At 51.1% G+C, this 120,757-nt stretch overlaps 5 protein-coding genes across 11 annotated transcripts; 3 read left to right on the top strand and 2 right to left on the bottom strand.

Annotated features, from left to right (window-relative positions):
• Positions 1 to 7,152: 7,152 nt before the first annotated feature.
• Positions 7,153 to 9,744, top strand: LOC121490879 (dnaJ homolog subfamily A member 1-like). The gene has a single exon (XM_041755076.1). It carries the CDS (start codon positions 8,033 to 8,035, stop codon positions 8,753 to 8,755), a length of 723 nt encoding a protein of 240 aa, XP_041611010.1. The 5' UTR covers positions 7,153 to 8,032; the 3' UTR covers positions 8,756 to 9,744.
• A 1,368-nt stretch (positions 9,745 to 11,112) lies between these two features.
• On the bottom strand, positions 11,113 to 19,236 carry MPST (mercaptopyruvate sulfurtransferase). Of its 3 annotated transcripts, none has more exons than XM_041755073.1 (3): positions 19,093 to 19,236; positions 14,844 to 15,471; positions 11,113 to 11,678 (listed from the first exon to the last, which is right to left on the bottom strand). In XM_041755073.1, exons 2-3 carry the CDS (start codon positions 15,439 to 15,441, stop codon positions 11,380 to 11,382), a joined length of 897 nt encoding a protein of 298 aa, XP_041611007.1. In that variant the 5' UTR covers positions 15,442 to 15,471; positions 19,093 to 19,236; the 3' UTR covers positions 11,113 to 11,379. The 3 variants fall into 3 exon arrangements, with proteins under 3 accessions (XP_041611007.1, XP_041611008.1, XP_041611009.1); XM_041755074.1 differs by having other exon boundaries at positions 18,996 to 19,129; XM_041755075.1 differs by having other exon boundaries at positions 14,844 to 15,503; positions 18,996 to 19,102.
• Positions 19,237 to 19,320: 84 nt separating this feature from the next.
• On the top strand, positions 19,321 to 32,316 carry TST (thiosulfate sulfurtransferase). The gene is made up of 3 exons (XM_041755072.1): positions 19,321 to 19,465; positions 20,186 to 20,801; positions 31,858 to 32,316. The coding sequence occupies exons 2-3, from the start codon at positions 20,189 to 20,191 to the stop codon at positions 32,154 to 32,156; spliced, it is 912 nt and encodes a 303-aa protein (XP_041611006.1). The 5' UTR covers positions 19,321 to 19,465; positions 20,186 to 20,188; the 3' UTR covers positions 32,157 to 32,316.
• A 7,665-nt stretch (positions 32,317 to 39,981) lies between these two features.
• Positions 39,982 to 55,557, top strand: TEX33 (testis expressed 33). The gene is made up of 5 exons (XM_041754371.1): positions 39,982 to 40,003; positions 43,108 to 43,556; positions 45,330 to 45,474; positions 55,149 to 55,259; positions 55,460 to 55,557. Exons 1-5 carry the CDS (start codon positions 39,982 to 39,984, stop codon positions 55,555 to 55,557), a joined length of 825 nt encoding a protein of 274 aa, XP_041610305.1.
• Positions 55,558 to 86,982: 31,425 nt separating this feature from the next.
• CSF2RB (colony stimulating factor 2 receptor subunit beta) lies at positions 86,983 to 112,434 on the bottom strand. Of its 5 annotated transcripts, none has more exons than XM_041756738.1 (14): positions 112,353 to 112,434; positions 106,315 to 106,552; positions 105,242 to 105,365; positions 101,834 to 102,024; positions 97,027 to 97,178; positions 96,775 to 96,943; positions 96,118 to 96,253; positions 95,805 to 95,962; positions 94,539 to 94,678; positions 93,690 to 93,849; positions 91,961 to 92,051; positions 91,689 to 91,746; positions 90,782 to 90,885; positions 86,983 to 90,124 (listed from the first exon to the last, which is right to left on the bottom strand). In XM_041756738.1, exons 2-14 carry the CDS (start codon positions 106,388 to 106,390, stop codon positions 88,975 to 88,977), a joined length of 2,709 nt encoding a protein of 902 aa, XP_041612672.1. In that variant the 5' UTR covers positions 106,391 to 106,552; positions 112,353 to 112,434; the 3' UTR covers positions 86,983 to 88,974. The 5 variants fall into 5 exon arrangements, with proteins under 5 accessions (XP_041612672.1, XP_041612670.1, XP_041612674.1 ...); XM_041756736.1 differs by having other exon boundaries at positions 101,834 to 102,027; XM_041756740.1 differs by lacking the exons at positions 105,242 to 105,365; positions 106,315 to 106,552; positions 112,353 to 112,434 and adding an exon at positions 105,000 to 105,221.
• Between the last annotated feature and the right edge of the window lie 8,323 nt (positions 112,435 to 120,757).

Consider the following 120,757-nt stretch of genomic DNA (forward strand, 5'->3'; position numbering starts at 1 on the left):
CGGGGGCGCCGTTCGCACCGCGGAAGGGCCGTCGAATGTCTGGAGGAAGGCGCGCTCTGCTCGGGTTTTGCACGAAGGGGCCCCAGCGGCGGGCGGCCACGGTTCCCCGGGCCCAGGGTGCTCAGCCCCAGGGTGCTCAGCCCCAGGGTGCTCAGCCCCGGCGCCGCCCTCTTCAGCCAGGGGTCCCGAGCCCGTGGGAGGCGCGGGCGGTTCGGCCTCGCCGGCAGGGGGCGCACCAGCCCGACAGGGCCGTGGAGGGCCCCCCACCCTCCCCTACCCAGCGCCCCCTCCACCCCGCCTACGCGGTCCCTCTGCTCCGACTGGTTCTCTTTCCAGCTCAGCTCCCGGGAACTGAGGCCCAGTCTTATCGGCCTGCTGCAGGGACCTCATTGCCCTGCAGACGCCCTCTGGCTCCTGCTGCTGTCCTTCCGCAGCTCGAAGAATTGGTAATTGCACAGAATGGGAGTAGGGCCCATCCCCGGGGGCCCCTTGGACCCTTGGACCTGCTGCCCCAGGGGCGTCTATATACGCACTTCCACGGGCCCAGCTCCGCGCCAAGCACTTTCACGGATTATCTCTTAATCCCAACCCAACAGGGAGAGACGATGGTAATTGCCATTTCACAATGGCGGGGGGCCCATGGGGGTGTTCTGTGTGCCCCCAAATTCTCCTGCTCCTCCACCCTCCTCTCCTTGGCTCCTCCGTGGCTGGGGTGGAATGAGGATGGGAAAAGAAAGGGAAGATTTTCCCTGCCTGCCGCCCATGTCCTCTGGTGTGTTTTTGCTTTGGCCAAAGCAACGATTCAAGCTGTCTAGGTTTTTTCCTGGAGGATTGTTTTGAGATTTTTGGGAGCCCCCATCACCAGGAATGCCTCACACTGCTCTTCTTCCAGGGCAGGGCCTCCTCTGATTGGCTGTGGGTACTCTAGGACCATCTCCATGGGGTCCCACAGCTCACTCCCCTTCTGCCCCAGCCCACAACCCTCATGCCTAAAGCCCCTCTGAACAACTCCAAGTCACCATTCCTCACCCAGGTCCTGGCTTTGGACACAGACAGGGTTTACCGTGGAGTGGCCAGCCAGGTCCACATCCCACCTGCAAGCTTTCCCAGGCCTGGGACCCACCCAGTGGCTGAGCACCCCTGGAATCCAGGACACACAGGCCAAGCCCTGCTCACTCAGCCTTCCAGGAGGGGAGGAATCCCATGCACCTCCCCCCATGGGCTGGGAGAAGTAGAGCACCCCAACAGCTCCCTGTAAAGAGAGCCCCCCTCTGCCTTCCAACTGCTCCTGCTGGCTAAGTCTCCACTGTAGGCAGGAGGGGCCCTCTCCTGAGGTTTCTAAAGCTAGTTCTTAACCACCTGGGTTGAAAGAACTACTTTAGATGGTCTAGCACCTTGTTTTAGAACGTGGGTGCAGTTGGCAGCTCTGGCTGAAACTGAATCTGAAAAGCCTGCATTTTAAAAAATAGCATTTTATTTTGAAGCAATTCCAGACTTTCAGAAAAGTTACAAAAATAATACCAAAAATTCTGGTGAAGGCTTCACTCAGATTCACCGAATGCTCACATTTTACTACATTTGCTCTTCTGTTCTCTGAGAGTAAATCACAGAGCTAATGATCTTTCACTCTTGAAGTCATCCATGCATTATTTCATATAACCACGGTGCAATTACCAAAGTCAGGAAATCAGCATCAGTAGGATGCCACTAACTAATCTACATATTTCTTCAAATCTCCATTTGCTAATGTCATAAATTTACAGTAAAAGAGGGAAAAAGTCAGGCACAGGTCGTGATCGCAGGGTCCTAGATTCGAGTCCCACATCGGGCTCCCCTCAGGGAGCCTGCTTCTCCTTCTGCCTATGTCTCTGCTTCTTGCTTTCTGTCTCTTATGAATAAATAAATAAAATCTTAAAAAAAAAAAAAAAAAGGAAAAAGTCCTGTAGGATCTAATCAGGAAAGCATCACATTTCATTGTCATATCTCTTTATTCTTCTGATGTGCAAAGTTTAGTTCTTTGGTCTTTCTTTTTCTTTCTTTCTTTCTTTTTTTTTTTTTTTGGTCTCCTATTTTGAGGCTGTTTATTTTGTAGAATGCCCTGTTTTGTTTTGTCTGATATTTCCTCATGATCACACCCATTGTATGTATTTGGGGCAGGAACACCCAGAAGCGGTGCTGTGTCTCATGCCTCCAATAAGGAGGGACACTTGTCAGTTTGTCCCATCGCTGGTAAGGGCACCTGGTCACTTGTTAAGGTGGTCTCAATCAAGTCTGATCTGTACAGTTCGGGTCTTGCGCTTTGAATTCATCGCTGTCTTGTGGGGAGATAATTGAGACTACATTAATATCCCACTTTCCAGGGGCGCCTGGGTGGCTCAGTCAGTGAAGCACCTGTCTGCCTTGGGCTCAGGTCATGATCTCAGGATCCTGGGGTTGAGCCCTGCATCAGGCTCCCTGCTCAGCAAGGAGTCTGCTTCTCCCTCTGCCTCTCCCTTTGCTCATGCTTGCACTCCCTCTCTCTCTCTCTCTCTGTCTCTGAAATAAAGTCTTTTAAAAAAAATCCTGCTTTCCAGCAAACACTTTTATCTCATCATTAATTTTAATATTCATGGATGATTCTTGCTATCACTGTTACTATGATGATTGCCAAATTGTGATTTTTTTCCTGATTCCATCATTTGTTCTACATTTTTTTTAAAGATTTTATTTATATATTCATGAGAGACACACACAGAGAGAGGCAGAGACACAGGCAGAGGGAGAAGCAGGCTCCCTGCAGGGAGCCCGATGTGGAACTCAATCCCGGGACTCCAGGATCCCGGGACTCCAGGATCACGCCTTGGGCCGAAGGCAGGCGCTAAACCACTGAGCCACCCAGGTGTCCCTTGTTCTATATTTCTTCACAGTATTTTATTGTCAGATGCGAGCTGCCAGAACAGATATTACAGTGAGTCAGGCCAAGGGCCAAGTCAAGATGGCAGAGGCTGGACACAGGTACCAGGCCCATGAAGGGCAACCAGGCAGCCAGAAATTGCTGCTGGGGGGGCCAGGGGATGGAGGAGCCAGTCGGTAGTGTGAAGGTGGGCCAGCAAGAGGCCCCATACCTCCCCAGGGGATGTCTCCAGCTCTGCTCCCAGAGCAGCTCTTGATGGCTGGGAGCTCTTGCCCGGCCCAAGGCAGTCTCTGGCTGGTTCTGCCCATCACAGCACGCACCTCACCTCTCCCAGAATCCTGTGTAGCCACAGGCAGTGCATTGTAGCCCTGGCCTATCAGAAGAGCCAGCATGGTTCTGGTACTGAATTCCTACCCAAACCCACTCTCCACAGGTGGGAGGGAGTATTTACCTGCCATTTTGCACCCCAATCCCGGGGGGTGGGGGGAGAAGAGAAAGCAGTGCTTTCTGGAATCCTAGAGACAGAAGTAAACCCAATGAAACAAAATTCATTATCTACCTGCTTTCTTTATTTAAAGATTTTATTTATTTGAGAGAGAGAGAGAGAGAGAGAGAGAGTGAGAGTGTGCAAGTGAGAGAGCACAGGCAGGGAGAGTGTCAGAGGGAGAGGGAGAAGCAGGCTCCCCACTGAGCAAGGACCCTGTTGTGGGGCTCAATCCCTTCACCCTGGAGATCATGACCAGAACTGAAGGCAGATGCTTAACCTGCTGAGCCCCCCAGGCACCCCTGCTTGCTTTATTTTAAAGTCAACCAGGCAGCATCAAAAACATTCCCATCCTTGGGTGAGGCTCTCCCTCTTCATCGCTAGCTCCTGGGTTATGCAAGCACCAAAGCCGATGCCTTTCGCTCACTAAAGCAGCCCTTGGGCTCCCACTCAGGCCCGGTTCCTCTTACTTGACTTGCTCTCTCAATGGGCTTGTAACTGATTTTCAAGCCTTTCCTGGCTCAGAAATGGGGATAGGCTGTGGGAGGGAGTGGAGGCTGGCAGGGGAAGAAGGTGAGAAGGAAGAGTGGATGCAGCCAGGCTCACTGGGGGGTAACAATACCCTGCTGCACCCCAGGGAAGCATCCCTGACCCCAGGAGACCTGGGAATTCCCACCGCCCCACCCCCACCCCGATGGTTCTGGGCCCCATGCTCTGCAGCTGGGCACATGCCTCCAGCTAATTAGGGCCTGTACTCATCCCAACCAGGATTGCAATCCTAGCCCGAACCTTCCTGCGACCTCTCTAGGCCTCAACCTTCCTTACCTGTAGAATGGGGCAGAAGAACATTCTTCCTCAGGGTTGTCAGATGAAATGAATACAAAGACACTAAGCATCCTCCCTGGCAAGGAAAGTGCTGGAGAAATTGAGCGGCTTATTAGGGTCTCCCTCAACCTTCACGGAGTTATATGTATAAATGTCAAGCATTCATTAAGACCTGTCCATGGGAGTACCTCGGTGGCTCAGTGGTTGAGCGTCTGCCTTCGGCTCAGGTCATGATCCTGGGATCCTAGGATCCTGGGATCCAGTCCCACAACGAGCTCCCCGCAGAAAGCCTGCTTTTCCCTCTATGTCTCTGCCTCTCTCTGTGTGTCTCTCATGAATAAATAAATAAAATATTAAAAAAAAAGACCTGTCTGTGCCAGTCACTGCGCTGGGGCCAGAAAGAGGACTGTGAATAAGGCAGGCATCCTCGCGGGGGTTCAGGCTGTCACAGGGAGGCAGGAATGAAGGGAGAACAGAATGTCAGTAAGAGTAATAAGGTGTGTACGAAGTGCCTATGATGCTGGCTTTTGTTCCCAGTGCTTTGTATGAATCTGATCCTATGAGGTGGGTACTGGATTAGCCCCACGTCACAGAAGAGGTACCTGAGGCACCTGCCACACTCACAGCCAAGAAGCAGGTCTGGCTGCCTCCAGAGGCTGTGCTTTGAACCCCGATCACTATTACTTCTTTTTTTAAAAAATATATTTTTACTTATTACTGAGAGAGAGAGAGAGAGAGGGGCAGAGACACAGGCAGAGAGAGAAGCAGGCTCCATGCAGTGAGCCTGACATGGGACTCGATCCCGGGTCTCCAGGATCAGGCCCTGGGCTGAAGGTGGCGCTAAACCACTGAGCCACCAGGGCTGCCCACTTCTTTTTTCTTTTTTTCTTTCTTTTTTTTTTTTTTAGATTTTATTTATTTATTTGACAGAGAGAGAGCTTGCAGGAGCAGGAGCAGGGGGAGTGGCAGGCAGGCAGAGGGAGAAGGAGAAGCAGGCTCCCCTGAGGAGCAGGGAGCCTGATGTGGGACTCGATTTCAGGACCCTGAAATCACGACCCAAACTAAAGGCAGACGCTTCACCGACTGAGCCCCTTAGGCACCCCCACTATCACTTCTCTACATGAAGCCTGGAGGTGGGGTCCAGGGAAATCATAAGGGGGCTGTCAGCCCCATGCAGAGGTGCCTCTCAGATGCAGAACCAGCAATTCCACCCTCTCCTGTTCTGTGTTCCATCTTTCAGGTTCTCCTCACTACACCTGTCATGGTATGTCTATCCCCACTGCTCCCCCCCCCCCCCCCTGCCAATTAGGCCAATTCCCCTCCCAGGGTCTATATTTAGCTTCCATGCCTCAGATCCTGGTACAAGGCCTGTCTTGAAAGCGGGTGCTAGAATTAGTGGATGAGACAGGGGGCATCTTTGTATCTTGAGAGTCGGGGTGGTAAGAGGTCCAAGGCAGTGGGAATTGGGGTGGAGCTCCCAGGCCTGAGTGCTGACTGGCTATGGGTGAGGGAGGTAGACTCTGGAGACTCACTGCCAGGTCAGGGCACAGGTGACCCCTTGGTGGTGGCCGTGCATACTGAGACAGGGAACATGGGCCGAGGAGCAGGGTGAGAGGCCCAGCCAGCAGTGGACACAGGGGATCTGAATTCAGATGGGACCTGGGTCCAGCCAGCTGCCAGAGACCCAGATTTGAGAGTGACCGGTTCAACAAAGTGGGAGAAGCCACTGAATGGATAATGGCTTATCCATTATCCAGAGAGTGTGGGTCCACCTAGAAGCAGGCAGAGATTCTGGGGAATGTGACAGGAACCAGGAAGGATGGGCAGCAAGAAAAATTCAGACTTGCAAGGACCTGGATAGCACAACAGCTGGAGCCATTTAGGTCAAGAGCAAATGGCCCCAGAAGGGATCACTGTGCAATGGTAAAACAAAGCCTCTTGGTATTCAAGTATACCATGTTCCACCCCCACCAGGTAAATAGGCTGAAACTTCTGGTGCTTAAAATTGTAAAGCTTCAGTAACCTAAAAAATTCCATCTCTTCCTGAATGACTCATTCCCCCATAAATTCGGAATAAAGCTCCATTGTGCGTATATAGCTGGGTTATTCCAGTAGGAGTTGACACCTTATATTGTTTTGAACTTGACCTTACCTGACGGCACACCTACAATTTGCTCCCATTTCTCAGATTAGACGATGGTGGCCCCGCCCCAAAGGATCTAGAAGGCAGACCCTCTGGGGCCTCATGCAGAACTGATTCCAAGCACCAGGATCGTCCACTGTGGGTGGGGCGGGGGCTTCGGGCCGTGATCCCTCGAGGCAACCATCCAAGGAATGAGCATGTTCCGGTGCAGCTGGTTAGACAAGGCTGGGAATTGTCCAACTCTCCCTGACACAGGGGGGTGCTCAGCAAATATTTGCCAAGTGAACAAAAATTTCATCATCCTTGTTGTCCAGTGTGGCAAGTTTCTGCCTGGAACACACGGGGTGGGTGGCGTGGGTGCTGGCAGAGGTGGGGATCCTGCGGTAAGTGGTTAATCATTCTGGGAGTTCAGCCTTGCAAGAGGCAGGGTGGAGCCCAGTCAACTCCTCAAAGTTAAACTACAACTTTGGGAATCCTAGAAAGGCAATGCTCCTTTCTCCTGTCTCTGGGCAATTCTCTGAACCTGTCCAGACCCATCCAGGACCTTCCCAGGAGGAAACATCTCAGCTGGGATCAGCAAGGGTTCCTGGCTGGGAAGAGGCCAGGGTGGGGGAAAAAAGCCTAGCCAAACCCCTTGCTTAAATGCCATAGCTCAGAGTGTCTCCTCACAGAATTGGGAGACAACACTTGGCCTTCTTCCCTGAGCTTGTCATTCGTGTTTCCAAACTCTGAGTGACAACCCATTCTCCCCTGGAAATCTGGAAAGCCACCAGAGGTAAGACCAGTGGGAGGGGCTTCCACCCTGAGATTTCTAACTCCAGTTAGGCCCCTCTCTCAAGCCCTGTGTCCTCGGGGAAATCACTCAACCTCTCTGAGCTCGTTTTCTCACTTGTAGAATGAGTCTGTTGCCACTTCACGGTACTCCCTTCTTTCTGGAAATATGATAGCATTGGCCAGTTTCACTCCCTGGCTGGGAAGCCTTTCGAGGGCAGAAACATAATTCTTGTATTTGTTGTCCTCTCGCTCCAAATGCTGGAAGTACAGGAGGCACGCGACATGCCAAATAAGTAAAAGTTCTTTTAAAAAAACAACAGGGCAGAACTTTCCAGAACGCTCGGTGAGATGCGGAGGAGCGGCGGCTGCCCGAGCTGTGCCCAGCAACGCGCTCCTTCCCGCTCCCCCACACCGGCTTCGGCTCTCTCACTGGCTGTAGAAAATGGTGAAAGAAACCCCTTCTATGATGTTTTGGGGGTCAAACCCAATGCCACCCAGGAGGAATTGAAAAAGGCTTACAGAAAACTGGCCTTGAAGTACCACCCTGATAAGAATCCAAATGAAGGAGAGAAGTTTAAACAGATTTCTCAAGCTTATGAAGTGCTCTCTGATGCAAAGAAAAGGGAATTATATGACAAAGGAGAAGAACAGGCAATTAAAGAAGGTGGAGCTGGTGGTGGTTTTGGCTCCCCCATGGACATCTTTGATATGTTTTTTTGGAGGAGGAGGCAGGATGCAGAGAGAACGGAGAGGTAAAAATGTTGTACATCAGCTCTCAGTAACCTTAGAAGATCTATATAATGGCGCAACAAGAAAACTAGCTCTGCAAAAGAATGTGATTTGCGATAAATGTGAAGGCCAAGGTGGTAACAAAGGAGCAGTCGAATGTTGTCCCAATTGCTGAGGTACTGGGATGCAAATAAGAATTCATCAGATAGGACCTGGAATGGTTCAGCAAATTCAATCTGTGTGCATGGAGTGCCAGGGCCATGGGGAACGGATCAGTCCTAAAGACAGATGTAAAAGCTGCAACGGAAGGAAGATAGTTCGAGAGAAGAAGATTCTAGAAGTGCATATTGACAAAGGCATGAAAGATGGCCAGAAGATAACATTCCATGGTGAGGGAGACCAAGAACCAGGACTGGAACCAGGAGATATTATCATTGTTTTGGATCAGAAGGACCATGCTGTTTTTACTCGACGAGGAGAAGATCTTTTCATGTGTATGGATACACAGCTGGTTGGAGCCCTGTGTGGCTTTCAAAAGCCAATATCTACTCTTGACAACCGAACCATCGTCATCACCTCTCATCCAGGTCAGATTGTCAAGCATGGGGATATCAAGTGTGTGCTAAATGAAGGCATGCCAATTTATCGTAGACCATATGAGAAGGGTCGCCTAATCATCGAATTTAAGGTAAACTTCCCTGAGAACGGCTTTCTCTCTCCTGATAAACTTTCGTTGCTGGAAAAACTCCTACCTGAGAGGAAGGAAGTAGAAGAGACTGATGAAATGGACCAGGTAGAACTTGTGGACTTTGATCCCAATCAGGAGAGACGGCGCCATTACAATGGGGAAGCATATGAGGATGATGAACATCATCCTAGGGGTGGTGTTCAGTGTCAGACTTCTTAATGGGGCCGGTGAATAACACTGCTTGCTGGCATTTTATATGCAGTAGTGGATGAGTGAAGGACTATAATCATAGCTCACTACTTGCTATTGTTTTTGTTTTAATATTCAACTATAGTAGTGTTTTAAAAGTTAAATGAAGAATAAACTCAAATATAAAAGCTCTGACTTTGCCCTGTATGTATGATGACTTCAGTGTACAAGAGAAGTTTAATACTGTAAAAACTACTTTTAAAAAATCTCCCCTAGCGTTTGTTAGGCCATACCTTGTAATTGATTGCAGCTCTATGTATATGAAACAGTTTAGACTGAAATGCTAGGTGTATGTATTGACTTCAGTGTATGACCCTTAATTGTTAAGCTATGAAGTTAAAACTTGTATTTAATTGGCAATCAAAGAATTTATTAATTTGTAGAGAAGTGTTGGTCTGTAGTTACATTACGTAGGATTTATTGTGATGCCTCTGCATTTTATTGCCTCAACTGTTACTTGAAGATGGCATGCTATGTAATTTGGCCTGTGGTATCAGTGATAGAAAGGATACCTCTCTAAAGAAGGGGTTTATCATATGCTGCTGCTTGAGGGCTTGCACTTGTAGAATTGCATTTCCTTCTGTGCCATCTTTTAAAAAAAAATATATATATATATATATATCAGTCCTGGTTACACTTTTTTTCCTTCTCTTTGGACCATGATAAACTTCAGAGTAGTGACTTCAGGAGCAGGGTACCTTAGAGTGAAGAGACATTTACGTGGAGAAGTTAATTTGCATGTATGAGACAGAAGGTGTCTTCTAGGTATGTGACAGGCTTACTTTAAACCATTTAACTTATGCTCCGAAGTAACTGTAATTTCATGTTGGTAGTATAGCAAATTATGATGAATAGCTTTAATTGTATGTTTAAAAGTCATGTTCACAAGCTTAAATCTGGAATCAGAATTAAGCAATTGAAATGTATGAATGTCTCCTTAATATACTGATTACAAAGCAAAATAAATAAATAAATAAATAAATAATAAATAAATAAATAATAAATAAATAAATAAATAAATAAATAAAAATAACAGGAACACTTGATATTTACTCTGTGCCCAGCACCACACTCAAAGGTTTCGGTGGATCCGCTCACTTAATCCCCATATTGCTCAAGGGAAATGCTATGACTCCCATTTTAAAGATGAAGAAACTGGGGTACCTGGGTGGCTCAGTGGTTGAGTGTCTGCTTTTGGCTCAAGGCATGATCCTGGGGTCCTGGGATCGAGTCCCACATCAGGCTCCCCACAGGGAGCCTGCTTCTCCCTCTGCCCGTGTCTCTGACTCTCTCTCTCTCTGTGTCTCTCACGAATAAATAAATACAGTCTTAAAAAAAATTGGACTCTGCAATGAGCTCCTGCCTAAAGCTTTGTCTGAAATCCCTCCTTCTGAACTATGCATTCTTCCCATTTTAGGGGCTCAGAGAGGTTGGGACTTACTTTAGAGCTCCCATTCAGAAAAAACAGGATTCTGTCCTGTTGGCTCCCTTGTGGCCGTGGACTTGTGAGGGGACTCAGCGTCAGAGGAAATGTGATGGGGGTCGCAGCTACAAAGAGTAAACTCAGAGTCAGGAAACCTGGGTCTGGCCCAGCTCTGTGGTAAATCGATCGTGTGCCCTTGGGTAAGTCACTGTCCACTCTGGTTTCCTTCTCCTCGGGTTCTCCCCAATACCGACCCATGCTGCCTCTTTGCCCTGGGGGCTTGGATATGGGGAGATGTGACCCAACTTCGGGCAGGGGCCATCTGGGGCTTTCTCAGACACCATGTCTATCTCTGCACAAAGGGCAAATATAGAGGGAGGAGGACAGAGCCTCCTCTGGAGCCTCAGGAAGCCTGCAGGCAGAAGTGTCCCTTGAGCAGAAAGGATCAACCCCCTGGGTCCCCCCACCCCACTCCCTGGTAGCTCCAGACGCTGGCCTCCAAGTGTGGGATCCCAGAGAGGCTGTACTCAGCCCCTCTCCCGAACATCCTGTCCTGGCCAGGACAAGCCTCCTCAGTGCACTACAGCCTCCTACTGGTTCAGACCCATCTCTGTCTCAAGAGGAGACACACTATTGACCTGGGTGGGCCTTTGGGTGGCACTCCAGACATATCACAGCAAGATGCATCTTAAATAGCCCAGAAGCCAGAAGCGAGGCCCCCAGCATTACGGAGTGGAGGACAACTTGCTAGGGGCACTCTGGTCATAGGAATGGAAGGGCTCTGGGGGTCCTGTCCTGCTCAGAAGGCAGGGATGGGATCCCCAAGACCCTCAGGCTCCACGGAACTACCTTTGCTGGGCATGCTGGAACTACCAGCTCCTCAGGAAAACCAGGCAGCCCCCAGTTAGAAAGATTAGGCACTTGGCCATTTTATTTCCTCATTAGTGAAACAGAAGGGAGGGAGTGCCTCACCTCAGCAGGTGGGAGGCTGCCTTCCCCTGCGCCCACCACCACCTTCTCTCCGGCCTCTGTCGGGAGCCCACAAGTCAACAGAATTCCTGGGCTCTGGGATGTCCCCCTGTGTGCCACCTGACTTACAGGAAGAAACACACACTTGGTCAAAGCAGAGTCAGAACTGACTCTGGCACAGCTCCTTGCGTCCTGCCCAGCCTCAGTGGGTCTTCCCCCGGCCCTCGGAGATGACTTCCTCCGGCTGGGCGCGCATGTACCACTCCACCCAGGAGCCGTCGTAGATGGGCACATCGGGCTTGCCGCAGAGGTAAGCTCCCAGTGCCACATGGCAGGCTGTGACGCCGGAGCCACACGTGGCCACCAGCGGCTGGGACAAGTCCACCTTCTTGTCCTGGAACAGACGGTGGATCTCCTCGGGGCTCTTCTCCAGACCCTCGCTGGTCAGGAAGTCTGTGAAGGGGATGTTCACAGTGCCGGGGATGTGGCCAGGTTCGATGCCTACAGCAGGAGGGCAGGAAGGAACAAGTACAATGGTGTATGAATGGTCCCCGCTGTATGACAGCCTCCCCGACAGCCACGGCACTAAAGCCTCTCTATATGCGTCATCCCACGTAGTCCATACAGCCAGGCGACACAGGCGCTACTTACGGGCATTCCCATATTACAGACGGGCATGTTGAGGTTTGGTACTGTGCAAGGTCCCACATCTAGTAAATTGCTGGCTGGAATTGGGACCTAAGATTCAGACCCCATCAAGTCTTGCCCTGCCCCTGGCTTCCTGATCACCCATGTGCCCTGAGGGTGACAAAGATAAACAAGCCCTCTGCCTGGCTAGGACTCCTTGCACTTGCAGTAAAGGAATTGATCTGGCAGGGTGGACAGGCATAAGTGAGCCCTTACATGTATGAAAGGTGTTACAAAGGCCCTACGGGGTGCCATGGGACACATTATAAAAGATATTAACAGTAATAATAATAGTTGATTATTAGTGAGTGCTTACTTTGTGCCAGGCACTATTCTGAGCCCCTCTGTGTATCTTCTCCTTTAATTCTCCCCCAAACTCTATGGGACAGAAATGATAATCCTCCCCTTTACCTAGATGAGGAAACTGAGGCACACAGACTAAGTTGCCCAAGTCAGAGAGGCCCCAGAGCTGGTGCTGCTAACCGCCAGGCCATGGGGGCAGGGAAGCTTCTCTGAGAAGGCACTGAGGGTGAGAAGGGGTCTGCAGGCAGAGGGGTCTGGGCATTGGGGGCTGAAAGCACCACAGACTGGAGAAAGGTGGGGCGGGGCAGGGGGGAATCAGAGGAGGCAGGAAATCACATGGTGTTTATAGGGGTAAAGGTCACTGGGCAAAAGCACAGACACGGGGGAACCTGAGGCCCAAAGGGGAACCGCCTGGATTAAGGCGTTGGGCTTTGACCTGACTGCAAGGGGAAATCAGACTCCCATTTTCAAAAGATTGTTTCGATCATAGCACAAAGCACCTGGGCAAGCCTAGAGAGCTGGTCACCTCCCCTCCCCCAAACCTAATCATTTTGCCTTCACCACCTCCTAGGAGGCAGGTGTCACTAATATTCCCATGTTCACGCCAAGGACTGAGATTTTACAACAGGATAAACCTTCATAGCCTATGACTCAAAAATCTCCACCATTCAGACTCAAGGGTGGGGTTCTAGACTGGTGGCTTCTGCCCTGGTTTCCTCCTGCAGAGGGGTGACCCTCCTCCAGGGAACTGCTGACCCGCATGGGTAGCTGCTGCCAGGACTTAGCATGTAGACAGCACTCCAGTCCCTGGTGAGATTGGAGTGCATCCTGCAGCCTCGCGTAGGTGCAGAAACGGCTCGCTGGGAGACGTCACAGAGAGACCAACCCGGAGCAAGGACGAAGAGCAAGCTCTCAACCCAGGTTGGCCACTGTCACTGCAGGGCTGTCCCTGTGCCATGAACCCCCATCAAGTAAAGCATGCTTCCCCCTACCCTGCCCCACCCATGTGGCCCCTCTTCAAGGGGTCACTTGTGCAGGTCTCAGGCTGTGTGGCGGGAACAATGAGGTGATGTTTGCCACGGATCTAGATCCAGCCTTTATATGCAGTGGCTCAGGCCACCTCCACAAGCCTGTGAGGTGTGTACCACGGTGGCCCATTTACAGATGAGTAAGCAGGACTGCGGTAGCATTAAGCACCTCCATGAAGAGCCACAACCACAGAAGCACTCCTTAATTATGTCATGTCCTGTTTCTTAGTGCGCCTTGTGTGTGCAAACACTGAGCTGAGCATTGTATACATTTGTTCTCATTTTGACATCTGACCCTCACTGCTTCCTGTAAGCTCTGTGTTTCTGCTCTTAATTTCACACAGTGCAAAAGCTGCAGTTCAGAGATTAGATTAGCTGACCTGCCAAGTAGCCCACTGCCCTCTGTTGCTCCCCCTCCCCCAAGGGCTGAGCTACAGCACCTCACAGGCTCAAGGTGGCATCCTTATTAGGCTGAGCCACATAAAACTGTCACCTATGTAGCATCAAACATGTTTGGCCATCAGTAATTTCCTATGGTTTGACCTAATGTCAATATTGTTCTGCACGGTTCCATGCGGCAGGGTCCTTCTCAATTCCCCAGATCTCTCTAGGACATTGACTCTGTGCCAGCTGTTGGGTCAGTCTTTGGGATGCACCGGAGGCGTGGATAACCCTTGTCCTCGGGCCGTCCGAAACACTGTTAGGATAGGACAGCTCAAGCTGCTCTGTAAGCACAGAATAGAAGCCCCAACACTGATTCAGGGGAATGGGGGGATGCCATTCAGGGCCAGACTCCCAGAGGAAATGGCAAGTACCTTACCTCCTCCCCAAAGAAGGCACTAAAAGAAAAGGCTGGGTAATTACTGGTTGCTCACTGCAGCTAAATTTACTGACTCAAATCCCGGCTGGGCTGCCTCCTGACTCGGAGCAAGGTAGCTACCCTGAGACTCCATTTCCTCCTCTGCCCTATGACAGCATCCACGTCTTGGGATCATACACAGGCTCGCACCAATGTGGCCACTGACCCACCTGTTTGTGGGAACCCCTGGCCACCTCATACATGGCTTTCCTGTAGTCTCCTTGCCTCCAGCTCATAGGCAGAGGCCTCTGCCCCAACCCCAGCCAGCAACCATCTCAAGTTTCTCTGCAACCTGGGGCAGCAATCTCCCCCCCCCCCCCTCTAGTGGCCCCACTATCCTGCCCTCTGCAAGTCTTGGTCCCTCTAAGGGCCTTTCCACGGACTCCCCTCTCCCAGACTCCTCCTCCTCCTCCTGTTTGTCTCCATCACCAGCAGGTGTACACCTGACCAAGCTCCATCCTTTTGGGTTTTTCCTAAATTGGCCTGCCACCCTGCCTATTCCTCAGAGACCCCCTTACATCCATAGAATCCAGGTGGGGCTGTTTGGCTTCTCACCCTAATACAGGACACTCAATGAGTTTGGGGTGGTCACGGCCCCAAGCACCAGTGGGCGGTGGCGCAAGTATCACTGTCCTCTCTTTAGGAATAAAGCCAGTGAAGCTCAGAGAGCGAGGCGACTAGAATCCAAATCTCAGGATGTCCTTTAAGGGCAAGGACGAGGCAGGGCTCGGGGGCGCCCGCGCGCCCGCGCCCCAGCGGACCGCCCGCCCCCGCGCGCGCGTTCGTTACCGTCTCGGGGCTCGGGCTCGGTGCCCCGGAACCGGCCGGCGGCGCGGGCGTCCACCACCTGGAAGCGCCGGGATTCCAGGTTCTCCTTGAGGTCCTCGTAGGTCTTGACGAAGGCGGGGTCGAGCGCGGCGCGGAAGTCGGCGGCGGGCGCGGGGCGGCTTTTGCCCGAGCTCAGCGGGAGGCCCAGGCGCAGCCAGTGGCGGAGGCCGCCGTCCAGCAGCGACACGGAGCGGTGGCCGAAGGCGCGGAACATCCACCAGACGCGCGGCGCGGCGTACAGGCCCTGGTCGCTGGCGTCGTAGACCACCACGTGGGTGGCGGCGCCCACGCCCAGGCGGCCCGCGTACTCCGCGAAGTGCGCGGCGCCGGGCAGCATGTGGTCGTAGGGCGACGTGCGGTCGCTGCACTGGTCGATGTCGAAGAAGGCGGCGCCGGGGATGTGGCGCTCCTCGAACTCGCGGCGCGCGTCGCGGCCCAGCTTCGGCAGGTACCAGGAGGCGTCGAGCAGCTGCAGGGGCTGCCCCGCGCGCGGAGCCCGCAGCGCCTCGGCCACCCACTGCGCCGACACGAGCGCGCGGAAGAGCTGCTGTGGGGCCATGGTGGCGGCGGCGTCCCTGGGGCTGCAGGCCTGGGCGACAGGGAGGGTGTCAGGAGGGAATCCTGCAAGAGGCCGGCGCAGGGGTTGGGAAACGCCTGCACCGCTGGGGCTGGCCTGGCCCCCAGGGCGGTGGAGCCCGGGGAGGGCAGAGTCCAGGGAGCACAGAAAAGCGGCGGCGGTGAACCCAGGGGCACACTTCCGTCGTCGCCAGAGCCTCTCCTCCCCTCCCCGCTCCAGGACCTATACACACTGGGGAGCAGCGGAATGACCGGCCGGGGGGCAGGGCGGGGGCTTTCACCCGCTGCTGGCTGGGGGTGGCAGGTGGGGGGCAGTCGGGACAGAGCACAAGCACCGCAGGCAAGTAGGGGCCAAGCTTGAGGCCCTCCCCAAGATGCAGCTCTGCTTCACTTGCCACCAACCAGGGTCCCTGGTGGAATTCATTCACTCATTCATTCATCCAGCGTTTATATAAGCGGCCTCATGGGAACAGTGGCTGGGATATGCCGACTCCTTGCAGTGCATCATTTAATCTCACAATACTTCAGAACACTGCAGGACACGGAGTAGGCTCTCAATTTTCTGTTGGACCAGGAGCCTCAAGAAGGTTGGTAATATTCTCACCGTTTCACACAAGGTGACAGTAAGGATCATATAAGTGTACTGAGTTGGCCAAGGTCAGCAGCTAAAGCCCTGCTGCCAGGCTTCACCCCGGGCATTCTGACACCAGAATCCAGACGCTCGAGGGCAAGCACTGTGCACGCTCTGGGGATCTGGCAAGGTCAGATTCTAACCTGTGAGCCTGAACTTCTCTCTCTGAACCTTCATGCAGCAGCTGCAACAGTGACAGTGCCTCATGCCCTCTCTCCTCTGCTCCTCTGCGGGCCAGCAGCTGAGAGTACACCAGCCCAGGATGTGCCAGGTCACAACCTTCCCGGGCTGGGATGCTCTGAACGTGTTGAGCCCCTGTACAAACAGCTCCTAGTCCACTGGGTGCCTTTGCAAAGGTTAGAGAAAGGTGCCCCTTCGGCCAGGGCACGTGACCCGATGGGTGAGTGAGTGTGAGCTGCAGGTCTGCACGCCCTTACCCCTTTAGCAGTGCACAACCTTACCATCCATACCAGGCAGTCCTGCCATGGGGAAGGGGTGGGTAGAGAACAGGCGCTTTGTGGGCCAGGCCATATGCTAAGCACCACAGCCTTTAATTGTGGGCATAGAAGGATGCCTATATGCTGCATGAGGCAACTAGAGATGGGAGTGCCTTGCCCTTGCTCACACAGCTAGTCAGGAGCAGCCTAGGGACCTGAAGCCAGAGTTCAGCTCCTGAGGCTGGACTTCTTCCCCAGCCCCGGGTCAGTGATGACCAGGGCCTAATGAGTTCGCAGTGTGACACCTTGTGCCCCAGGCCTCCCAGACTCATCACAGTCTGCCTTTTAGGAAGTCACTCTACCCACATGGCCAGGCACTGTGCTGGACACCCAGAAACTCTTGATTTTACCAGGCCCTGGGGGTAAAGATGTCACAGGCCAGCTCAAACAACAGCATAATTGAGGAAAGTCTGGAGTACTGTGTGAGCACAGAGGGGCCACTACCTCAGCCCAGGGTGGGAGAAGAGGTGGGAAGTCTTCCTGGAGGAAGAGGAGGGGCAAACTGATTTGACCTTTACAGAGGCCCAGGAACCTGCAGCTTGACCTTTAGGATAAGGAGGCTACCAAGGGGACTTTGGCTAAGGGGTGATCCCGATATCTGTGGGTTATGCCACAGCTTGATAATATTGGGGAATGCTGTGAGCCCCTTCTTGAGGAATCCATCCATGAGCCACGGTGGCTTCGCCACCCCCTCCCCCCACTATTCTTGGGGCTCCTTTTTTTTTTTTTCCGAGGATTCACTTACAGTAGAAAGAACTCCTAATTTTGAGTCAGAGCCCCCGTCTCAAATCAGTGTGAATCATTCTGTTCCTTAACTAGCTGTGTGAGGGCTGGCATGGTGGACTCCCTGGCCATTTTCACTTCTTATGGAGCGTCCAACCTTCAGCTCTTACGGTGGAAATTAACGAATGTCAAGGGGCCACCATAATGCACTGCATATGGCTGGTTTTAATAATCACTAAAAATGGCCTAATAAAAATCCCACTATTTCTGAAAAGTTACTCTCACCTTCGAACAACAGCAACATATCTAGAATCTTAGAATTTCAGGATTGGGTAGGACTTCAGGTCTAAGATCATCCTGCCCTGATGCCCCCCCTTGATTGGCAGTTTTCACAAAGGACTGATGCAGGCAAAGAAGGGTCTGGGGGAGCAGGCTGTGTGTCACTGAAGGGCACAGACCCAGTCCTCGTGTGCTTGCCAGGCCTGGATCATGCAGGGCCCCATGCTCTGGGAGTGAAGGACTCTAGGTCACACAGGACAGCCCCAAGCCCATCTCAGGAGTGTACACAACTACACTAGGGGAAGTGTGAGGCCCAGGCTGTCATCTGGGGTGGGCCCTGGGAGAACAGGGCTCCAGTCACACTGGGCAATCCTCAAGAACTTGCCCCCCACCTTCTTCCTCCTGAGAACCCCTCTGCACCTCAGAGCAAAAACACAAAGTTCAGATGATTCTCCAGGGAAATGCTCATCAGAGTATGAATTTTTCAACTTCCTGTGAGAATATAATTATTTCAGAATGAGAAGAAACTTTAAAAGGGGGATGAGAAAAGCATAACAGACATATGGAACAGACATATGCAAAAAGCTGAGTAAGAGGAGAGGGGTGGCCCACCAGCTTGCAAGAACCAGTTGCTCCATTTTCAGGAACGACGGTTCAGTGGTGATGAAACACAGCCATTGTTAAGAAAACAAATTATATAAATTTACAATTAATTAGGTTAATTAAAAACAAAGGCAATTTTTTTTTTCCCAAAATCATGAGGCTTTGGCGGTGAGCCAGGTAAACAGAGGCAGCAGGCAGGCCACGCAGGCCACCTGGGCTTCAGATCTGAGATTAACCACTGAGGGGCCTCAACCCCACTTCGAGCTTCTGGAGTAAACTCGGGTTAACTCGCTAGGCCTGTCTCTCTAGTCTTAAAATAAGTTCCTGGGCCTGCTCCGCAGAGTTGTTGTGGGAAGTCGGTAAAACCCGCGGAGCAAAGCGCTCACCGCGCAGGCCCTGGCCACTGCTAGTTTCATTTCACTCCAGCAAGTTCTGTGCCAGTTTCTTCTCTTGGAGCCTCTAGGTCACTCGGCCTGGCCTCCCTGGCCCCTCCGTGGGGCTTTATTAGTCCTCCCTCCCTCTCACTCTCTCGGGTGGCACCAGGTGGCCCCACCCCACCCCCACCCCCACCCCCAGCTCCCCACCCGCGGCTCACGCGGAGGCCACGGTGCAGGCCGCCCCCAGCGGCTGCGGACAGCCATCCTTAGGGGCAAGCAAGGGGCCGCCTTCCTCCCGGGCTGAAGCCCCCGGCTCCGCTCAGAACCCGCGGGGGGCCCCGCGCCCGCGCCCGCGCCCGCGCCCGCGCCCGCGCCCCGGGCTCCACCTCCCCCTCGAGAAAGGCAAGCGCGATGCCGCAGCAGTTACCCGGCTCTCGGGCTCCGGGCTTCCGGGATCGGTCATGGCCCCTGCGCCGGGCGCCCCCTCCCCGCGCCCGCAGCCGTCCCCGCCTCCCGCCACCAACCTGAGGCCGGCCAGAGGGAGGAGACTCCGGCACAGCCCACCGCCGCGGCCACTTGGAGCCGCCGCCGCCCGCGCCTTCCACTGCCCGGGCCAGGGGGACCCCCGCGCCCGCCCCCCGCCCCGCGCCGCCCCCGCGCCGCCCGCGCCCGCCGGGGGGTCCTCGGGGTCCTCGGGGGCGGCGCGCGGGGGTGCGGCGGGGGCGGGCGCGCGGGGGTGCGGCGGGGGCGGGGGCGGGGGCGCGGCGGGGCGGCGCGGCGGACCCCCCTGCGGCGGCGGCGCGATGGTGCGGGCCGGCCGGGGAGGTGTGGGCTGGGGTTGGACCCGCCAACTTCTCCCGCGGTCAGGGGCGAGCGCCAGGGCGGCGGCGAGGGCGAGTGAGTGCGGCCGGGTGGGGCGGCGGCCAGGCGCCCGGGCGCTCGGGATTGGCCGCGGGTCTGGCCCCGGCGACCCCGGGGAGGGTCCCCGCCGGCGACAGCGGGGCAGGGGAGCGGGGGCGGGGGCGGGGGCCGGGGTAACCTCGGGCGCAGCAGGGGCAGAGGGCACCGAGCCGGGGCCGGGGCCGGGGCCGGGGCCGGGCGCGGGCGTTCAGGAGGCGGGGGGAGCCCGCGCAGGCTGCGGAGACTGGCGGCGGGCGGGCTCGCCGGGGGCGCGGGCGGGGGCGTGTGCTGGCCCCAGCGACCCCTCCGCCGGCGCCCACTCCCCGGCCCTCCCGGCCGGGGGGCTCTGAGCCCCACGGGCCCTCTCCCCGCCCCTCCTGGGCATCCCAGCGCCGCTGCCTCCTGGCACGATCCCGAGGACGAGCACCGCCGCTCCCCGGGCCGGACGCCCTCCCCGCCGGCTCCCCCTCTGGGGCCCTCCGAGGCTCCGGCCCCGCCCCCCGCGCGGGGGGCCCCAAGGAGGGGCGGAGCCGCCTTTCCTCGGGGACCGGGCAAACCCTTCCCACCGCCTGCCCGGGCGGCGCCGCGGGTTGCCGGGCCGCCGCCAACACGCCACCCTCGGGGAAGCGGTGGGAGAACGAGCTCCTCCCAGGTCCCGCCCCACTGCACACACACAGACCTCATGCCGCTCTCTCTCCTGGTTTCCACCCGCGCCAGGTGATGCGCAGAGCTGAAACCATGGTTCATCAGGTGCTCTACCGGGCGCTGGTCTCCACCAAGTGGCTGGCGGAGTCGGTTCGGGCTGGCAAGCTGGGGCCCGGCCTGCGGGTGCTGGACGCGTCCTGGTACTCGCCGGGCACCCGCCAGGCCCGCAAGGAGTACCTGGAGCGGCATGTGCCCGGCGCCTCCTTCTTTGACATAGAGGAGTGCCGGAACACGGCGTCGCCCTACGAGATGATGCTGCCCAGCGAGGCCCACTTCGCCGACTACGTGGGCCGCCTGGGCATCGGCAACCAGACGCACGTGGTGGTGTATGACGGTGACAACCTGGGCTGCTTCTATGCGCCGCGGGTCTGGTGGATGTTCCGTGTGTTTGGCCACCGCACCGTGTCGGTGCTCAATGGCGGCTTCCGGAACTGGCTGAAGGAGGGCCACCCGGTGACATCTGAGCCCTCGCGCCCAGAGCCGGCCGTCTTCAAAGCCACCCTGGACCGCTCCCTGCTCAAGACCTACGAGCAGGTGCTGGAGAACCTCGAGTCTAAGAGGTTCCAGCTGGTGGATTCACGGTCCCAAGGACGGTACCTGGGCACTGAGCCAGAGCCAGATGCAGTAGGTAGGTGTCCTGGTGGGTGGGTGGCCCCTGGGGAGTAATGCCCGGTGGAATGATGGACCCTAAGGATGTCCGGGGCCCTGGCCAGGTGTTGTCCTCAGTCTCCCCTTAGGTAGGGCCCCAGGTCTGCATCTGTGAAATGAGAGAACAGAGCCAAATCTAAAAGCTCTTCTGGCTCCGTGGCCTGAGGACCTGCTTATGTGTTCCCATAGCCACGCGCTAACAAGCAACCTAGCATCCGCACGGCGGTGGCCTCAGAGAGGTGCCCGGTGACATCTCCACCCACATCCATGCCCAGGCACTACTCCCTTACATGCACAAAAGTGTGTCTACGAGCCAGCACACGCATCTCTGTACCAATGCTCTCAGGGATACCTAACTTCCCAGCGCCTCTCTAGTTCCCTAGAAACCCATATAGACATCAACAACGCCCTGCCCGCAGCACCCCCTCACTCCTTCCAGCTCTCCGGGGCCCCCTGACCTTTCCAAACAGCTGCAGCCTATTTACAGAGCTTATAAAAGTAACTGCCATTTCATGCTAAGCACTTTGACTCTGCGTTATCTCATTCAAGAAGGCTTAACATCCCCATTTTAGAGAGAAGGAAACGCAGATGTGCGGACATTAAGTTACTTGCTCAGTGAAGTGGCAGGGTCGACATTGAAACTAGTTTTAAACCAGTACTCTAAACCAGGCATCCGCCGGGCATCCACAGGGAAGTGGCTCTTCAGTCCTCTCCTGTGGACAAAGGGGAGGCCAGGAGGGTTCCAGATCACTGGAGGTGGGGGGAGCCTCAGGGGAGGAAGTGCTGAGTTCTAGAACCTCCGAACAGGGAACCATAGATGTCTCACCATCAACCCTGGCCGGGTTTCCTCCAGCCCCTGCCTGGGCACTTCTGGTGGCCGGGATCTCACTGCTTTAGGGGCCTCTCTCTGGTGGCCTCTCTCAGAGTGGCCGGCACCTCTTGGCTCTGGGCTCTGTCCTCGGTCAGGGTCTGCAGAATCTAAGTCCTGTGCAACGTTTTTCCTAACTTGCTGAAAAATTGCTCCTCCTTTCTGTGCCTCTGAGGGAGTGGAAAGTTTTCTGTGAAAACTGTTTTGGACACTCTTAGAGCTGGAGGTCCTGAAAGGTCATCTCATCAGGCAGAGGGGAGCGGAGGCACACAGAGGAAGGGGCAGGTCAAGGCCCTAGGGCTAGCTAGTGGCAGAGCCATGGCTTTTTGCAGGCCCTGTGTTTTTCCTGCCCACCTTGTTCTCTGAAAATCTGGAGTCGAAGATTCAGAGACTTCTGGCACGGACCTCCTGCAGCCCCCTCCTGGCCTTGGTCCAAGATACCTTCTCTCCTTGGGACTTACCACTGCCACTGAGGTGGGGGGGAAATGATAGAATTGTTTCTCTACCTGCCTCACAGCTTGCCCTGAGCGAGCTGCCAATAAGTGAAGAGATGTCAGATCCAGTAAGGTTAGAGATGTCAGAGCCGATTTCCTCACTCCTGGTTTCGGATGAGGGCACCGAGGCTCAGCGAGGGGGTCCCTCCCCATCACTCTGCTCCCTACTTCCTCCCACCTCTTCTGGGATCCCCCAGGGGGGAGCATGGATCCTCCTTCCTGCAAGATGAGCCCCTCCATTGTGGTGGGACTTCCATCCCAATTTCTTGGCCTCTCTGGGTTCTCTTATTATAAAATGAGAAGAGGGGATACCAGCCTTGGCCACCTGGCTCTGCACTTATTTAAATGCTGGAAGGGGATTTTGAGAAAGGTAAGGAGCTGTGCAGAGGCCAGGGCCAACTAGAAAGCCTGCATGTGGCACTTCCTTCCCTAGAAGGCTTTGCTGGCCTCCCAAACCGCATACTTTGGGGGCACAGAGGTATATCAGGCTCCCTGACTTTGCAGCCCCCACCTTGGGGTGGGGTCAGGAAGGAAGCCCGTGGGCTCAGCGGTCCAGATGTAACATCCAGGGTAGTGTGGATGGCAGGCTGTGGAAAGAGTGTCCTGGAGGAGGAGCTGGGACCAGGGCCCTAGACACCCAACAGCTGCTTCCTACTGACATTAGGCAAGCAACCTCTCTGGCCCCAGCTCTGTGCTCCCCAGCTCTATGCCTCCTGGCACCTTTGTTCCTGTTTGTAAGGGGCTGAGAGTCAGGCAGACCTGAGCTGGCACCCTGTCCTCTGCCGCCTGTTGTGAGCCCTTCACCTCGAGAACACGCTCACCTTCTAGAGCGCTGGGGGAAGAAGCCAGCGAAGGAGTTGGAGCCAGCCAGCTCTTGACAAACCTCATTCTCTTTTCCTCCCGTGAGGGTGAAAAGGGAGGAGATCAACCCCCCTTGTGGGCATTTTTATCTGCACAATGATTTATGCATGTTCTCTCCTTGACACCTACAGCCACCCCGCGTGGGGTGGAAGATGGCAGTTCCCACTCTGCAGTTGGGAAAAGGGAGGAGAGGGTTCTCTAAGGAGGCAGAGTGGCCAAGATTTGACCCCAGTCGGCAGGCCTCAAAGTGGGGCTGTTTCCCAAGGCCACTGCTGTGTAAGCAAACACAGGGACTTGGGGGGAAAGGTCATAGCTTCACAGTGTAGTGTTGCTTCATGGGATCCTGTGGCCCCTTTTCCTGTCTCCCCCCACCTCCACCCCCAGGGTGCAGAAGAGTGCTGAGCTGCCTCCCAGTGGCCAGGATTGGGAGCTGCCCACCGTGGCAGCCTGCACCGACTGCGTTGTGTTTTTAGGAGGAAAGCGAGAAAGAGCCAAACGGGTTTTCCTGGCCCCCAAAACCCACACAGTGGGTATCAGTGGCCTGGAAGACATTACCTCACACCCTTGACTAGTTCACAGTCTCAGGAGCTGGGAGCTTCCTGGGGTCCTCTGAAACCAGCCCCCAGATGCAGAGGGCAGGGAAGGACCCAAGAAAGCAGGCCACCCCAGACTGGTTGGCGGCAGGTTGAATAAGCAAAGGAACTTACTCACAAGGCTTGTCTTGGGTGGCCGACCACAAGATGAGATTTCGACACCCACCTGTCAGATCTTAAAAGTTTATACAGAGGTCTTAACTGGGTTGAATCACATAGACACTGCCCAGCTGGTCTTGGCACCACATCACTATCTCAAGGCCATGTCCTTAGGGCAGCCTCTGGGAGTGGGGAAGGCAAGCGGAATGCACATTCCAAGGACAGGGGAGGGGAAGAGGAGCCTCTAGTTGTCCCGGTCCAGTTCATGGGTCAACTGGTGGTTATGTCCTCTCCATGGCCTCCCCCAACTTTCTACCCCTCATATCAGCTCCCAGAACTTCACATCCTGCCTCTTCTGTGTTGTGCCCTGAGTGATCAGCAAGGGGTTTTGTGAGCATGGTGGGGACTCCTTTGGTGGCTATCTGGCTACATTGGAGGCAGATGAGGCACATCCAAGAGAAAGTACAGAATAAGACAAAGATTGCCCAAGTCCGGGTAATATTTTCCATCAGGAGCCCCGTGATCTGAACCATTGATTTATTGAGTCCCCTAGGCTAGGGGTCAGATCATTCAGGGCATTCACTCGTATTCTCATGTGATTTAGTGAAGATGACACAATAGACTCCTGAGATATGAACACACAACATTCAGGGTAAGGGCACAGGTGCCTCCTTGCAAGGCAGCAATATATCTAAGGCCACCCTGTTTTAGAGGACAGCTTTTCTCATTGACGATATTTCAGTGTTCAGCAAGGACAGGTTTTGTTGGCTATCGTTCAAGGCTTGCTGGGTGAGTTTAGTAAGGGCCTCTGTGTGTGTGAGAACTTCCCTCAGGCCAATGGAGGGGAAAAAGCAGGTAAATGATTGTACCAGGGGAAGCAGAACATACACACCTGGCCTTGAGGAGAGGGAGGTTGTCTGCGCTGTCAGGAGTGAGTGAGGAAATGGATGGGGGACAGGATGTGCCAGCCCAGGACCCCCACTTCTTCCCCTCTCCCAATGGCATTCATTCTGTTCCAGGTATGCATTTTAACAAGTCTGCCTTACAGCAGGACCATGAGATCCCAGCAGAGATTGAACAGTTCCCCCTCACCCAAGGATGTGAAGCAACTCCCCCATCCTGGTAGGACATCTCAGAAAATTCCAGTAGATGACACCTTGCCCAGGTGTGATGGGCTTAGTGTTCTCAGCAGTATAGCACGATGATCCGCAGCTAGCAGGGCTGTGGTTATCTCCCTCCACTTTCATACCTTTACGGTGTTGAGTGTCTCAGCAAGGGTCCCCAGTCTGGCATATGGGGAGACAGGCCCTACGGGCTGATCATTCAAATGTGTATGACAGCCTAGGACAGTGCTTCCGTGCACCCAGCCAAGGTGGTTTTCCCTGTGAGTCTTTTAATCTGCTGCTTTAATATTCATTTTTCTTTATTTTTTTTTTTTATCAACCCTACTGCTTATGGGTTATAGGGGAAATGGGACCTTCAGTCTATGTCATGCCCTTTGGCCCAGTTTTGCAGTATGACCCCCAATCGCTATCTAGTCAATGAGGGTATCTAAACACGGTATTGCATTTCTCTAATACCTTCATGGTGGCAGCCTGGTTTGCATAGTGACAAGGGAAGGCTGGATTAGGCCAAACACAGTGTCCACACAAACCAGGCATATGAAAACCCCTCACTAAGGGGGAGGAGGGGCAATATAACCAGTTTGCCAATCTGTCATCAGTTGGGAATTCTGATGAATGGCCCCAGGCTCCTTTGCCAGTTGCCTTGGTTGTCATGTACAACACAAAGGACATGCTGTTATGGCATTAACCAAGCCACTCTATTTCAGAGGCAAGTCAGCATCCTTGACAATATGGGGACCCCCCCCCCCCAGGCACAATGGTGGCTGCTCTTCCCATGCATCCATTCTGCTATATCCACTGAAGAGCCAATTGCTAGGGATTGTACTCACACAAGGGCATTGGCCTTCTGAATGCTCATGGGTGTCAAGATGCCCCATGAGCTGGGATATGGAAAAGTGAGGACTGCCTCAGGGTCTTGGAGGCAAGCCCAAATAGTCCATCATATATCCTGACCCCATAAGGGCCCATTCATGATCATCCACCCCTCAGCTTCCCCCATTGTCCAAGCAATAGGGTTGATCCAATTAAAAGCAGGGCTAAAGAGTGACTACCAGCCAGACCTGTCTGAGTTGAGCCCACTGGCTGCTGCGGTTCATTCCTCCCTGAGCATCTCTATCTGGAGGGGGCTGTGGACATTGCTGGGAGCTGGTGCTCCATGGAGGTAGTGACTACCACATGACTACCACAGTGCCTGACCCATATCTTCTGGAGTCCCAGACTCTTTTACTCAAATGAGAGCACTGCTTGGGAGATGCCCAGAGATGCAACATTTCATTAGTATTTTTTACCCTCTCAAAGGCAGCTTGCTATTCTGATCCCCAGTCACCGCTTCTTCACCAGGCAGCATAAGGAACAGTGGCACTGTGCCATGGGAAATAAAAGTGCTCAGAAACTCTGAAATCCCTACAAAGGCTTGCATCTCTTTCACCACCTTTGGGGTCAGATGGACTTGTATCTTACCAGTCGCAATATCTGGGAACACATCTCACCCGACCAAACAATTCCCAAAAACTTTATTATAGTGCCTGGGCCTTGAATTTTCTGTGCATTTACCACCATTCTTGCCTTACAGATGTTCCAGCAAAGCCTGCAGCATGTTTTGCAGCAGATAAAAGTTTTCACGTTAGCATTATAGCATCAATGTAATGGGCACATTTTACTGATGTGAAGGAGAGAAGGGGCAGTTCTTGGGCTACCATCCCATGTAATTAATTCTTACTCAGGTCAGTGGTATGATCTTAGTTAGCAGAAACCTCTATTCATCCCTCTTGCCCATGAATCTCCCTAAAGATGAAACATTTTTTTGCAAGAAATGCTTTGCAAGGGATCCCTGGGTGGCTCAGTGGTTTAGCGCCTGCCTTTGGCCCAGGGCGCGATCCTGGAGACCCGGGATTGAGTCCCGCTTCGGGCTCCCTGCATGGAGCCTGCTTCTCCCTCTGCCTATGTCTCTGCCTCTCTCTCTCTCTGTGCGTCTCATGAATAAATAAATAAAATCTTAAGAAAAAAAAAAAAAAGCTTTGCAAAACATCACAGTAAAAACAATAACTCCCATGAGAATTCATTCTAATGTAATCGACAAGGGAATGAGGTTATTTTTTTGATATTTTTTTTAATTTTAAAAAAGATTTTGTTTATTCATGAGAGACACACAGGAAGAAGCAGAGACACAGGCAGAGGGAGAAGCCCCAGGACTCAATCCCGGGACCCCAGGGGTTCACGACCTGAGCTGAAGTCAGACGCTTAACCACTGTGATGCCACCCAGGTGCCTCTGTGATAAGTATTTTAAAGTAAAAACCAAGATTATGATTGGTAACATTATACTAGGACATAATCAGATGTTTAGGAATTTTATACCTTCTGGAACACTTCTATTGATAACTTCAATATAAATAGTTCCTAAGGAAAAATTAGCATCACTTCCTACTTGACGATGCTCCCCATGTAATTTAACATATGAAATGCCTGGCTAGTTTAATATTTCCCTCTTATAAGGAGAAAAACCAAATCTTTTGAGCTGGCCCAGGAAAATCCCAAAGTTAGTTCAAAGTCAGTAAAGCTTCATTTAGAATTTGATTTGGCAAAAACATCAAAAGGTTTTAAAATAGGTGTTCGCAAAGGAGTATGGATCATCGTGAAACAATATTCAGTTATCCATTTAGCCAAAGTGACAATTTAAGGCTTCAGAGACAAATAGAGAAATTGCATAGATGTAAAAACAAACAAGGAGCTCTTTTAATAGAGAAGACTCCATTTTCTTAACTAATCAAAGACCTGGTAAAGACTGCATGAAGCACAGGATTTTATTTTGATAAAACACAGAACCCTTGTTTTCTAGGTAGATTACCTAAATGGCAAAGAAAAGCCTTTCACAGTCCCATCAAGAACAGACCAATCATCTGAGAAAACTTTATCTGTTATAGCAGATGAGAGAAATTTAAATTTCAGTTTTATGAAAGTTCACTTTGATATAGCTTATATTTAAGCTAATTGAAGAACTCATGTACAGATCAATTTTGGTAATACCTTCAGGGGGTAGAAAAACATGCATATTGAACATATATCCATAGATATATATAAACATACAGACAGAAACCTCATAACTTAGCCCTTGGTGAGTAATTTTAGGGAGTCTGTGGACTAGGTTTGGGGCAAGGGAACTTCTTTTTTTTTTTTTTTTTTTTAAGATTTTATTTATTTATTCATGAGAGACACAGAGAGGTGAGACACAGGCAGAGGGAGAAACAGGCTCCACGCAGGGAGCCCAATGTGGGACTCGATCCAGGGACTCCAGGATCATGCCCTGGGCTGAAGGCAGGCGCTAAACCACGAAGCCACCCAGGGATCCCTGGGCAGGGAACTTCTAGAACAGTGTGTATCCGCCCCCACCCCTAGATTTTTTTCCCACTGTCTCTGTGGGTACTATCTTGGTTATCTCATGGGGTGTTTACATCTCAAAGAGATAAGATTTGCAACTTTGGATTTAGTTTTCCCCTAGGTTTGGGGATTATTGCTATTTAAAATTTTCCTTTGCATTAGGGGTGGGAAGGTGTGGGGGCAACTCCCGGGTTTCCTCCTCAACCACAACATCCTCCTCTTCCTTCTGGTCACTTGCCTGGGGATCCACCTCTCAGCACTCTAATCAGCCTTTGTCACAAACTCCGGAGTCTTCATCCTAACTTGACTTTGAGCCTCTAGCTGGGGCATCAGTGTCCAGCTGAACTACCTACAGTGGCAGCCAGTACACTGTGACAACCGCTCATATTTCATGTCTCTGGCACGATGCTCTGGGTATAGTTCCTCAAACAAGCTCAGTAAAGCAGTCAGAGTTTTCGGGGCGTCCCTGGACTCACTCAGAGGTCCACAGGCACCTAACGCATGGGCCACCCCTCCCCACTTAGAGGTCACTGGCCGACATAAGATTTCCTGGACCGATGCCACTTTCCAATTCTTCAGTCCCCTGGCTGGCCTGCCAACTTTTAGTTCACAGCCTCCTCTGGAACCTCCCCAGGGTCATCTGAAACCAGCCCCAGATGCCGAGCTGGGGAGAGACTAAAGAAAGAGCAGGCCGCCCCAGATGGGTAGGTGGCAGGTTTAATAAGCAAGGAAACCTCCTTTTGAGACTTGTCCTGTCCAGCCCCAAGAGGAGGAGATTTTCATGCCCACCTGCCAGATCTTAAAAGTTTATATGGAGGCCTTTATTGGCTCAAGTCGCATACACACCGTCCAGCTGGTCTCAGCACCACATCACTATCTCAAGGCCATGTTCTTGGTGCAGGCTCTGGGAGCAGGGAAGGCAAGCCGAATGCACATTCCAAGGACAGGGACCCAGAGTCCAGCTCGTGGGTCACATCCTCCCCATGACCTCCCCCAAGGACTGGCATCTTGTTGGCCAAAGTTGCAGCACAAAGTCCCAGGCCTCTGAGCAGTTGAGAAACATGAGGGGGTCATCTCATCCATTCCCCTGCCTCAGTTTCCTTCTCCAGGAAGGCTCAGGGTAGTCAAAGGACACATCTCTTAGGGTCAGACAGACCTGACTTCACTTCACACACCCGTGTGTCCCGAGGCAAGTTTCCTCACCTCTTGGAGCCCAGGCTTCCCATCAGAGGATTTGTAAGGATTCTGGAAGATAAACCTCTTGAGCTAACCCACTGTCTGGTGCCTGGTGCTGAGGTCTGAGCATGGTGGCCTGCCTGCCGGGGGTGGGGAGGAAAGCCAGGAGCCTCCAGGGGAAGTTGGACTTGGGAGCAAAGCAGCAGGAGCCCCTGCTTCTGGGCCCACATGCTTTTGCTTCAGTTGGCTCTTCTCCAAGGTTCTCCAGGCTGGGTTCATCCTGGGCCTTGTCACACACAGGCGGTCAGTGCCCGCTCATTGAAATTCCTCAGACAGGCCCTGGGTCCTCGCTGGCAGATGTGAAAGGAGGACCCCCCCTCCCCCCCACCTCCTGAGGTTGACCCAGTTTGGGAAGCCAGAGTCACAGAAACCCCCCCCCGACTCCTTTACTCAGAAGAGGTGCCTTTTATGCAACTGGAAGAAAGCACTGAAGCTGTTTCCATCGTGGATGGGAGGAAAGAAACAAAACAGCATTCAGAGTTTAACAAACGCTTGCACTTCTAAGTGCACTTAAATTCAGCCCACTGCCTGGATGCCGAGAGATTTTTAAGTTGGGTGTCTTGGCAAAGGGCGCCCTTGAAGCCAATGGATCTGTTGTTCCTCATTGGTAGGGTCAGCACACATCGAGTCTCAGATTAAAATGTCCGGACAAAAAGATAAAAATTACAACAGGAAGAACTCACTGTAATTTGTAAGTCAGGACAGCAATCAAAGGAACTCTTGACGCATGCCAGTGAATTTTGGAAGCCTCTTTGGCTCCAGGGCACGGGGAATGGGATGTTGCTGGCACGATTGTGCACCTACTATGTACCCAGGGTCTCTAGGGGCTCACAAGTCTGTGAGGTAGTTGGGGTTATCTCCCTATTTCACAGATGGGGAGACTGAGGCTCAGGGATGCAGGCCTCCTGGCTGCACCCTGCCCCCTGCACCCTGTGTGCCTCCGTCGGGTCCTTTCCCTCCCACTGCTGCCCACCCTGGTCCTGCCCTGTCCATGGTCCAGGTTTAAGGGTGTGGTGGGGAATTTTGGAGGAAGGGGGGGCCCAAAGAGATGCCTGAATCTGCCTTGGGTCCCACTCCCAGCATCCAAAGGCTGCCAGGGTGTGGGGTGCTTGAAGAAGAGAGGAGCGACCTTTGGTGTGCTGAGGGCAGGACCAAGGCCTTGGCCCAGACCCCTTTGCTGACTGTTCTGAAACTAGATGTGGCAGGGGGGCCTCATTGGGAGGGGAGACCTGTCCGGAACGGACCTCGGAGCCAGCTCAGACCCCCACTCCCTTCTATCCAAGCCTCTCAGCATTTCTAGGAAGGGTCTGCAGGGAGCACCTCGCTCCCATAACCCCCTCTCCAGGGTAGGTGGTAAAGGGCGGGAGCATCGGCATCTGCAGGTGCGTGGGCCAGGTGCAGTAGCTGGTGCTTTGCTCCTCACAGCAGCCTGGGCCCGTCAATACTTTCAGTCCCATTTCACCCCCTGGAGAAACTGAGGCTCAGAGAAGTGATATCACTTGCTTAAAGTCACCCTTTTGGCAAGTGGCAGAGCTGGGATACTTATGTCTAGCTCTTTCTATGACTCTGCTTAACAGGAAAATCAGGGGATTTTCCTTTGCCTCTCTGTGTGGCTGTAGGTGAGCCATTTCATGCTGCCCTGCCTCAGTGTATACATCTGTAAACTGGAGTGACGTTATAGTTCATGAATCTTATGCTATCTGCTTAGCATCTTTCTTTTTTTTTTTTTTTTAAAGATTTTATTTATTTATTCATGAGAGACATGGAGAGAGGGGCAGAGACACAGACAGAGGGAGAAGCAGGCTCCATACAGGGAGCCCAACACGGAACTCAATTCTGGGTCTCCAGGATCAGGCCCTGGGCTGAAGGCAGTGCTAAACCGCTGAGCCACCCAGGCTGCCCTGCATCTGTCTTTCTTGCTAGACTGTAATCTCCCTGAGCCTGGGCCATGTCCACCGCTGTGTTCTTACCATTCGGCACGTAACAGCCACTTCTCCACAGCCCTGTGAGATAGGTCTGTGCCACGGAGCCCATTTTACAGGTGGGAAAACTGATCCAGAGAAGTGAAGCATTTGCCCGAGGTAAATGTTAGTAAAGAGCTCAGTAAATAGCAGAGCTGGGACTCACCCCTGTCCTCTCAAGCAGGTCTGACTTCGGGCATCCTTACTCAGAGGCAGGCTTTGGGGAAGGGGGCGCCCTTTGTCTTATGTCTCCAGCATTGACGGTAGGTTGGGCCAGGAGTAATTTGAGCTCTGAGAAGGCCAAGGGTGTTACTTTTGTTTCTGAAGCTCCCTGTCCTTATAGCCAAAGCTTCTTTGGCTATCTTCCCCCCCACTACCCCCCCAACCCCCATGCCGTCCTAACCCTGTCCTCTGCTGCACCCAGGACTGGACTCCGGCCACATCCGAGGCTCAGTCAACATGCCGTTCATGGACTTCTTGACCGAGGACGGCTTCGAGAAGAGCCTGGAGGAGCTGCGTGCTATGTTCGAGGCCAAGAAGGTGAACCTAGCGCAGCCCCTCATCGCCACGTGCCGGAAGGGGGTCACCGCCTGCCACGTCGCCCTCGCCGCCTACCTCTGCGGCAAGCCCGACGTGGCCGTCTATGATGGCTCCTGGTTCGAGTGGTTCCACCGGGCACCCCCGGAGACCCGTGTGTCCCAGTGGAAGCGCGAGAAGGCCTGAGCAGGGTCCTTGTCGCCGGCTGGCAGCTCCCATCTGTTTAGTGACCGCAGCCTGACATGCAGCGTGTACCTCTTTAGCGAAGGAGACTGACCAGGTTTTAAAATTGCTGTGTAAAGCCCTCCTTTCCCCCCAGACACTGGAATAAACTGCCTTTTCTGAATAGCTGTGTTTGTCTGCCTCTCCCTGGGTTCCTCCCTTGCCCCATGTGCTCATTTCTTTCAGGCTCCTTAGAACACACCAAGGCAAGAAATTTCCAGAGCAGTCCCTCACTGGGGAGCCCACACTCAGGCTGCCGCTCTATTATTTCGTTTTGGAAGCCATGTATTGTCCCATGTCAGGTGGGGCATACTGGGGCCTACCTGGATGGGGTACCAAGGAGCTGGAGAGAAGTGAAACCAAGGCTAGCCGATGCCAACCGCTCCTGCTCTAGGCCCAGCCCTCTGGGTGCGGGGGATAGGGTAGGGGCCACCCGGCCTTCCAAAGGGGTGTCACACAACTCAGGCCTTGATGCCTCTCAGAAGAGGCGATGCTCAGAGGTGGGCCTGAGGAAGGGGGCCTCTACCTGCGGTGTCCTTCCTGGCTCAGAATAAGACCCTCCTAGGAAGCACATGAAAAGGGGCTGGAGAAGCAGCCTCAGGCCCGGGAGAAGGTTCCAGAGCCCTGGCAATGTGAAGCTACAGTAGAAGACTGCGCCCATGTGGCTGGGTTTTGAGTTTCCTAGAAACAGGCTTTCTGAGCCTTCCTTTGGGGCCCTGTACTGGGGGTCCCATAGCTGGTGAACCAAATTAAGAATCATCAGGTTAGGGACACCTGGGTGGCTCAGCAGTTGAGCATCTGCCTTCAGCTCAGGTCATGATCCCAGGGTCCTGGGATCGAGTCCCACATCAGAATACCCTCGAGGAAACTGCTTCTCCCTCTGCCTGTGTCTCTGCCTCTCTCTCTGTGTTTCTTATGAATTAAAAAAAAAAAAAAAGAATCATCAGGTTACAACTTGCTGACTGAGGGGGCACAAGTCATCCCCAAAGGGTCGGCCGGTAGCCCCCTCAGCATCTTGGCTCCCACTTGGGAAAGTGAAAATCTTGGGTTTATTTCGACGGAAGATGCAATTTCAATACACCCACACAAATGAAGTTAAGTCACAAGATTCACTACTTACAGATTCCAGACATGGGTGGGGGGAGATGAGCTAGGGAGGACAGACCTCTGTCCCGGGTGGTGTGTGAGCAGGGGAGACAGCAGGGAGCAGGGTCGCAGACACCTATTACTCATAAGGCGGTTGGGGCGGAGGGCACTACCTTTCCACAGGCTCAGCCCGAAGTGGTTATTTGACCAGGTGCCCTGGGAAGCGCAAAGCTGGAACGTGAGACGGGAATCCTGAGCTCAGGTCCTGGTCTATGTCCAGGCTCTGGGCACAGGAGTGTTGTCCTATTGTCGAGTGTCTGGGTAGCACCTTGAGAGACCTGCTATCCCCTGACAGCCTGCAAGCTAGCCCTGGGCTCACCAAATGGGATTTCCTGCTTCCACTGTGCAGCCTTCCTGGGCAAGGACAGGGCCATGGAGAGCACAGACCAAATCCACCAGGGACACGCTCCAGCCCCTAGCCTGGCGTTGGGGCAAGTAGGAGCCCAGTAAATGCTGAGGAGACTGGGGGTCAGGCTGGGTCAGGCTGAAGGCTGCAGGGTCTGCGGGGAAGAGGGCTAGGGCTGACCCCTCCTGCCTCCATGCTGTTGTCACACCAGCTTTAGGTCCTCAAACGGCCAGGGAACCCAGCTAAGCCACACCCAGACCCATGACCCACAGCAACTGCCGTAGGGAATATGAGTGAAGCTGCTAAATTTGTGATAATACTGTCACGCAGCCATGGATGATTAACGAGAGAATAAGAGCAATCCCAGGAGACCAGTGAGGCGGCAAGAGGTGGCGGTGGTCTGGACCTGGGGCCGGTGGGCAGGGCAATGACGTTGTGGAAGTGGCTGAGGCGGGTGCGAGTCTGGTGTACTTTGTTTTTGTTTCTTTAAAGATTTTATGTATTTATTCACAAGAGACATAGAGAGGCAGAGACACAGGCAGAGGGAGAAGCAGGCTCCCTCCAGGGAGCCCGACGTGGGACTCGATCCCAGGACACTGGGATCACTACCTGAGCCAAAGGCAGATGCTTAACCACTGGGCCACCCAGGTACTCGAGTCTGGTGTACTTTGAAGGCCTTGCTGATGAGTCGCTTATGGGGTGAGCTGTGGGTTACAGGCCACATCTCTCCGTGGTGAGCGATGGGCTAGGCACTTGATGAAAATGACTTTGTTCAATTCTAATTCTTACCCTTCACCATGAGCTGTGTCTGTTTCACATACAAGGAAAGTTCTGCCAAAGAATCTGGTCAAAGTCACTCTTTAAGTGGCAGGACCAGACTCAGGGGCCCTGAGTGTCACCAAGCTTTCTGCCTCCCGGGGAGCCCCTGGAAGGCTGGCGTGAGGAGACCTCCCCTATACCCCCGCCCCTGCTGAGCAACAGCCAGACAGGCCTGAGATATTGGGGGTGCCAACTGCAGAAGCCACTTAATTGTTCATCTTTGGTAGCCCTCATGATTTGAGGGGTGGAGAGCAGAGTCTCAATGTCACACCCTGCTCTCATTTTACTACTTGGTCCCGGATCCCTTCATGTCCAGCTGAGAGAGCTCAGGTGTACCTTTCTCTCCCCTCCCCACTCCTCTTGGCCTATAGCTATGCTCAGAAACACATCCACACCTTTAGGATTCAAGTCCCTTCTAAACTGTTTAGCTCCTACGCATCCCTCAAAGTCCAGCTCATGTGGCCCTTCTGAGAACCCTGACTCCTTCCCCCAGTCAAAACTCATCACTCTATTCAATCCTTTGTAGTCACTAGAACCAGCTTTCCACCTGATGGCAGCTGAGCCCTCTGTGTCTGACTCCCAACCTGATGCATGTGGGGGTTCAGGAAACATTTTGAGGGGGTGAGAGGGTGAGCGATGCCTGAGGGCTCCTCCATGCCCCACAGTACTGGCTTTCCCCAGCCCAGAGGGGCCCCTGGAGTGGGTCTGGGAGCCCTCTGAGGTAACAGAGCCCTATGAATAGTGGTCACCATGGCGACTCCAATGAACAGTGGAGGGGGGCCGCTCCCTGGCAACCACCCAGTGGTCTTCACCAGCAGTTCTGCAGTGTGGATCTGCACTCCTGGGCTTCAGCACACACCAGAGTGGTTCACGTGTTTTCTGACATTATGAGAGAGAGTGGAGAGGTGAGGCAGAGACCTGTGGGGTGGACGGGGGTCTTCCAGGACCCGGGATTTCATCTCCCCTCTCTCCATTCAGGGCTGCTTGTGAGGGAAGAGTGCCCAGACGCAACGGGACCCCCTTCCCTGTCCTCCTTAACCGACGTCTCTTGGGACTTCCTCTCCAGATCAGAAGCTGGCAGTGAGTCCACACTTCTGCTCAAGCCGGTCTAGGCTGCTCTGGGCTGGGGGTGCCATTATGGCAGATGGGACACTGCTGTGGGCACATCGGTTGGGTAACTGGAGATGGGGAACAGGGACAGGGCCGACAGCTTACTTGAAGGAGACAGAGGGTGAAGGGCTTGGTTTCAGCGCCACCTGGCTGAGGTCCTATTTCTTTTCTGAGCCTCACTTTCTCCATCTGTGAAAGAGGAGTTATACTTTCTCTGAACACCTGAGTCCTTATGAAGACAGACTAACCTACTAGATGGGAGAATGTGTAACATATGAGCTGTATTAATTATCTCTTTCCATCTAACAAATTGCCCCAAAACTCAGTGGCTTAAGAACATTATTAAAAATTAATTAATTAATATTTTAGAGAGAGGGAAAAGGGCAGAGGGAGAGGGAGAAAGAGAATCCCAAACAGGATTCCATGTTCAGCGTGAAGCCTCATGGGGCGCTCAATCTCACAACCTTGAGATCATGACCTGAGCCGAAAATCAAAAGTCAGATGCTTAAGCTACTAAGCCACCCAGGTGCTCCTAAGATTTTTTTTTTTAATCTGACAATCTCTTTGAATCAGAAATACAGATGCAGCTCCAATAGGTCCCATATCTCAGGGTCTTCCATAGACTATAATCAAAGTTCAACTAGAGAAGAACCCCTTTCCAGGGCCACTCATATGGTAGGACTCAGTTCCTCATGGATTATTGATCTGAGAGCCTCAATTTCTCATGAACTGTTGGCCAGAGGCCTCCCTCAGATCTTTGTCATGTGGACCTCTCCAGAGGGCAGCTCACAACACGGACCCTTCTTCTATCAGAGTGAGGGAGCCACGAAGAGCCTGTGGACAGAGTCACAATCTTCTATATTCAATCTTCAATAACCTTGGAAGTAGCTTCTCATCCCATATTTAATTGGCAAGTCAACAGGTCCAGCCCACACTCAAGGGGAAAGATTAAGCAAGGGTGTGAATTCCAAGGAACAGGATCCTTGGGAGCCATGTCAACTGCCCACCTTGGTGGCAGTTGGCCCTCTTGGCCCTGATAACATACATTGTTTCCATATGCAAAATACATTCATTTCTGCCCTACGATCTCAAAAGGTTCATTCCATTACAGCATCAGCTCTAAATCTAGAACCTGGCTACAAATCAGGCCTGGGTGTGGATGAGGTTCCTTGAGTGTGGTTTCTTGGACTCAGTCCTATCTCCCCATCAGTAGATATTAGGAAACTAATATCTACTATTTGTTCTGAACACACCACCATGCAATGAATGGTGTGGCCAACCTGGGATAAGGGCTATGAACATCCCTATTAAAAACTGAGGACACTGGAGACACAAAGGAGTCACTGGTCCATAGCAGTTCTGAAATCCAGCAGGGATTGTTGAACTTTTCCTGATTGGGTTTCGAGGCCTGGAAGTAATTCTCCATGGCTCTCAGCTCTGCCCCACAGGTCCTTGCTTCCACTCTCTAATTTTTTTTTTTAAATAAACAAAAGATAGCACATGTGTATGCTGAGTAGTTTTTTTTTTAAAAGATTTTATTGATTTATTCATGAGAATACACAGAGAGGAGAGAGAGAGAGGCAGAGACACAGGCAGAGGGAGAGGGAGAAGCAGGCTTCATGCAGGGAGCCTGATGTGGGACTTGATCCCGGGTCTCCAGGATCACACCCTGGGCCGAAGGCAGGCAGTGCTAAACCACTGAGCCACCAGGGCTGCCCATATGCTGAGTAGTTTTGTCAGACTCTTCTGCTGGTAGATTTGAGGGTCCACTAGACTCCATTTTGTACCGTCTGTCCCTTTTGCTCCAAGCTGGTAGTACTTTTGTTAATATGGTTTTCTCCAGAACTTAAGCCTACAGGGGCTTGACAACAGCTCTGCTCCCCTCTCTGGGACTCCTGGGAAGACACAGCACCTCTAGGTTTCCTAGATGACCTATTACCCCACTGAGGGGTAATCTGTGAGGCACATCCTTATCTCTTTAAAGGGTCCTTTGTGTGACAGAATAATATGCTCTGAGATTTTTATCTTTATAAGCTTTTCACAAAAGGTGGTACAGTCACAGCTTTGGCTACCTTTTTTGGATGGTGCTCTGAAGCTATTTCTTAATTTTAGCCTCTTTTGGCACCTGGGGAGGATGAGAATTTCCAAAACTATTAAGTCCTGCCTCTTTTATGTTTAATGGTCCTTCCTTCAGTGCTTTTGTCTCCTGTCACATTTCACTACAAGCAGCAGGAAGAAACCAGGAGGTGCCCCCCATGCTTTGCTTGGAAATTTCCTTTGCTAGATCCTCTGGCTCATTAGTCACATGTTCTGCTTTCCATATAACCATCAATGACAGTGTCACTAGGTTCTGTTACTAAATAACTTGGACACGGATCCCTCAGGGTTCTGAGAACATGTTCTTTGTCTGCACTGGCAGTATCCTCCAAATCTAGATTTCTACTCATCATCTGTTCAAGGCGATTTAAGCCTTTTCTATCATGTTCCTCAAATCCATCCATGCTCCAACCACTGCTCAGTTCCAAAGCCACTCCTGTATTTTTAGGTATTTGTTATAGCAGCAACCCATTCTTGGTACCAAAATATGTTTGAGCTATTGCTGCATAATAAATGACCAGAAGACTTAGCAATTTAAAACTATGTGCTTAAAAAAAGTACAAATTAATTATCTCACAGTTTCTATGGGTTAGGATCCTGGGCATAGCTTGGCTGGGTCTTCTGGCCCTGGGTCTCCCACAAGCTATACTTAATGTATCAACTGGGCTATGTTCTCATTTGAAGGCTCAATCGGGGAGGGATCCACTCCCATGTTCATTCAGGTGGCAGGATTCATGCAATTCTTTGAGAACTATTGGACCATGGGTCTCCGTTCTTTATGAGCTGTTGTCCTCTCCATAGGACCACTCAAAACATGGCAGCTGCTTCTGCCAGAGTAAGCAAACAAGCCAAGAAGAGCCAGAGAAAGAATGTGAACAAGACAGAAGTCACTAATCTAATTTCGAAGTGACATCCTACCATTTTTGTCATATTCTTTTGATCAGAAGCGAGCTGCTAAATCAAGCCCACACTCAGGGAGATGGGATGGAGAGTTAACACTGTGTATGAATACGGAAAGGATAGGGACCAGAAGCAGCATAGTCACACAGTTAGCACCACACAATTATTAAGTGTCAAAATTAGGGTGTTTCACTTTGTGATTTTTCAAAAGAATAAAATTTATCTTTTGTTAAAAGATTTTATTTACTTATTTGAGAGAGAGAGCATGAGTCAAGGGAGAGTTGGAGGTCTAAGGAGAAGCAGGCTCCTCGCTGAGCAAGGAGCCCAACCTGGGCTTGATCCCAGGATCCTGAGATTATGACCTGAGCCTAAATCAGAGGCTTAATTGACTGAGCCACCCAGGCACTCCTAAAATTGATCTGGTTCTTAATGTGCTCTGAGTTTACCAGCAAACAAACTTGCTGGGTGACCTGACACAAGTCACTCCCCTCTCTGAGCCTTGGTTTCTTTATAAAATGAAGAGATTGGATTAGGTAATCCCCAAAATCCCTTCCAGCTCTGACTTGCTGCTTCTATGCTTTCCTTTTTACAAAGATACTTAGTTCTTAGGCCGAGGCACTAAACATTCACTGTATACAATAAACTGTTTTACGTTTTCATATTAAAAGATTCACAAAGATCTTAAAAGACACTGCAATAAAATCAGATATTATGACTAAGAAAAAGTTCACTCGGAAAAGGAACACAAACCTGAAAGCCACAGAGGCTATTTGTAGATGTCAGAGCTGCTGCTCCTCAAAACTGGCCCAAAGGCCTGTCCTGTGGAGCAAAGACTGAGCTCATAGCAGTGTGGCTCCTGCTCTCAGCTCTCCTATGTTGGCCAGGCTGGTTCCTTTCTGTCAAGCTGTTAAAAAGGACACAGTCTTACTTGCAGGGAGGCACATAGTCACCAGGATAGGGGGCCTTACCAAGGGCTTGCTGGGGAATCCTAGGGGGGCACTGGGTGCTGCAGATGGGAGAGAAGGTAAAAGGAAGAGGCTGCCAGGAAGAGGAGCTCAGGGCCCCCAGGGTGTTTGAGAAAGGTCTTTGGGTCATTGGCATGGGCTTTTCAGAGAGAGCAGAGTCTGCAGGGGTCCAGGGTGCAGGCCAGGGGGGATGGGTGATGGGGCAGGGGGCTTGCTGAGTACCAAAGAGCACTGGAAACAGTATGAGGGGACGTCTGGTTGGGGGCTGGGCATATGGTCACAAGCGTCCCTGATCAGCGCCCGGCTCATCCTCCTCTGGAGAGACTGTGTGTCATCTGAGACGACCAAATGTGTTTCTTTGTCTACAGGACTAAGCTTGGAATTACCTGTCTGAGAGCAAGAGTTGATGGAGCTGGGCCACCGAGCAGGTAGGACAGGCTGCCCAGGGACTTGCTGAATGCACAGTCAGGGTTTCTGGATGGGTGCCCTGTGGGCAGCAGGGAACAGCCCCTTTTCCTTCTCTCTCATCTCCCTTGGGCCTCCAGACCCACTGTGGGGCCTTGATTTCCTCCGAAGAAATCAAAGGGAAGAGAACATGGCTGGGCCCCTCCATTCTGCCCCATTCAGTGCCCTTCTGGGGGCTCAGAGGAGACGTGTGCACCCAGAGGGCAGGGCTCATGGGGAACCCAGCAGGGGCTGGGTCTGGTCAGAGTGGAAGGTACCTGGAGGTCCTGAGTGAGCCTGGCCCAGGGAGTGCTGTGGCCCCAGGAGGCACGAAGGCCCCTGGAGTGTTCCAGGCATGGGCAGCAATGAGGGCACAAGTCTGGAAGTAGAGCCGAGGGAAATCCATATGGCTGCAGGGCTGGAGAGAGGCAGGTGCAGGAGGAGCGCAGGCTGGGTCCCAGGCCTGATCCCTGAGTGGGGGCTCTGCCCTCAGGACAAGGGGATGGCTTTCAACACAGGGGGCCTGAGGCAGGTCACCTCTGGCAGGTGCCCCACGCAAGTGGCCATCCAGTGACACTGCTGGAAGCTCTCTCCCACAACCCAAGGACCCAGGCCTCGTCAAATCTTAAATCAAATTCCAGTCTCTCCCAGGGAGGTTCTGATGCAGGTGCCTGGAGGGGCCCAAGAATCTGCAGATGTAATAAGTGTGTGTGTGTGTGTGTGTGTGTGTGTAGGGAGTGGATTCTGATAAGGGGCCAAGCCGGAAAAACTGACCACTGAGCATTTGGGCCTCACACTCACAAGTGAAGCTGGATTCACCTGGCCCATTTTACGGCCGAGGGGATGGGGGAACAGCAGGGCTCCGGGGAGGCTCCTGGGCTGCCAGCAGACACTCATTCATTCATTCAACACAGACTGAACTCCAAGAGGATTGGGGGGAGGGGGTGGAGTTTGTTTCCCTGTTGGATCCCCAGTGCTCAGCACAGCACTGATGCTGTAGGTGCTCCCCCAGTGGGTGAATGGGGGGGCATAGCGGCTCTCTGAGCCCAGCCTTGCCAGTGGAGCACGCTCATCACCCCGAATGGTGGGCAGCGGGGAGCAGGCGATTCCACTATAACATGCCCATAGATGAGGCCGTCGGGAAGGCGGCCCGGCAGAAACGGGGAGCTCTGCTCCCGGAGTCCTGAGCTGAGCATCCTGAGGGGCCCCAGGAGGAGCCCCTCACTGTGCTGGGCCCCAGGCCCCTCAGGAGCAGGAGGAGAGGCCGTGGCTGAGCAGGTGGGTGCTGAATGGGCTTCAGACGGGGCTTCCAAAATGGGGGGCCATTCCCTTCCTGAAAGCCTCCCTTGTCCCCAGAGGCACCTGCCATTTGCTTGGCTTCCTGCTCGCTGGGGCAGAACCAGAACTGGAGGGAGGAAAGGCCTTCTGGTCTCAGGCACAGGTTTTCTCTCTGCCTTTTGTGTGGATGACAAAGGAGCAAGAATGAAATAGCATCTGATTTCGCAGGTGGGGGTAGGAGGGAGGGAAAGGAGGAAGCGCGTTCTCAGTCTCCACCGCCCAGGGAAGGGTCTGCCTCTCCAGGGCTGGGCAAGAGGGGCTTTTCGCAGAGCACCATCATCACTTGGTGACAGCAGAGCAGGATTCGGTGAGAGCAAAACAAAACCCCCCAAAGCTGGTAAAACCCGCTGCTTTCCAGCAGCCTTTTCTGAAAAGGAAGCCTGGAACAATCTGAATGACCACCAGTGGGGCAGCTGCAAAATCCTGCCCGGTTTGAAGGGGAAGTCAGGTCTGTGTCAGCCAATCCCTCAGGCACAGCGGTGTTTTTTAACAACAAGTTACAAAGCGATACTTAGAATCCAATCTCATTTATAAACAAAAGCAAAGCAAAACTATGAATCCTTCAGGAGGGCTGGAGGAGCCATCTAGAATATTTTGGAGGGAAGCTCACCAAATGTGTTTATAGCTGGGATTGAAGATTGGGGAGCAGGGGGTGAGGCCAAGGCTGTGGGGGGATGCGGTGGGGGAGGGGAACAGCTCCTCTTCTGCATTTTGCACAGAAAATACAGGAAAGAATAAAGTAAGAAAGAATTTCTGTACTACTCCGGGATTATAGCAGGTAACACAAATCGAGTGTTAAGTCACCATCAGCTTGGTTGTCAGAGGCACTGTTACTTATGTGGCTTACTCACCACAAAGAAAGAGAAAACAGAGAAAACATTGTCGGTTAGACCAAGGACTGTCAACTGTCAGATGCAGCCTGTTTAGTTTTATGAAAGCACAGAGAGGTCAAGGTCCCACAGCTAGGCCTCAAAGCTAGAGCATCTTGGCTGAGCTACCTCCTTCTTCCGTCTCTCCTGATTTCCCACCCTACCTTCTGGGTCCCGGGATTTTTCTCCATCCCTGTCCCTTTGATGCGGGCTGGCTGGGTTTGAGGACCCAGAAGCAGGGCGGGGGAGGAGGGCACAGAACCAGCCAAGAGGGCCTTTGGCTTTGCACAGCATAGAAATCCAATGTGTGCTGAGAAGAAATGATAGAGTTTGCGAGAGAGAGAGAGAGAGAGCGAGCACATACAGAGTGTCTGGAAGACCCAGAAAAGGAAAGCAGAATGAGTCTCATCTGTGCACAGGGCCTGGAGCTTTTACTGAGGACCCAGTGCATGGTCCCCTCAGGCACCCAGGAATGAGGGTGAGTGGTTAGGTGTTCCTCCTAAGTCACTGACACCCGGAACCAGGGGTCCTGGTGAGTCGGTGGTCTTGAAAAATGTTCCCGTCATTCCTTAGATGTTATCTATTGTGCTGGAAGACTACAAAGAAATCGTTAAATCCTTGACCTTTACAAGGAGGACAGACACGATCTCTTCTGTAAGGCGTGTGTGAGGCAGTGGGGTACAGGTCTCTGCAAGAACAGAGGCAGCAAAAGAAGCCAAGAAAGCAGTTTTTCTAGGAGTTTCCCTGCATCCCCTTCCCTTGCTGTTCTGGGGCTCTGGGGCTCTCAGTCTGTCTCTTCCTCCTCCCCACCCCCATCGCTGTCTCCCTTCCTGCCCCCACTCTGTACCTGTCTCTCCCTCTCTCTCCCCTGCCCTGTTCAGGTACCACTACTTTGACCAGGGCCCATGGAAGGGCCAACAAAAAGGATGGCCAGCAGGACACGGACCCCTGGAGAACTGCCCGCAGCCCTTTGGACACCTCCAAATTCAAGTACCAGGCCCCAGTCTCCCCACAGCATTCCCTGTGCCGGGGAGGCAGCCCCCTAAGGCAGGCCCACATGGAGGAGGTCCAGACTCCACCCCCATCGGCCAACAGCAGGGACTGTCTGTCCCCAGGGATGGACCCACAGCACGGGTCCCTGAAGAAGGGAGGCTACAGACCCTCCTCAAGGGAGAGCAGGGCTTCTCCTCAAGAGGGGGCTCAGCCAAACCAGGGGCTGAAGGGGGGCCCCAACACAGGAGCCCAGGGCCAGAGGAGCAGCGTCATTCCAGATAACATTCGTCACAAGTTTGGGAGCAGCATGGTGGACCAGCTGGTCTCCGAGGACCAGGTATCAGAGTGGGCACAGGACGCTGAGGGTGGCAGGAGGGTTATGCGTGGAGACTGCTCTTGAGCACAGAGTCCCTACGATGATATCATTAGAGAGGAGCGTTGACTAGGCCCTCGCATGTGCCAGCGGAGCCCACTTTATAGTCTTAGCATAAAACAAATTCATTCGATCTTCCCAGTGAGGAAGAAACTATTATCACCATCCTATGGATAAGGAGCCCAAGGCTTAGAGGAAGGGGTTAAGTAAATGAACCAAACTCACTCAGTTCTACGGGATAAGGATCCAAGCTGGGCCAGCATATTCTGGATGCCTGGAGCTTACTGACCTTTCAGGTAGAAGTCTGGTGTTAGATTAGATGCTCTTAACTTGAACAAGTCTCCTAAAGGAGACAGCATTGGCTGGGATCAGAAGACTGGGGTTTGAACACTGGCTCTGCCCTCTGAATGTTGGGTGACTTTGGAGGAGTTACTTCCGCTCTCTGGGCTCTAGTCTCTGCCTCTGTAAAGCGAGGCAGTTGACTAGACCAGGCTGACAAATACATGGCATGCATAGGCCAATGTCCCTAGACTGCATTCATGGCAGACATTACTAGTCGTTGCTGGCACTTTTCCCCACCTGCTACATTATTCTAGGTAGTCACTATTGATCAACTGAAAGTTGAGATAAAACTGCTATTTCTGGTCAAATACTAGGAATTGCTCTTGTTCTGGTGTTTTGAGGCATGTTCTCAAAAGCCATTATCTCCACCTCCATAGCGACTACATCGCGCAGTGGGCCAGGCCCAAGTTGTGGCTTCTTTTTGAAGAAGGGTGACACGATCTGCTCAAGTCACACTGCGCAAGTGGGATCCCCAGGATCACAAAGGCTGTGGGCTGGGTCTCCCTCTACCTTGTCGTCTTAAGGTGTGGTGACCACCCTCACCTGCTAGTCTGGGAGGTCACAATCTTAAATATCCTGTCCCGCTAGGAAGATCTTGTCCCAATTTGAGGCTGGCTCTATGGTTGCTATCTCTCATTGCTCCTCTTGGTCCTGGAAGCCATCATTTCTCTCTTGGGCCATCATCATCCTGGGCTTGAATCAAGAGATCTGTTTTTTTTCTGTCTACCTTTGACACATCACATGACTTTGTCCCTGAGCCAGCAAATATCAGAGAGGAAGCTACGTCAAAGACCATCCAGTTCGGCGCCTCGCCCCCATTTTACAAGCATGGAAACTGAGGCCCAGAGAGGCCCAGAGACTCATCTAACGTCAGCAGCTGGGTTACGGCAGAACTAGGACTTGAACCCGTTTCCTGGCTCAGGCCTGGGCTCAGCCACTTGAGCCTCCCAGTTGCCTCCTCAGTAGAGGAAGGAGTTGGCCCCAGTGGAACCTAAGGAGCCACCCAGAGCTGACTTGGGTGATGCCTCTGTTCTAGAGGCAAGTGGGGCTCTGGGGTTCACTAGCTGTGGCGACAGGGTGAGTCCTGCCCTGAGGCCCTGCTTCCTCATTTATAAATGGCAGGAGTGATTATGAAGCCCTTTCCTGATGGTGTAGAGTAGGTGCTCAAGGCAGGAAGGTTACTGTCCCCAGTGCCTGTGTGGGAGGTGGGGTGAGGGGTGGAGGGCCTTCAGCTCTTCCAGCTCCCAGCCCTGGGTCTGGTTGAAGGCTGCAGGGTAGGGGTGGGGTAGGGGGTGGTGAGGGCAGGGTGAGACGGAGGAGGGAGGTTGGAGGTGAGATGGGGCTGACCCTGCTTCTCTCTCTATCCCTTGTCTTTCTCCCTCACTCGCTGCTCAGGCTCGAAGGGCCATCGGTGAGGTCTTTGAGGGCCAGAAGAGGGCAAACTCGTGGCCCAGCAGGATCCAGAGTCCCATGGAAATCACCTCCATCTTCTCAGACTACTATGATTTGGGCTACAACATGCGATCAAACTTGTTTCAAGGTCAGGCCAAGGGGCAAGGGTGGGGACTGTCAGCACCTGTGGTCCCCAAGCCACCCTTCCCTGGACCCCTATGGGGTCTGAGACCCAAGATGTACTCCTGGGGACACGGGATGCTCCTTGCAGGGCCACCAAGGCCCCTCTATGGGCCAGGCCCTGTGCCTTGTGCTGGGAATGTTCAGGTTCCAGGAAAATCTGCTCTCATCATGCACATGGTCCACCTCAGTTGGCAAAAAGCTCCTCACTCCCTCGAGTACCTCTAAGCTGCCAGAGGGAGGCCCAGGCACCCCTGGCCTCAGCACCTCTGGTCAGAGCAACAATATCAGGCTTCCTAGGTTCAAAGCTCAGCTCTGGCACTTCCTGGGTGTGGCCTCGGGCAGGACACTTCACCTCTCTTCACCTGCCCTCACCTCGGGCAGGACACTTCAAGAAGGCCTCAGTCACCTTCTTAGCACCATGGGGATAATCATGATGACATGGCCCTCACCAGGTCCTTGATGGCTCTCTGAAGTGCCTCCTGGAGACTCTTGGCCTGGGACTTGAAATGAGTAGCTGGCAGGCTATTGTTTTTCCTTCCCAGAGCCATGGTGGCACCATGGGAGGGTGGATTGGGGGTTCAGACATCAATGCAGAGTGTTTCCTGAGGGTCTACCATAGTCCTGTTTGTTTGGGGTGACAGCCAGTAGCTCCATCTCACGGGCTCATCAGAAACAGTTTGCCCAAGACCACTCAGTGCTAGGAGGTGGGTCAGAGCTCAAATTCACATTTTCCTCCTGCCTCCAAAGCCACAGTCTTTCCTCGGCTTCCAGTCACCTCCTCAGCCCTGACCCTGTTTTCAAGCTGTTTAGTGGACCGCTCGGCTGGGGGTCCACAGCCAGCATGGAAGGGGCTTCTCTCGGCCCCCATGTTCCAGTTTCACCTCATCGCAAAACATGACATCCTTCTGGTGCTCTTCTTTCTTCCCTCCATCCTGCCAGTCTCTCTCCAGTGCCCCCACGGCCTGGCAGACATTCGCACCTGGCTCAGATCCCCGTCACCGAAGGAACCAGACAGCCCCTGGAAGCCTTTCTGGCTCTTTCTTTGAGCTTGGAGAAGGGGTGGTGCTGGAGGAGGAAGAGAGAATACAGCTCAGATTGTCCTCTGTTCTGGGCCTCGGGTTCCTGCTTTTCACTTGTCTCTTTAATAATTATCACCCGAGAGTGTACACAACCTTGTCTGGTAACGTCTACACAGGGTGAAAGAGTAGCATAAAACCATTTGGCACCTGTCACCAGCCTGTGAAATACAACCTTGGCAGCTGTGCCAGAGGTGGTGCTGGAGCCAGTGCAAACCAGCTTGCACCTGTTCACAAAGGTCAATTGGTAAGTTTTCCTTAACCGATTGACATTACGACGCTATATCACAGTGAACCACAGTGGTATTTATACTCCAGACACTGGCAAGCACCATAAATTCGGGCTTCAACTTTGGCACCAGCTGCCAGTGTGCCTCGCTCATGTATCCCTCTTATTTCCACCCACCCCCTCAACCCTGCGCTTGCTGTTCCAGGTTGTGTTTGAACAAGAGTGGCAGAGGAGAAATCAGACGGGCTAGGTGGGGAAGGCTGCCAGAAAGTCTTTTCCCTTGGTGGTGGGGGGCATTGGGAGCCAGGGGAGTGTCTCAAGCAGGAGAATGGCCTTGTTTGGCGTAGGTTCAATGACCATTCTAGTTGCCGTAGAGAATAGTTGCGGGGGAGCTGGGGCAGAGACGGGGAGACTCAGAGGAGTTGACTACAAAAATCCAGGTGGGACAGATGATGGTGGCTTGTCTGGTGGAGCAGGGCTGGGTGCTCCCTTATGACTCTGGGAGCACCATCATGCAATAGGGCAGCGTGGAGAGGTAAAGGTGGTGAAGGTGGCCAGATGCAGTAGGATTCTGGATGTTTGTAATCTGGAGCACACAGAATTTGCTACTAACTGGATTTGGGTGTGAGACGCCTGGGTGGCTCAGCAGTTGAGCATCTGCCTTTGGCTCAGGGTGTGATCTCAATCCGAGGATGAGTGAGGCTCCCTGTGAGGAGCCTGCTTCTCCCTCTGCCTGTGTCTCTGCCTCTCTCTGTGTGTCTCTCATGAATAAATAAATAAAATCTTTTAAAAAAATAAATGGATTTGGGTGCATGGGAGAGGAATTAAGGTTGATTTCAAGGTTTTTGACCTGAAAACCTGGGAGGAATTGTTATTTCCCGAAAGAGAAGGTTCCAGGAGGAGGGGATGGAGAAATCCCGTCCCATGCTGAGTCATAAAGCAAATCTTTTACCTAATCTTCTAAAATATTTAGTTTTGTTTTTCACGTCTAAGCCTTTAATCCACCCAAATTTGATTTCTGTTGTCATTGAGAAGCAGGGATACCCGCATTTTAAATTTCAGCTTGACTAGATTTTAGTTCCTTTATCTCTGCAGTAGGGATTCTCTAGTGCCTTCTATGTTTTTTTTTTTTCTCAAACCCAGCTAGTATCCTTATAATCATTGTTTTAAATTCTAGTTCAGGCATCATCTATCTGCATTGATTAAATCCCTGGCTATAAGCTCTACTTCCTGTTCTTTCTTTTGAGGTGAATTTCTCCATATCATCATTTTGTCCAGAAAAGAAAAGATGAAAGAAAAAAAACCAACAAAACAAAACAAACAAACAAAACTAGATCCTGGGTGTGTTTTAGTCTGCTCGTTAAAAGAATCCAGGGACGTCTGGGTGGCTCAGTGGTTGAGCATCTGCCTTGGGCTCAGGTCATGATCCTGGAGGAGTCTTGGGCTCAAGCCCCTCATTGTGGCTTTTGCCTCTGTGTCTGCCTCTCTCTGTGTGTCTCTCATGAATCAATAAATGAATGAATGAATGAATAAATAAATAGAATCTAGATCCAAAAATAAAACAAAATAAAATGAAAATATATATAACCATAAAATTTTTTAAAATAATAATGAGTTAAAGGAATTTTTATAAGAAATAATAATAATAATAATAATAATAATAATAATAATAAAGAATAAAAGGAAAAAGGCAGCTAGAGGCTCTTTCCCTTGGGGCCGAGGCTTTGCAGCCCTCTGTGGCCAGCAGCCTTGGTGCCAGCGTGGTGTTTGGGCGGGTTTGTTTCGGTGGGACGCGGCTCCAGGGCTTGGGCATGCGGCTCGGTGTAAGCAGCTCCGGCCTCCACTGGGTGGCGCCGTCTGGCTCCCCGAAGGTTTGGGCGCGGGTGCGCAGGGTGCGGGTGCGCAGGTGCGCGGGTGCGCAGGGTGAACGTGCGGGTGCCGGCTCGCCAGCCCCCGAGCCGCAGGCTTGCGCCCCGCTCTTCGGGGGTTCGCAGAAGACAAGCCATCACTCTTGCCTCCCGGGGCAAGAACTGCGCTCACGCTGCCGTCTGCGCTGTTGAAGGTCCGGCGTGCGACCGGCTTTCCAAACTCCCAAGCTTCAGGGACTCGCGCAGCTGCAGCGTGCACCGCAGTGACCCCCCGGGGAGGGTCTCGCTGCGCTTCTGCCGCTTGCTGGCGGGTCCCAGGAGAGGACGGCAGGAGCGCCCCGCGGTCCGCGGCGCGTGGCAAACCCGAGCCCGAGGGCTTCCCCGCTCCCGCGCCCGGGCACCGCGCCGCCCTTCCCCGACCCCGACCCGGGAGCCCCGGGCCACCCAGCCCCCGGGACTCCGCGCCACGGCCCGGCCGCGCCGCTCAGGCCGCGCACAGCCCCACAGGGGTGGACTCCACGGTGCCTCCCGGGCCCGCCCTGCCGCGCGGCATCTTCAGCTGGGTCTCCCCCAAGACAGCTCTGCGCCCCTTCCCTCCCAAAGGCCGCTTTTCGACTCGCAGACTTGCAGTTTCTCCGCCTGATTTCTCGGGCGTTCAGAATGATTTGCTAACTATCCAGCTGCGTTGGAGGGAGGAGACCAGCTCAGGGCCCCCTACCCCTCCGTTAGGCCCCGGTCCTACCTCCTCTGCTAGGCTTCTTTAGAACTTCATTTTTTTTTTTCGTTGCTTCTTACAAATGGTATCTTTTCAAAAATTACATCGTCTAATTCTGCTGCTTGCATACACAGATGGGGTTTTCACTCTTGCATATTCATCTTTTATCCTGAAGTCTGGTTCTGTTAGCTTACTAATTCCAATAATTTGTTTGTAGGTTCTCGGGGGCTTGTTTTTAGTACTAATAGTGGCTGCACTTATGCACAACAGATGATATGTGTCACCAGGCATGGCTCTAAGTATTTTATTTTATTTTATTTTATTTTATTTTATTTTATTTTATTTTATTTTATTTATTTTTTAAAGATTTTATTTATTTATTCATGAGAGACACAGAGAGAGAGAGAGAGAGAGAGAGAGAGGCAGAGAGACACAGGCAGAGGGAGAAGCAGGCTCCATGCAGGGAGCCGGATGTGGGACTCGATTCCGGGACTCCAGGATCATGCCCTGGGCCAAAGGCAGGTGCTAAACCGCTGAGCCACCCAGAGATCCCTTCTCTAAGTATTTTAGATACATTTTGATTTTCACATAGCCATGGGTACTATGATTTTTTTTTTTTTTTTTTTTTTTAGGGGAGAAACGTTGATGATGGGAAATGTTAAATAACCCGTTTAAGGCCACACAGCTAGGAATGATCAGAGTTGGGATTTAAATTCTGGCAACCTAGGGCTGAGTTCACATTATTATTATTTTTTAAATATTTATTTATTTACTTGAGGGGGGACCATGAGTGGAGGGAGAGCCAGAGGGGGGAGAATTTTCAAGCAGACTCTTTGCTGAGCACAGAACCCAACTCGGGGCTTGATCTCATGACGCTTAAGATCATGACCTGAGCTGAAACCAAGAGTCTGAGCCAGCCAGGTGCCCCAACTATGGGTGCAGTTTAAAGCATAAAGGTAACAACTCCCTCCTCTGCCACCTGCCAAGTTCAGGTCAGGTTTCACAGGTACCTGGGCATCCTTTCCAGTATGTCTCCTGCTGCAGTACCTGCCTTTTGCTCACGGTTTCTGTGCTTTTCTTTATACTGTTAGCCTCTATGTGCGAACCTCTAAGCAATGGTAAATAGACCTGTCTGGGTGAGCCTCACAGAGAAGGTGGCTTTTGAGTGAAGACCTGCTGGAGGGGAGCAGGTCACCTGTGCATTGCAGTCAAGCAGAGGGACCATGACCATGCTGGGTATATTGTAGGGTTTTGTACAGAGGAGTGACTTAGGTTTCAAAGGATCCAACTGGCTGTTATGTGAGACTGGACCGAGGAACACAGTGGGTGTGAGAGAAGAAGCAGGGAGACCAGTGAGAAGGATCAGACGAGAGTAGGATTTTAATTTAAATGACTTCAGGTTGGTCTTCTATCTACCAGGCCACACCTGGGCTATGGAGCACCCTTGCCCTCTGCAGAAGGATGACTGGCCTGTGCACTCTCTCTGCCCTGTCATCTTGGGCCAGTGCCTTTTGCTCCAAGCCTTGGTAGCCCCCAGACTCTTGGGCTATACATCAAGCTCCCCAGGTAACCCCACTGTGGAACCTCTAATTCGATTTTACATGAGAAATGGGCCCCACCTTGGCTTTGACTGTGGGAGAGGTGACTCCGCATATAAAAAGCCAAAGAAGTCCTCTCAGAAACATCCTTGCCAATTTCCCAAGTCGGACCATTTCACACCCTGATGCTAGTACATTCCTTGGACAGATTTTTATTTTTATTTTTATTTATTTTTATTTATTTTTTCCTTGGACAGATTTTTAGATGCCAACTTGGAATTTCCATCCAGAGGCATCTGCTTCACAGCTTGCTTAGATTTCTGATCTCCACCATCATTAGGCCTTCACTCTAAATTCTTTCTTTCTTTCTTTCTTTCTTTCTTTCTTTCTTTCTTTCTTTCTTCCTTTCCTTTCCTTTCCTTTCCTTTCCTTTCCTTTCCTTTCCTTTCCTTTCCTTTCCTTTCCTTTCCTTTCCTTTCCTTTCCTTTCCTTTCCTTTCCTTTCAAGATTTTATTCCAATTCTAGTTGGTTAACATACAGCATAGTACTTGTTTCAGAGGTAGAATTTAGTGATTCATCAATTATATACAACACCCAGTGCTCAACCCAGCACATGCCCTCCTTCATGCCCATCCCCCAGTTACCCCCTCCCCCCACCCCCGCGTCCCCTCCAGCAACCCTCAGTTTGTTCCCTGGAGTTAAGAGTCTCCCGTGGTTTGTCTCCCTCTCAATTTTCATCTTGTCTTATTTTTTCTTCCCTTCCCCTATGTTCATCTGTTTTGTTTCTTACATTCCACATATGAGTGTGATCATATGGTATTTTATCTTTGACTTATTTCACTTAGCATTATACCCTCTAGTTCTATCCGTGTCTTTGCAAATGGCAAGATTTCATTCTTTTTGATGGCTGAGTAATGTTCCCTTGTATAAACATCATTTTCCCCCCAGATTATATTTTTAAGTAATCTCTACACCCAACAAACTCACAGCCCCAAGATCAAGAGTCCCACACTCTACCGATTGAACCAGCCAGGAGCCTCTTTAGTCCAAATTTCCTTTTTTTTTTTTTCTAAAGATTTTATTTATTTATTTGAGAGAAAGTGAGAGAGCTAGAGAGAGCATGAGCACAGGGAGAGGGAGAAGCAGACTTCCCACTGAGCAGTAAGCCTGACACGAGGCTCGATCCCAGGACCCCTGAATCCATGATCTGAGCTGAAGGCAGAAGCTTAACCTACTGAGCCACCCAGGCGGCCCTCAAATTTCTAACTTAACTTTCTGTCATGTTAGCATTTAAAGCCATAAACACCAAACAATGAAAACTGCTCTAAAACTGTGGGTTTCTAGCTGGATGGTGGTGTCGTTAGTGAAAGTGACCTGTCATGGTTTCTGTTCTTCAAAATTGTTGGAGACCTGCGTTATAGCCCAGCGGACAGTCAATTTTTGTAGATGATTGATATGTGTTTGAAAATAATCTCTTGAGTTCAGAGTTCTGTGTTTGTCTGCTAGAGTAGGCTTGTTAAGTATTCCTATATGCGTCTCCTAATGTCTTGTTAATATTCTTTGCTTGATCTGTTAATTACTACAGATGTATCTGTAAAAAAGACGTAAGTCTTTCACGATGACAGCAGATTTGTCAATTTTTCCTTGTAGCTCTGGCAATTTTGCTTTATCTATTTTGAGCTTATTCTAATGTAGCAGGTTTAGAACTATTACATCGCCTGAATGAATTGCAGTCGTTTTTATTTTTTTAATTTTAATTTTTAATTTTTTTTTGCAGTCGTTTTGATTTATCTCGTATTTTTATCTCACGATGCCTTTGCCTTACAGCCTATTTGTCCGATATCAATAAGACCAAAAGTGACCAGCCTGCTTTTGGTTGGTATGTGCTTGGCACTCTTTTTCTATACTTCCATGTTTATCCTTTCTCTGTGTCCTTTTGTTTTAAGCATGCTGTACATAATACATATTTGGAAAATATTTTCTGGAGTCTAATCATAGTTTTTAATCAACAGGGCTTAGTCTATTTATATTGTCACTAATCCCCGATACATGTGGAATTATTCCTATGACTTCATTTGATGTTTTCTGTTGGTGATGCTTTTTTTCCCCTTCCTTCCTTGTTTTGCATGCGAGTGAAGTTTCTTTTTTCTTTCCAGTTTGTGTCTTTAATCTCCCTATTTTTTTAGTGGTTACCTTTGACATTTCTACGTGCATAGCTAATACATTCTAAGGTTAAACAAGATATTTAGGCTTTCCTGGATCATGTAAAGACACTAACAGGCTTCAATTTTATTCTCTCCGCCCCCATCTCAGCTTATATTTTATTATTTTACAGAATTTTAATTCTCCAGAATCCAAGCAGTTTAAGCTGTGGATTCTGGAGACACAGGGTCTGGGTTTGGGCCCTCAATCTTTCTAATACCAGCTGTGTGACTTTAGACAAGTGACTAAACCTTTCTGTGTTTCCATGACTTCAACAACGAAAGAGGGATAATAATCATACCTACTTCTCAGGGATGTTGAGAAGATTCTGTGAATAAGTTCTATAAAGTTCTGGGAACTGTGTACTTGGCACACAGTAAATCTTCAAAGATAGAGATCATCGTCATTATTTTATCCCATAAATCATAACCCATGATATTATGTACAATATATATACATAATATATATATGTATATATATATATCATGCACTTCTAAGATTTCTTTGTTTCTGGCATTTTAAGTTTTACTTGGGTGTGGTGAGCTAAAGAATTCTTTTTACATATGGGAATTGGGAGACTAACTCATGAACCTAAGAATTCATATATTGCACTAATTCTGGAAGAATTCTAGCTATGATTATCTTTTCAAATGCCGCCTCTCCCAGTTTCTCCAATCTCACCTTCAGAACTCCACTTACACTTATATATCAGACCTCCTCAATCAACCTTCAGCTTAGCATTTTCACATTTTCCACATCTTTTTCCCTCCTCTGTGCTGCATTCTAGTTAATTTCTTCTTTTCTTCTTCTTTTTTAAGCAGGCTCCATGCCCAATGTGGAGCCAAATCGAGGGCTTGAACTCATGACTCTGAGATCGAGACCCTGAGATCGAGATCTCAACTCATGAGCTGAGATCCAGTCGGATGCTTAACCGACTGAGCCACCAGGTGCTCCCTAGTTAATTCCTTTAGCTAAATCTTCCAGTTGACCACTTTGTTCTTAGCTGCATCTAATCTGCTATTTTCTCTGTCCCCTGAATTTTCTCTTAAACATTCTGATGCCAGTTTTCAAACTTAAAAGAGAGAATAATTTAATGACCACTATGTCGCACTTGTCACCTAGCATCAGCAATTAATCCATGGCCAATCGTATTCCATCTTTTCTCCCACCGACCCATCTGCCCACCCCGTATTATTTTAAAGCAAATCCCAGACCTCTTATCATCCACTGAACTTATTTTTCAATTACTAAAGGTTTCATTTCTGAAATATCTTTTGCTTCTTTTACTTATCTGTTAAATACACTTACTCTGTATCCTGTGACTGAGTGTTTGAATCTGCTATCTTTTGGGATTTGGTCCTCTGATGTTCCCACTGACTCTTGATCCTGGTAACATTTCTTTGTGTGTGTATTTTAACTGTACACATAGAAATAAATTTTCATTTTTTAATTTAAATTTTAGTCAGCATTCAATGCAATATAAAAGAAATACATTTTCCTTTGTAAAAAAAATTTTTTTATTTGAGACAGAGAGACAGAAATAACAAGAGAACATGAGCCAGGAGGAGAGGGAGAAGCAGGGTCCTCGCTGAGCAGGAAGTCTAACACCAGGCTCGATTCCAGGACTCTGGGATCATGACCTGAGCCAAAGACAGATGCTTAACCAACTGAGCCACCCAGGCACCCCTAGAAATGAACTTTCTGAGAATATGGATATTAATTGTGCCATACTAGATCTTCCAACAAATTTCTAGTAATCTTCCCAATCTTGCAAGAAAACTTTATCCCTTTGAATAGATGGAAACCAAAGTTATGAGAGGTTAAAACTTGACTGAGGCCACACTGTTCATAAGTGCCAGAGCTGGTGTTTGAACCCAGACCCACCTCCCCACATCCCTACCCTCTTATAGTTCACCATCCATAGGGAAAACTGACACCTGGGTATGAATCCCTGAGTGCCTGACCTTCATTGACTTGGAGCTTCTGGGGATTTCTTCATGGGGTTCCACAGGGGCCCCCCAGGAGACGAAGAGCCTCATGAAGGCCTCCTATACTCCAGAGGTGATTGAGAAATCAGTGAGGGACATAGAGCACTGGCATGGCAGGAAGACGGATGATCTGGGTATGTTCGGGGGCTGGGGCGCGGGAGGCGGGCGCTCCCCTACTTGGGTAGGGCATGTTGGCCCCAAGGTGCAGAGAGAAACCAGAGCAACAGGTGGAGCTCCGGGGTGGGCCTGGAAGAGGCATGGATCACCACTGGGGCCCGGGCACCCCAGATGTCCTCTGGGTGATCTGGGCTGGCTCTTTCCTTGCCCTCTGTAGGACGGTGGCACCAGAAAAATGCTATGAATATGAACTTACAGAAAGCATTGGATGAGAAATTTGGAGAAAAGAGCAAAAGCAAGAGCTCAAAGTACTAGATACGACCAAGAAGAGTGCCCTCCACTCAGAGAAAGAGCTAAAATAAAATAAAAAAAAAGGCACACATCTGAATGTTCTCCTCCTCTTGTGGTCTCTCTTCATGTCAGGGTGGGGGCAGACTGTGGTGCTGGAAAGACCAACGGAGGGAGGAGAGAAACCCTGAGAGCCCAAGCTCTCCCCCAGACCTTCCGCCTAGACATACACCCCTTCCCTCATAATTCCAGGGCAGGATGTGGGAGCTGAGCACTGCCTGGCCTCTCCCTCATGCCCTGTGGGAGGGGTCTCACGGAGGATACTGCAGAAGCTTACTTGCATGCCCTCCCTAGCTGAACCCCAATTATTTCCAGACACTCATTCCTTCCCCAGCCCCCAAATCCTGCGTATGCTGCCCACCTCCAATTGCAGGGGTGGGTTTGATTGGTCTCTGGGTAATTCTCGCCTCTCCCTCAATTTGGGCCAATGAGATGCAAGGAGAGTGTGGGTGTGTGGAACCTTCTGGGAAATTCTCTTCTCTGCTGGGAGAGCTGGGAAGCATCCCTCTCTCCTGTTGTGTTGAGTGAGGAATGATGCAGTGCAGACTGCTCCTGGCGGACAGTCTGGGACAGGAGGAACTGGAGACACTGAGGCACAATCTGGGTTCTCCTTGACCTCACTGAGCTGCTCCATCCACCTGGCCAGAAGCCGCCACCACTTATAATAATGCAAGTTTGGGCAACTTTTCATTGTTTAAGACAAAGTCATCGTTAACCAATCAGGGTCTTTGGTAATAACAAGAGAGGAACCTGGGAATTAGGTTCCCAGGGAAGAGTCCCCCAGAGATGGGGTTCCAGTTTAGACAGTCTTGTCTGCCAGCTGATCTTGAAGCACTTTACCTGGTGGGTCTCCAAACCAGCAGCACATCCCACCCTGCAGGTCACTGACGTGCATTCTCAAAACATGTTCCACTCATGGGTTGGTATTTCCTGTGTTTCCAAACCACCCTCAAACCTAGAGGCTTAAAACAACAATGTTTATTTATTTGCTTTTGATTGTGCAATTTGGCTCAGTGTGGCTCCTTTCTGCTCCATGTGGCATCTGCTGTGAAAATGACCTCTTCTCTTGCATGCCTGGGACCTCAGCAGGGATGAGTGCCATAGCTGGAGGCTGCTTGGGCTTTACTCTTTCTGTGTGGGGCCTTGCCTTGTGGCTAGCTTAAGCTGCTTCTTGACTTGGTGACTGTATCCCAAGAAGCGGCTTTCCAAAGGGACAGGACTCTAATGTGTAAGAGCTTATCACACCTTGCACTGGTTTGTTACTGTCCCCGTAGTCAAAGGAACACATGGCCCAGCTCAGACCCATAGTAAGAGACTGCACAAGAGTATTACTACAGGCAGGACAGGTTCAAGGGGATTCACCACAGGAACAGACTACCATGGTGATCATGATGCTTTGGAAAAATTGAAAGCAGATAACTGTCAGGAAAAGGGAAACCACAAAAAGGAAAGACTTTAAAGATAGGATGGAAGGGGGATCTCCGGGTGGCTCAGCGGTTTGGCACCTGCCTTTGGCCCGGGGCGCGATCCTGGAGTCCCGGGATCGAGTCCCATGTCAGGCTCCTGGCATGGAGCCTGCTTCTCCCTCTGCATGTATCTCTGCCTCTCTCTCTCTATGTCTACCGTGAATAAATAAATAAAATCTTTAATAAAAAAAAGATAGGATGGGAACAGGATGCAGCATGGGGAAGTGAGTGGCTTAATATTGATTGGGTACCTAATTATGTGCGAGGTGTGGAGTTCAGCTCAACTTCTTTATTGGGTACGTAACCTCTACAAGATGCTATGCTTGTTTTTTGTTGTGGTGGTGGTGGTGGGGTTTTTTTTTTTTTTTGATTGTATTTTATTCATGAGAGAGACACACACAGAGAGGCAGAGACATAGGCAGAGGGAGAAGCAGACTCCCTGTGGGGAGCCTGATGTGGGACTCCATCCCAGGACCCTGGGATCATGCCTTGAGCCGAAGGCAGATGTTCAACCACTGAGCAACCCAGGCGTCCCAAAATACTGTTCTTGTGCTGGAAAACCAGACTTCATCTTTATTGAGTAGCTATCTGCTCATTGCAAGTGGCAGCTGAAGAAACATGCCGTCCTGAGTATTGTAGTAGCTCTGACATAGAAGTTATAATATGGCAGATGCATATGATTATATGTCAGGTGCTTTACACACACAGCCTTCTTTCATCCTGACACTAGTCCTCAGAGCTAAGATCTTTATGAAGTGGGAAAACGAAGGCTTGGAGAAACCAAGTAAATCACCCAAGCTCATACCAATAGGAAGCTGGGACCGGAAGTCAGAAATTTCTGACCAAAGCCATTTTCTACTCCAGCAGACAATCATACTGTCATGTCAACAAATACATACTGAACACCACAAATACTCGGCCCTGTTAGGCACTGTGAGGGATGGTGATGTGAATCCAATATAGTCCTTGTCCTCAAGGGCTTTACAGCCTGCAAAGGACTGATGTGGGAAAGGCTGGCTTTGGGGCTCATCCATCCCTCTGACCAACATGTGCTGTGCATCTACCCTCTGAGCAGCACTGTCCAATGAACTGGGATTTCAGAAATGATTAAGACGTGGTGCCTGTCTTTAAGGAGCCAAGTCTGGTGGAGAGACCGATACATCAGTATATGGATGACCAGAAGTTTTGCTCATGCAGCGAGAAGTTCACACAAGGCAGAGGGAACACAGAAGACAACTTGGAGTGGTCTGAGGCTTCACAGAGGAGGTAGCTCTGGAGTCTTGGCACACGAATAGGCACATTCAGGTGGATTGGAAGAAGCATAGCTTTTGGGACAGAGGACACAAGGTGAATAAAAACTCAGCATGATGTACTTGTCCACCCACACAGCCCGGGTGTCTTGATAAGCTTGAGGGTAGAGCTCCCAAGGTGGGACACAGAGATCAGGTGGGAAAGGCAGATGGAAAAATCTGTGCCCAGATGGGGCTGTGCCCTGGGAGAGCCTTAGATGTGAGACCCCGCCCCTTCCTTCAGAGGCTCACAGCCTAGAACAGAAGGGTTCAGAATGACCTCTTGAAGAAGCCAAACAGAAGAGTCGGAAAATGCTCAGGGTCCCCAGTGATCAGAGAGATGCAAACTAAAATTAAAAAGCAAGTGTAGGTGAGGTGGGAAGTGGGACCTCTCCTACACTCCATGAATCATGAGTGCAGAACAGCAAGGAAGACTTTAACAAAACGGATGTCTTATAACCTACAAACTCTACTTCTGTGTAGCCTGGAGAAACGCTTATATGTACATGAGGGAACCTGCACGAGACACCCATTGCCACGCTGTGTGCACATGTCTCCCAGAGGGAGGATAGACAAATGGGTAATGTACAGCAGGGGAAAGAAATGACCCAGGTTGCCATATGCCAGCATAGAAAGATCTCACAATATGTGACAGTGGGTTTTGGAAACGACAGTCTGCAGAACGAGCCCTACAGCATGAAACGGCACCATTTGTGCAACCTTCCGAAGGCACACACAGAACCAATTGGTGGCTACTCAGTGGACCAGTGACAAGTAGAGGAGGCAGGCAGGAAGGACACAGTCATTCAGCTCCATATTGTATTTATTTAGCTCTTTTCAGATGCGTGGCTTCCTGTATTTGCAAGAGAGTTGCCAAAGTCGACCCCCCACCCCCAGCCCGCCTGCTGGAAAGGGTGGCAGAGGAACAGGAGGCTGGGGAGCTATTGAAAGTCAAGCCAGGGATTTCAATTTTGACGTTAGTGAGTGAGTCTAACAGGTGGCATGACTTTGCCTCAGCTAAAGATTTCACCCCGGAACATTAAGACGAACTCCTTTAGGTTAGACATTGAATATTCTAGAAAGGGAGAAGCTGTGCTACAGGCAAAATAAAACATGCATTGATTTTTTTTTTTTTAACTGACGTACTTTATCCCCTGGTGCTGTTTCCAACAGTGTTCTTCGTTCTTGGTGCTCTTGAAGTCCCTAGATGGTGGAATTCAGTGATTCTTTAAGTACAGGGACCAGGGTCTTTAAGTAGCATTAGTTCATGTGGGGGAAAAGTCATGCATCCTTTAATCCATGCTGTCCCATTTGCTCAGAGGGACTCAGAACCATCTTCGTAATTTCTCTTATACCCAAGTACCACCTGAGGGGAAACCTAAAAAAGCAACCCCTATGCTCTACCCTAGTTAGAGAGCCAGTCCACGGACCCCACGTGGCTATTGTCTTGCTCCAGCTCGCCTCCTGGTGGCGGTACCTCTAAATTGCAGGCCTAATACTTGGGCTTCATAAACCCAGGTGGTACAAATTAAAGAGGGGACCTAGAGATAGTTGGGTTACATCTTTCTAACCATGCATTTTATGCCTTCATTCATAGCTGTATTTACATATGAGGAAACTGAGGCCCAGTTGAATGAGTTTATATCTAATCTGGAGGTGAACAGTCGTGTGGCCAGCTTTGCAAATCCAAACTGTCAGCGGTGCTGCATGGGGGTAGGCAGAGACTTTTCCCTTTCTCCCTCGGGGAATCATAGTCCTTGATAAGGTTAAGGAGGAGCAAGCTGGAGCTACAGGCAACAGCAGGGGAGAAACCAAATGCAGGTTTGTAGTCTAGAGGAAACAAAGGATTTTACAGCCATAGGTGATTCTCAGGCTGGGCTTGAGTCCCTAGGAAGAGCACCTGGCTTGTCAGAGCTTGGTGCTCATGTCTGGCAGAGGTCTTTGTAAGGATGACCTGAGGAAGTGCTCACCCAGGGCCTGGCACAGTGCAGAGCCCTCTTACAGGTGCAATAAAATGCTTCTTCTTTTCTTTCCTTCCTCTACTTGTCACTGGTCCACCGAGTAGCTAGGTTTCCCCGTCCAGGTTTCAGGGAACACTGCTACATGTTAGTAGGTGTTCTGGAAAAATTGTCCCATTGTCAAGTGAATTTGGGTTATGCTGGTTTCAATTACACTAAATAGATTTCTTTTGTGCAAGACTTCTTAGAACCTGGAATACGCTAAAATTCATTGTGTCACTCCAAAGTATTGCACGTAGGGTCCACTGTTTCACAGTGTGCACAGCACAGACAGAGCAAGCCACTAATAGTTGGGACACTAAAATCACTAATAGTAGTGATTTTACTAAAATTGCAGGTTCAGAAACCTGGGAAGTCAGCCCAGGAAGCATAACCCTGTTTTTTGGGAGGTGGTAAATGGGCTGATGTGTGAACCAAGATGCCCATTATCCAAGTTCCAGGAGAACTATGGCTGCCAAAGGGCCTGGCCACCCCTTCCCTCTGGCCAACCCCACAGGCATTCCATCTGGGGAGCAGAGAAGTAATCAGAGAAGGCGTGAGCCTCTCCTTGGGATAAGGGGGATGAGTTTTATGACTGGTACTGCACCAGGCAGGCTGAGTGAGAGCTACCCCAGCCTCCTGCTCACTGTCCTGTGTTGCAAGCTTCCCTGGTTTCCAAGCAAAAGGGTGACCTGCCCCAGGTGATGGCCAGGAGGCAGGCCTGGGCCTCTCTTATTCCAAATCTCCTTCCAAAAGTCTGGAATTTACTGAGCACCTACTATGTGTGGGGTGCTTGGCACCATGGGAGAAACAGGGATGAGTCCCCCATCCACTCAGAGGGATCCCAGGCTGGGGTGTGATCATGGAGGCCATAGATAAGCATGTTACATGGGAATAAGAGGGTCAGGACAGAGCAGGGAGAGAGGCTGCAGCAGGGGCTCAGGAGCTGTGATGTGCTCCCCCTGTGGGGCCCAGGAGATTTAGGGTGAATGTTGCTGGAGCCTTGGTGCAGGTCAGGGTCCTGGTGGGGTAGAACATTCCAGATCTAAGGGAAGGAGATTTGTGACTGCTGGCCTTTTGGAGGTCAGAACTGAAGAGCTCCACAGCTGCCTCTTTGCTCCTGTTAAGAAGGAAAGCACAGGCCCCAAATGGAGTCACTTAGGCCAAGTCACCAAGCCGGGGCTTAATACCTAACCTAAGGCACTTCCAGCCTCCCCGGATCTCTTCCGGTTGGCACCAGTGAGGTCATCTGTCATCTGTCACAGGGCCTCTCTGTTCCCTGAAGGAGGATGCGGCCACCTGCACCTGCTCTTCCCTCTCAGGGAAGGTGACTGATAAGACCCTTTCTTTTCTTTGCTGCTTTGCCCTGCCCTGTTTTTTCCCATAAAATCCTTCTATTTTTTACAGGCTGTCTGAACTCCACTCTACCTGGGAGGCCGCCTGATGCTGAACAAAGCCCATTTGATCTTCAAATTTAGGGGCACCTGGCTCAGTGGTTGTGCATCTGCCTTGGGCTCAGGGTGTGAACCTGCGGTCCTGGGATCAAGTCCCGCATCGGGCTCCCTGCATGGAGCCTGCTTCTCCCTCTGCCTGTGTCTCTGTGTCTCTCATGGATAAGGAGAAAAAAAATCTTTGAATTTACTCAGTTGCATTTTGTGTTTTAATGGGCCCCTGCTCATTCCCACAGCTCTTCCCCTCTGCTTCTGTAGGCTCTCAAGCCCTTGTGATTTCTAAGTTTGTTCCTTCAATTCACCTCCACCTTTGGCTCCGAAGGGATTTCCCCTAGGTTTTGGTTTTGTCTTTCAGTGGGGTCTGCTAACCCATTTACCCAGGCTCACTCCCCACTCCCCAGCCCTCTTGTGCACGTGCACCATGGAGAAGTTGAGTCCCAGGGGAGACATATCTCCCCAGGCTGGAGACCTGTACCCCAGAGTGAGCCCGTTGGGAATAGTAGCTGGCTCGCGCTCATGGCTTCACATGCACTGAGTCAGTCACAACAGCCCTGTGATGAGGGAACAGAAAGCTGGCCGAGGGCAAAGCACAAGCTGCCACCCTGCAGCCCCCCAACCCTCCCCCTAAACCCCCGACTCCCGGGTGGGGTATGTGTGTGACATTCCTTGGCCACTCCTGGACTCCTGGCTGCCCTGTAACTAAGGGGAGGGAAAACCAATGGTTAACCGCCCTTCAGGACGTGAGTCTCCACCAGCTTACAAATGTCTTAGCAATTTACAAGAAAAAAGCATTCTTGTCAATGGCCTAACTCTTAGAGACCCATAGATTTCATTTCCTGGAGCCCTAATCTCACTCTCCTCTCCACAGCGTGTGGGAAACAAAGGCAGAAGGGAAGGTTAATAAAATGAGATTTCTTTATAACCTGCAGCCCACTGACAAATACTTGAGATAGGCAGAGTAGAACATTCCTCCAGGAAACTCCCAACTATCTTAAAGCTAATGCCTTACTAGAGGGGGAAAAAAAAACCCGTTAGCTTGACAGTAGCTGGCCTCCAGTATCCTGAAAGTCATCTTTAGCAGATGAATGTCCTTTTGGACACTTCCCTTTTTCCTTACCTCCCCCAAGCATATAATTAGTCACCCCTTACGCAGAATGCAGCTCTTTCTGCCCATGGGTCCTGTCCCTGTGCTTTAATAAAATCACCTTTTTGTACCAGATGTCTTCTCAAGAACTCTTTCTTGGCCTTTGGCTCTGGATTCCAAAACCACATCAGCTGCAGTGTAGGAGCTTTTACTGTCCCACTTTACAGATCCAGAATGAGGCACAGGGAAGCCCAATGATTTGCCCAAGGTCACACCAAGGTGAGTGAGTAAGTGCTGGAGCTGGGGCTCGAGTCCAGGTGGTCTAATCCTCAAATCCACGCCCTCACGTGCTAGGTTACAGTGTTCTGAGGGAAAGTAAACAGTGGTTTTCTCAGGAATTAGTATGGGCAGGGGTGAGGCCCTGGCCTGGAATGAGAAATGTTTGTATTAAGAGTTCAGAGGAGGAAGTTCACACAGAGATTTTCACATGTGCTGCTTGTCTCTGAATTCTTCCTAATAATGAAATGTCAGTGATCTTTTAAAGCTGGAGAAGGAGGAGGAAAAGCTGCAGAGTATTTGATTGGAGTGAGCGCCAGGCAATGTCTGCGAAGAAAACTAACCTAAGTGATGTTTCTAGGTGACCAAGCACACAGCACCCTCTCATTTAACACATGGAGAAACTGAGGCACACAACGGTGAGTGAAGCAGTATCTCCGTGAGCCCTGTGACTCTCGCTAACTCAGCTCACAGCTGGCAGAGTGGGGTCCTGAGTCTCAGGTTCTCCCTCCAGGTGCCGGCTTGGCCCCCACACAGCTGTGAGGTGCTGGGCAAGTTACCTAAGCCGGCTCCCAGCTGGGCTCCCGGCCTGGAGTGGGATAGTCAGAGATTCTCCATCACAGGGTGGCGAGAAGGGCGAGAAGTATCCCTGACACTGTGTGCCAGTAGTGCCTGGCACAGAGGAGGCGCTTGGTAAATGCTATTGTCTTATGATTTTCCACATATGCCCTTGCTCCCCAGAAATCATCAAAAACAAAACAAAACAAAACAAAGAAGCAAAGAAAGGAGAAGCAGTTGGGCAAGCAGAAAAGCTGAGAGGGGAGATGGAGGATGGAGGATGTCCAGAGGGTCAGAAATCAGGCCCCCTTTCTGGAATGTGAGCAGGGCTTTGCTGTGCAGGAGACAGAAAAACACATTACCCACCAACCAGCTGTCCTTGTCCATTGTCAGCTGGCTGAGCAGAGAGAAACTAAAAACAAACAACAAAAGCCACCTCAAGTACAGCCCCTAGGGGCAGAGCCCTGATGGCTGGGTACCAGCCTCAGAGTCTGGGTTCCCTGGAAGCAGACCCTGGGGTGAGGATCCCATGAAGCCCTCTCCAGGAGATGCCCTAGGGGGCTGGGGAAGGGAGAGAAGGAAGCCATTAAAATGCACATTATCTGGTAAATGACTGCTCAGACCACTGCAAGAAACTTCATTTTCCCCCAAGGAACTCTGGGTGCTGTGCGGGGCCCTGGGCTTCTGAGTTATGCCACCGGAGGGCGGGGGTGAGAGCCGCTCCCAGGACGCTAGCTCCCCTGTGCTCGCAGCCTTTGGCAAGGACGCTCCAGCAGCCGGACAGCATCCCCTGGGAGGCCATGCAGGTCTGGGCCATGGACGTCAGGTCAAGTACTCAGAGTGGGAAAGGGGGCAGGGGTGTGGCGTCAAAGGTAAACAAAGCCAGACATCCATTAAAGAAGGGAAAATAAATTTTGAAAGGCAGAATGAGGGTGTAGCAGGGGGAGAAGGGGGCTCACGCAGCAAGTTACAGAAGGTTGGTCCATGTCAATGGCATTGGGTCAGCTGTGACTGGCACTGGCATGGGTCAGCTGTGTCTGGCAATTATGGAAGGTGGGATTCCATCCTCCTGCAGAGACTCGAGACAGAGGCCCATCCTTCCAGATGACTGCATTTCAAAGGAATGGCTTTCAGGTCCTGGAAAAAAAATACTCCTGGGTCATGGGAGAGACCGAGGTGTTTCAAGGGGGCGGAAGAAGGATTTGCAAGTCTAAGCTCTTTCCTAAATGCCCTAAGAAAAGGAGTGCAGGGGCCTATCTTCAGGTTTGTCTGGAACAAAGAGTAAATTCTGGCAGCAGCGAGCTTTCTCAGGCAAGCATTTCAGTGGGAGCCTGGGCCCATCCTAGGGACCCAGCTTTCTGTTGCTAGATGCCCATGCTAGAGCTTGGTCAAGCCTCTTAGTGCAAGGGTTTGAGCGGAGCGGTTATGTGCTGAGAGTTCTTTCAATGCTGTAGCGCCTGTTACAGGTAATGTCAAGGAAGCCCTTTGCCATTCTACTGCAGCCTCAGCTAGAGACCCGAGGCTCCCGTGACCCAGAACACAAACACCTGCTCTCTCTTTCTCTCTCTTACACACATAAACATGCAAACACAAACAGACCTGTATGTGTACACATACAGTCTGTGTGCGAACAGACACAAAGTCACCTAAGCAAACGTGTATTCACATTGCACACGTGCTTCTGTGACAGGTGCCCATCGACACGATGCACAGTGCCAACGTCCACGTGTGTGCACACACACCTGCAAATGCACGGCATACAAAAGCATCGCTAACATGCACACGTCCAAATACAAGTGCGTAAGCAGGGGTGGCTTCTGGGGGACCCAGCCTATGCTCGGAAGGGCCCCACACCTGTTCAGCGCACCCCCCACCCCGTTCTGGTTTTGAAATGCTTAATAATGCACACACAGATGCTCTCCCTCTCGTTCTGTTTTGCTCCGTCCTCCCATCTTGTCTTTTCACAGGAAGTTCCCACGAAGTTCTATCCTCAGCCTCGAAACCGGTTTTCTTAAAATGAAAACTGAAAACTGCAGCTGGAGGGACTTGCCCCCGCTGATCGGGCTCGAAGTCATGCCGGCCGTCGACCTCTAGGTGGCAGCACCGAGCCGAGCAGAGCGGCCGTCCGCGGAGGGAGGGAGGGGTGGGGGCCCAAGCAAGTGGGTGGCACGGGCGCCCTCCCGGAATCTACCCTTTTCCAGAAAGCATGGAGATTTCGAGAAGCAGCTGACTTTCCAAGGGATTTCCCAATCCATTCTTCTGTGACTGTATTGTCATCCAATTTATTTTTTTCCCCATTCGTTTTAAATACATTTCTTTTTTTGTGGCTTCTTAAAACTTTTTGATGACAAGCGCAACGTATTTTATTGCAGAAAATACCACACACACAACAGCAAAAATCACTCATAAGCCGACACCTTTTGGTTCTTTTCGTGGAAGGAGGGGACAATACTTCTCCCTGTCTGGAAACTTGGCACATGTTTCAAGACACTTTCCCTAATCTCCTACCCATATTTCTTCTTTTTTTAAAAGATAATTTATTTGAGGGGGGAGGGAAGGAGCAGAGAGAGACTCTCAAGCAGACTCCCTTCTGAGTGCAGAGCCTGAGGAGGGGGTTCAATCCCACGACCCTGAGCATGACCAGAGCTGAAATCAAGACCCCCAACCAGCTGAGCCACCCAGGTGCCCCTACCCCTATTTCTTACCTCCACATATAAACACACATATAAGTGTTTTATTTTCCCCCTGAATAACCTTATATTCTGTTCACATTCTCCAACTCACTTTTCACTTAATGTGACACATTTACACACGTTTGGATCCAATATTGCTAAGTCTGGCTGCAGCATAGCACAGGTGGCAGGTTAATTGAAGGATCTGCTCTCGGAAGGGTGCACCCACGAGGCAGCTTTATGTTCTCAAATTACAGCACCCTCACCAAACTATGTGGACTCTACCCTTCTCATCCCTTACTGACATCTTGGGAAAGTTCCCCAGCTTTCTGACCACTGCCAGTTATTTTAAAAGTCCACTGCTGCTCAATCTCACGTTCCTCCCCTAAGACTTGAACCCTTGCTGAGAGAACCAGAGAATAAGAGTCTTGGTCACTTGGCTCCCCTCACTCCTCTCCCTCATGTTTCCAGCTCCTCTGACATTTTGGGGTGGGGGGGTCGGAGAAGGGTTGCTTCTTTTCTGTGCCTCTGTAGATGGCCGGCCTCTGGAACTTGTTGCTGCTCCTCTGGCCAGCTCCGACCAGCTGTCGAGGTCCTCTCTTGGAGAAGCAGTGCATGCTGCGTGGGGACATCTCCACTGCCCAGTGTCCCAATGAGGGAGGTGCCAAGGGGCTCAGCGGCTCTCTATCCCACCTCTGGTCCTGTCCTCCTTCTTAGAACATCCCATGGGCTCTGCCTGCTGGGGTGTCCTCACTAGTGGCCTGCCCTCTTGGGTGGGTCCTGGGTGGCCATCCTCAGAGTTCAGTGGAACGTTACCTATCAGATGGGGGAGTATAGGCAGCTCCTCTGCACCCACCACTGTACCCACCACGGGTTCCAGTTTTCTTTCCTCCTTGTTGGATGTTCAGGAGGCAGAGCAGCAAACCCCCTGCATGTCCCAACTTTCTGAGGAGTGAAATGTCAGTCTCCTTTCCAGCCCATGACCCAGCCTTGACCAGTGGTTCTCCTGCAGGCATCCTCACCTGGCTCAGTGTAGTGGGGAGCAACCCCCCTTCCTCATAGGGAGGGAGGGGAAGGCCACAGAGTTTCCAAGTGGCCGAGCACTCACCTCTCTGATACTCTTTTCTCCTCTTCACCCAGGCTTCTGCGATGGGACGTGGGGGGAAGAGCCAGAGTATGTCACAGATGATTTGGGGTTGCAGAACCCAGAGAGGACATCTGACCCCCCTCGTTTGTGATTATTTTTATTTATTTTTATTTATTTAAATTTATTTATTTATTCATGAGAGACAGAGAGAGAGGCAGAGACACAGGCAGAGGGAGAAGCAGGCTCCCTGCAGGGAGCCCGACGTGGGACTCAATCCCAGGGGACTCCGGGGTCTGCCCTGAGCCAAAGGCAGACGCTCAACCACTGAGCCACCTGGGTGTCCCTGTGATTCTTTTTAGATGTAGGGTCCTTGATACCTCTCTGTCTGAATTTAGAGGAACAATATCAGATCATATACAATAATAACATGAAATAGATTGAAGACTTAAATGTAAGGCCTGAAAGTGTATAACTAGAAGAAAACATAAGGGAAAAGCTTCTTGACACGGGATTTGGACCTGACACCAGAAGCACAGGAGACAGAAGCAAAAATAAACAGGTAAGGACTCCATCACACTGAAAATCTTCTGCACAGTAGAGGAAACCATCAAAAGAATGAAAAAAAAAACAATGTACATAAGGGAGGAGATATTTGCAAATCATGTATCTGATAAGGGATTAATATCCAAAAAATATAAGGAGTTGTTACAACCCAGTAGTAAAACCAACCAACCAAAAAACCCCAAAACAAATACCATGATATAAATCACAAAAATACATATAGGATATAGATTTCATTCCATATATATTCTAATAACTATTTATATGTCTCATTACATAATATATACAATGGAATATTATTTAGTCATAAAAAAGGAAATCCTGCCACTTGTGACAACAGGGATGAGCCAGGAGGACATTACATCCTGTGAAATAAGCCAGACACAAAAGGACAAGGATTGCATTATCTCCCTTCTGTGTGGGATCTGCAAAAGTCGAACTCAGAGCCAGAGGGTAGAGCGGTTGCCAGGGACTGAGGGGTTGGGGAAATGGGAGAGAGGTTGGTCAAAGGGTACCAGCCTTCAGTCATAAGAGGAATACATTCTGGGGACGTGATATGGAGCGTGGTGATTGTAGTTAATAATGCTCTTTTGTGGACTTGAAAGTTGCTAAGAGAGTAAATCACAAGTGTTCTCACCACACACACACACACACACACACACACACACACACACAAGATAACTATATGAGGCCATGGATGCATTAATGAACTCGATTGTGCTAATCATTTCACAGCATGCCCATGTATTAAATCATCGTATTGTACACCGTGAAAAATCACCTGTGTACACTTTTTGTCAATCATAGATTAATAAAGCTGGGGGCGGGGGAAGCATCTGTTGGTGTGATAAGACACGGTAGGGCCTCCTGAGGACGGAGAAGCCGGTTGCCACCAGTCATCTGGGGACACGGAGCTGCTCCTCGGTGCAGATGTGCAGCTGCGAGGGACAAAAATATTATCTAATGAGCATGCAGAGTGCTCGGAGTGAATCGTTGTTAGAACAAATTCATAACAGGACGTAATTTGCGGTGATGTGCAAGCACTTGGTAGCTGATAGAACTAGCTGGATCGTCCAGGTGACCTCCCCCTCCCCCACGACCTCTTAGAGACACTCAGGGCAGGTGCATCTTACCGTTGGAGGACAGAAGCACAAAATGCTTGACACTCATGTCCCCAGAGCTCCTTACTCTCTTTCATCTATTTCTGTCATTTTCCATTAAACCAACCACCTGTTGTAGAGACCTCTGGAAATGTGGTCATTCCTGCCTCGGTGGTGAGAGGAACCCCGGCCTCCTTGAGAGGCTCTGTGGTGGTTCCTCTTTGCAGATGAGGGACGACAGTGGGAGATGCCACCTCCAAGATGGGCTTGCTGCGTGCAGTGGGCATGGTGGGATCCAGGTGTAGAGGAGTCCAGTAGAAAGAACTTCCGAGGTTGCTGTGGCCAGCATGATGGGAGGCAGAGACACGGTAGGAAAGGTACAGCATGGCCTGAGAGAGCTTTAGCAGGAGTTAACTGGCCCTGGGGTACTTAGGACTGAAATAGCTGGGCAACGGTTAGGATTTTCATCTGTACAAGTGAGAAAATTCTTAATGGACAGAGATGTGATGTGAGCCACCTCACTGGGGAGTCCTGCCCTCTTGACCAGTTCCTAGAACTGAGCCAGCTCACAGACCCAGAGCCCCTTGATTGAAGGGGTGAGTGGTTCTCTCGAGGAAGGAAGGACTTGGCTGTGCTGCCTAAAATGTGCATGGGAAGTACTTCTCCTTGTCTTCTCCAAAGGCACTGGGTGCTGGGGAAGGGAAGTACCCAGACTTTTTGAAGATTATTGCTGCAGAAATAAGGTTAGAGCTGGGATAGGCCTCTCTTTCTTTTTTTCTTTCCTTTTAAAAAAAATATTTAATTTATTTATTCATGAGAGAGGCAGAGACAGAAGCAGGCTCCCTATGGGGAGCCCAATGCGGGACTCGATCCCAGGACCCCAGGATCCTGAGCCGAGGGCAGATGCTCAACCACTGAGCCACCCAGGTGCCCCTGGAATAGCCCTTTCTTAATGGCCTTTAGCAAACATTTTATTCCTATTTCTGCAACATTGGGCTGTGCTGGTTTAGGGGTTTTAGTTCCCAGGAGAATGCTTCTCACAGGAAATCAGACAAGGGTTCTGTTGACCTGGAAGCTAAAACTGCCACCTGGCTACTCGGGGCTTCTCATCCCACTGAACCAACAGACCAGAAGGCAGGCACTGTCCCATTGGAGTGATTGGTGGTGATATCAAGGGGAAGAAGATTGTTATCCCACAATGCAGATGGAAGAAAGGAACCCGGGGATTGTCTGCAATGCTTCTTAATAATGCAGGTCCAGTAGCAAAAATCAGTGAAAATACTATAGCAACCCAATGCAGGCAGAACCACCTTCAGGACAGGAATGGCTTGGATCCCCCTGCAAGGGAAAGAACCATGAGTGCCAAAGTGGTGGCTGAGGACAAGGAAAGCACAGGATGGGTGATGGAAAAATCCGTTACTAATTCCCATCATGTTCACATGACCAGTTGCAGAAAGGACTGTGCAGGTGCTATTCAGTTTTCTGTCTCTGAAAAAAACTCATACTTCATCTTATTGCTTATTGAAATACTAATGCAGAGTATTCTGAAGCATCAGCATTCAAAATGCAAGTCAGTTTTGATTGACAAACTTTTTTTTTTTTTTAAAGATTGATTGATTTGAGAGAGAGAGAGCATAAGCTGGAGGGGCAGAGGGAGATGGAGAGAGAATCTCAAGCTGAGCACCGAGCCTGATGTGGGGGTCAACCCTAGGACCCCGAGACCACGACCTGAGCCAAAACCAAGAGTTGGCACTCAACCAACTATGCCACTCAGGTGCCCAGATACACATTTCCTTTTAAGGGATTCTCCAGAGACATCTTCACTTTGAAACACACACATCGGAACGCCTGGGTGGCTCAGTGGTTGAGCATCTGCCTTCAGCTCAGGTCGTGATCCCAGTGTCCTGGGATCGAGTCCTACACCGGGCTCCCCATAAGGAGCCTGCTTCTCCCTCTGCCGGTGTCTCTGCCTCTCTCTGTGTCTGTCATGAATAAGTAAGTAAAATCTTTAAAGAAAAGACGCACATCATTAAATGAGAAGTTGCCCATAAAACACTGTTGCAACATTTTGCCTTGCTTTTTGACTCTTTTTCTCTTTAAAAAAATCTTTTTTTCTACTCCTCTCTATTGAATACACAGTATTTTGGTTCAACACTTACGTTATTGGATATTTAAGGGAGTTGTGATTGAGCTGATAATGCATGTCTCTGAGAGAGAGCTGCTTGTCTCTTCGGGAGAAGGTGAGCACAGTTTCATTGGATTGAGAGACAGTTGACTCATGTTATGCAGAAGCCTGACATCCTCACTTCCTGTTTTTGGAACTTAAACATGGATAAAGGGATGTGTGTGGATTCGGGCGGCCTGTGCCCAGCCCACTGAGGTATCTTGCAGAGGAGAAGACAGGAACTACAGTTTCCAGAATCCCTTTCACTGTGTGGTCCAGGATTCAAGTTTGCTAGTGAGAGATATTCTGGGAGTTGTGGAAGGCGTGATTGGTGACAAGGCATTACTCTTTGGAAGCAGATGCCTCCAGGCCCATGAGTGCAGGTGAGGCACAGTTTTCCTGGCAAACTCTCAGGACCCCTCCCCTTGGTGTTTGAGGCTGGGCTCTTTGGTTGGTGCTTCTCTGATCTTTGCTTTCTCTGCTCTTCCATAAATTGCATAAGCCCCCAATTCTTTTTTTGTTTTAAAGATTTTATTTATTTGTTCATGAGAGACACAGAGAGAGAGAAAGAGAGAGGCAGAGACACAGGCAGAGGGAGAAGCAGGCTCCATGCAAGGAGCCTGATATGGGACTCGATCCCAGGACTCCAGGATCACGCCCTAGGCCAAAGGCAGGCACGCAACCGCTGAGCCACCTAGGCGTCCCAAGCCCCCAATTCTTGTATTTAATCCTTCATGCTCAAAATGCATAGAATGATTTCCATTTTCCCAATTGAATCCCGAAAAACTTGCTCATACAGAACACCTATCCTAACATAACTTCTGTGTGCTTTCATGCTAAAAATAATCTTTGAATGGCCACAAGTCTTCTCCCACCCAGGAGTGAGGAGATCAAGGAAAGATGATGCAAGAAAGAAAAAAAAATAACTTTCAATCTGCTAGGTCTTTATCAGTCATTTGTACTTCTTCTGTTATTTTTTTTTAAGATTTTATTTATTTATATATAGAGACACAGCTAGAGAGAGAGGCAGAGACACAGGCAGAGGGAGAAGCAGGCACCATGTAGGAAGCCCTATGTGGGACTCGATCCGGGGTCTCCAGGATCACTCCTTGGGCTGCAGGCGGTGCTAAAGCGCTATGCCACCGGGGCTGCCCCATTCTGTTAAGTTTTTGCTCATTTATTTTCTTCTAGATTTCCCCCCTTTAAAAAAAAGAAGATTTTATTTTTAATTAATCTCATGTCCAGCTCAGGGCTCGGACTTACAACCCCAAGATCAAGAGTGGCATGCTCCACAGACTGAGCCAGCCTGGTGCCCCTAGATATTTTTTCCCTTTTAATTGCTCCTTTATTTTCTTGAGGGAGCCTTTTGTATAACATAGGTAGTGATCATTTGTGGGCCATGTTTACCCTGGAATATTCGGAAGGGAGAGCACCCCTCCTCCTCCAAGGTACATGCATTCAACATGCAGACACACTGACACTCACACTCTCACATACTCAAACTCACTCTCACGCACTCAATACACTGACACACTCACAACCACTCACTCCCTCTCACACTCACTCATACTCATTCACTCTTACACTCCCTCTCACGCACTCGTTCCTTCACACACTCACACCCACACACTCTCACATTCATACTCCCATGCACAGTGCACACTCACGTGCACCCACACTCACACACATACAGCCCTGATGTCCACAGAGGGGAGGAATCCTAACCCCTCTCTCTAGCTTCCCCCTCCTTTCTGTCTTTCTTTTTCCCTAGGGAAGAAACCACACTTGGCTCAGGAGGCTACTGCTCAGGTGTGTCCACACCAGCCTCACATGCCTGGGGGATCCCTGAAATCATTCAAGCAACCTGTCCGCTCCTCTCCAGCTGCTGGGACAGACCCTCTGCTTTCCAGCCTCTCTTCCAGTGGCTCACAGGTACGTCAGGACGAGTGGGGACCGCAGACCCAGCTCCCTGACGGGTTTGTGGGTTATAGAGTCTGGGTTCAGAGAAAGAGATGAAAAGACCTTCCTTTTTGCCTAACATATTTTATGAGAAGTTTTGCAACTTGAGTTATTGACTAGTTTCCAGCCATTAACGAAGGTAATATTTTATTCTTCACTTGGTTCAATGCTTCATGTTTCCTTTGCTTAGTTAGGCTGCTTAAGAAAAACAGACAAGAGGTGAAGAAAGAAAAAACAAAGCAAAGAAGGAAGGAAGGAGAGAAGGATGGGTTACCCAGCTCAAACTTGTCTGCACCCCGAGGTGCAGGAAATCAATATATGAGACATGGTTCGAAACAAGGAAAGCTTTATTATCAGAAGGGCAGCCCACTGAGAAGGCAGGGGGTCATTCTCAAAGCTGCCTTGCTCTGTCTTGCTGAGGGGCAGCTGCTAGATATTTAGGGAAAGAGGTAAATACAGGAGAGAAGGGTTTCTTGAAACCTCGGGCTAGGAGGGCTTGAAACAGCCTGGAAGTGGCACTCTTCCAGACAGGGAAGCGCTGTTTGGGACCTGGTACAGGTCAAGACAAATGTTACTGCCCTGTCCCTGTTAGGTTTCTACAATCAGTGGGTAAACAGGGATAGGGATAAAAAGGCAGAGTTAACAATAGATCTCGCATGAGGTTAAGAGGTACATAACACATAATTAAGTAGGGAACAAAACACAATGTGAAACTAAGTTAATAATGCAACTAATCCAACTATAGTTCTGCTTATGCTTTCAAAAGAGTTTCAGGAACTGAGCATCTGGCCTCAGAAGAAAGAAAGATTCTCCTCTTCCCACCAGAGGAATAAAGTCCTGATACTTTGGTCTTAGGCTCCACAGAGAGTTTCCCCAAAGAAACCTGATAAAATGATCCACCGAGGTGGAATGTTAATGTGGATAAAGTTACAACTAGGAATCTTTCTGCTTCCAGGTTAGACAGCATTGTACATTGAGGATATTAGTGGCTTCATGTATTACGTGGAGATTTTATCAATAATTTTATCCTCAGTGGTTAGAAGCTGTAATGCTGACCTTGCCCACCTCAAATTTTTAAGAGAGAAAACAATAGCATACAATGTACAAAGGAGAAAAGCAAGTGTTGTCATGGAGAGAGAAAAAATGAATAGAATTATAAGAAATATTATGTGCAAATTTATGCCAAAAATTATCATGTAAAATATACTGAAACCAATTCAGAGAGAAGAAGGGATGCTAATGTAAAAGAGAAAAGAGGAAAATCTTACTGATGTTGGCTTTTAATCGGATGCTCAATTTCATACTCTGGTGCAGAAGCGGATTACATTAATACTCTCCCGCAGAAGACAAGCACAGCTCCCAGGAGGGGCTTTTGCTTTCGACACAGATCCTTGAGACGTGAATGCTGGCTGTCATGTAGGAAAAGAATGCGTTTTTCAAAAACCAATATCTCCTTTTATTTTATTTTTATTTTGTTTAAGATTTTATTTATTTGGTTGAATGTCTATTTATTTTAGAGAGAGAGAACACCCATGAGCAAGTGTGAGCGTGAGCTAGGGGAGGTGGAGAGGGAGAGAATCTAAAGCAGACTCCGTGTTGAGCCTGGAGCCCATGCGGAGCTCGATCTCATGACCCTGAGATAATGAGCTGAGCTAAAACCGAGTCAGAGGCTCAACAGACTGAGTTACCCCGGCGCCCCCAACAATGGCTTCTTTTAAACAGTTAAGTACCAAAACCCAAAATAATGATAGGAAAAAAAAAAGGAAAACCATATTTCATAATGAACCACTTATAAACCCATTGTCCAGACAGTTCAACAGTCATTTCAGTGTTGTGTTTTTTAGATTTTAGATTTTTTTGTTGTGTTGTTTAAAGATTTTATTTATTTATTCATGAGAGACACAGAGAGAGAAGCAGAGACACAGGTGGAGGAAGAAGTAGACCCCCTGCGGGGAGCCCGATGCACCCAATGCGGGACTCCATCCCAGGACCCTGTGATTATGACCTGACCCCAAGGCAGATGCTTACCCACCGAGCCACCCAGGCATCCCAAGGTCATTTCAGTTTTTAAATTCTTTTAAGGCAAGTCACTTTCAGGCTATAGACAGTCCTTATGTTATTTAACTGATCCCAGAGGAAGGACATACAAATGGGAAGAAAACTTCCCCATTCATTTGGTGCAACTATCACAGACCTAAAATGTGGGGAAAGAGCATATAAGCCCCTCTTTGGAAAGAAAACCCGAGATGGGGAAGATCCTTTTCAGAATGGAGGTAGACTAGCAGCTCATCAGGACCGGGCTTGCAGTCTAGGGGTTAAAACTAAGGAAAAAGCCTCAGAGCCAATGCATTTCTGCTTCACCTGAACTCAGCCCTGCCTCCCAGAAACAAATGAGCCCCTCTGATGCTAATAAACATGTTAATTTACTCTTTGTTATTCATATTCAGACTCCCTCGCTGAATAACTTAGCTCTTTCTAAGGCTGCTGAAACATTGCTCAGGCTAAATTATATAATTAGTGAAACTTGATGATGATTCAAAAATTATGTCAATGTACATAAAGGATTCAGCAGCAGGCTTAGCAAATTTCTTTAAAGAAGCATGAAATTCAGAGACTATGATGTGCCGATGGATGATTGCGGCATTAAGAGAGACATCCCTCTGTTCTCTTTGTACTGCAACAGAATTTTTAAATATGTGATATTTGCCAGTTTTTTTAAATACTGAAATCCAAATTTTAAAGCAATGCTTATTCATTACTATCATTTAAAACTTTTCCTTCCCCAAATCTGATAAAGCTAGCCCAAAAAGAGATCTATAGATTAACCTCACTTACAAATGCAGACACAAAATCATCAATAAGGTATTGGCAAATCAGGTGCCTGGGTGGCTCAGTTGGTTAAGTGTCTGTCTTCAGCTCAGGTGCTGGGATTGAGCCCCTCATGGGGCTCCCAGCTTAGCGGGGAGTCTGTTTCTCCACCTCCCTTTGCCTGCCACTCCTCCTGCTTGTGCTCACTCTCTGTCAAATACCTAATAAAATCTTTTTGAAAAAAGATATTAACAAATCAAACACAGGAATGTCTTAATGGAATATCTGACTGAGTAGAGTTTGTTCCAAAAATGCAGTGTCCGTGCTAAATGTAGGAAATCCTTCAGCACAAAAAAATCAAAGAAGAAACCCTACATGTAAATCCTATGACATTAGAAGCCACTCCGTAACCCCAGGGCCTACAGTCTCCCTGGTGGGTTTGGGGTTCCAAGGGACTGTCCCACCATTGTGGCCTCCATGTCACCAAGCTAGGAATTGTCAAAGCAAATATTATTATCAGGCAAAGTTAAACAGATAAGGATGGCTTTATTTAAGGCTACTGCAATAGGGAGGGGAGGCTAGAACCAAGTCAGAACTGGACTCTCCTAAAACAAGAGAGTGATGGTGGTGGTGGTGGTGGTGGTGAGGATGATAATGGTGAGGCGGCTGTGGACAAGTGCTGGGGAGAAAGATGGAGAGGGAGATCATGGGCCATCTGTGTTTGCTGATTGGCTTTGCCCAAAGGAAGAGCAGACTTTCTCCTGATGACAGGAAGTCGTATTATCCCTCAGAGCAAGGTGCCCACTGAAGGTGGGCTTCAGAGACCAGGAGAGTGAGATGCCATCTTCCTTGATGATTACCCTTCAAGGCATGACTCCCAGGTCCTTAAGAAAGACGTTATGAGCTATAAGACTGGAGTCTTCAGATTTACATATATCTCAAAGGGGCATATATCTCAAAGAATTTCAGGTTTTCTAAAGAAAATGCTCTAAGAAAAGGAAGGAGAGAGCCTTGAGTCAAAAAGGATCTGATCTAAGATTCAGTCAAGAAAAGGAGAACATTAAAATGTTTTCTGATTGGGAAGCAGAAAGAGTCCTCGTTATGATTTCATCCACATTAACATTCCACCTTGGTGGGTCCTCATCAGGTTCTCTTGGGAAGATGCTACCTGCAGTCTAAGACCTCGTGATACCAAAGCATCTAGATTTTCTTCTTCTGGTGGGAAGAGGGGCATCTGTCTGTCTTCTTTTCTGTCCTTCTCTTCTTAAGCACCCTCTGCCATGAGCTCCATATCCTTCCAAGAAAAGCTTGCTTATCTCTAATAAGAAGGAATTATGTCACGTCTGCAAGTTCTGTGTTCAAAGTTACTTTCTCAAAATTATGTTTAAAACCACCTGTGCTTGGAATCCCTCTTGCTTGCTATTTAGATTTGCATATACGTCTCTTAAGAATGAAAGAAAAGTGATTGTATCATTATCCCAAGTGAGACGAAAGGAACTTGTGATCGCATGTCACAGGGGCCCTGGGGACTGTTCCATCTGGCTGTGGTAGGGATCTCCCGGGCCATGGGCGAACCTCACTGGTGTTGCCACTGCCCCAAGGAGAACGGGCATAAAGCCGCCAGCTCTATGACTTCCCAGGAGGCTGAAGATCCCCACTTCTGCGCAAAGGACTAGGAACAGTGCCTGGACGTCTACACTGCCTGGTGACATAACAAATGGAAAATAAAGAGGGGGTAGTCTTTGCCTTATCACAGTCTTTTTGTTTCCTCTTTTTTTAAAAAAGATTTATTTATTTATTTATTTGTTTGTTTGTTTATCTATTTATTTATTTACTGGGGGAGGGCCAGAGGGAGAGGAATCGAGCATTCAAGCAGGCTCTGTGCTGAGCCTGGAGCCCCACATGGGGCTCAATCTAAGGACCCTGAGATCATGACCTGAGCGGAATCCAAGAGTCGTATGCTTAACCGACTATGTCACACCTGATCACAGTCTTCTGGGGTTGGGCAGCTGCTTCCATTTTATGGGGATCAAAAAGAATCCAAGTCAGGCATTCCCAACCACAGCCAGCCCCTGGCACCCAGGAGCAGCAGAGGCTGTCCACCAGAGTGGCCTCTAGCCCTCTCTGGGAAGGGACATCCCAGCCCTGTGTGCTCTGCCTGACTCTGCTCGTAGTGCAACTAGCCCTGTCCCCATCAGAGCCTGATGCTACCCCGCCCCTTGGCTGCCCAGGCCCTCACTGTTGAGGCTTGAGGTTGAGTGACATCCTGCTCTTATTAAGTGGCTATCCAGCAAGATTTTCACAGACTCTGGGCTGTGGGCCTGCTGGACGGTCCAGCTCAGCACTCTGTCCAGCTCGCCTATTGAATTGCTCATCACAAAATGACATGTTCTTGTGACTTTCATAAATTGGGTCTGACTTCCTGGAATCCACTGAGCTTCAGGCCCCTGGAAACAGATGTTCTAGCCTAGGAGGTGGGGGCCAAATATGGATCATGCTCCTGACGTCACCAAGGTAAATGCCACCTAGTAAGACCTCTGGGTGGTAATGCTATTTCCATTTGTAACGTTGGCTACAGTGGGTCTGTATGTCTTTTTTTTTTTTTTTTAACATTATTTATTTGTTTATTCATGAGAAACACACAGAGAGAGAGGCAGAGACACAGGCAGACAGAGAAGCAGGCTCCATGCAGGGAGCCTGACGTGGGACTCGATCCCAGGACTCCAGGATCATGGCCTGGGCCAAAGGCAGGTGCCAAACCACTGAGCCACCCAGGGATTCCCCGGGTCTGTATGTCTTACTCAAAAACTGGTCAGGCCAACAGACAGAACTCTGTCCCCAAAGTCATGGTAGAGTTTTCTGCTGTCCTTTGTTGGAAAAAGAAGCTCCCACAAAATGAGGAAAACACAGGGCCATCTGCCTTTTTTTTTTTTTTTAAAGGGACCATCCTGTTATCAGAGATGAGAAATGTTTATGCTTCTATTATATTAAAATGACCTTTTTAGGAACACTTGAGTGGCTCAGTGGTTGAGCGTTTCCCTTTGGCTCAGGTCATGATCCCAGGGTCCTGGGATTGAGCCCCATATCAGGCTCCTTGGGAGGCTGCTTCTCTCTCTGTCTGCCACTTGCCCTACTTGTTCTCTCTCTCTAACAAATAAGTAAATACAATCTTTAAAAATAAAGTAAAATGACCTTTTTAAAAATACAAAATTATATTGATGGTAAAAAAAATTTTGGAATTGTTCTTGATTTAGAAATAGAAATAAAATGTTGATATTCTCCTGTGTTTGCCTTTTTTCCCCCTCCACTCATCAATATCAATGAAAACTCAACGTCTAGAAACACCTATGCAGAGGCTGGAGGCAGAGAAGTGAGTGATAGAGGGGAAAGATGTCTTCACTCACTAATTGGGGGAGCAGAGAGGAGGCCTCTGGTAGGAATGGGGTCCCACACCATCATGCAGGGTGTGGGGCCAGAAGTGCATTTGGGAGCTGGGAAGGGACAGAACAGGACAGGTCTATCTCTTGAGTGTTTTAGAACAGGGGCTCCAGCATGAAGAAGAAAGCCAGAAGCCAGCCAGCCATCAGGGGGCTGCCCAGGGTGGCCCCAGGTCTCAGGAATAAGACAGGACCCAGGGAGGAGAACAGAGGCTCACGGATGGAACGTCGGGGAACTGTTGTGTCCTCATGCATCGCTCCTGCCATGGGCCAGGGCTGGTCCTGGGGCTCAGGATGGACCTCGACCTCCAGCTAGGCAGTGGGGGAGGGACACAGGGGGCTCAGTCAGAGGCAGGAGTCAGACAGGTCACCACAGAGCACAAGACAGACCTGGACAGACAGACTGTGAATGTGGCTCAAAGCACAGAGCTGCCTCTGATCCGAGGCCAGCGAGCAGAGGTGCCCACGGAGGAGGAGGGAGTGGTGGGTGTGCAGAGCTGGACTCAGGGAAGGTAAGGCTGAGCCATGGCGAGCCTGTGGGATCAGCTTTGGTTAGATGGGAGGAAGCCTGAGGCCAACAAGGGCTCCTTCCCCATCCTGAGGATCCCCCAAAATCGACACCACCACCAGGAACTGCCCTGGCCCCACTGGGTACCCAGCCTCCGTGTGTCAAATTAGTTTCAGACACACAGGGCTTGGGGGCCAGTGTGAGAACTCACCTTTCCCTGGACTGTGTTGAGTCCAGATTCTTTGATTACTCCCGATCCTTGGTATAATTTGGTTCTTTTGAATTCATAGTTTTGAATGAAGCAGAAAAAGTGGTAACATGTGCCTTGAGAGATTAGGCTGGAGATTTCTTAGACACAGGGCAGCCTCACACTAGAAGGGGCCTGGGGAGATATGGGGTCAGGGTTTGGTGTGCACATGGGGATGTTGAGTGGATCCAGGCTGTAGGAGACCATCAAGTCCCAGTCTCCTCAATCACTACCATCAGGGCAATGGGTGTACCTGTCACTCCCGCTGTCTTGATCTCCTAATGGAAAAGCCTACTGGCTGACCTACTGCCAGGTCTCCTCAAGACACCCCCAGGAGTGGGGCGCTCTGGGTTGGGGGCTGTAGCTGGCAAGGTGGACCCTCAGCTGTGCTAAAAGCCCATCCATGTGATTGTGATGCCTGGATCATATCCCTGGGTGCGATCAACTTTGGGAGCCTTTGGGATGCCTGGGTGGCTCAGCGGTTTAGCACTTGGCCTTTGGCCCAGGGTGTGATCCTGGAGACCCAAGATCGAGTCCCTCATCAGGCTCCCTGCATGGAGCCTGCTTCTCCCTCTGCCTGTGTCTGTGCCTCTCTCTCTCTCTCTCTCTCTCTCTCTCTCTCTGTGTCTCTCATAAATAAATAAATAAAATGTTAAAAAAAAAAAAAAAAACTTTGGGGCCTTTGCCTCAACGTTGCAAATCATATCCTTTTTTTTTTTTTTTTCTTTTTCTATGTATGGTCTTGAAAGAGGATAAAATCATGCCGGAATAAAATGACCACATGTTAAGGATCTTATGTAATTCATGATCAATGAGGAAACCAAGCAGATGTTACAGCCAGTTCAAAGCAGAGTCCAAAGAACAGACACATTTATAGTTACTGATTAGGAACATTGGAAATTAGGAACATTGGAAATTGGAAATGTGGAATTGTGTTGGGGGAAGGAGTATTGTCCTTCCACTGACAGGGTTTGCTTGCATTCCTATACAAAAAGATTGTTTTCCATTGCTACCCATTTTGCTCCATTTACAGAGTTATAAAGTAGCTCAGAAACAGTGGAAGGCTAGACTCAGATGTCTCTCACCCATTACAGTGCGTGTGCTCCAAGTAAAGTGTGATTTTCCTTTGGAGACATCCAGCAATCTTTTTTTGCTTATTCCAAATTTCCTTAAGAGACAAAGAGGAATTTTTAAGTATCTGGTTAAAGCTGATATTGTTTCTAGCAAGCCAGGGGCAAGAAATAAATTGGACTACACATATTATTGATAACCACATGTGTCACGGCTTGGCATTCGCTTTATCTCCTGGGCTGTCTCTATCTTTTCCTTTAGCAATTATCTAAGTCTACACCTAAAGACTTTCGGAGCCTTACTGGCAATCTCTACTGACCCCGCTCTATGTTTTAAGATAACGGTGGCATGGGCCTTCTCCCTTCTATTCCCAGCTCAGGGTGAAGGGGACTTGGAGAGGTACATCTCCACCTGGTCCATAGGGTGGGGGCCTCCTGGTCTGTTTGGGGCTTACGAATGTCCCGGGTGCTGCAGGGAGGCAGTGACCCCACTTGGGAACCAAAGTATCTCCATGGAAGCTTCCAGGCACATGTGGCTTGGGACCCCTTCTCTGAGGGTCTGGGATGGCCTCCCCCTTGGACGGTCCTGGATCGTTCCCTGATGTACTACAGCTCCAAGGATAGGACAGTCACCCTCCTCTGGTCCCCAGCCCTGGCCCCTCCAAAGCACCACATTCAAGGACAGGCCCAGGCTTCCAGACCCCAACCCAGAGCCTCCTCCCCAGGCTCCCACTATACCCTCTATGATCTGCAGACACCTTTCCTCCTTGGGCTTCTCCTAGTCCTCAAGATTGGCCCCCCTTCACCCACCCCTGCCCCCTTGAAACAGCTGAAGTTCTTGAGGAAGTGTGAGTATCCTGACTTCAATCCTTATGGTAGCTCTATGAAGTAGAGAAACAGCTACAATTATTCCCATTCTACAGATGATGAAGTTGAGACTTGGACAGTTGAAGTCACTTGTTCAGGACCACTCAGCCCCGTGCAGAGCAGGGTTCCATGACTTCACCTCCAGTGACTGCAAAGCTAGCTCTCCTACCCCCACTCCAGGTAGACGCCAGCCCTAAGCTCCCACGGGAGGGGTTTTCATAAGCGTAGCCTGGACCCTTAGAGAGGGAGGTCAACACATTTCCCAGCCCGGACTCTTCCTTTTGTCTTTGGTTGGAACAAGTGCTGTGAGGTCCTATCTTCCTTGTGACCACTGCTGGGTTCCTGGTGTCCCCTTTGTCCCATGACCCACCACTGATGAAAGGGATGCAGCTTGGGGGAGCAGTGTTGGGGCCTCTTCTCTGGCTCTGCAGTTTGGGCTCAGGCCACCCCTGGCCACGAGAGGCCACGTGTCCAGAACTTCTCTGGCCTCGGCAGGACCACCACCCCTATTAAAGGAGAAATAGCTCGGAGCTGATGGGCCATGGTGAAGCATGTTAAGTTTGAGACGTCTCTGGAACATCTGACAGGAGGTGTCCCATGGGCAGTTGGTCCCGTGGCTGTTGGGTTGGGAAGAGAGAAGTGACCTGGAGAAACCCTGGGAGAGATATAGGAGAGCCCAAGAACCTGAAGACGGAGCACGAAGCAGAAGGGGGCTCATGGGGTGTGGCTCGTGGAAAGGAGCACAACCCCGGGGACACCACGCTGCAGGGAGGAGCTCCAGCCGGGGAGGACGGAGTAGGACCAGTCAGAGGAGGCAGTGAGGAGCTGAGAAGTGGAAGGTGATATAAAGAAGACGTGTCTAAGGCCCTGGGACAGGCTGCCATGTCTGAAGATCAAGGTGAGCCTATGGACAGGCTGATGGGGGACACAAGGTCTCAGTGACACTGGCGAGAGATGGTGCTGGGGTGTGGTGGGCGGGAGCCAGACTGTGGCGAACAAGGAATAGGAGGAGGAACGGGGCTCTTGGGCAAAGCTTGGCTGCAGAGGGAGGGAAGAGGAGGCATGGAAGCCTAGAGTGGGTCCTGGCTGGGCGAGGGCAGGCATCGTTTCAAAGGTGGAAAAAGTTGACTATATTTTCAGGTCTGGGGAAGCAGACTAGACAGGGGGTCCGCTGATGGGGTGAGGGACACCGGAGGGAACGGCCTGGCATAGGGAAGATGAAGAACAAGAGTGCCCTGAGCTTGGACCTGGAAAAGCCTTCTGGCCAAGTGCCTGCCTTTGGAGAAGGTTCAGGCATTGCTTGGGTGTGACCAATCACGTGACACCCCCCACCCCCAGAGCTGCCACTGCATCCACCTGACAAAGCAATGTGTCTGTAGAGCCAGCGACCCATCACCCAGGAAGAAACCACTGACACGTGTGGTTGCAAGCACTGATTAGGTGTCACCATGCAGCTAGGTGGGAGCAAGGTGGGGTCATCCATGTGGCGGCGGTCAGCTGGGAGCTGGGCTGGGGCTAGAAGGTGCTGGTCTCACCGGGATGCCTCCCTGCCCTCCTCGGAGCCAAGCACCCACCAGGCCTGCTGTCTCCATGAGGCCTGACCACCCGACGGCCCGGGCTGCTTCACCTGCTGGCTGAGCAGGAGCCGACAAGCTCCAGCCCCTGCCTGCCTGCCCCAGACGTCCCACACCTCACTCTGCCGCATTCCGGGGTCTGATGCAAGTCCGAGGGGAGAAGACATAGTGCCCACCTGCTAATAAGGGGTGCCACAAAGTCACAGCATAGAGGGGCATGTGGGTGGGAGGGATGGTGGCCATCGGTTTTGGCAAGAGCTGGCCACGACATTCATTTGAGAAATAAACTTGCAATGAAAATGTCTTCAGTGTTTTTTTTTTAACTGCTCAGTGAATGTTAATTAAAAGAGAAAAAATTATCCTAAGTGAACATTCTACTTTATTCTTTGATTACACACATGGGCATTTAGTATGAGTAAATGACAAGACACTGTTCCACAGAAAGGGAAAACGAAAATCACCTGCAATCTCCTTCCCTAAAGAAGGAGAGGCGGTGGGTCACTCTGCAGAGTCCTGGACTGGCAAGTCAACCCAGGAACCCCTTTTCTGATGATTAAACTCCTTAAAAGATGTATTGCCCACCCCCCCCAAATAATCATGGGAATCCATGAATGGGAACCCAAGATGTTATTGGTACAGGGAGGAACGTCAAGTTTAAATCTAGTTTCCTGAGTGTCTGCTGTGTGTCTGGCAGGATGCTGGGCTCCTGCTCCCCGGTCGCTCACAGCGGATCGGGAGACAGACAGATGGGTGAACGGAGAATTTCAGCTCCGCGTGGTGGGAGCTGGAGCAGAGGGGGCGCTGGGAAGGAGCAGGAGGGGAGACAGGAGGAGAAAGAGGACAAGTCATCCCCGTGCGCGATGGCCCCCGCGGGATGGGCTGGTGCACCAGGACCAGAAGGAAAAGGGGAAATCCATGAACAGATACAGGCAGGTGGATGATAGATTTATATGAGGACTTTTGACGTCAGGTGGCGTGTCCCAGCATTTAATGTTCCTTATTTGCAGATGGGCACTTGATCCTTTTGTACAACCCATTTTGTACCACAAGTACCCGAAACCACAGGAAACAGCTCAGCCTAATAAATTATTATAAGGTGAATTTGCTTGTAATTGCCTCCCCCGAGGACAGGAGAGAGATCCTCACCAGCCGTGCAGAGCCCTCCACGCACTGCTCCCCGGCCCGCCTCCCAGCCTCCCCCAAGCCAGTACCCTGGCGTCTAGGGCGACAGGTGCCTCTGCGGCACCAGCCGCCGTGTGTCTCTGAACACTACGCACACGTGGTCTTTCTTAACCTTCTCTTTTCTCTTTCTTGCATCATGTTTGCTTACCTACTTCTCGTGCTGCAATTGAATCAGTCAGTTGAAGTATAAATACGTATTTATCATTTTGAGAGCGAAATGCTGCACTAATGAAGGATTGTGAAGGCTATTAATTTTATGAAGAAACCCATAATTAAGAGCTTTAAAAGTTAAATAGGGACGTAGATGGATGGTGAGCACAAATATTAAGACAGTGTGCTTGCTTGATAACTTTGGGAAGACTATTACAGAATGAGCTTATTAAATTCAAATAATAGTAAAAGGCAGAAAGTAGCAATCTAATTATATTATAATTCTCATCTCTGAAGAAATTTGAGGGTACTAGCGTTCCTCACACAGAACAGAATGTCTTTAAGAATTCTGTTTTGGGAGCACCTGGGGGGCTCAGTTGTTGAGCATCTGCCTTTGACTCAGGTGGTGATCTTGGGGTCCTGGGATTGAGTCCTGCATCAGGGAGCCTGCTTCTCCCTCTGCCTGTGTCTCTGCCTCTCTCTGTGTCTCTCATGAATAAATAAATAAAATCTTAAAAAAAAAAAAAAAAGAAACATATTGCCAGAAACTTTGACCTGAATTATGTTCTACTGCACACCAGAAGATCAGGGTAACGTCCAAAGGGCTGATTGACCAGGGGTGTTCATTAACCATTGTGGGGTGCTAGAGAGGAAGCCAGGGAGTGACCTGGCACCCACAGTGCTGAGGCCTTCTTATTAGCACTCAGGAAAATGTCAGCGTTTCAAGCTTGGAGACTCACACTTATAATAATAAAGTTGTAGTGACTTTTGTTTCTGGTGGAAGATATTACCATTTCTTCTTGGATCCCTGAAATCTGTTCTAGGCCAGTGATGGTTGATGTGGGCCCGGTTGTCCTCGGGGCCTGGGGCTCTGCTTATGGGGACATCAATAGAGCCGTGAGGGCAAGAGGGAATCCCAAGCCCAGGGAAGCCAGGCTCAGGGCACAGGCTGGCAGATGCCATCTGGTACCCACATTTTACAGCTGGGGAGGCCTTAATGGGAGGATCAAGGATGGCAAACGGCACCCCAAGATGTCAAGGCTGGAACCCTGAGCTGGGTCCTGGGCTCTATGAGGGCCGCCTGGAGCCTGAGCTCACGCTCTGGCCCTGGGGCCCCAGGGAAGAGAACACGGCCCCTTTCTGCCACTTCTTGGGTCCTGTCTCCAACCATCCTTCATCTGGCCCAGCATTTGTTGTGAGATCATTGTCTGAATACACACGGACTCACCTCCGCACACTTGCCCATCTATGAGGGGACCCTGAGTTGGCTTTCCTGTGCGGGATTGCTCCATCTGGGTCTTCAGCCCAAGTGTTCAAACGCACAATCCTTTACCCCCTTCCCACCTGGTTCCCCTTCCTGACGTTTTGTATTAGGCCAGAGATGCTTCATATTCTGATACAGGCAGCTCCCTTCTGACCTCAATCCCATGGAAATCAGGACTGTGCTTTCTCAGGAAGAAACTTAGAGAAACACAGTAAGTCAACCAGGCAAATGGGAGGGGAATGGGTTTGGGTTCGGGGTTTACCCACTCCAGAGCAGGAAAGAGTTCCACGTGGAATCCACCTCTCAGGGCATTTATTAGGACACATATCCAGGAGGTCTCTCCCCTGGGGCAGGCTCACAACAATTCTGGGGCCAGAAGTCCTTGCCTTAGAGCCCAGCTCTGCCCAGGGTTGTCCCAGGACCTCCACCCGCTTCTGACTCTGCTGGCACTGCATTCCTGATCTCATCTACACTGTCTCTAAGCTCACTGTGGCGCCTCAAAGACCCACGGGCCCTTCTGTTTCATAGAATTCATCTCCTTAAAGCAGCTGTGGTTTCAAACCGCACCCCCTCCCCTGCTATTCCAACGCATATGTACACGAGTTCAGGGCTTGGGGTTTGTTTTACAATAAAAACATTTTATTGCAATTTTTTTCAGCTAACAATGTCTGAAGGTTTTGGAATTCATTATCTTGGATTTCTTTCTAATCCATGTAGGACTACCTCATTCATCTGTAACACAGGAGTCTACTTTAAAGTCACCTAAAGTGTTATTACTGTAACATGTCACTATTTGTGAATATTTACATTGTTTATAATTCCCCCCAACCCACCCCCCAACATTGCTGTACTGAACAGGGCTTCGACAACAAAAGTCACAAGAACATTGGGTCTGCACTTGTTAAAACATTACAAAGCTGGAACAACCAGAACAGGCCTGTGCCATTGAGAGGACAATGTAAGATAGGAAAATTGCAAGCCTAGAAACCCCCTAAGTATATCAGGGACTTTCTAGATCTTAAAAGTGGTATTTGAGACACATGGATGAAGAATGGGTGTTTAAGCAACTACTGGAAAAACACCCAGGCCACTCTTTTGGAGAAAACATAAAGGCAGCTCTTCTTGCACGTGTACGTTCCAAACCCATCACAATCTTACACAAAAAGCTCGCAACACACACCACACACACACACACACACACACACACATACACAAACCCTAGGAAAAATATAAATTAGGACAAATGGAGTTTTGAAGTGGGAAAAGCCTTTGCAAATTTGACACCAACAGCAGAGCCAGCAAATCTACTCGAAATGCAGAGAAGTCTACACTGTGCAGGTCAACAAGTCTCATATACAAAATTAAAAGACAAACTACAAACTAGGGGGAAAATGTGCACCATTGATGAAAGGACACATGAAAACAGTTTTAAAAACTTAATTGGGAAAAGGTGAACACCCTTCCGGTCAAAAAATACGAATGCCCAAGAAATACAAAAATGCGTGCAAACTTTAGTTATTATTAGTTATCAAATAATGCAAATTAAAATGATTTAATGCCTTTTTTGCATATCAGAAAGGCACAGATTTTAAGAAGCCATAATCCTTAGTGTAGGCCCTGACATAGATCTGAAGCCAGTGGAGGTGGGAGCTGTAAGGTTTTTCGGGAGGGAGACCAGCAGGGTGATTCAGATCATAAGCCCAAAATGGTATAGGACTTTGATCGTTTTCCTTTGTTGAGCAGTTCTTTCCAACATTTCTGGAGTGCACATGGTTTCTGGACTCCCTTCCACTTCCGAACTTCTGCAGGTCCCACCAGCCCGGACCCAGAAAGCACACCAGCCAGCCAGCAGGCAGCAGGTACCCTGCCCTCTCAGGTTATAGCCTCCACCCAAGGCAGGGCCTGAAGTTCCTGCCTCCCCAGCCACCCACGAGCTCAGAACTGCTCTTCTCTAGCATACCCCCTACCACACCCATTGCTTGGAATGCCCATTGATGCTGCCGCTTTTGCCACCACGCCTGGAGCTGCAGGGGTGGGGGGTGCTCCTGCCTCCCTCCACACAGGGGCTGCATTCTCCCCTGCAAGGCCAGGCCGCAGACCCAAGCCCTCAACATAACCAGACATGTCAGTGCCAGAACAGGCTCTGACTGAGATGCGACATCTCAGAGGGGGCTTAGTTTAGACCTCAAACTACCTCGGATAATAAATCAGCAAAAAAACCCCCAAAAACAAAAAACAACAACAAAAAAGAAGACGGTGGCAAAAGCAAGGAAAGCTGATAAAAACAAAACAAAACAAAGCAAATGAAAAAACCAGGGGCAAAAAGAATGCAATTAGAAAGCTCTAATACCCAAAATGAAGTCAACCTAAAATTAAGTTAACTTGAAAGAAAAAGGTGCATGTGTCTGTGTCTGTCTGTCCGTCTGTGTGAGAGAGAGGGAGCCAGCGGGGAGAGGACAATCGATTGGCTGAAGGTCAAGTAAGAAGGTAGGAGGTCCACCGAGTTCCTGGCCTCCAGTGCTCCAACAGGGAAGCCACTCCTCAGCTTTGCAGAACGGAGTGTGGACAGGGCTGGGGCTGGTGGGAGGGAAGGTCCCAGGGCTCTGGAGGGTGTCAGCACACCTCCTCAGGCCTGCTGACATCCCAAGAGGGCAATGACAGATAGTCCTGCTGTTTGAGGGCTTTGAAGTGCCGGATGGCTGGCATCTGGGGAATGGCCTGGCACAGGGCCTTCTTGGCCTGGAACACCTGGTCATGGTCTTCAATCTTGGAACAGGGTCCAGGGGAAGAGGGCTTAGTCTGGGACGAGAGAGGGCCAGATCCCAGGCCAGGGAGGAAGCAGTAGTCACCCACCTGCTGCAGGACCAGGAGCCCCTCTGGGTGGGGGGAGGCGGGGGCCACCTCTGCTCTGGGCTCCCCTGGGCTCAGGAAGGGGCTACTGGCTGTAGGAGGAGCGGGACTGACCAGAGGGGACTTGGGACACTGGTCTGGGGTTGGAGGGACATCCACATAGCCCTCAATTTCGGGCTTCCTGTGGGCTGGGGCTCCAGGGGGCCCACCAGCCACTCCAAGATTGAGGCTGTGGTTCTGGTCTGAGGGCAGGCCCAGAGGGTGAGCTTTGGGGAGAGATGGAAGCCCTGTGGGCAAGGGGAGTACCAGGTCTGTAGTGGTGACATAGCCAGAGGCCAGAAAGCCATCCTCGGGGCCCCCAGAGCCAGCGGGCAGAGCTGTGAGCACCCCGTCCTTTGGGCTGTGGCTGTTCTCTGGGCCTTGACTGCCTACCATCAGCCTGGGTACAGAGGGGGCTAGGCCTGCCCCTGACTCCAGGGAGGGGTTCCCCTCAGCCTCCGGGCCAGGGTTCCTCTCTGCATCCTTGGCCTGGTGCTGTCCCATCACCTGGGCCAGCGGGACCAGCTGTACCTGCCCTCCCGCCGGCAGACACAGGTACTCCAGGGACCCCGAAGGCTGCGGCTTCTGGCTCCCGCCTGCCTGGAGGGGTGCCGGGGGGCCCACCAAATCAGGCAGGGAGTGGCTGCGGGGCAGCCCCAGGTAGGGGCCGTTGAAGTCGAAGCCGGAAGCCTGGCTCTCGGGCCTGCCTGCAGCGGCGGCTGACCAGCCTAGCTGGGGCCCCGGGGCCTGCCCCGAGTACACATCCGAGGTGGCTGGAGTTGTGTCAGGCTCACATGGCAACTCACAGGTGTCCTTCGGGTCCTCTGTGGTGAGAGGGGACACCTCGCTGTGCCTGTAGTTGACAGGGAACATCCTGCAGGGAGGACAGATGCAGGACATTGGCGCCACTTATCATTTGAGGTTTTCCTCTGCCAGGTGTGGCTCCCCTCACCCCCTGCTCCCCAACATCCACCCAGGGCAGAGGCCAGGTCGATGCCCAGCCTGCGCATGCCCAGTCATGCCCTGGTCCCATCATCCCCTTCCCCCATGCCAGCAGCACCCCAGGGTGGAGTGTCCCTGGGCAGCAGTGCAGGGAGAGGGCACCTGCTCCAGCTTCCTGCCTCTGGTCACATCCAAGGTATGGAATCAGGAAGTTCCTCCTGACATCCAGCTGGTATACCTCTTTATTTATTTATTTATTTATTTATTTATTTATTTATTTAGATTTTATTTATTTATCCATGAGAGACACAGAGAGAGAGGCAGACACAGGCAGAGGGAGAAGCAGGTTCCCCACCAAGCAGGGATCCCAATGTGGGACTCGATCCCAGGACCCCGGAATCATGCCTTGAGCCATAGGCAGATGCTCAACCGCTGAGCCACCCAGGCATCCTGCCTCTTGCTTTAGAGCAAGCGACCTCCCGGGATCTCTCCATCCTGAGCCACAGGCCACAGGCCACCTCCTCAGCCTCCAGCACGCACGATGGGGCCACCCTCCCACCCCCCAGGGATGCGGTGCCCAGACACTCACCCGTCCAGCTCAGGGAAGTGGCTGCCCTGCAGCCCCTTGTGCGGGGGGCTCCTGCTGGCGAGTGCCAACATGGTGCCTGGGAGCCAGAGCCCAGCACTCCCATTCTGGGAAGAGAAGGGACATTTGTGCCGTGAGTGTGTGGGTCCTCAAGGAGCTGAAGTGGGGGGAGGCTCCCAGGGGGTACCGCGAGCCCCCAGACATGGAAGGAGTCTCAGCAGGGTCAGCCCCAGCCCCGGCCTCCTGGCACCGGGAAAGAGAGGCCCAGGGAGGGGCTGGTGGCCGTGGGCCCTTGAGCCCCTGAGCATGGGGACCCTCTTCTGGCAAGTCCACAAATCTGGGGTGTCACTGCCTCCACACCCCTAGTAGCAGCCACGAGACCCCTCCAGGGGCAAGCTGGCCCTGCCTGACCGAGAGGCCCCTGGGACCCACGTGCCGACGCCCGCCTCGTGACCCCCTCGTGCGCCCAGCCTCGCTGTCTGCCCCCGTCAGTCCCCTTCACGAAGGGGTCCTGCGTCCACCCTCCACGGGCCTATCCACCCGGCACTACCCTGGATCCTCCAAAGCTCAGCCCCATTGTCCTGTCTTGCACCCGAGAAGCCATTCTGCCTCATGTCAGCCCACTGGCCCTGCAGGACTGAGCCTCTCCCCGCCCCCCCCCACCCCGGACCTTGTGCCCCGCTCCACCCCTGCTCCGCCGGAGCCCTGCAGGCAGGGCCAGTGGCTGCAGGTGCCCAGACGATGGCACAGCCGGATGTGCTGCTGCCTCTCAGGGCTTCCAGCCACCTTCCCGGGCCCCCCTTCGCCTCACACTCAAAGCCACAGGCCGGGGGAGGACATAGGGATGGGGACACGGGTGCAGGAGTGAGGACCCCCTCCCACCCCAGCCGCCTTCACAGCCAGATCCTACCTGGAACAGGTGGCTCTTGCTGGGGTTGGGGATTTTCTCCTCCCACTTCCGGTTCAGCCTAGAAAGACACCCGGGAGGTGACAGCTGCCAGGGACCCCCGGGGAAGCTGCCCCACACTCATGTTCACAGAGGAAACGGAGGCCCAGGGAGAAGACGAGATTTGTCTCCACAGGGAAGGGGTGGTGGAGCAGGGACTAAAGGGAGCCAGCTGGTGGGGTCCCTGGCAGCCCCTGGGGCCCTGGGTGCCCCCGCCCCACACAGCGTCCCCTTACCTGTACCCATACATGCCGCAGAAGCGCAGGGCAGGGAGCAAGGCCAGAGTGGTGATGACCAGGATGAGCACCAAGACCCACATGGGTAGCACTTTGGGAGGTCAGGAAGGAGAACAAGAGCGTTAGCCTCTGGGGGATAGAGCTGGAGCCTTGGGGGTGGGAGGAGGCCAGGCCAGGGCGGTGCCCCCCACCCAGCTCTACACAGCAGCCGTGCCTGGGGGTGCAGAGTGGGAAGGAAGGCCAGACACGCAAAGAACAGGGAACTGGTCCGCCCCTCAAACATAATGCTCAAGGGCTGGGAAGTGCATAGAAATGCTGGAGTGCCAGGGAGTGGAGCCAACGGTCAAGCAAGAATTCTTGAGATGTCTTGAGATGTCTTCCATGCAAAAAAGTGTTTTTATTATAGCAGGGGGACTGGACCGAGGCCAGAAAGGGCCACCCAGGGATTGTGAGCCGAGACTGGAGCTGGGGGAGGTAAAGGCTGCAGGTTTAGGGACTTGTCATTTTATCTACATTTCTTTTGCCTTTGTTCCCCCACCAGGAAGGAGGTTAGATTCTTTCCTGTAGCAGGAGGTGTTATGGGGATGGCAGGGGGCGGGGTAAGGACTGGAGCCCGTGGCAATCATGGGGGACTTCCTGTAGGAGGCATCACATAAGCCAAAGTATCGGGAAACAGGGAAGTTTGGAGAGGTAGAGATGGGAAAAACTGTGCTGGTGGAGGAACAGAAGGTAAAGGCCCATTGGGAGCCCCAAACTTCAAGGCCCTCACAGGCTGGGCCCCTCCAGGATTCCCTTGATCCCTTAGGCCTGGTGTCCAGCCCCCTTTTCCACTTGATGGTAGCCCTCTTCCTGGGACTCCTCCCCTGAAGGCTACTGACACCTCCTCCATCCTCTCTCTGCCGCTACCTCCTGGACCTAGTCTTGTACTTGTCTCTCTGTAGCTGCTGGCGAACAGTGAGGGACCATGAAGCAGCGTGCAGGGAAATGGGGGAGATTCAGAAATCAGGGGGGCCTGGAGGGCTTAGTCGCTTAAGCGTCTGACTCTTGATCTTGACTCTGGTCTTGATCTGACAGTTGTGAGAGTGTGGAGCCTACTTTATTTTTATTTTTTTTTTTAAAGATTTTATTTATTTATTCATGAGAGGCAGAGAGAGAGAGAGAGAGAGAGGGAGAGAGGCAGAGACACAGGCAGAAGGAGAAGCAGGGTCCATGCAGGGAGCCGGATGCGGGACTCGATCCCAGGATCACACCCTGGGCCAAAGGCAAGCACTAAACCGCCAAGCCACCCAGGGATCCCCTGGAGCCAACTTAAAAAAAAAAAAAAAAGAGAAAGAAAAAGAAAAAGAAAGAAGAATCAGAAATAAATGAGACCAAACCCTTCCAGTCTTAGGCCTCAGTCCATAGTTCCTGATGTTTGCTGCCACAGTCATTGTAACTGGAAATTCAGGCTGAGGGAGGTCACTAGATGAGGGCTGCCACAAAGGCTAGTGAAGCCATGGGCCATATTAATAGAGGACTAAGGTCCAGTCTGAGGGAGGAGTGACAGTGAGGACTGCTTTTTACTGCTCTTAAGACCTCACCTGCAGTCTGTGTTGCACACCAGGTGTCACTTTGCAGCAATTAGTGACACACTGAAGAAAGGATACTTGGGTGGGGTGGAGTCACATCACCCTTGTCCTCTGCCCAAATGGGCTGCACCAAGAATAGAGGGTGAGGCTGGAAGACATACCCCAGTCGGTGTCCCAGAAGTGCTCCTCACTCCACTCGCTCCAGACCCCGTCGTAGCCCCTGGTGGGCTTGACCCTCACTCTCGCCTGGTACCTGGTCGAGGGCTCCAGTGGTGGCAGCGACATGCTGTGGGCGTTCTCAAGCTTCTCCATCACGCTCTTCTGCGGGCGCAGGTGGGAGAGCAGGTGTGCTGAGGCTGAGGCAGGGGGGTCCAGACCCAAACCTCTCCCGGCCCACCCCCAGCCTCCCGGCTCCTCCGGGACACCTAGACCCCAATATGGCCTTCCAAGGAATGCTGTGCAGCATGACCGGGCTCCAAGGGCCTGCTCCTAGCTCCCCCACCGGCCACGTGCCTCCTGGCTTCCATCTGAGGGGCTGGGGCTGGCTCTCAGGTTTCTGACTTGGGTGGGAGGGAGGAGCCCCAGGTTCTGCCTGGAGGTGGGGGCCAGAGACTGAACCCCGGGCTGGGGCCCTGTCTGCTTTATCAGCTCTGCTCTGAGCGGCTGCAGAGTCACATGCCAGATAAGACTCCTCTGAAGAAGAGGAGCCTGGGGCCTTTGCAACACCATCCAGCTGCCCCTCTGCCCTCCGAGCCCTGACATCTACATGGTTCACAGTTCAGGGTCCCGTAGTTAATGTTGGCCATGTCGCATCACCTCTATGAGCCGTAGCAGCTTCTCCAAGGGAGGGGACAGTGACCAGCCGACCACACAGGGTCATGACCACTAAGCCTCGGGGGTTTCCTCTAACTGGTCACCTGCTGGGAGCCAGGCACCTGGCAGGTTGGGGCTCTCCTGCGTGTTTCCCCACCCCACCCCAGTCAGTTCCCTTCCCAGGCATAGGCCCTCACCTCCCATGAGACTGTATCTTTCTTGTACTGGACCTGGAAGGTGTGACCTATGTGCTTATAAAACATCTCCTTTGCCATCCAGTGCAGGGTGTAGCCGTCTCTGTTCTTGGTCACATTGAGTGTCGGGCGAGCCATCTGGACTGGAGGGAGGGAAACCCTTAGGGAACAATGTTCTTAACATTCCTCCAACGAGACATTCTTTGCATTCCGTGTTCTTCATGGGTGCTCTCTCGACCCGGGCCCAGCCCATCTCAGGGTCCTTGCACCACCCCCCTTCCCATACCATCCACTTGGACCTGAGCAGTCCCTTTCTGGGGAGATGCTGAGATACACTTGTTTTGCAGTGAGGTGACCCAAAGTGTGGGTTACTCCTAGCACTTGAGTAAAAATGAAAGCATTAATAATTGGTCCTATTCCAGAGGATTCACTGTGTCATGGACGCTGTCATACATGCTCGATCTGCATGAGTTCCTGCCCTTGATTCCAACAGCAACCCCTACGTGGTAGGTACTACTCACTGGTCACGTTTCACAGACGGAGAAACTGAGCCCCCAAATGATTAAGTAACTTGCCAAGGACAAGTGGGAGAGAAAAAGATGACGACCCGGCAGATCCCCAGAGTGACTGGTGCATTCCAACTCGGGTGACCGAGACAGACTGACTGTGGGAAGAGCCTGAGTCCCTGAGAAGCCACGCAGGAGGCTCCTCTGCATGGGGTCCTCGCTGTGTTAAAAGAATTGGAGGTATGAACCTGCAAGGAACTACAATTTCTTTGCACACATTCTTGCCCTCGATTTAAGAAGTCAGTCCTAGATCAGTTATTTTGAAGACTGCAAACATCCATCGGCAGAGGACTTTGGGAACCCAGGAGAGAAGAATCCAATCAGGGAAGGAAAGGAAAAGTTTGGTGAGGGGGCCCAGGGGGCATGGTCGGCAGGGGGGCTGCAGAGCTGGACAGAAAAGCAGAGATAAGCCAAGGGGAGGGGTGCAGGTGGTAGTGGGGACGGGGGGAGGAGGTCTTAAAGATGTGTTTCTGGGGATTATCAGTTGACTCTTCCTTCATATTATTTGCCATTGTCATTGTTGTATTGTTGCTTTTCGAGAACTTCAAGAAGAGATTAGAATGACTTTTGCTCTTTTTGCTCACTGGGCTGCATTTGGTTGAAAGCGACAAACATGAAGAGCCAGTCATAAGGGGTCCTGAGTCTATGTGGGTGACACACGCGATGGGTTCACCCACGCCAAAGGCTGGGGGGACAAACTCACTGTTTTCCGAGCTCTTGATGAACTTCTCTTCCTCCTTGGGCCGCACAGAGATGGTGTACTGGCTGTGGTTCCTAGGGTTGGGCACGGGAATCTGGCATCGGTGCAGGACAAAGAGGCTGGGGAGCTCCTCCTTCAGCACTGGGGAGCACTCTTCCTCCCTGCGGATCACGATCACGGCAGAGGTGAGGGTGAGGGAGGCACGGGAGGGATGTGACCTCCAGCAGTGGCTTCCTCTGAGGCCCCCCAGAGTCAGGGGGAGGCCTGGAGAGGGCAGGGTGGCAAGGAAGGGAGCAGAGGGGACGGGGGCACTCACCCTGCACTGGGGCTGGGCTTGTAGAAGAGGGTGAAGGAGACTGAGCTGGTCACCTCAGACCACACTTCCCAGGAGCAGCTGAGCACAGCGGCCCCGTCGAAGAAGCACTGAACGTTCTGGGGCTGGGCCTTGTCGCCTGGGAGGGGAGACAACCCCTCATTCATCCCCTCCTTCATTCATCCCTTCGCTCTTGGGGGGCCTACAAGCCTCATCTCAGAGCCATCATGGGCTTTAGCACCACAAAAACTCGGGCTCACCCCTAGCCTTCTGTGTGGCTGCACAGGTCGGAGAGTGAGTTCTGTGATCCATCACCCCCCCTCGGCAAGATGGGTACAGCATCTAGTTTCAATGTTGGGGGCCTCGACCTGGTGATGTCAGTTTGTTCCCACAGAGTACAGCGCTCTGGAAAACACAGCCGCTCAGAACGCTGCTGTCATTATCACTGAAACTGTTCCTAGCCAGGAAGTGTGCAGAAGCTGGGGCCGTGCACTGAGTAAGGTGCTGTCGCCCCTGCTGCTCCCCGGTCATGGCAGGGATGGAGTTGGCCCAGGGAAGCTTGGTGGCATCCTGCTGGATGGGCCCCTGGATGCTTTCTGTCCAGGAGCCGAACGGGCTGCCCCCTTCAGAAGGGCATTGCTCCAGCTTTGCCTGTGTTACCTGTCTGCGAGTGCCAGCGGACCTCTGGGCTCCACTGGCTGGGCCGCCCTGAGAACCCCGAGTTGGAGGCCAGATGGGTGCGCACTCGGGCCACATAGGTGCTGCTGGGAACAAGGTGCTCTGGCCCCAGGACAGCCCGGGAGGAGTTGAGGTGGAGGGTGGAGGCCTCCTGCGGGGAGACAGGGGTTGGTGGAGCAGGTGGTGGCGAGGCTGGGCTCCTTGGCTTGGGTCAGAGCTGGCCGCGGTCCCTACCTCCCAGGAGTCCTGAAGCCGCTTGTAGGCCACCTCAAACTCCAGGTTGGACAGCCAGTGGCCCTGGGAACCTGGAAGGGCCACACTCCAGGTCAGCAGGAAGCGGTCCCCAGTAGTATCGATCAGGAGGTCCTTGGGTGCAGGAGCCTGTACTGGTGGAAGGGAGGGCAAGGCCCATAAGGGGCTGGATGACTGTAGGGCGGCCTTTTTTTTTTTTTTTTTTTAAGATTTCATTTATCTATTCATGAGAGACAGAGAGAAAGGCAGAGACACAGGCAGAGGGAGAAGCAGGCTCCCCCTACGGGGAGCCCGATGCGGAACTCGATCCCAGGACCCCAGGATCAAGCCCTGAGGTGAAGGCAGATGCTCAACCACTGAGCCACCCAGGTGCCCTAGGGCAGCATTTTTATGTGTGTGTGCAGACAGGCTCCAGGCCCAGCGTTGCCCCTACCAGCTGAACAGTGGACAAGTCCTCTTTTTTTGTGGACCTTGGGCCCCTTACCTGCAAAATTGTGGGGTTCACTGTGAATGTGAATGAAAGCCACGAACATATCACACAAACTCCATGGAAGTGCTAGCAAATAAGCTCCCCATGGAGCCCCCTGCCCCTATCTGCCCCCACCTGCCCTCACCTGCCCCCACCTGCCCTGTCACCTGCCCCCACCTGCCCCCACCTGCCCCCTCCTGCCTCCTTCAGCCCTCACCTGCCCCCACCTGCTCCTTCCTGCACCCACCTGCCCTGTCACCTGCCCCCACCTGCCCCCTCCTGCACCCACCTGCCCTGTCACCTGCCCCTCCTGCCCCCACCTGCCCCCACCTGCTCCCACCTGCCTCCACCTGCCCTCACCTGCCCCCACCTGCCCCCTCCTGCCCACTTCTGCCCTCACCTGCCCTCGCCTGCCCCCACCTGCCCCCTCCTGCCCCGTCATCTGCCCCCACTTGCCCCCTCCGGCCCCCTTCTGCCCTCACCTGCCCCCACCTGCCCCCACCTGCCCCCTCCTGCCCCCACCTGCCCCCACCTGCCCCCACCTGCCCTCACCTGCCCCTACCTGCTCCGGCCTGCCCCACCTGCCCCCACCTGCTGCCACCTGCCCCCTTCTGCCCTCACCTGCCCTGTCACCTGCCCCCTCCTGCCCCTTTCTGCCCTCACCTGCCCCCACCTGCCCCCTCCTGCCCCCTCCCTCCCCCTCCTGCCCCCATCTGCCCTCACCTGCCCCTACCTGCCCCCGCCTGCCCTCACCTGCCCCTACCTGCTCCGGCCTGCCCCACCTGCCCCCACCTGCTGCCACCTGCCCCCTTCTGCCCTCACCTGCCCTGTCACCTGCCCCCTCCTGCCCCTTTCTGCCCTCACCTGCCCCCACCTGCCCCCTCCTGCCCCCTCCCTCCCCCTCCTGCCCCCATCTGCCCTCACCTGCCCCTACCTGCCCCCGCCTGCCCCACCTGCCCCCTCCTGCCCTCACCTGCCCCCACCTGCCCCCTCCTGTGCCCACCTGCCCCCACCTGCCCCCTCCTGTCCCCAAGGCTCACCGTGAGGCCCGTGTGGTCCCCCCTCCCAGCAGAGGGTGCTTGGCCCACGTAACTGGCCCTCACCCTGTCCACTCTCCCCTACCACCTTCCCTGGGGTCCTGCTCCTCTCAGAGCCCAGCATAAATGTCTCCTCCTCCAGTACCTTCTGGGACCCCCTCCCCTGGGCAGGATCCCTCACTCCTTTCCCGTCCCGCTGCACGGTCCTTACAACCCTGGCGCACTCACACGTTTCTGTTTCTGCCCCTGCAAGTAGTCAGGAGCTCGTGGGTGGCAGGGTGTGGGTCTTGGTAGCCCTTTCCTATCCCCATGGCCTGAGATAAGTGGTTCAGCAGTTTGGGGGACAAAGTGAGTGAATGATCAATGACTACATGAACATGTGGGCAACCTGCAGAGACTTTCCAAGAAACCCTTCGGTCAACGAACAGCACGCTTCTCTCTGCTGGGCCAGCATGTTACTCATCCATGAATGGCTCCCGCCTTCCTGAGGCTTCTGTGTCTGAATGCTGAGGGGTGACTTTCAAACACAAAAAATCCAATGAATCCAAACAAGATGTAAGTGCTCCACGCTGGACTCAGAGCACGGCATGTCAGAGCTGGAGCCTCTGGAGAGCCGTAAGCCAGGAATGGCAGACACAGGGCACCCCCTCTTCTATCTCCCTGCCCCTGCAGCCTCAGCAGCCTCCCTCGTCAGTCCCTGCACGCCCAGCCCCCCCCCCCCGAGCCTGGCAGGGAGGGGGACTCCCTCTCAGCATGGGCCTCTGGATGCTGCTACCCAAAACTGAACTGACCGGGAACCCAAGCAAAAACCTATTCATCCAACCTGAGAGATTTCAGCCCCTAGCTCATTTCACAGGTGGAGACCCTTAGAGGGGAAGCAAAATGTCCCATATGTCCCCGTGTGGAGGCCTCCAAGCAGGTCAGATGTACACCTGTGCTCCGCCCGGCACCGGCCAGCCTCCCGATTCATTGCCAAGATGGTTGGGGCTGGAACTGTCCTCCCTGCTGGACATACGCTCCAGGAGGCAAACACCACACTCCCTCCCTCACTTCTCTTTTTTCTTTTTAAAAAGATTTTATGTATTTATGTGAGAGAGAGAGAGAGAGAGCGCACAAGCAAGGGAAGCTGCAGAAGAAGAGGGAGAAGCAGACGCCCGGCTGAGCAGGGAGCCTGATGCGGGACTCGATCCCAGGACCCCAGGATCATGACCTGAGCTGAAGGCAGATGCCTAACCGACTGAGCCACCCAGACCCAGGTGCCTCCCTCCCCCATTTCTAAGTTGTTTCCATCTCCACCATGACGCCTGCCCTGTGACCAGGCCACCAGCTTCGCGGGGACAGGGATGCTGACTGGCTCATGCACTGCTTTGCTGGCGCAGGTGGGCGCTCAACCAGAGAAGAGGTCAACGGCCGAAGTGTGTGTACACCGTCGCTGTGGTCTGGATGCCCCCCTGCTCCCTTCCCCTGACCATATTCCAGTGGAATCCTCATCATTTCTCCCTGGGATGAGTGCCGTAGGCTGCGTTCTGGGCCCCGGCCTCCTGCCGTGTCCTGTCCCCTGCCGTCCAGCCTGTGTGTCACCCGCGCAGCATCCTCACATGCGATTGCGGCATGCCCCTTCGACGGCGCTGCACCGCCTACATGTTGGCTTCCACACCCCTTTGCGAGGCACAGAGGCGTCTCCAGGTTGCGCTCCTGCCTGTGCTCCCCCTCTCCTTCCTCCCACTGCCCAGCCCTTCTGAAGTGGATGCTCCTGGGATACAACGGTGGATGGTTCTCCCAGTCTGCCTTGCCCTCCGTCTCCCAGCCTCTGCGTGTGCTGTTTTCTCTACCAGGGATGTTCCTCTTCCTCTGTTCTCCCACCCACTCTCTTCAGCTCTCCTTGCAAAGCCCCTTCCTCTGGGAAGCCTGTCCTGCCCCCCAGGCTCCTCGCCCACTGCCCCTCAGCAAGTGGCACATGGCATCCACCTGTGGTTCACCCTCTGCTCTTTCCTGCCCCTCCGCGTGCTCTGAGCCCTTCCGGGCTGGGACTCTTTCTCATCCATCAAACGCGCTTTGAGACACTGTTTGACATGAATTCACCATGGCCTCATCCATCCCCTCCTCCGGGCAACAGCTTTGTGCTGCTATGTTGAAAACAGGCAGGAAGCAAAGGCCAGAACCCCCTCTCCAACCAATGACTGCGGGTGCAGTGGGGCTGCCCAGTGTTTGGGACCCAGGAGACCAAGTCAGACACATGCATCTGAGTGGCCTTGGGCAAGTTCCTGCTCTCTCAGCTCCATTTCATTTTCAGTAAAATGGGGTGAAAAAAAAAAAGTAGTGCATGACACTGCATTATTGTAATGATTAAATAAGACTGGGCAGGGTTTCCTAAAAGCCAGGCATCTATAGGATTCTTACCATGTGAATTTCAACTTTAAAAGATGTTCCCTCGAACATCTCTATTTTAGGTTCATTCTGAGCACAGATGTAATTGAATTACGGAGATTGAAGTGCTGGTTATATTTCTGTGTAATATACAGTCAAATGAAGCCTAACTATTTACATAAAATGATCATTGGCACTGACCCAAGACCACTGATTTTTGGGACTGCTGTGGACACACTCGCTGGGGGCCTCCCAGGGAGGGCAGTAAGGTGAAGACCCGCATCTCTAACATGCAGGAAGCACTCAGCAGACCTGACCTGTCACTGTCACTACTGCTGAGGGGTGGAACTTTGGAGAAGTTATACAACTTCATCTAAAAATGGGTTGTTACAGGGGACGCCTGCATGGCTCAGTGGTGGAGCGTCTGCCTTCGGCCCGGGTCGTGATCCCGGGGTCCCGGGATTGAGTCCCACATCAGGCTCCCTGCATGGAACCTGCTTCTCTCTCTGCCTGTATCTCTGCCTCTTTCTCTCTCTGTGTCTCTCATGAATAAGTAAATAAAAATCTTTAAAAAATAAATAAAAATGGGTTATTGCAGACACTGAATGAGACTAGATTGGTGATGAGTGCTTTCAAGCTGTAAGGTTTCTACCTGAATAGGAAGGATGGTTCTAGAAGGAAAGGCTTCATTGCTCTGGGTGTTGGAGCGCCAGGGCCAGGGGAGGTGCCTCACATTGGGGCTTCTCACATTGTCTCTCCAATGTCTCTGTCATAGGAAGACCATACTGTCTTCTCTTAAGAGACTAAACCCACCTCCAAGCCAGCATCTCCGCCTCTTGAGGACTCACACTTTGGCCCTTCTGTAGTCTGGCCACCCATGGAAGGGCCACCCCCATCCGGGGACCCCAGGCCTTACCATGCTGGGTCAGAGTAATGGTGAGCTGGGTCCCCAGAGGCCTGTCCGGTCGGAATGAGAAGTAGTCTTTGTCAGCAATAACAAAAATATCGTAGGGAATGACACATCTTCTGGGCACACAGCCAGGACAAGGGTGGCTTAACAAGGCCATGTCATTACTGAGGTCACAGGACACTGGCTTTGGAGGGTCCCTGCTAGGAGAGAACACAGTTAGTTCACAGTGAGGGAGAATCACTCATTCAAAAAATGTCACTGAGTGGTCACTCTGTGCGGGGCTCTGTCCAGGGCTGGGGCACTGCCATCCTGGTGGAGGGGGACACATCTGAACTAACTGAATAAAATATGTCATGTGTCAAACAGAGCAAACTTTACATAGACAAATACAGCAGGGAAGGCTGATAAGGAAGCCAGAAGGGCTGGGGTGGGGTTACAATTTCAAATAGAGGAGACAGGGAAAAGGACTCATGGAAAAGGTGACTTTAGGGCAGAAACTCGAAGGAAGTGAGGGAGGGAGCCATGCAAATTCCGGAAAATGGGGAGTTCTGGTAACAGGAAGAGCAGGAGCAAAGGCCCTGGGGCAGGCACAGGCTTGGGGTGTTGTCTGATGAGGCTGTTTCCCAGTGTGCATGGAGTGGAGTCTGTGCAGGTGGGAGGCAGAGGAGACCAGTAGCTCAAGGCAACAGGTAGCAGCGTTTAAAAGGAATTTAAGGAATTTGGTTGTCTCAGCAAATGGAGAAAATGTAGAGTTACGAGCAAGGGAGTGCCATATGGTGACGTATGCTTTGAAAGGCTTCCTCTGGCTGTTGGGCTGTAGATAGAATGAGTTGGGGGGAGGGTGGTAGTCTTGGAAACTGGGAGACCAGGTAGGAGGCTTCTGGAATATCCAAATGACAAGAAGTGGTTTGCACCAGGGTGGTGATGTTAGCCCTGGCTAGATTCACATTTTGTTTAAAGATGAAGTCAAAGCATTTGCTGATGGATTAGAGGCAGCGGTGGGGAAAGACAGGTGTAAAGCAAGTAAAAGAATATACCTCCCAGTCATTGGATGGGAGCTTCTAGGAGCTCCCATTCAGAGCAGCGGGATGTGGGGATGAGCAGCGTGGTGTCTGGGGGCAGGAATTTGGTTTAGAACATGGGAGTGGAAGACCCCTTTCTCTAAGGACCTGTGGAGAGACAGGTGCACCCCGGGCCTGGAGCTGGGGGGAGGCAGGGCTGGCGAGCCTGAGAGTCACCAGGGTGCAGCCTCGGGCTAGGTGGGGTCTCTGCCACTGGATCAGAAGGTAAAAGAGCAGAGACCCAAGGATGAATGCCTCCCTCCACCCCAGTCCCTGCCCGGAGCATCTCACCCTCTCACACTTGGGATTGGAGACAAAAGAAGGGAGGGAGCAAACAGGGAGAAGAGAAGGTGAGGGTGGGGAAGACACAAGGAGGGGGTGAGTGTGGAGGCTGGAGATGAAGGTGCTTCACGAGGATGCGGTGGTCGGTCCATGGCAGGTGCTGCCCACGGTCAAGGAGGGGAAGACATAGACATGGCCAACAAGCACCTGAGAAAATGCTCCACATCACTGGCCATCAGGGAAATACAAATCAAAACCACAATGAGATACCACCTCACACCAGTGAGAATGGGGAAAATTAACAAGACAGGAAGCAACAAATGTTGGAGAGGATGTGGAGAAAGGGGAACCTTCTTGGACTGTTGGTGGGAATGTGACCTGGTGCAGCCACTCTGGAAAACTGTGTGGAGGTTCCTCAAAGAGTCAAAAATAGATCTGCCCTATGACCCATCAATTGCACTGTTGGGGATTTACCCCAAAGATACAGATGCAGTGAAACGCCGGGACACCTGCACCCCGATGTTTATAGCAGCAATGTCCACAATAGCCAGACTGTGGAGGGAGCTTTGGTGTCCACGAAAGACGAATGGATAAAGAAGATGTGGTTTATGTATACAGTGGAATATTACTCAGCCATTAGAAACGATGAACATTCACTATTTGCTCAACGTGGATGGAACTGAGGGAAATTATGCTGAGGGAAATAAGTCAATTGGAGAAGGACAATCATATGGTCTCATTCATTCAGGGAATATAAAAAATAGTGAAAGGGATTAAAGGGGAAAGGAGAGAAAATGAGTGGGAAATACCAGTGAGGGAGACAAAACAGGAGAGACTCCTAACTCTGGGAAACAAACAAGGGGTATTGGAAGGGGAGGTGGGGGGGGGTGGGGGTGACTGGGTGACGGGCACTGAGGGGGGCACTTGACGGGATGAGCACTGGGTGTTATACTATATGTTGGCAAATCAAACTCCAATAAAAAACATATACAAAACAAAACAAAAAACAAAACAAAACAATAAAAAAGGAGGGAGGAGGCGGAGAGTGAGCATTGGATTTAGCAGCAGGGAGGGCTTGGGTCTTGGGCAGGAGGAGGCCTGGTGGGGCCCACAGAAGCCCCGGGGGGTGGTCAGGTTCAGAATACTGGAAAGACCCGAGATGCAGTGGGTCTAGACCACTCCTTGGAGGAGGGTCACCTTAGAGGGAGGCAGAGGACGGGGCCCACTGGAGGGGAAGGGGGTGAGGAGGCACCCCAGAGCTGCAGCCGTTGCTGGCGTGTGTAAGTGGGGGCCAGGGCACGTTTGCTCAGGGATTGGAATGAGCCCCTGTCGGTGGCACAGGGACAGCAGGGCCCGTGGTGGCAGCCAGAGCGAGTAGGATCCCAGGGGGTAGCTGCAGACAGGTGTGGGATAGGAACTCGCTGCGGGGCACACCGGGGAGGTGCCAGATGGGTAGGCAGGCGGTGTGAGCACAGAGCATGGAGGGAGCTGGAGCCTGTCTTCTGGGGGCGCATGTCTCAGTGCAGGAGGAGGCACGTCACAGCCGGTGGTGGGGGGAGGTGGGGTGGCAGGGGAGTGTGGAGACAGAAGCTGGGGGCTTCCAGGAGCATGGAAGAGAGAGTTGAGGGCGCTGTTCTGGGCCGTGAGGAGCTGCTCCTCCCCAGGGCTGGCCTCCCGCGGGGTCCCCCTGCACCTGCGACACCAGCCATTTAATTAATTACGCCTATTCTGATGAGTTGGACTGTCACCAGACCCCAGGATGGTGCGAAGAATCTTCCCAAATGGCCATAAACCCTGGAGACCCCATGAGGGAAGAGGAGAAAACCCACCTTCTGGAGGCAGCAGGGCCTGGGGGAGGCGTGGAGACCAGCCCTGCACCAGGAACGGGGCACTGGTCCCCACTCAGCGCCCCGAGGCCAGGAGAGGGACCTCACCTCCATGGCCTTGGCTTGCACGTCTGGGAACCGGGCACCATACCCCTGCCCGCCCACCTCGCAGGCAATTCTGTTCCACGGTGAAGAAATAAGATTATCGCCTGCCGGCCCTCCTGCCCGAGGCCGGCATCACTCACTCATTCAGCCTCCGGTAGAGCGTCAGGTTGATGAGCTGCTGGGCCTCCTGAGTGCTAGCCCACCTGCAGGTGATGTGGCTCCTGTAGTCATTGTAACAGCTCAGAGTCTGCAGTGGGGTGGTCACTGCCCAGGGAGAGGCAGAAAGGGGGTCACATCTCTCCCTTCCAGATGTCCCTTGTCACCACCCTTCCCGGGCCCTCTGAGGTGCCCAGGGCTGGGTAGAGGTTTCCCAGAGGCCTGAAGCAGCTCCTGGCTGCTAGGCAGAGCTCCCTGGGGGCCCTGAGGGGGCCGGAGGCTCTGCGGGGTCCTGGCTGCAGACCCTCCTGAGTGCAGAGAAACACAAAGATCTAGTCGAGGCACAGCATGTTTCCTGAGCCCTTGCTGTGCCCTGCTCCTGGCACAGGGTCTCCCTCCCACCCCAGGAGGGACACATGCATCCGGTTCAGGCCCTATCCCGGAAGTCCTTGGGACCCTGGGAGGAGAGGCACAAGGCCACCCCTAAGGGGCAGCATGACCAAGTCCTGTGGGACCTCCCTGCCACAGGCCTTATAATTGGGGAAGGGAATGTGGTTCTCAGGGTGATCAGAGAAGCCATGTTCTCTGGGAGCCCTTGGGGAGGGGGTTCTTGGGCCTGAGGAGCCACAGTAGCATCCCAGCAGGGCCTCTGGGCAGGAGGAGGGTGCGGGGCCAAAGCAGGGAGAGATCACCAGTCTGATGGCCCCGGGGACAAAGGCATCAAGGAGGGAACTGGTCAAGTCACCAGAGGGGCAGAGTGTCTGGGGTGGGGTGGGGGCACAGATAGGGCTGGACTGGCCAGCTTGGAGGTGAGAGGCCACAGACGCGAGGAGAAGTGTGAGCAGAGAAGCCACACGAGCACAGGTGGACTTTCAGGAGGCTGGAGAAGAATGAGGATCCAGGAGGGGGAGTGAGGTGCCAGAGAGGATCAGGAAAGGAGAAAGTGAGGCAGGGAGGGAGGGGTCTAAGGGCTTCCTAGGGGACATGTGGGCGTGAACTTGCTTAAGAACACCCTGTGAGGAAGGGCTGGGAAGAGGGAGGAAGCCACGGAGCTCACCTTGGGCCCCTGCCTTGCTGGGCCCCCAGAACAGAGTCAGCAAGATGACGGGGAGCAGCCGTTGGGTCAGGACCATCTCTGGGTCAGCTCTGGACCAGCAGGTGGCTGGCTCAGGGGTGTCCAGGGCTGAGCAGGGGCTGGGGTTTTCACTGGCCTGGAATCTTCTATTCTTCCCCGGCTGGAGGCCAGGCCAGACCCATGCCCCTGGCTCCTGTGAATCCTCTCTCCAGGACTCACCCTGCAGAAGAGACACCAGCTAAGAGCTGCCCCCTCCCATCCTGTAGCCCCTGGACATGGCTCATGTTGCAGAGTGAAGCCAGGAGTGATGCATGGGCTCTAGGACCCCTGCCGCCTCGGCCTGGCACCCAGGATAGTCCCTTCCCCTCAGCTTCAGTGCCTAGGGTGAAACCGTGAGGAAGATGCATTTAATGGCTTCTGAAGAAGCGGGTACCCACAGGTTGTGCATCAGGAACTCCTGTGCAATCCCCTGGTGCTGGGAAAACCTGAGAGGCAGCCCTGGTATTTGATTTGTTCTGAGCTCTCTGCGGGCCCCTGACCTGATCTGCTTAGAGCAATCACAGAGTGTGAGACCCATAGTGTCCTCCCCTGGGTGTGATCACACACATCCTCACGCTGTGTGCACACACACTCAGGGCCGGGTGCTGTCCCGCCCTCACTCCATTTACTGTCATCCCTCCCACACCACCCTCAGAATGCCCGTTCCCTTTTCTCTGCAGAAGGCTGGGGATTTCCTCTTTTCATTTTGTCTAGCCCTGGGAAGTACCCAGGAGTATAGAACAGGGGACAGTGGTTCCTTTTCTCCCTGTAAGATTGTCTAAAACTTCAAGATGCACATATGTACACAAAGCAACAACTGTCTTACTTGGAAAAGCACAGCTCTGGACGCAGCCGACTTGACCTTCAGCACAGCCTCTGCCTCTCCCATGTGAGCACCCTGAGTTGACCCACCAATGCTCCCTGAACCTTGTTCTCTCCATCAGTAACATGAGCACAAATACACGTATCTCACATGAGAAGAACCTAACTCAATGATGTTTATAGAGTGGTTAGTCCGATAAAAGCTTAGGAAAGGGGCACGTGGGGAGGGTAGCTCAATGGGATAAGCATCTAACTTCAGCTCAGGGCATGATCTCAGGGTCCTGGGATCCAGTCCCAAGTCGAGCCCCAAGTCGGCTTCAGTGGGCAGGTCTGCTTCTCTTTCTCCCTCTGCCCCTCTCCACTCCTTGTGCATGTTCTCTCTCTCTCAGATAAATAAATATGATCTCAAAAAAACCCACAAGGCTCCAAGGCTCAGGAAAGAGGAGTAGGTTTGTTTGGAGCTGGAGGAGGAGAGTATTTGTCCACTTGAGCTCCTACAGATGGGGGCAATGCCACGGGGTAGGGGTGTGAGTCCATGTGGCTGGCACAGCTTAGTCTGCCTACCTGGGACTAGCTAAAAATCCGGAGCTTCTATTTGGGTCTTACCACAAGTAGAAATACTGCATGTGTAAGGAGAGCGATTCATCCTAAAATAAGTTAGAGGTTTAACACAATTCCAAACAAAATTTAACACAATGATTTTTTTTTTCAGAAACTCAGGAAAAAAATATATGTGCAAACAGCTAATGAGATTTATCAAAAACAAGGAGGCTCCCTCTCAATAGCAAAATTTATTATGAAGATCTGGTAAGTAAAGCAACGTGTTGCACCCACATGATAGATCAATGGACATACTGACCAGGCAACTCTATTCTACCCAAGGATGTATCACATAGTGGAGGTTTCATGAATCAATGAGAAGGAATGGAATATGAAAAGTGCTAAGACACTCAAACAACTAGATCCACCTAAATTTCTACTCCACACCATCCCCAAATACCAGATTAATGACAAATTTAAATATAAGAAGTTAAATCATATTAAACTTGCTCACCATGTGGCAGATAGCCAGTGAGCTGTCCCCTTTCTCCTTGGTAAAAGAAGCTCAGGTTTCAGCTGGGCTTGGTGCTACACAGAATAAAAGATTACATTTCCTACACTCTTCTATTGCTAGGTGTGGTCCTGTCACTAACTGTTGTCTAAGGAGATGTGAGTGGAAATGTTGGGTGTGCCTTCCAGAAAAGGCTTCTTAAAGGGAGTTGGCTCAGGTCAGAAGGTCCATGTTGGCCCTCCTGCCTCTCCTGCCTCTCCTGCCTCTTCCAGTCTACAACTTGAAAGTGATGGCTGGAGCTTCAGAAGCTGTTTTGGAATATAAGGTTACCTTGAGGATGGAGCCATATGCAATAGAAAGAGCGAAGCCTGGATCTTTCTTGTCTCTTTGGAGCAAACATACCGGGCTGAGAGTGCCTACCTCTGGACATCTTTTATGTGAGAAAAAAAAAAAAAAAAAGACTTCCACATTGTTGAACCACTGTTGTTTGGGGACCAAACAGATTTAACTGGAAATAGAAGGAAAACTTCACAGGGCTTTAAGGAGATGACAGTCCACTAAGTGAAGGACAAACCTCATTTTTAATAGTGCCATACTCAGTCACATGCTGGTAAACTTTTGGTCATCCAAGAATAAAATGGTAATCATAGAAGCTTCCAGAAGGAAACAAACACTATTTTCAATGGAATAAGGATCAGTTGGCAAGATTTTCTTACAAGTGACCTGAACTCTAGAGAGTGATATCCTGAAAACACTGAGGGAAAATATATTTAAACCTAGAATCATTAAAGAGTCAAGGTTACATTGGCACTTGAGGGCAGAAAAACAAAATTTTGGAGATGTAAGGGCAAAGAAAGTTTTCAGATCGTTGCCGAGAAACGCTTACTCTAGACTGTATTCAAGGAAAAAAAATTGTCCAAGAAAGGTGGCGTGTGATACTGGAATTAGTGATGAGAAAAGGAACCAATAAGACTTATACTAAGTAAAGAATTGTTACTTATAAAGTGGAAATTCCCAATCACTATATTCAAGTAAAACGTAGATGATCCTAATGAGAGTCGGCTGTGAGATTAGAGGTAGGAAGCAGAGAACTGAAAGGTTGTTGAGCTAAAGATCCATGTCTCATTTGGAGGAGCATAAATATGTTAATTACACCCAAAAGCTGTAGGAAAATATACATTAAATGCATGTGTTAAAAATGTAAGGGTTAAAAACCTCAAAGAGTGAGAGATAAGCATGGGAGCAGAAGACTGATGGGGGAAAGACAGGAAAAGGAGGGAGAAGGAGAAAAGGGAAGAGAAAAAGCATACACCCTTTCACTCAAAAGAAATACGCACACCAAAATTCCCAAATTCATGAAGAAATTTAACAGTAGGAATAAAAACTGGAAATGAAAAAAAAAAAAAAAACCAAACAGAAGCAAAACACGAATTCATTTCAGACAAAAAGAATGTCATAGGACAATCTGACAAAGACTTTTAAAAGAAGACTGCCTCAGAGCCACATAGGGATTATTCCAGAAACAGATGAAGAGCCATTAAGAAATCTCTTCATGATTAAAGGAAGCAGACCAACAGATTAAGAGGGTAAAAAAGATCAACTTCTCTTGACAGATGCTTCTCAGTATTTGATAATACAAACGCCATTCCCAATTAAATAAACCACCAGATGAACCTTGGCAAAGGAGGCATCGAAGGGAACATCGGCGTTTTGGGGGTAGCGACTGCAAAGCTGTAGTCATGTCAGAGTCAGAGGAAAGTGTTCGTATCCTTCCAGTTAGCAGAACAAGCAGGAAGGCTGCCCATTATTGCCATTTCCAGAGGTCAGGCCTCCCCCACATAATCTCTAAATTCAGTGCAATCTAAACCAGAACTCCAAAAAGATTTTTAATCTTTGGCATGACAAACTGATTCTAGATTATAACAAACCAAACATGAGAGATGGTTTCTATGAGCCAGTAAAATAATGAGAAATATAATCGTAGACAGATGGATTAGGAAGCCGGGAAATAACCAAGCAGGAATTTGAGAAGTAAACGCGGCATTTCTAATCACAGAGGAAATGATGAACTATGTACTCATAATTACGATGTTGAGATAATTAGCTGATCTTTTTTTCAAAGTTAGATTATTTACGTATTACCCACCCCTCCAAATTCTAACACTCATATGAAACAAGATATCTTAAACATGGTAAAGAGAAGAGCTGAGTGATACTCTGGAAACATATATTTAAACCATATGTAAATACAGTGTTAATACACCTAATAAATGAGCCATTCCTACAGTAAATATGTAAAAGGCAAGGAACTCATAAGAAATGGACAAAACATCTCCATACATATCATAAAAGGAACTCAGATGGCCAGTGAACATATGGAAAATGCATAACGTCACCCATAATCAAGGAAAGGAAAAAAAATCCATGCAAGAATCAGATAATTTTCATCCATTGGACACAGTTTAAAGAATGATCATCTCCTTAAAGAGAAATTGGCCTTTTATCCGAGTCAGCTACTTTGAGGATGAACTGACAATATTTATTAAGTTTTTAAACACACAGTCTCTTGCTCAGTAATTCTGCTTCCAGGCATCCTGGCTGCAAAAGAAACACTTTTGCAGGTGTGGAAAAATTGGAAACAACCTAAATGTGGGATCAATATGGGATCGGGTAACTGTGATGTACCCCTACTAATAAATGCTGCCTATTTCTTAGGGTCAATAAATGAGTTAAATCTATATGTGTTAGTGTGCGATGTTGTCCAAAATGTAATATTGGGTGAAAAAAATAAGTCATAGAGCGATACGTATATTGGAATCCCATTTACATACAGAGGAAGACTGCATTCCTTGCAGTGTGCTCAGAGAATGTTTTGGAGAGTAGGATGTGGGACCAGGGGGTAGAGACAGCTGGCATGTTGTCTTTTGTGTTACATAATTCTGGGTCATTCTGACTGTTGGATAAAGCAGATACCCATGTATTCACTTAGTATTAAACACCTCATTTAACAACTCATGAGCTATCCTATAGTATCGGTGGGTATGGCGCAACACGAGAAAAACTGGCGAATGAGAAAAAGAGCAAGCAAAAGCTACCAGAAAAGGTTTCACTCCCTATAAAACTATTTGAAAGCAGGAAAAATGAGAAGTAGAGAAAATCAGAACCCAGTGATACAAAATTACTACAGGGTCTTTGAAGCCTAACCACATACCTTTGCAACTTGTCACCAGGGTGTCAGAGGAGGCCCCACAGGCTCAGACCCCCGTGTGGATCATGGGAACACCTGCGCCCCCCCAGAAGGCAAATGCAGGCACCTGTGCACACCCTGAGGCAGCTACCGGAGACATCCCCCAGCTCCCACCCCGCACCTGGCCGGCTAGCACACCAAGGCCTAAACCCCACAAAGCAACAGAGGCTCAAGGTGGAGGATTCTATGGCAAAACAAAACAAAACAAAACAAAACAAAAACTTTTTTCCAGGGGGAGAAATAGTTCCTGTGCAGGGGACCAGACCCTTTTTTGAAACTTCCAAAGTGAGCTTCCAAAGCCACACCAAGCTCTGTGTCGGTGCGTGACAAAGCTCCAGGTTACCCCCTCTGCCTCTCAGTCTCCCTGCACCCCTGTTTCCCCAAGGGCACCCACACCCTCAAGCGCACACATGCCGTCACTCTCCCGCTGTCTCTGTCTAAACCAGCATGTCAGGGACTGTTAGCACTCTTCCTGTCCAGGGACCAGGAGGCAGAAACCAGGGGCAGGGGAAGGATGTTCCCAACATCTTGGTGACAATTCAGTGGCCAAGACAAGACAGACTCAGGTGTCTGACTCCCGGACCTGACTCTCCACCTCCCCTGGCATCCTCCCTGCTGCCAGGACAGTTGGCCCCCAGCCCTAACAGCCCTTCACCCGACACGCAAGCAAGCTGGGGGCACTGGCTGTCCCCTCGCCCACTGGCTCCCAGCCTTCCCGAGAGGCCCAGCCCTAACCTCCCCAAGTCCCGGGGCACACCTGCCCACTCCACACCCCCAGGTTCTCCTTGTCCTGGCTTCCCAGCCCCGGGCTCCCTGCTCCCCAGCACCCGCTGGAGCCCACCCCTGAAAGCCATAAGGTACCTCTGCACCTCTTGCTGCCAGGACTGATCAGCCTTCTGCTGGATTGTCCAGGCGACAGGGAGCCTCTCACGCTTCCTATTTATGCTGACGTCGTTGTTAGGAAACAGAGAAGCAGAAAGAGGAAGCGACACCAGGCCAGGCCGGTTTCTGTGACTCCTCACAAGATTGCCCAGCTTCTTAGAACTGTGGGCACCAAGATACCTTTTTTTTTTCCTCGGCCTTACTGACTTTGCAAATGTTGTTCCTTCTGCCAGAAGCTCTGCTCCCTGTACACACACTCCTACGCATCCTCCGTCGGCTCAGTGCGAAGTTGCTTCATGCAGCCCTACCTGCCGCCCCAAGGGGATGCAGGGGGAGTTGGCAGCAGTAACAAGGGACAGTCCAGAGCCAGACAGTGCTCGGGGGCTCCCACCCCTACACCTGCTCAGAGTGTGACCTTGTGCAGATGGCTGGCGTGTGGCTCCGTAGGGTCTCAGGACCCCCACCTGTTACTCGTTATAAGCAGCTACAGTCACGGAAGGGCTATTGAGAGAATCAAATGAGATGCTGCATGAGATGCTCAGAGTCAGGCATACAATAGCCCCCAAGCATTAGCCCATGTGACTGTGATTGCCCTGATGTCCTTCTGTCTTGCACCCCCATCCTGTCCCAAAGTCCTCAATGCGCATGGCTGTCTTTCCCCAAGTCTTGTGTGTGGCTCACTTTTCTCTGCCCATCACCCAGCACACCCAGGCCTGGTACAGAGGGGGCTCCTAGTCACGGGTGTGGAATAAATGAGTGAATGACTCCTGAGCACTGCAGGGGTGGGGCTGAGGCAAAGACACATCCTTGGGCCAAAGACATAAGGGGGCCCAAACACCCCAACGCTCAGTAATTAGGATAAATAATATTTTCGTGTGATAGTGTAAACAATAACACAACAAAAAATCTGCAGCAAACAAAGTATGGAATGTTAAATAAAGACACTCAGTAACCCAGAGCCCAGCAGCCACGTGGGCCTCCTCTGGCCCAGCGCTACGTGAACCGTAGTGGGGTCTGGGGCAGAAGGAAAAAGCAGGGCCATTTCTCCCCAGCAGAGACATGTGGAGGAGGCTTCCCGGGGAAGAGGGTAGGGTGGCAGGGGCGGGGATGAGGGGCTAGGGGCTGGGACTCTGTCACAAAGTCATTGGACTCCTGGCCTTCCTCCTGCCAGGAGTGGCTTGGAATGTCCCACGGGGGGCTGGAGGGTGAGGGGTGCATGGGGAGGGGTGGAAATGCCCATGCTGGAGGGTGGAGTGGCACCTGCAGGACCTGGGTCCTCCCAGTCTCTTGCTGGTGTGACATCTCCTGGTGGGGAGAGGTCCCACAGAGATGTGTCCAGGGCTAGAGAGGAGGGAGGTGAAGTAATGACCCAGGCCTTTCTTCTCTGGGCCTGGTCACCCAGAGCCTAGCTGGGAGGAGAGCAGCCCTCCAGGGGGCCAGGGTGGGGCAGTGTCCCCCTGCCCGGTGGGAGCAATGGGGCCAGAGGAGGCCCACGTGGCTGCTGGGCTCTCCAGCCGTGGGGGTTTCTGCTTTCTGCTGCTGGGGAGCTTGGGAAGCTCCATCCTATGGCCTTGAGTGAAGGTGAGAACCCCCCCTTGCCCACCAAGAGAGGGCATGAACCCACACTGGTGAGGGGTCCGGCTCCAGGTTGACAACCTGTGTGTGACTTCTAGGCCCCTTGGGCGTAGGCGATTGCAAAGCCTTCCCAGGCGGGCCTGTGGGGGAAGCTGCCCTCCCACACCAGATCCGGGGCGCATTGTGCCTTCTCTGAGGGCACCTCTGAAGGAGGAGCGGCCCCTGGAGGGTCATGCTCTTTCACATATTTGCATCGGAGGCCTCTAGCCGAGGTCTTCTTCAGGAGGGGCACCTGGGAGACACTTTCCCCACTCTGACTCAGGACCCCATTCTTTCCTCTTCAAACCCTCCCCCTTGCCCTCACCCCCAAAACTCAGGCTCTGTAAAATGGCTGGAGCCTTTTGTTCTGGCTCCCTGAAACCTAAGAGGATCCACACACCCTCTATTTCATTCTAGGGAAGCAGAGGAAAGGGGAGTCGGCGCTTTCTCTGGGGGTACAGCCTGGCTTATTCCATCCATGAAAGATTAGGCTTACCCTTACCTCTTTCCCTGGCGCTTGTGGCTGTAACGGCTACTCTGGCACCTGGGCCGAGCTCCTGATAGTGGATCACACCCCTTCCTCGGTAAGGCCAAGTGCCCCCAGCCTCGGGCTCCCTGTGTGGTAAGCACGGACAGGGCATGTGACCAGGGTTCAGCAGTGAGGTGGCCTGAATACAGAGCATCAGAATTGAACAGTCTTCAACTTTTGTTTATTTTTATTTATTTATTTTTAAAGATTTTATTTATTTATTCATGAGAGAGAGAGAGAGAGAGAGAGAGAGAGAGAGGCAGAGACACAGGCAGAGGGAGAAGCAGGTTCCATGCAGGGAGCCCGACGCGGGACTCAATCCCGGGACCCCAAGATCACGCCCTGAGCCAAAGGCAGATGCTCAACCACTGAACCACCCAGGCATCCCTAAGTTTTCAACTTTTAAAAATAAAGTCGTCAATGATATAAAAACAAAGAAGCAACAATGAGCAATCAATAGAACAAGAAGAGCTTGATCATGTTCTTGAGGGGGTGCCTCTGATGTGGCGGTGAGATCCCACAAGGGGAGGTGGGGCGCATGGTTACTCAGCAGGGTTCTGACCACAGGGGTGGACAATGCAGGGATCCTACCAAGTTCCCTGGAATCTTGCTTTTCTCAGCTCTGGAATTCTTGGAAAACTGTCTTGCATGCCATGGAGGCTAGCTCATCTCCTCCTGGGACTTAGGAAGTTTTGCTTATATGATTTTTAAAAATTGTCTATTGTATTTGCATTTAACATAGTTCCCCCTCCCCCTGCTTATACTCCCTCTCTCTAAAAAAACAAAAACAAAAACAAAAAAACCCCAAAACTTTAGGGGTGCCTGGGTGGCTCGGTCGATGAAGTGTCCCGACTCCTGATTTCACCACAGGTCATGATCTCAGCCCCACATCAAACTCCATGCTGGGCGTAAAGCCTGCTTGAGATTCTGTCTCAAGACCTCTCCCTCCACACACAAATAATTTCAACTTCTATACGCTAAAGTGCACCAGTCCTAAGTGTAGAGTGCAGTGCATATCTATAAATCTATACACTCACATAACCGCCACTAGATTAAATGTAGAACATTCCCAGGTGCCAGAAAGCCCCTTGGTGCCCCCTCCCCATCACCGCCTCTCAAAGGTCACCAACGCTCTGATTTCTCTCACTGTAAATTTGTGGTGCCTATTTTTTTATTTTTTACAATTGTAAACTGTATATAGCACAAATTTTGTAATTTTTACTACTTTTAAGTGCACAGTTCAGCGGCATCGAGTTCATTCACGCTGTCGTGTGACCATTAACCACCAACCGCCTCCAGAAGCTGCTGATCCTCTCACACTGGAAGTCTGTCCCCGTGAAACCATAACTCCCCATTCCCCCGTCCTGCCCACCCTTGGTGACCATCATTCTACTTTCTGCCTTTATGACTGTGACTGTCCTGGGTGCTACACTAAAGTACAGGTGTACAATATGTGTCCGGTCATGACTGGCTTATTTCACTTACTGTAATGTCTTCATGGTTCATTCACATTGTGGCATGAGTCAGAATTTCTTTCTTCTTTAGGCTGAATAATATTCCACAGTACAGCCAAACCACATTTTGTTTATCTATTCATGTGTTGATGGCCCTTTGGGTTGTTCAGGTATTGTGAACAATGCTGCTGTGAACTTGAGCTCCAGTCCCTGCATTCAATTCTTTTGAATATACCCAGAAGTGGAACTGCTGATCATATGGTACTTTTTTTTTTCAATAGCACTGTGATGAACATCTCAGTGTATCATCCCTAATGAATTTTTGGTGTCACTTTTTTTTTCTCAAAGATTTTCTTTATTTATTTGAGTGGGAGAGAGAGAGAGAGAGACAGAGAGCACACACATGAGGGAGATGGAGGGACAGAGGGAGAAGCAGACTCCTCAATGAGCAGGGAGCCTGATGCAGGGCTCTACCCCAGGACCCTGACACCATGACCCGAGCCCAAGTCAGACACAACCAACTAAGCCACCAAGGCATCCTCATATGGTACTTCTGTTGATTTCTATAAAAAAATTATTTATTTATTCATGAGAGACACACAGAGAGAGGCAGAGACACAGGCAGAGAGAGAAGGAGGCCCCCTCCCAGGACCCTGGGCAGATGCTCAACCACTGAGCCACCCAGGTGCCCCTAGTACTTCTGTTTAAATATGTAGAATTGTTGAATCATTAGATTGTACACCTGAAGCCAATGTAACCCTATATGTTAATTATACTGGGATTAAAAAAATTAAGTAAAAAAAATTAAGAAGTAAAGTAGGTCTCTCAATAAATATGAAACATTCTACATGAGGAACCACGTTGGCAGTTTAACTGGGCATGTTTTTACTTCCCTCGTGGCATTTCAAAACAAAAATGTGTCTTATGCTTGGTGACATCTAGATTCTCTAGAACAAGGTACAATACTGACAAGGACATAACATGAATCATGACCACGGCCCGAGCATTTTCACCATGTGGCCGGACAGTGGACCCCCTGCTTCACTCCCATAATTTCTTCCGTACCTGACAACATCCTTCAAGTCACCAGGATTATCTTCCTACTACAGATGAAATTGAAGCATCAAAAGTGAAGTAACCTGTCACAAGGGCCATGGCAAGTCTACGGCAACATTGCATTATTATTTTCTTTATACTTTAATTCCAAAACAATTTCAAAATACAGAAAGTTGTTAAGGGCAGCACAAAGAACCTCAATACACCCTTTGTGTGAAAGCCTCACTGCCTTTTATAACGAAGGGTCCAACCCAGAGCCGCACACCGTGTGTAGACGTCACACCTCTCCAGATGCCTTCAGCCGGGACCAGTGGCCCCTCTTCCCTTGACCTCTGTGAAGTCTGCAGGCCAGCATTTTTGCAGAAATTCCCCCTGTTTAGGTTGGTCTGGTGTTTCCTTAGGTTTGGATTTTTGGTCAGGATAACACAGAAGTGATGCCGGAATTCCTCTCAGGACTTCCTGTCAGATGTCAAGCTCATTTGTCCGGTTACTGGTGAGGCTCACGCTGCTCACGTGATTAAGATGGCACTGGCCAAGCTTCTCCGTTGCAAAGTTAGCTCCTCACCCACCCTTGACACTAGTAAGTATTTTGTGGAGAGATGCCTTGAGACTGTGTGACACCCCCTCGTCAGCCTGCATTGACCGGCTGATTTAATAAGCAACGATGCTCCTCGACGAAATTAAATGGTGTCTGAGTGGTTGGCCCACTCTGTGGAGTGATTGTATCATTCCTTTGACACTTTCCAGTTGGCATTCCACTGTAAGAAAGAGCTTTATTTTCTTCCCATGTTTTTATTCACTTGTTTAATCGGTGTAAACTTACGGATTCCTAGCTTATTATGGATACCATCAATCACGAAGATTGATTATTTGTTTGGATGTTTTGATCACCCCAGGTTTGGCCAGTAAGAGCTCCTTCGAAGTGGTTCCTGTGTCCTTTTGATGTGTCCCTGTCATTCCTTAGGGCTTCCTGATTTTTGGGTACCGTAAGATTCTCCTGTCTTACCTTGAACTTCTCCTGTTCCAGGCTTAGGCTCAGGCATTTCTCCAAGGAATCCTACTTTCTCTTTTTTTGTTTGGTTTTATTAGTGGAGGATGGTATATAGGGCTCCCTGCAGCTGAGGCCCTCTTGGTGGACTGAGCCAGGGAATGATGAATGCCTGAACCATGTATTTACGACTATAGTTATTTCTACATGTATTATTTTGAAAATCCTAAATTCACACTGACACTCCGAGTCCCAATCCAATGACACAGAGTTCATTCTAGCTTTCTCTCACGTACGCTGGCACCTCTCCTCTTGCTGACATGAAACTACACTCTGGTTGTCTCAGTATGCTTTTTTTGTTTTTGTTTTTGTTTTGTTTTGTTTTTCTTTTTTTGTCTCGGTATGTTTACTTGGTTGCTCGCCCACCTGCATGTAGCTGCCTTCCCTGCTGGGTTGCTACCCTGCTCTGACGCCCAAACTGTTCTCCCTTCCTCCCAAAAGAGTTATGTTGATGTCCTCACCCCCAGGACTTCAGAATGGGACTTTACTTGGAAATAGAGTCTTGACCAAGAGAGCAAAGTTAAAAGGAGGTCATGGGGGTTGGCCCTAATCCAATATGACTGGTGTCCTTATACAAGGGAAATCTGGATACAGAGACATGTGCAGAGGGAAGAAGATGGGTAGGCACACAGGGAGTGGTACAGGTACAAGCCAAGGAACACCAAGGATGGCCGGCCAACGCCAGAAGCTAGAAGGGACAAGCAATGATTCTCACCTAGGGCAGGCAGGTCAGGGAGAGCATGGCCCTGCTGACACCTTAATTTTGGACTTCTAGGCTCCCAAACCGTGAGGCAATGCAGCTCTATAGTTTTGAGCCACCAGGCTCTTGGTGCACCGGTACAGCAGCCGTAGGAAAGGGAGGCACCCTCTTTACAGGAATCCTGGCACCTTCCTGCCCTTATCAGTCTTTCCTAGTGACTGACTTAAAAGGAAGGAAGGGAGGAGAGGGAGTCTGGAATCAGATTTAGAATTATAGGCCCAACTATCTCCAAAGGCTGGGTTCTTAATTATTTCACTCTTTTCATATAATAATAGGAGATGCCAAAATAAGCCTATTAGCAAGTGGATCTAAATAAATTCTAGAGCAGGTGTTGGCATACAATGGCCTGCAGGCCAAATAAGGATTACAGCCTGTTTTTGTTCAGCACATGAGCTCAAACTGGTTTTAAATGCTCTAAATGGTTAGGAGAAAAAAAATCAAAAGAGGAATAATATTTTGTGATATATGGAAATTACATGAAATTCAAATTTCAGAGTCCAGAAATAGTTTTACCAGAACACATGCTAATTCATTCATGCTTTGTCTCTGGCTGCACTACGTTTCTACACTGCCATGGTGGTTGGTAGTTGAAACAGAGACCTACAGCCTGCAAAGCTATATTTATCATCTGGTCCTTTATAGAAAAAAAATTGCCGGCCCTTGCTCCATAGTAGATATTCAGAGCGCCTGATAAGAGTATGAGGAAAGAAGGTGACTTTTACCTAAGGAGGCAAGGCAAGGCTTCCAGGGCAGTGATGTTGGCTCTGGGTAGTGAAGGAGGGTATAAAATTTTGACATTCAGCCATTTATTCATCCATGCAATAAGCACAGAGCACCTGCCATGCTCTGGGTAATGGAACATGAGGAGGAGTAAAACCCAGTGCCTGACCACATGAAATTCACAATCTAGGGAGGGTGGTGTGCAAACCGAGAGCCCCAGCACCACTTCTACTGCAGTAGAAGCATCTGGAGCAGAGAGTCATCTCTTGGGAGATCTGAGGAAGTTTTGAAGTAGAGGCCTTTCCAGAGCTGGACCTTGGAGTTTATGGACACACTTGCCAGACAGAGGGAAAGGTATCTCTGGGAAGCCTTCTTGGATCTGAGGGCTTTTGCACTAGAATTCATCATCCCTGGGATCTACTCACTGATCTGGCTAGCAAAGGATGGCACCAAGCAGCCAAGAGGGCTTCCATGTAGGATTAAGCCCACATCCCTACTTCTAGGCTCATGAATAGTGAGTGACCCTTCAAGGTCACAGCCAGTTAGTGACCAAATCAAGTCTAATGCTACTTCTATGACTCTGACTGCAGTAAAGGATTGCAGGAACAAATGTGAAATCCTGAGTTTCTGATACCCTTTCCTGCCCCTGCATGCCTCAGTGCCTGAGATTTTGGGAGGAGAGATGACCAAGGAAAGCTCAACTGTGCCTCATCCCCATAGGAAGCTCAGAAAGAGAAGGAGGCTTAACCCTCCCAAATATCTGCCTCTGGCTTCCCTCAATCCCCTGCAGAAGCTCTGACTTAGCACCTTCCACATTCTATTGTAATTGTTCTTATCTCTCCCCTTTTTCAGCCTGACAGCCAGTCAGGAGCAGGAACCATCCCATTTATTTCTTATCTCTGATGCTGAAGAGTTGTAGATGCTCAATTAACATCTTTAGAATGGACTAGAATGCCGTTGAATTGAATGGAGTGGACACAGTGCAATTGGATCCCATAGGAATAGTATAGGCACCAAAGATGATCTCAGTAGAACATAGGTGGCCTCCCTACCTCAACCTCAAAAGTCACAGACTCTCCCAATAGCCTCTTTTTTCAAAGTAAGTACTGAATTCCCTTTATGGGTCTTATCTGGTAATTTATCTATAATCATACTTTAAAAAATTACAGTATCTAAGTGGACTTCCTTCTTCTTTCTTGAGCA

This window comes from Vulpes lagopus, chromosome 5, assembly GCF_018345385.1.
Source record: "Vulpes lagopus strain Blue_001 chromosome 5, ASM1834538v1, whole genome shotgun sequence".
In the NCBI taxonomy this organism is placed as follows: Eukaryota; Metazoa; Chordata; class Mammalia; order Carnivora; family Canidae; genus Vulpes; species Vulpes lagopus.

Excerpts from the sequence above, each read along its gene's own strand:
- MPST (XM_041755074.1), bottom strand. The coding sequence starts at position 19,031 with ATGACCGATCCCGGAAGCCCGGAGCCCGAGAGCCGG. Across the intron at positions 15,472-18,995 it reads GCCCGGAGCCCGAGAGCCGG|GCCTGCAGCCCCAGGGACGC; the intron begins GTAACTGCTGCG and ends CCTGTCGCCCAG. Across the intron at positions 11,679-14,843 it reads CGAGCCCGAGCCCCGAGACG|GCATCGAACCTGGCCACATC; the intron begins GTAACGAACGCG and ends CTCCTGCTGTAG.
- CSF2RB (XM_041756736.1), bottom strand. The coding sequence starts at position 106,390 with ATGGTCCTGACCCAACGGCTGCTCCCCGTCATCTTGCTGACTCTGTTC. Across the intron at positions 94,679-95,804 it reads CATCAAGAGCTCGGAAAACA|TCCAGATGGCTCGCCCGACA; the intron begins GTGAGTTTGTCC and ends CCCTCCCTCCAG. Across the intron at positions 90,886-91,688 it reads GCAAGAGCCACCTGTTCCAG|AATGGGAGTGCTGGGCTCTG; the intron begins GTAGGATCTGGC and ends TTCTCTTCCCAG.
- TST (XM_041755072.1), top strand. The coding sequence starts at position 20,189 with ATGCGCAGAGCTGAAACCATGGTTCATCAGGTGCTCTACCGGGCGCTG. Across the intron at positions 20,802-31,857 it reads GCCAGAGCCAGATGCAGTAG|GACTGGACTCCGGCCACATC; the intron begins GTAGGTGTCCTG and ends TGCTGCACCCAG.
- TEX33 (XM_041754371.1), top strand. The coding sequence starts at position 39,982 with ATGGAGCTGGGCCACCGAGCAG. Across the intron at positions 40,004-43,107 it reads GGAGCTGGGCCACCGAGCAG|GTACCACTACTTTGACCAGG; the intron begins GTAGGACAGGCT and ends TGCCCTGTTCAG. Across the intron at positions 45,475-55,148 it reads GCGATCAAACTTGTTTCAAG|GGGCCCCCCAGGAGACGAAG; the intron begins GTCAGGCCAAGG and ends GGGGTTCCACAG.
- LOC121490879 (XM_041755076.1), top strand. The coding sequence starts at position 8,033 with ATGCAAATAAGAATTCATCAGATAGGACCTGGAATGGTTCAGCAAATT.